The sequence below is a fragment of the Hesperophylax consimilis genome, chromosome 23 (assembly GCF_061612785.1).
Source record: "Hesperophylax consimilis isolate HC1 chromosome 23, BYU_Hcon_1.0, whole genome shotgun sequence".
Taxonomy (NCBI): Eukaryota; Metazoa; Arthropoda; class Insecta; order Trichoptera; family Limnephilidae; genus Hesperophylax; species Hesperophylax consimilis.
In genome coordinates this window covers 26,857,003-26,999,695 of record NC_142858.1, presented here as the reverse complement: position 1 = coordinate 26,999,695, position 142,693 = coordinate 26,857,003, and the positions used below count along the sequence as shown (strand labels likewise).

The 142,693-nt window shown below is 34.1% G+C and overlaps 2 protein-coding genes and 2 non-coding genes across 11 annotated transcripts; 2 read left to right on the top strand and 2 right to left on the bottom strand.

Moving 5' to 3' along the window:
* The first annotated feature begins 12,321 nt into the window (after positions 1–12,321).
* LOC149412510 (U6 snRNA-associated Sm-like protein LSm1) lies at positions 12,322–15,486 on the top strand. The gene is made up of 4 exons (XM_089645761.1): positions 12,322–12,415; positions 12,649–12,760; positions 12,848–13,032; positions 15,076–15,486. Exons 2-4 carry the CDS (start codon positions 12,703–12,705, stop codon positions 15,244–15,246), a joined length of 414 nt encoding a protein of 137 aa, XP_089501887.1. The 5' UTR covers positions 12,322–12,415; positions 12,649–12,702; the 3' UTR covers positions 15,247–15,486.
* A 9,495-nt stretch (positions 15,487–24,981) lies between these two features.
* On the top strand, positions 24,982–80,258 carry Mical (Molecule interacting with CasL). Of its 8 annotated transcripts, none has more exons than XM_089646065.1 (33): positions 24,982–25,092; positions 25,898–26,067; positions 29,510–29,683; positions 31,041–31,284; positions 33,181–33,368; positions 34,545–34,715; positions 45,778–46,174; positions 47,573–47,776; positions 49,090–49,302; positions 49,988–50,121; positions 52,254–52,302; positions 52,841–52,908; positions 53,231–53,263; positions 53,823–53,886; positions 59,041–59,253; positions 59,518–59,630; positions 59,733–59,805; positions 59,884–59,996; positions 61,268–61,498; positions 62,361–62,573; positions 62,799–63,008; positions 64,349–64,438; positions 64,515–64,672; positions 65,249–65,442; positions 66,235–66,364; positions 67,732–67,775; positions 67,866–68,083; positions 68,508–71,120; positions 71,507–71,539; positions 73,433–73,529; positions 75,973–76,045; positions 76,135–76,385; positions 76,720–80,258. In XM_089646065.1, the coding sequence occupies exons 2-33, from the start codon at positions 25,906–25,908 to the stop codon at positions 76,818–76,820; spliced, it is 7,269 nt and encodes a 2,422-aa protein (XP_089502191.1). In that variant the 5' UTR covers positions 24,982–25,092; positions 25,898–25,905; the 3' UTR covers positions 76,821–80,258. The 8 variants fall into 8 exon arrangements, 7 of the variants coding, with proteins under 7 accessions (XP_089502191.1, XP_089502189.1, XP_089502190.1 ...); XM_089646063.1 differs by having other exon boundaries at positions 67,863–68,083; XM_089646064.1 differs by having other exon boundaries at positions 67,729–67,775.
* On the bottom strand, positions 36,345–36,463 carry LOC149412509 (5S ribosomal RNA). The gene has a single exon (XR_016304635.1). It is a non-coding gene; the product is annotated as a 5S ribosomal RNA (ribosomal RNA).
* On the bottom strand, positions 36,786–36,904 carry LOC149412508 (5S ribosomal RNA). The gene has a single exon (XR_016304622.1). It is a non-coding gene; the product is annotated as a 5S ribosomal RNA (ribosomal RNA).
* Positions 80,259–142,693: the final 62,435 nt, after the last annotated feature.

Below are 142,693 nucleotides of genomic sequence, written 5' to 3'. Positions count from 1 at the left end.
TACAAAAAACAAAATATCTCACATTTAGCGCTACCCTTGCAGGTCAACCCAAAACACCTCATCACCTCACAATACATAATATTAAGTGTAGCCTTGGAAATAATAACCATACTTGTAAATGCGAAACCCTTGAATGTGTTAAATCTATTAAATATTTAGGTATAATAGTGGATAACCATCTTAAATGGAAACAACAAATTGAAAACACAGCTAATAAAGTGCACAAGCTTATTTATATATTTATAGCATTGCGGGAAATTATAAAAACTCAAGACAATAAAAAAATATACTACGGGCTCTGTAACTCCGTCATAACCTACGGTTGCATTGGATGGGGTGGAACAGGATTAACAATATTATACCCGCTACTGAAGGCACAGAAATCCATTCTACGCGTCATTATGAAGAAACCCTTCAGATACTCGAGCGACGCTCTCTTCAAGGAGTTTAATGTGCTTGATGTTCGACAGTGTTACATAAAAAAAATAACAATCTGCGTCCACAAAAATAAAAACAAAACGATAACAGTCGATCATAATCATCAAACCAGAAGTAAGAGCAGAAACGACCTTTCTATTCCAACTAGCAATACTGCGGCTTATCAAAAAGTTTACTCATACCTGGGACCAAAAATATACAACAAAATCCCCTCTCAATTTAAACTATGTGAATTATCAGCCTTCGGTACTAAAATTACTAAATGGTTATTAGACTTAGGTAGGACAGATTCCGAAAAATTATTAAAAAACGTAGTCTGAGTTGATTTCTTCGATTTTGTATTTTGTATTTACCTAAAAAATATTTTTTTATTTTTCTTTCTTACATTGATATATAATATTTTTATTTTATATTTTACATGTACCTATCTGGATTTTATTGTTTATTACTGCTAAATTGTATTTTCCTAAAAAAATATTTTCTTTCTATTTTTCTTCTTACATTTATATGTTATATTTTAATTTTATTTTATATTTTACATGTACCTACCTGGAATTATGTACACGCAACCTGCCAATTTGACTGTCCTAAAACGGGAAACTTCCTAGTTGGACAGTCAAAGCTTCCTTTTATATTTGTATATCTTGTATGTAATAAATGTAATAATAATAAATAATAAATAAATTATATAAAAATACCAAAAATATTAAAGAATAGGGGCCACAACGTTCTCAAATTAATGAATTATTTGAGAAGTTATTTTTGTAATTACATTAAAATATAAAATAATAACAAAATAAGATATCATGGAACCAGAGGTTCTCAAAGTTTTCTGCAAGAGAAAATCATTTTTTTAACAAAATAATTAACATTTTTTTTATAATTACATGAAAATATTAAATAACAACTAAAAAGATAGAATCATAGAACACCGACAAGAGGTTCTCATACTAAACAAGACCTAATCTAAAAATAATTTATTAATTGAGATTTTGTTTCTCTAATTACTGGAATGAAAATAATAAAAAAAAGATTTTATAAAATAAAGGCCAGAGATTCTCAAACTTTTCTAAAAGTGAAAATCTTAAATATTTAAAATGACTGCGTATGCAGATGTGTCAGCGAATGAGTTAATACACTAACTAGTTTCTCTAGGTACAACTATACACATGGATATAAATAGATTATTTTATTTATATCACCCTAACGAATGTACGCTTATACTGAAACTAGTTTATTTATTTTTTGGACAATTTGTATAGCGCTGCTTTTGTGAGATATCACCTCAGGGGCGGCATATAACATATAAAAAGTAATACATACATAACATTATAGTTTAAAAGAAGCTATTTATAAAGGCACTTCGAGCATCGGTCCCTGATGTATTTGTAGGTTGTATTTCTGGCTGCGGCATTTGTATCTGGGGGTCTTCGCTAATGTCTTCGTCGGCAATCTCTTCGTTCATATTGATTGCGATATTGTGCAGGACAGCCAAAGCCACAATACACACCTTAGTATTTTCTAAGGAGGTTGTAAACCCCTTCAAAAGACAGGGAAACCGTTGTTTCCACACACCAAAGCACCTTCCAATAATATTTCGAGTGCGTATATGTGCATAATTATACCGTTCTTCCTTTTCATTGGATGGATTGACCAGCGGTGTAAATAAATAGTCAGTGCATGTATACCCTAAATCGCCCAATAATCTACCTCTAAACTCCATGGCTCCCATGCGTTCTTTTATTCTGCTCTCCTGAAATATCCTGGTATCATATGTGCTACCACCCCAGCGAGCAACTATATCTCGGATACGCAGTTCAGCATCACATACAACCTGAAAAATTAAACACAATGGTTACTACTTTAAAATAAAACAAAAATTCTCATTAATAAAATTAAATATTAACTAACTAATAATCACGCCGTTTCCCGCAGGGGTAGGCAGCAAGGACGGACCGCCAAACAACTCTGTCTCGCTTCATTCACATTCATATTTTTGTTATTCTGACTCTTGACATGGCCTGACTCAAGTATTTGGTTCACTTGATTGTGCCATGTCTTCCTCGGCATCCCTGTCTTCTTCTACCATTTACATTCGCATCATATATTCTCCTTACACGCCTTTCTTCATTCATTCCCTCTACATGCCCAAACCATTTAAGAATCCCTTTCTTAATATTACTCTTTCTAGATCAGCTCATGTGGTTTTACCACATGTACACCTTATTTCTACATCATTCAGTCTACTATCTGCCAGTTCCATGCCTCACTGCCATACATCATTGTGGACTGCTAGCTTCGCATCTTTGGACAATTTAAATATTAATGTTTGTTTAAAACTTACTTGGACATTTAGGGAATACCATCCTTTGTAATTTACATAATTCTGTGATGATTCTCCAGGAACTTTTTTTATTTTTATGTGCGTGCAATCAATTGCACCCACAACAGAGCGAAATTCGCACACGGCCTCGAAACCTTTTATAACTTTATCGTTTTCATCCGATGACGAAGGCATATTAATGAATTGGCGAGATTTTTTGGCCAATGCAAGAGCTACTCGTTTACAAATGTTGGACACTGTCTGCTGACTGACTCCATGAAGGTCGCCACAGTTATCTTGCATCTGATAAAAAAGGTTTTATTAACATATATACTATCAAGTTATGTGGTAATACAATCACTGTTGTGTATTTATTGAAAACATTATTACCTCAGAATGTGTCCAAGCGCGCAGGGCTGTGAGGACTTGAAGTTCTGGATTTACAGCAGATCCACGTCTATCCACTCCTCTAATATCCGGCCGTATAACCCTGACAATCTCCATTACGTACTTCTTCGAGAATCTGTATTTTGTTTTAAAATCCTCTTCTCGGAGATCGAATGGATTAAGGCGTTTTTTATATTTTTTTTGCCTACGTTGGCGTAATGGTTGTGCCATTATTTCATTAACGTCCATAATGTCAAAAAAATCGTCCATTTTCTGAAATATAAATGTTATTATGTATGGCAAAAATCTGTTTTTAATCAAAAGGCATTCATTATGTGAATTGAAATAATTATTTATTCCATAAATATGGGTGAACTTGAATTCCGCTACTTGGAAAGGCTCTTTGACCCATCGGCATACCTGCCGCCAAGATTGGGGGGCTACACTTTTTTCGCATCGGTATATTGCCCACCCCATTGGGGCGACTAAAACTTTTCCTACATACTTAGTATAGTTCACAATAAAATTATAATCTATATAAAATCATGAAAAGTGTTTAATTTGGGGAAATATGGGGTGCAATACTGCACAGTAATAATTTTTCTCAAGTATGCACAGATGTCACAAATAAAAATTAGTATGCCGATGGGTAAAAAAAAAACAACACTTGATTTCGACTTAAATATCTAACGGAGACAACTATTTAAATCGAGGTTTTAAATAAATACACAAAATAGATATTTAGGTTGTTAATTCGTATGCGTATTTCCTAACATTCAAACTTAACTTTGAATGAGAAAAAATGTAACTTTGATGTAGTAATTAAGTAATTTCTTGTAGTAATTAAGTTGAAACCAAGCGCTAGTTATATTTTATTTCCGTATTAAGCGTGCAGCGGAACTCGATAAGTTTATCGAAATATGTATTAACATTGTTATATTTTTTTAGAGTTTGCACAACTTAATAACAAACACGAAAATAAATCGATCCCAAAAATAATTCGAGACTCAACTGTCAACTGTCAACGCTGAAATCGCCAATAAACAGATAAACCATAAATAAACCACTAAAGATAAACAATAGCGTGGAGCAGCGAGCAGTGATGCCATGCCGCGAAAATTAAAATCGGTAACTCTGGTAACTTTCGAAAATAGAATCCAAGTGAAAAAATAAACAATTACATTCGAAACTGAAAAATCATAACATTTATTTTGTTCAGACTGAAACACATATTTATTAGTTTTGTCATTTTTCCAAATTAAAGGAGTTTTTTAAAAGAAAAAGTAATTCTAGTGTATTTATAAAAATTGTTTGTCGTTGAAATTTGATTTGGTAAATATTTACCTACGACTACCGTTTTTACTACTACAAAAAATTGCCCCTTTAATAACGCCTGCTCGCGTCCCCTTTAGAGTTATATCCCAGTTTTCAAGTAGTTTGTGGGCTACGCTAGGTTTGTATAGACTGGTTTGTGATTTAATTCTACCTAATCCAACCGAACCTAACATGTACGGAATATTTTCTCAAACGGTAGTCGTAGGTAAATAATTACCTTTGATTTTTTTCCGTGATGGACAGATACAGTTCTGAAGAACACGAACAAAAACCAGATCAAGCGATAATGAGTGAAGAGGTACCCTCGTCAGTCCCATCCACGTCCAACCCGGAACCTGAAGATAGCTGCTGTAGGAGACGCAGGAAGAAATCCTGCAGAAGGCGCCGGAAGAAGAGGTCTTGCAGAAGACGCAAAAGGAAGAGTTCCTGCAAAAGGAGACGCAGGAACCCCAACAGAAGGTGTGTCTGCAGGAATCCCGAAACTGGAAACTTCAAGCGGAAGCGCTGCTGCCCATCCAACCAGAGGCAGTGCTTTATTATCAAAAAGAGACGAAGGTGTTAAACTCAAACACTTCACTAAAAATATAACACTTCTTCATGATGTTTTTGCGTGTAACCTTTTGTAAACGTTTTGGTGTTTGGTTTTGACGAGGTTTGTCATAAACATTGCAAATGTTAATGTACTTGTTTAAATACATATTAACAAGTTATCTTTTGTAACCGTTTTGGTGTTTATTTTTGAAGAGGTTTGTTATAAACATTGCAAATGTTAATGTACTCGTTTAAATACATATTCACAAATAATCTCGTTTGTTTTAATAACCGCAAAGAGCTCCAACCGTTATCCTTCTGGAGCAAGTAGGACTACTGCATCCCTAATTGGATAGGATAAAAGTAGTAGGGAGAGAAGGATGGTGGGGAAGAGAAAGGTGTCTGAAAAAATACCTAGCTATTCAGATCTAGCCACCAATCAGCTAAAGCCATTTCGAGCAACTTTTCGATTCCGGATTGTGGTAATCTTTCACAAGAGCGATATCTATCGTCTTTGTGATTCAGTGTTTTGCTTCATTGGAGACGTATCAATATTGTAACGACATTGATTTTATAAATTAGGCACGATGCCTGATGATAAGGTAGCAATGACATTACAATTACATTCAGATACATCTAAATATTTAAAAATCACATGTCGCTGTGTTCGTACACGCTAATCTCTGAAACCGCCCAACCGATTTTAATGAAATTTTGTGAATGTGTATGGTTGGTTCCAGCTTGAAATGTAGGTTTTGGACCCAATAGGTAGAGCTGTCATCGTTTTTTTTTCATCTTTATCATCCAAAAAGACAAACAACCACAATATTTTTCATTGTGATTTTAAGGATTTTTCATACGAAAAAGGGTCGTCATTAATTTTTTAATTTGTGTAAGCTTTATCTATGAAAGACGAATTGACAAAAAATGTTGTTCACCAAATCGCACTACATTTAAAAAATGCATTACTATGATTTAAAACAACAATATTGCTTAGACTTCAGACTTAGAATCAATTTTTATTTACATCATTTGTAACATTTAATTTTTATCCATTATCAATTAAGAATTTTAATTTTATTTTTTAAACTTGAATAAATAAAATATGAAATTAAAAAAGTATGCATAAAATATTCAACAACAGATAAAAGGCGGTCTACATGAAATGAGGTCTACATAGAAGGCGGTCTGTGGCAGGACACCATCTGCCCCGCCCCACTAGTTTATTAATAAAAACTATGTTTTTGATGAATTTCTCTACGTATTTTTTTAAATCAATAAAATAAGAAATTATCTAGTGATTACTGTGGACTTTAACCTTGTCTTCGTCACGAATTTTGTATACGCATTTCATAATACGCAATACATCGATATTTTGTATTATACACGGTGTCCGGAAACTCGTTGTACAAGCGGGAAACTGGAGAATCTACACCACATGGGGAACCCAAATAAACATAAAGTTTTTTGATTTGAGCATTTTCACAAAAAAAATATATTTTTAGGCTATTTTAGGGTTAAAGTTTTTTCTGGTGTTTAGGGTTGAACAACAGATGTTTTAACCCTGCAGAGCAGAAATATTTTATGATTACACCGGATTAAATGAAGGGTGATTTCAAAATAATGCTTCAAATCCGAGTTTCTTCATTTGTTTTACTTTAAAATAGTTTTGATTAGTTGGGTACTTTGATCTTCAGTAATAATTTATAAGAATTTAATTAAAAAAAAAAAAAAATCAACTTCTAACTCGATTTACTCGATAACGAAAGCTCAAATAAAAAAAATATATACTACAAAATCGACTCCAAATGTGATGTAGATTCACCAGTTTCCCGCTTGTACTACGAGTTTCCGGACACCCTGTATATAACATATTATCCATTAGCGGTGCTTGGGTTAATTTTCATATTTTTTATGCGCAGTGCGTGATGCACAGAGAGTGAAATTTTATGAAATAATACCTAATTCTCACAAAGACACGGTAAAGTGCCGTTGGCGAAACTTTTTTTACATGGCATCCCCAATCAGGGCACCTATAATTAATGGAGTGGCGTGGAATCGGAATTATTACATGCACAGAAGCACGGAAAAATCATAGCAGGCGAAACATTTTTCAGGTCGAGGGGCAAACCGATGCTTAGGATTTTTATTTTTCGGAAAGTCAGTATCCCAATAATATATAAGGGCATGAGTGAGGCACGACCCCCGCCTTCAGGGGCGGGTAAGTAGGGGCTGTCAGCATTTGCTGGAATGCTGACCGCTAGTCCACCCAGGGCCGACCCTGAGCTGCCCTGAGCCAAACAGCTATTGGCGTGGGTAAATTTTTTACTCTTTGTCAAAACCAGTAGACGCCTAGGTAGGTGATCAGTGTGATCACTATAATCAACGATATTCGGATGATTATTGCGCTACACTACAAACCGCCGCGCATAACCGCGCAGTCCATAGCCAATGGAATGATTTCGGTCGAAAAATCGACCACTTTTATTTTTCTGCGATTGATATCGGTCCAAAAATGGACCGATTTTTCTACCATTCGTAAAATATTTATTGTAATTATTTAAAACGTTTCCATGGCCAGCTACTTGTTTTATCGAATAGCTGATAATATATTCTCTGTCTATGAACCTATCCGTTGTCTTTGAAGTGTTATTTAACGAGTTTTCGCGGTTTTTTATGGCGTCCTGTCAGAAAACAAAATAATAACTTTTCAACAGAAATATTATAACTATCCCCCTAAAATATTGGCAATGTTTATATCTATGATATATATCTCATTTTAAGCCTTATTTCCTCGTTTTGCACGTTATATAAAAACATGGTTACAAATCTCCAGTTCTAATTTAAAATTATTTAAAAAGTAGCACCATGATTTTGACATCGTGAAATAGGCTCTCTGTATAATTCATCAAATGAATAAAATAAAGCCAACACGGCGACTATGCTTATTAATAATTGTATACAGTTAATGTATCTTCCTAACGTTATACCAGTTTTTTTGGTAAATTTATTATATAGTATAATACAGTGATTTCAATTTTGACACGTCACGCACTCAAATTTTACAAAATCATTTTCTGACCAAACTTTTGAAGAGATCATAACATACAAAAAAAATATTTTTCTGTTATATTCTTGCATCTGTGGTTATCAAACAGGCCATAGAGAACATAAAAACGTAGAAAATATTCTATAAAGATATTTAAAACTGCCACTGGCGGCAATTTCAAATCACAAAAACGCAAATTTCGCGCATTTATAAAGTTTAAGATTTTTTAATAATCTATCTAAAAATATAGAATAATTATTAAAATATAGGTGAATTCATTGGCTGTATAGCACTACAATCAGTTTTATGTTTCCGTTTTAAAATTCGGAGGTTTGATTTTTTTAATAATGGCGGAAAATATTCAAAATCGTCGCTAAAAAACCGCGAGCAATCGGAGAAAAAAGTTTTTTGACGCGCGATCGTTCGAGTGGATAGTGAAACGTTTCTGCGCGGAGGCCTGGAGCGGCGTATTGTGTACTTGTAATTGCCGCTAACATTTATTTCTGTTGTTTTTCAATGTTGTATGTAAAACAAAATTTTTCTAAGGTGACAATTTTTTATTATTTTATTATTCTTAATAGTCTATACTATAAAACTATTTTATCCCGTTAAACTACAATTAAGCAGTTTGTCAACAGGTGTACATGTTAAATTACAATTTAAATATTGTAGTGTTTGGTGTTTGGGTTCGGGCAGCTTCGGGTTCTACCGAACATAACCGAACGCTACCAACAGCCTCGGATTACATTGTCGAGTCGAGAGGAGCTCATTCGTGTAGGTTCATTTATGAGCTCATTCTTTCGCTAGACGGCCTTTAGGCAACTTGTTACTTGTATTGTCAGTTTATTATATTCCGAATTAAACAACCTCCGTATATAAGTATCTACGACTATTAATAGATATATTACCAGATCCCTATCCTCGTTAGAATACTGGAGATTAAGGGCCCAGTATTCTATCCTGTAAAACATCGATACGTTACAAATATGTACACATAATATTATTGCTAATTAAAAAGATGCAAAAGTCGGTCATTTTGAATACATGTAGGATAACGAAAGATATTTTAAATATTTATGTTGAGGGATCAGTAGGATTTATAGGCCCTGTTAGGAGTTCTACCGAACCGAACCCTCTGATATGAAAATATCTGGAGTTGGTGAATTATTTTCCCATTTGATCTCTTGTGAGTTGACGGTATTGTTTTGTATTTATTTTGCTTATATAATGCACTTGCATAATGTTGATTGACTAGATGATCATTTGTGGAAAAGTGTGTGGAAGGGTTTAGTTTTTCCTATGGGGAAGATTTAACAAGGACATAAAATCGGAGATATTCATTTTATTACTATTGACACACACTCTAAAATAACAGTAAATCAACAAGGTAATAATAAAAAATAGTGTTGATTGATAGTGATGGATAGTATAAAGTATTTCTACTTATGAGCCACGTTTTCAGCATATATCTAAATCCACTTGAGAATTTACTGTTACATGGGATATGTGAGGGTGTGCTACAACAACGCATATAGGCAACTAATGCAACTACCAAGGTTCTACAGTGCCTCCACTATGTTCGCAGAAGGGAGGGTGCACTCATTCCCCGCCTTACTTCGTCAGCGACTTACCAACTTCTGGGGCAGGACACGAAAATCACCAAACGTCATTGTCATGGGTGCTTCCGAGTGGCTCAGCTGAGCGATGGATGCAGACGATGCGGCAACATCCCTGATGAACGATAATTTTATTTATCTTATTCATTTAATGTTTTTTATGTTATGATTATACATCATTATTAGTATCTACCTGTCACGTTTTTGAACAAACGAACATTTACGTTTTTTATTTATATACGAGGCGTATCCAGAAAATAAGTGTACTGAGGCTCTCACGACCGAATGAATTTTATTTTCGACATGTTGGCTACACTTACATGTAGCCTGACTCTTCCCCTCCGCAACGAGGCCGGTTCAAGGTCAGTACGTTGAGAAGTGTCGACGCGACAACACGTTTCGTGAAAAATGTCAATACGATCTCCCGCCAAGTGCGAAATACGCGGTGTCATCCGTTATCACGTTTGGAAGGGAAAACCTCCGTTTGAGGTTTATAATTTGGTGAAAACTGCATATGGTGATAAAGCTATGAGTCGTACGAGTATGTGCAAGTGGTATCGCGAGTTTAAAAATGGTTCTCACCTCTTAACCCTCCGCCAAAAAGTTCAAAACCACAATTTCAGCCAAGAAAATTATGGCATCCGTGTTTTGGGACTGTCAAGGCATAATTTTGATTGAATATCTGCCTCAAGGGGAGACCATCAACTCTGCAAGATACTGTGAGACCCTAATAAAATTGCGGAAGGCGATTCAAAACAAGAGGAGAGGCATGCTGACAAAGGGAGTCAGCATGCTGCACGACAATGCCAGACCACACACGACCAACGCAACGAAGGAACTGCTTGCTTCGTTTAAATGGGATGTCCTAAACCACCCCTGACCTAGCACCTTCAGATTTTTATCTCTTTACCTCCCTGAAGCTGTACATGGGTGGAAAAAGGTTTTCAACAGACGAGGAGGTAAAGGGGGAGGTGGAGAAGTGGACGAAGGGGTTGGCGGGAAACTACTTCGAGGAAGGCATCAAAAAGTTGATACCCCGCTTCACCACCTGCATTGAGAGGAATGGCGAATGTGTCGAAAAATAGCTTACATATGTACTTCGGTAACCATGTATTTTTTATGTTTCAATAAAGAAAATTGTAACCTACAAAAATTCAGTACACTTACTTTCTGGATATGCCTCTATATGCCTATATATAAAATAACAATAGATAAGTCGAAATAGAAATTGTACAATGTGTAACAAAACACCGTTTCGGTTGGGAAGTGAGTAAGTCTGTAATATGTTTCGGCGGACACTTTAGCCTGGGACTGCAGGCGGAAGTTTGCGTATAATGGGCGCTGTATTTGTAGTAGAGGTGAGTAATAAAAACATGAGACAGTTTTTTCTTAAGCGTTTAAGTTCAGAAACGGTTGTAACAGTTTTGTTGATAGTAATTTTAAAAAATGTAACTAAGCCTGCAAAAAGCCCGCGATAAATGATTCCAATAGAGCACAATAGGATTGCAAAGAAAAGTCTACTAATTAAAAGCTTTCACCTAAAACGCTTTTCCGCCCGTACGCAATACTGTGCCCATAAACCAATGTAGCGAAACGCTTTCTTATTAAACGCTTTGTCACCAAACGGTTATACGCACGTCCTCTATTGGCCACCCGTAAGTCGTTCAAAGAAACGCTTTCTCGTGAAACGTTTTTTTGTTAACGCTTTCGCCGCAACCGTTCACCGATAAATTTAATAATTATAATTCAATAGAAGGGTTCCCAAATTTATTGATTTGGGAGTTACATTTATTTAAAAGAATTTTTACTGTTATTTTTTCAGTACTACTGATTTCGAACACTTAACCAATTCATTCAGATAAGTACGAATCTAGAAAAAATATTTTGTCCTACAACCAGGATTTTTTGAGCATCACCCCTGTACTTTCAGTACATTTAAAATAAGATAATTTTTTTAACGCGAACATTAACCAGTGTCCTCGTTCCATATTATAATGTCGTTGTCATTCTTATTAATAAAAACATCAAGGGCGCTGTGTCACGTGTTAAGTTATCAGCGCCTTGCGCTCACTGCAGTGCAAGGCAATGGGTTTAAGTTGGTTATTCACCAAACACGGCTGAAGCCATTTATGGCTGGGTTTTTTCGTTGTTTTTTTAATGTATTACATTATTTTTAAATGGTTTCTAAAAACCGTTTAAAACGCCACGCCCACCTCTAATCTGCAGTGTGAGGGGGTCAGTGATACCTATCGAAATTTCGGTAGATCTACCGATTTTGACAAAAATCCACAGATATTCATAGAAAATTTACGGAAATTTGTGAAAATCAACCGAAACTTTTGAAACGCTACCTAAATTTTTTAAAACCAGCCTACCGAATTCAGTTAAATTCGGTTTTTGAAATCTCGTATATCTTGAGGAATTTTTCGTTGGAAAATCTATAGGTACCCCCTCCCTCATTATTATTTTGACGACCTACCAATTTTCGTCACCAATCTACTGATTTTTCCAACTCCCATCTACTCCCATTAAGTGGAATATTTGTTTATGGGACAACAATCCAGAATTTTTTGTCCATATAATAATTATTTCTATGGCTGTCTATGTTTTTCCCAGTGAGTGGCTTATTTATGGTTTTTCCGATCTTTGAATTGAAATATTCGGTAGTGTCGGTAGCTGGTTTAATATATTTTTTTGTTTAGTTTTCAATTCAATCTGTCCATTACCAAGTTTTGGGTAAATATGATCACCATTATTATAATATTTGTATAGTGTAAAATCTGATAAGATTCTACTTCGACTTTACTCAAAAATTCTGTCGTGCTTTTGATTTCCCCCGAAAATCTAATATTAAATTTATTATTAACATATTTGTGCAATATATTTACAAGCCGGCTTATGCCACAATATGTGTAATTTTAATAAAAAATAAATTCGATCATTTTATATGTATATATTTCTTTGTCTAGCTCGTCGAGTTACGGCCGTTAAACACGCAAGAATAACGACCAACTAAAGCAACAATGGCGAAGCAATACCAACCCTTGGCTACGTATGCAAACCTAATGGACGATATAAATAGTAATAATTTAAAAAATCATCATTTTTACTTAAAAGATCGGCGTTTTGGTTGATTTTTGATTGATTTGATTCAACCTTTTTTTTTAGAGAAGATGCTTGTCGTGCTGACGGATGGCACTAACATCGTGGGCTACCTGCAAGGAGTGGATCATTTGGAGAACCTGGTCATGCACAAGACTGTGGAGCGCATCTACGTGGGTAACAAGTACGGGGACATTCCGAAGGGGGTCTACCTTGTCAGGGGAGAGAATGTTTTGCTGCTGGGAGAGATTGTTCGTACACTTTACAAGTTTTTATGCACCTACCTTTTACAATGTATTTTGCCAGTAAGTCGACAGGCAAGATCCAACACTTTGGATTTGGTAAAATACCAGCATGGTTAGCAGTGGCGGACTAAGGTAGGGGCGGAGGGGGCAGCCCGCCCTGGGCCCCCGGTCCTGGGGGGCCCCCAAACGCCTCCATGTTCCCTTGATCAAATCCTAAACAAAGCTTTAAGGCACCAGGACACTGTAAATTTTTTTTAAAACTTTTTTAAATTAATTTTTTTGAAAGATGCACTTCTTAAGAATGCACTCACAAAATGTTTTAAAGAAATTCGAAATATTGACGGAGATAGATCATTTTATGTGAAACCGTTTGAAACAGTTTGTATGTTGAATTATCCTTCAGCAAAACTTTGAATGCGTTTTTCTCGAAACTTTTTTTTACACGTTTTTCAACATGGTTGATAACATGTTAAACAAACTTACTATACATCCGATTTGCATGCACCATTTACCTTTAGCTACCATCGGTTAGGGCCTCTTTACCCTAGAGGCTCCTAGCCGATGCGTGGCCCCAAGGCAGTGGCTTACACTGCTTAATGGACAATACGGCCCTGCCAGGGTCGGATTAAACATGCCAGGGCCCACCCGATGGGGGCCCCTAGGCTGTTGCCTACACTGCCTTACGCATAATACAGCCCTGGCCACAGTGACTGAATTTTCAAACAGTTCTTAAACGATTGGAAAATCTAGTGTCTATGACACCATGTTGGTGGAATTTTGATATCTAAAAAAAAAGAAAAAATGGCGGACCAGCGAATTTTATTTTCGTTTTTTTTGGAAAATTTTCACTGTTCAAAAAAATAGAATGGGGGCCCTTTATAAAACAATCCTTATGTGGTGTCATAGTCGGGGCCCCTAGGCAATACACGTATCGGGGCTCCTTTACCCTAGGGGCCCCTAGCCGATGTGTGGCCCATAGGCAGTGGCTTACACTGCCTAATCATTAGGCCCTAATGGACAATACGGCCCTGCCAGGGCCGGATTAAACATTTCGGGGTCCCTAGGCAATGCTCGTCTCGGGGCCCCTTTTCCCTAGGGGGCCTTACTCGATGCGGGGCCCCTAGGCTGTTGCCTACACTGCCTTACGCAATAATACTGTCCTGGCCATAGTGACTGGATTTTCAAACAGTTTAAGACTTGGTGCAAATCAATGTTTTTTTTTTACGGATCGATTCGAATTTTAGTTTCCTCGTACATATCCGTATTTAAATTTCGTTTGCAACATTTTGACTAAATAAAAAAAAACACATTAAAATTACATCAATTTTTTAAACTAGGGGGGGGGGGGCTCATTCATCTTTGCCGCCCCGGGCCTTTGACGGGCTTAGTCTGCCATTGATGGTTAGTCATGCTGGGAGTCCACTGTTTTCGTAAATAACAGAATATGATATTTACAAATTCTCAAGACTTTAAATGAAGACAGAATATCTCATGACGTGTTACTAACAGACTATTACTGAATTTCTAAGATACCTTTAACTTTTTAGTATTACTTTCTTACATTAGAACCTTTTACAAAAGAAGTATTCCACCAAGTTTGAGGATGGTATTTTTTGGAGAGATGTTTTTTTCTGGTAGAAACGTTTGATGTACCCAGTTAGGAATATGATTTAATTTTCGGCTTTAAGAAGCACAAATATAATCATAATATATATCGTCTATTTAAGTTCAATACAGTGTATATTATGAAGCAATAATTTCAAAATACATTTTGTTGGCTCTTTCAGTTGAACAGCACAAGCCGCATTGATTGGTGTTTTCAAACATTTATATTAACCAATAGTTTGCTTGAACTCAGTTAAAGTCAATACCACGAATGAACCATCCCCAGTACACAAGAAAACAAAGTGCACATTTCCCTAGGTAGTTTTTTGTCCCTCCTGAACATTTTTACAAATGGTTGAATTGAACTTACATCGATGATATAATCAGGATTGTTTGTGTAAATTGTTCTGAAAGCCCTCTCTAATGTTGTTGTGTTTTCTGCAGGACGAAGAACGGGAGTCGAAGCAGAACCTGTTCCAGGTGTCCTGGAAAGAGATACTCATTTTACAGAATCAAGAGATGGAAGAAAAAGCCAAGAAGCAGAAACTCGTCAACTTGGCCAAGAAGCAGTTGGGAATCGTGCCTCTGCCGCCGTCGGACGATTCGTTTTATTAATTGATTTGAGAAAATTTTAAATGAGTCATTTCGGATCATTTCAATTGACTAAAGCATAATTTTTTAATATATTTAAACACATGCCTCAATATCATTAATGTGTTCAGAAAACAGTCCTTTCGAAGCGTAGCTCGATTGACCAATGCATATATTTTTATTATTTCAAATGCATCCCTCAATATTACTAATGTTTTCAGTCAACAGCCATTTGGGAGTGAAGCTGGTATAAATTGATTATTGATAAATCAATGCTTATTTTTTATTTATAGTTTACTATTGAGATTTTATAAATAGATTTGTTTATGTACTTGATGATTCCAGTATTAATTTTATGAAGTAGTTAGCTACAATTTTTTAACATATTTTATATTTACAAGATTGGACATAAACTTTTAAAAATATATTAAGTTGAAAACTAGTCATATATTCGCGATATTTAAAAGACTAAAATAAGGTTAAGAACAAATATTGTGATTTCGAAAAATAGTGATGTGATTGTATGTGTAATGGTACGATCTTTATTTCAATATTTTGTCCTAAATTTATCTTTCGATAAACTTAAAATTATTCATAAACTGCTCGTTTATAGATGCCGCTAATTTAATTATTTTAGGTTAAACACACTTTTTGCAAGTTATGTTTTAAAATATTTTTTTTTTATTGTTGATACATTTTTTTTACAATATTTCATATTTCAATTTAGTAATGTTGGCCTCACTGGGTTGTTTACCCGTGCTGAGGCCCCCATTTTATAATTTAAGAATTTATACATTTAAAAAAAAATAAAAGAAAAACAACATTAAAATAAAGATAAATTTAAAATAAAAAATAAAGATTAAAAATTAAAATATAATTATAACACTAAAAGAAAAATATCAAAAGAGATAAAAATATTAAGATGAATAATCGTTGTTTACGTCAGTACTTACAAAATATGGATAAATAGTTTTGTCTTTAGTATTGGATTGAATCACCCATTCAATATTGTATTTGAATGCCTGTCTTCAAAGAATTTAGTTTTTATGCGGTCAAAACTATTTTTTCATATTCTGTATGTACTGATGCAAACAAACAGTTATTCATCTTAATATTTTAAAGCATACCTTGCAAAAAGTGTGTTTAACATAAAATAATTAAATTAGCCCAATCTATGAACGAGCACTTTATGAATAATTTTAAGTTTACCCAAGCCCCAGGGCTAAAAACCAATATGTACAACAAAATCACAAAATTTATATCCGTATGTGTAAACTGCTCTTCTACCATATACACTGGGAATATTTTGTGGTGTGGAATGTTATTGCATTTAATTAAGTCGTAAAATATAGAAAAAAAATTGCCTAAAGATAAATTGCTTATTGTGTTAAAATTTCTTCAAAATTGGTGCTTGGTCCAGCTAAATTGTAGTAAAGTGGTCCATTTAACGTAATATTTGATACATTAATGGAATTTATAAATTTCTTCAAGATTGGTGCTTGGTCCAGCTAAATTATAGTAAAGTGGTGCATTTAACGTAATATTTGATACATTAATGGAATTTATAAATTTCTTCAAGATTGGTGCTTGGTCCAGTGAAATTGTAGTAAAGTGGTCCATTTAACGTAATATTTGATACATTAATGGAATTTATAAATTTCTTCAAGATTGGTGCTTGGTCCAGCTAAATTATAGTAAAGTGGTGCATTTAACGTAATATTTGATACATTAATGGAATTTATAATTGTTTTCAAGATTGGTGCTTGGTCCAGCTAAATTATAGTAAAGTGGTCCATTTAACGTAATATTTGATACATTAATGGAATTTATAAATTTCTTCAAGATTGGTGCTTGGTCCAGCGAAATTGTAGGTCCATTTAACGTAATATTTGATACATTAATGGAATTTATAAATTTCTTCAAGATTGGTGCTTGGTCCAGTGAAATTGTAGTAAAGTGGTCCATTTAACGTAATATTTGATACATTAATGGAATTTATAAATTTCTTCAAGATTGGTGCTTGGTCCAGCTAAATTATAGTAAAGTGGTGCATTTAACGTAATATTTGATACATTAATGGAATTTATAAATTTCTTCAAGATTGGTGCTTGGTCCAGCAAAATTGTAGTAAAGTGGTCCATTTAACGTAATATTTGATACATTAATGGAATTTATAATTGTTTTCAAGATTGGTGCTTGGTCCAGCTAAATTATAGTAAAGTGGTCCATTTAACGTAATATTTGATACATTAATGGAATTTATAAATTTCTTCAAGATTGGTGCTTGGTCCAGCGAAATTGTAGTAAATTGTAGGTCCATTTAACGTAATATTTGATACCTTAATGGAATTTATGAATTTCTTCAAGATTGGTGCTTGGTCCAGTGAAATTGTAGTAAAGCGGTCAATTTAACGTAATATTTGATTTATTAATGTAATTTATAAATTTCTTCAAGATTGGTGCTTGGTCCAGCGAAACTGTAATAAAGTCGTCCATTGATAAATTAATGAAATTTATTAACTTTTGGAGAGAATCGAAAAGACTGAGTTTTTTTTTTACATTTGTAACTTTGTCGCTTCAATTATTATTGTTCTTGATTTGCCAGATTATCTTTGAGCTTAAAATATCTATTCCTTTATTGTGATTCCATACTTAAAATTAATTTTAATATTTTGTTAAACGTAGTACAAAACATATTTTATTTTGTTATTATACAATACCTTCTTTCGATTTTACAAATGTGTTGAAATGAGGGAATTATTCTAAAATGGTGATATAGGCCGGGCCCTCATATATTATAAAGTAATATATCTCTCGTCTGTGACTAGCTTAAATCGTGAGTCCTGTGTTTCAGGAAGGATATACTGAAAAAACAAACTCAGTTTTAATTTAAAATGTGTATTTTTATACTATTTACCAAATGTATTGTATGTGTAGCGTAAGTGAAAATAACCAAAAGAATACTCAGTTTAGTAAATCAATAAATAATTGATAATTTAAAGTCATTAGATTTAATTTCTCAATTTAATTAAATTCATTTTTTTATTAACAGTATTTCTCATCCTATTCTGCAAAACATTATTAACAGTTGTCTTTCTAACAACTATCAATGAAAAAGTTTCACGTACACCGAATGGGCAGTTTACTATATTAAAGCCGTTACTTAAATTGATCCCCGATCCTTAATGATTGTGGTGTTGAACTGCCGGGTAATTATACAGGGTGTGCACGTGCCCAAAGGATTTTATCAAGCAATTCTTGAGGGTTCATGGAGTAAAATTGTAGATGTCATTTTGCTGTTCGATGATTTATTTTTTCAATTAAAAATAAAACAATATATTTTTTGTCACCACTTGACGCATTGCGACGGATCACGTTATATGCACTCGGTCTCGTATATTACCGTGCTTTTGAAACGAGACGGAGTGCGTATCATGTGACCCGCTAGGCTGTACCCAACAACCCAGTGGCGAGGTGTGGTGGAAATATATTTTGTTAGTTTTTAATTGAAAAAAAAATATAATCAGATGGCAATATGACAGCTTGTTAAAGTCCTTCGGGGTATATGCTGATACACCTGTATATTTTTAAAATTCATAGTCTCTATCAAAATTTTCTTAAAGCATAATAAAATTGTGTAAGTTACCAAATTTAAGTTTTTTAAGTTTAAATTTTTGATACAACCTCAAACTAATGGGTTAAAATGATGTGCATTTATTTTATAGTTCCTACTACCATAAGTTATAAGTATTTTACTATTATATAGGCGTTTTATTATGACATATAAATTGTGTTAATATGTCATAATTATTATTCCTTTTGTGTAAGTTTTAATTGCCATGAGTAAAAAGTTTTACCAAACCAAAAGCCTCTCGCTTCCCCTAGTTACAAATCTTTAATAATTGTTATTGAGTATTGTTCTGCATTGTTTCACTATCCAACAATGATTTAAAAATCTGATAAGAAAATTGTCAGAATTATAATATCATTGCAGTTATCTTTTAAAATCTATAATTTTATCTCAAGAATTTTTCTGAAAATAATTACGTCACTTTAATCTATACTTATAGAAATGTATGACACTTTAGAATGTTTGGAGGTGTCGATTTTAAATACTAAAAAGTATACCTGTTTGACTTTTGTGTTGGTTAGAATGTTTAGGGGTGTCGATTATAAATACTAAAAAGTATACCTGTTCTACTTTTGTGTTGATTAGAATGTTTAGGGGTGTCGATTATTAATACTAAAAAAGCATGCCTGTTCGAATTTTGTGTTGGTTAGACTGCAGAATATCCCAAGAAAATTTCTTTGTATTATTTTTCAACAGTATTCATTCAAATAAGTACAAACCACCATTTAAAAAAAATATATATTTTAGATTTGCTTTAATTAAAGTTTTTTAAATTAGATCACTTGGAAACTCGGAGGAAGCAACAATATAAATTGTTTTGTCAGTACTGTATTTACGGAAGAAATCTGATTATACACGGTGTCCGGAAACTCGTAGTACAAGCGGGAAACTGGAGAATCTACACCACATGGGGAACCCAAAAAAACATAAAGTTTTTTGATTTGAGCATTTTCAAAAAAAAAAAAAAACCAAAAAAAAATATTTTTCGGCTATTTTAGGGTTAAAGTTTTTTCTGGTGTTTAGGGTTGAATAACATATGTTTTAACCCTGCAGAGCAGAAATATTTTATGATTACACCGGGTTTAAATGAAGGGTGATTTCAAAATAATGCTTCAAATCCGAGTTTCTTCATTTGTTTTACTTTCAAATAGTTTTAATTAGTTGGGTACTTTGATCTTCAGTAATAATTTATAAGAATTTGATTAAAAAAAAAAAAAATTAAAAAAAAAAATCAACTTCAAACTCGATTTACTCGATAACGAAAGCTCAAATAAAAAAAAAATATACTACAAAATCGACTCCAAATGTGATGTAGATTCACCAGTTTCCCGCTTGTACTACGAGTTTCCGGACACCCTGTATAACATTATTAGGTATGTCTATTTTAGTCTTATTACACTTATGGAGTAACTATTATCTAAATTATGTATTTACTGCATTTACTTATATAAAATGAGATAGTGACTACTGTTTTAATTTTTAGTGCTCAATTACCCGGTAAATCATTTAAAAGAGAACCTTGTTTTTGTTTGGAAGCTGAAGAATGAAACAAAAACATAAAAAGAACATTTCGATTTGAATCCCAAGTCAATTTAAATGGAATTGATAAACGTCCATCGTGTTCCAAATACAAACTTGTTGGAAAATATTTTTTTTAACTTTTCATCCTGTTCATCGGTGTGCACAAATACAGTCAAACTTTTCCTCTTTAAAATGATTTGCCTGTGGTTTTGTGTAAGGAATGTTTATATTTCTTTTTTTAAATTTTTTCTTCCGTGTAAGGAATGTTTTTAATTTTTTTTTACTCCCATGTAAGGAATGTTTTTTGATTTGTTTACTATGATGCCCAAAAATATTTTTTCTTGAATAAAATTTTTATATTTTATATAAAAATAATCTTTCCTTTTGTTCCTCCGAGCGGTTTAGGCTGCATTATTATAACTACATAATTTTACTAGATTCCATAAGAGACACAGCCCGTCGACCCACGGGTTTATAAGCAATCGACATAAACTGAATACTGCAAGACCCTTCACAGAAACGTTCCACACTGAACTGCGCTGCAGACCACTACCTTACTGTAGCGAACTTAATTTTCTGCGAAGGGTCTTACAGCATTCGGTTTACGGAGAGTGCTTACCGACTTATGGGACTACATACTTTGAATCGATTGCTGGAACTAAATAATCTGAAAATACAATTCTATATTTTTTTGTTCTTGTTTCAAGATGAACGTTTTAGTATCCGAATATTATAGGTCTCATATTGACCAAAACAACACATAATTAGTATTGTATGTATTACATATGAAGGTTTGAGCATCTTACACCAAGGATGACCGTGTCAACTTCACTGAGAAACAGCCTTTCGCCTTCCATTTAGAATATTCTAAAAGTTTTTACAGCGTGTTCTTTTTATTCATTAGGTCAAAATAAACTGAAATAACCGAAGGTATTTTTTAAGTTCAGTGAAACTTTCTGAAGTCGAATAATAAGTTTAAAACACGCTGTATGCTAGCTAGAGATGTGTAAAATGGGTACCTAAAACCATTTGAAATGCAAAATGGAAATGTGTCAAAACTTTTCCATTTGAAAATGCAAAATGCAAAATGGTTTTTAGAAAAGCATTTCAAATGCAAAATGCAAAATACCCATTTTCAAAATGCATTGAAAATGCAAAATGGTTTCTCAGGTCAAACAATTAAAATAATTATAAAATTTTTAAACTATTTTGTCATTTAATAATGGACATCAATGTAGAACAAACATATTACATGATGGTAAATCCAAAAACACCACGACTACAGATTATGAAACCACAAAAAATTTGCGCGGGACTAACGTTGCCAACGTAAAAACATAGAAACTGCTATCTAACATTTAATATTACAGCGTCATGGCCCCACATTCAGTATTTGAATCAGTATTTTTTGTAATGGTATCACTCAATTGCCAGGGCTCCTACCAGGGAGCAACTCTGTCAAATGTAAATTATCTCTCATAGCGAGGTTGAGGACCGACTGATATTTGGGGCGTATGAAAAAAAGATGAGTGGAGATAGTAGGAAGAATGTTGCAAAAAAGCATTTAAAATGGAAAATGCATTGAGAAAAGCATTTAAAATGCAAAATGCAAAATGATTTTTAGAAAAGCATTTAAAATGCAAAATGGAAAATACCCATTTTGCATTTTGCATTTCCATTTGAAATGGATTTATTTGAAATAAATCACATCTCTGATGCTAGCAAAGCTTCTGTGTGAATACTGTGTTTGTCAAGACTCACTGTGATACCTATAATTAGATATATTTTTACTAAAACAGATTTATTTCTTTAGAGTACACATTACGTATTTATTGCTAGTGAAAAGGAATGTGAATAGGTAGGTATATTAAATTTTAGATATACAGGGTTTTCCAATAAGAGGTGTTATTTTGAATAGCCCGCTATTTCAGTAGATGTTACTTTTGAAGCTGTCATTTTTTGATATTTGACAAGCAGAAACTACGCCCTTAATAAAAATGGAACGATACACGCTTCAACAACGCATTGAAATTATTAAAATTCACTTGAGTGAATTAAATGCAAATCATCTTGAGTGATGAGGCCCATTTCCACCTCGGTGGCTTCGTCAACAAGCAAAATTGTCGCATCTGGGGCTCGGAAAACCCAAGAGTTATTGTTGAAAAGCCTTTCTATCCTCAGCGTGTGACTGTTTGGTGCTGTTTATGGTCCGGCGGAGTCATTGGACTGAATAGCCTCTCTATCCTCAGCGTGTGACTGTTTGGTGCGGTTTATGGTCCGGCGTAGTCATTGGACCTTACTTTTTCAAAAATGAGGCTGGAGCAACAGTTACGGTGAATGGATTGCGCTATCGAGAGATGATTAATGATTTTTTATGGCCAGAATTAGATGGTATTGATCTGGACAACGTTTACTTTCAACAAGACGGCGCTACGTGCCACACAAGCAACGAAACCATTGATATTTTACGATTGAATATCAAAATAACACCTCTTATTAGAAAACCCTGTATATATATTTTTTTTAAAGAATGACAAACATTTCTGGGTTACGAATAAATTAACAATATTTGAAAATCTCGGTAAGCGGAAAATGTTACTTGTGTCGTGATGGAGGACTTAGCCAGCCGAGGAATTGAACGCACGACGCTTTGATAAGACCCAAACGCGATGCCAACTTTGCCAACTCAGTCATTGATTGGTCAATATTTATACAATATCTTAGTAATTTCATTTGGGATGAGAATTGTTCTTAATCTTAACTAATTAAAGTTGGTACGAGTAATAATCTATGAAAACGTGTTATCGAAAACAAACATTGAAGAAATTGGCAAGCAAAAAATAATATTTCGTCGAACAAATTACTGTGAGTCATTTTAAAAATGGACACACCATCATGTGTATCTTCTGTCTGCTGCTTCATGAGACAAAACTTTACAAGACGATTGTTTTAATGTTTTCAAAACATATAAACCATTCCATTTTTATGAGTGTGCACCATAAATAAACTATCTATGTGCACCAGAAGAGGAATAAACAATTTTTTCTGGATAAAAAATTCAACGTATTATTTTTACGGCATTCGCGCCATCTACGGTTGAAATGGCAGGAATTTTGAAATGTTTGAACTACACAATCACGACTTACGAATACATTAGAGAAACGGCCCGCGCAGTCATATGGGCTGGAAACCCAGTGCGGTTGTTGAGTTTCGATTGCAATTAGCGCATGCGTCGATTTCTTTGGAGAGTAGCAGAATCGTTACATTGTAAAATAGGCTTAAAGCGCTTGTAAAATAGAGGTTGTTTTAATGAATCTATGAATACGACTCGCACGCTAAGAGCACGAATGCCACAGTGCTGTCACTTTAGGACGAATTTCCCTTATTGTTGGGAAAAAATCTTACATTTAATTTTTTTTTTTAAGTTTCTCATTCAAAAGGCAACCTTACTGTAAGAAACTAAATGCGTTCATAAATATTATTTGTTTTATATTTTACCGTCAAGCATAATCCTCGACATTTCCAAAAAAATAAATCTACTTAAGTAGATACAACAAAAAAAATTGTGAAATTATTACTTCAACAAATATTGCCCTAAGGCATCTTTCATCTTCCCCAAACCTTAAAGATCTTTGGGAATGTGGTAAGGAGATAAACGAAAGATGTTGCAGCGTTTATTTGAGTCAGTGCAGTTGTGAGATGAATCCTGACCGATGCTCATACAGTTGGTGGATGTAGATCGACAACCAATTCCCCGGGCCGAAGATCGACACTGCGTCGGTGGATATTGTCAGCGGCGAATCCTCCATGTCGAAGATCAACAACTGGAGAAAGCGGCGATGACATTGGGTCGGTGGAGACCAGACTTGTGGATGTGTTCAGCAATGGGGAAGAAGTTGAGTCTTCCTGGTTCTCCAGTGGAAGTAAGATAGACGAAGGTATAATAGACCTGGTCGGCAGATGTGCGGGAGATGCGACCGGGGTCTAGGCGCAGCTGGCTGATGAGTCGGCGGCAGGCCCTCGCAGCGGGCACTCGCTTGTAACTGCTAATTTTTGACTAACTGACTGTCCAAGTATCTTCAAGCTCTCGAGAATAATCGAGTAGGTAGATGCGCTGTACCTTTCGATGTTTAGCTAGCATGTTCTAATGCGATGCAGGATGCATGGGCGAACTTTCCCGAATATTCTAGTAACCTATCGCAACAGATTTATGCACCGCCGATATTTCTCGGCAATGAAAATCAATTACGTTCTTCCCTCTTTGACCATGCACTAATCATTTCGTGACAAATTTTACGCTAGGAGAAGGTACTTGTTTCTCCGTAGCATGTGCTAAAGGAATCTCCGTGGCCGAGAGGTGAAAATCTCCTGCTTCAGATCCAGATGTCCAGATCCCGGCATACGTAGAGAATAAATAAAGACCACCATTTGGAATCGAAATGTTGCTTGAAAAAAAATAATAGAGTCATAACTTTAGCCCAAATTTCTATATAATCAGTAAAAACTGCTCTTCACGTAGAACAAATAAAATCGCGTCCAATTTTGGAAAAGTTGGGAAAATGGATAGGCCGAGTTGGTATCACCGAGCTGATGTCATTTCCAAATTGGCACCGGCCAGGGGTGGTCGATCTAATTAATTTTAGTTAAGAACCGCCGTTTTATTTATTTAGTTTTAGTTTAGTCATCGGTCTATTTGCTCATTGGGTACGACATTTCCAGTGAGTATTGTGTGTGAACTTGGAGTGTGATACATATTTTATTATGAATGCGTTGTATGCCGTTGTTTGCCTTTTTCGGAGTGCGGACTGCGGTACTGTCATCTCGCCCTAGTGCTAGTGTCTACCTACGGACGGGTGATTGATAGGCATCAACTGATCGCAGATCTTCTATCTCCAGGCCAAAGTGATTGTGCAGTACCTGCTATCTGGTGCGGATTGAAAGTAAATACGCAGAACACACTCGAGTATTCTGAAAGTATAGTGATAGTGCGGACCCGTCAGTCGTTAGACGAGCGCGCCGTGGCCTGGCCTAAACATATTTGTACAGAAGAATCCGTTAGTAGGTCGTATCCCAGAATATAAATACATGAATTACAAATAATGCCAAAAGTTTTCGGCGAAGCTCGAGTTACATAATGTGCAATTACTTATTGATCCGTGTCGGTTTCATTTTTGACAATTCACGATCTGAATAATTATGTCTTAATTTATCTTTCTGCTAATATCTCGTGATAGTGCAGTGTTTAAATAAATTAAAAAGATAAAGAATGTCTAGAATAATTACATGCATCGTGATTGTGTAGTCACATCTACGACTTTCGTCAAATAGGTGGGATATGCAAATTGGAGTAATGTGAAAGGGGTAGTCACTGTCACAACATATTCTTATGAATCAACTCTCAAATAGCTGTCAGAGTTAATGGTGCATGGTAGCGAGGCGGTCGAGTGTTCAGTGTTATGCTTCTGACGGGCTTTATTTAAATCAGTGAAAGTGACAGTAGTTCATGGAGTGGTCTTGTTGCAGGAGTCAAGATGAGTGGGCTGACGCAGTATGAGGTGGCCCTGGCGACGGACACCTTCGACAAGTTCAGTTCAGCGGCCACCATGAAGCAGGTCATGAGCCTGTTCCGAGAGCTGTGCAGCATCGTTAAACTGAAACCGAGCAATATACAAGAATTCTATCCCAGTTTGAAGGTAATAACTACCGTTTTATTGCTATCTACTATTGCAATAATTCCACCTTTAAAGTAAGAGTCTTTATATTACTTTGAATGTGTTGTGGTGCAAATCAGATTAATTCATTTATTTTCTCTTCTGTCAACAGGCAAATATTATTATTTTTAATGATAAACTAATGTTAACACATTATTTTTAAGCAATAATTATTAGCCTGAATCACCTATATAAAATACTACTACATATTGAATAATTTGGCAGGTTTTGAAAAAGCCGAGGTATCGCAATTGGTAGAACACCTGACTGGCAATCAGAAGGTTGCGGGTCGATTCCCGTCGGCGGCTTGTATTTTTTCAATTTATATAGGTGTTTCAGGTTAATAATTATTGCTTAAAAATAATATGTTACCCAAATATTAGTTTTTAAAGTAATTATTATCGTTTCACTATCTTATCTTATTGAGTTTCTGAATATCGTTGATGGAGTTTGTTCGCCAGATGACTAATGAGTTTTTAAAGTTATCGATGAAGAAGAATGATTTATTTATATCGGCAGCCAATAATCTTACACTCACCATGTGCCAAATCTGTGAGATTTAGAATTTCCAAGAAAAGAAAGATATACTGAGTAATGTAATCTTTTCTTTCCGACTAAAAGTGTATTGCACAATATATTGTAAGCTTGGATTTTTTATATGTCAATGTTAATAATACTATTCAAATCTATGAATATCATTATTTGGTCTGTTAAGTCCACTTGCTCAGCAGGCAGCCACTGCCTGTGTACATTTGTCAGTAATAATAAATAAGAAATGGTTAGTTTAATGGCCTATTGTCTAACAGTTTTGTACAGGTCGTAATGCTCCTGTGATTTTGTTCTTGATGTTATGATTTTTGTAACCTGGAACAAATTGCTGTGCAAGGTGCCTGACACTTTTACCAGGTTCCCTCATACTTCCGGGAGCGATTGAGATTCTTAATATTTAAACTTTTTTTTTACTCTTTTACCCTTTCCAGTAACACTCACCTACCGTTTTAACCAGAAATCTTCCATCTTCGCGTGGCAGTTAAAATCAATAAGTAATGTAAAACCGTAAAAGAGATCAAGTAACTCAAATTCTTTTTACTTTAGTCCTTTCCAGTAAAATGCACCTTTTATGACCGCACTCTGGGCTTGTTTGGGTGTGGATTTTTTTGTTTTGTTTTGTTATTTTTTTGTTTTATTTATTTTTATTTTTTTTTTTTTTTATATTAACTCCACACAGGAGGCCCTGAAGAAAATAATTTTCCTCAGGGCCTATGTCATCTTTGGGGATGCTGTGTGGAGGGTCTTTTTGTGGAGAGGAAGGAGTGAACATGGGTCTTGAAGAGTCCCATGTTGTAGGAGGGAGGAAACACTGAGGCTGGCAGTTCGTTCCACAGCCGAGCTGTTGACCGGTCAGTGGTTGAGTGGGCATAGCGCTTGGGTCTCACCCGAGCGTCGCGTGTTCGATTCCTCGGCTGGCTAAGTCCTCCATACAACACAAGCAACATTTTCGCCTTTCTGTGGTGGTAGTAGGAGATTTTCAAACATTGTTGGGTTATTCGTAACCCGGGAATGTTTGTCTTTCTTTTTAAAAAATTTTTTTTTTTTTTTTAACTTAAAAACGAATCGTAGAAGCGACCCGTTCTCATGTGACAAATGTCAACCGTGTACAAATGTTGGGCGCGCGTTTGGCGTGTATCCCGACTACGCACCGGTGCCGAAGGGATCAATGACGCTAGTTCCTCAGAGCATCTTCCATTGCAATACCGATAGAACAAGGACAGCATACCTACCTGACGCCTGTGCTCTAAAGATTGCAGTCCGTTTGTTAAGATTGGGGAATCTATCAAACGGACCGCCCGTTTTTGCACAGAGTCAAGGGTTTTTTTCAGGTATTTAGGGGCTCCGGACCAGAGATGGCTGCCAAATCCGACAGTAGGGCGCACTTGCGATTTGTACAGGGTCAGCAGTTGTGTACTATTAAAGTATCTGCGGGCCCTGTACAGTACGCCCAGCTTCTGAGAGGCCAACTTGTTGTTGTTATTATTTTATATCTATTTTTGTTTTTAATGCAGTTCGATTTCTCAATACTTTTTCTAGGATTGCCTAAATTATAGAGTACATGGTGTAAAAAACAACTTAGATATCGCACAAAACTCTCGTTTGGGGTAGGTATATTAGCCCCCTCCGGATCAACACAGCAAGTAAAAAACCAACATCCCCCTAAGAAAGTCGTAAATTCTCTCTGAATCACTCCGGAGAAAGACCTCTATTCAGAATTGAAATGTTTCTTGAAACCAGATCTGAATAGATCAACCTTCGTCTCCCCTATCTCCTTCCCTTCCCCACTCACTTCAAACTCACACCATACCCCAATTGGGGATATAATAGTTCGATTGGCTACAGATAGTTTTCTCTTTTCTCTTGTGCGGTTTTCACATTTAAAAATAACTCTTTGGGTTATTTATGAATCACTCTGTACATATACACATATAGACTATCCGCTAGAAAGCAATAAAACCGAATTGGACTTCATTACAATAATGATGATTCGCTAATTTCTATAGCACTATTTTTATGAGATATCATCTTAAGAGTGGCTTCACGATGAAATGAATACAATTAATGATATGTTTTAAATGCATTATAAACAGTCTGGTGTATGAAATGTAATATGCTAGTCTTGATGATTGTTATTGAAGTAATTTTTTGTTTGAGTAAAAGCAGTACAAACTTCAGAGTATCGTGCAAACATCTAAATCATCCCCCACCCTCCCCGCCCTTTTACAAAGAATCTGAAAACAATAATTAACTCTTATTTAATACCAACACTTAGAGTTAACTTTCACATGCTTTCTTCTAACTTTTACTTTTAATTCTATTTTATTTTTGTTTATTAGGAAACAGACAGTTGTACATGTGAATTAATTTTACATTTAAGTTGAATATAAGATAAACCAGTTAAGTTCCATTTACAATCTTTTTTATGGTTACAGGTTAGGAAGAAAGTATATATTTAAAGACATTGGTAAAGAATGAATCAAAAGAATAGACGAACAATAAAAAAATAATCGTTGTGATTGGTACATTGTAAGGTTAATTTGGTTTTAAAAGTTTTTAGGGTGCGGTGGAAAATATCTTAAAGAAGCCATATTGTAAAACATGAATAAGATATCACAAAAATTCTATTTTCATAACAATAATAAAAATAATAATATAGTAAAGTAGTAATGCGAGTTCGATTTATGTAGACAAAAAGTGTGCGATATAAATTTAACATTTTTCGAGACGTATGATGTGCGATATTTTGATTAAAAGTAATTTGTTTACCGGAAGTTATAAGAGCAAAGAATAGTTTTAAATTGTGATTTGTAATTTTTCTAAACTTTTATCTGTTTATTTTTTACTCAAACAATGTTTTGTTGTTTTCCAACAGGCTGCAGTGCGATCATGGAAAGCCCACGCCATATTTAAAAAGCTAGATGTTAAGTATAATTCTAAGGTTTATAACCAAGGAAAAGTATGTCCCTACACAAAGCTGTTAATAATCGGAGCAGGTCCCTGCGGCTTGAGGTCTGCCATCGATGCCCAGCTTCTTGGTGCTAAAGTCGTAAGTCTCATCATACTATGTAGGAATCTCACCCTTATTATACTTACTAAAAGGTATGCTTTTTGAAAACAGTTCCGAGTCTATTTCATCTCGATCTAATGATTAGCTGATAATCTGGTAAAAACGAAAGAGCATATTTGTGCTATTTTCAAATGCAAATGTTGAACCTATTTGTATGGGTTCGATGTTCCACGGACAGAGGCAGAGGAAGAAATGTATTATCCGTGTAGCCGGCTGGGAATATTTCCTATTCAATAATATTAGTTTCTGAAATGGTTGCTACAATGCTCGTGTCGGTTTTTAAATACAATACAATACTGGAGAATGCTACAGTTGAAAAATTGATAAATTTTATAACACTACTTCTAATCTTCTGTCCTCTCCTCAAGTTCTAGGGCGTTGAATAAGAATAAAACTCTCGTGTAATTTTTTTATTCTGTGACCACACGAACTCCGTTTATTGTTCAGGGGTATAAAAGCAGTTTTTTAATTGCGGGCACATTTATTTGAGATTAAGCAGAAAGTAACAAAAATTATAATTTTTTCAATGGAATTGATACTTTTTTATCACAAATTATTTATTTAAACATGATACTGTTTGCAGTTATTACTTTGTGTCATTAGTTCTCTTTGAAAAATTAACAAACATATTTGCACATAATAACAGACGAATTGATAATATTGCTTTAAGGAATTAATAAAAATTATGCACCCATATATATACATGGTGTCCGGATACTAGTGGGAAACTGGTGAATCTGCATCACATTTGGAGTTGATTTTGTATTGTAACTTTTGTAATTTGAGCTTTTGTGAATACCACACAAGAGTTTGAAATGCTCCCAACCATCTGGAGCCAGTAACACTATGGCGTCCCCAATTGGAGTTTGTTGATCATTCATGCTTGCAAAAGATCTTATCTTCAATTGAGGTTTTGAGATATCGTAATTTGAAAGTTTGTAAATGATAGAGATTATTTGGAGATTGTAGGTTTATGTAAGTTTATCTAATAGAGATTTAAAGTTTTTATCTACTCTTTATATGACATGCATGAATAGGGGCTATATTATAAACAAGTTATCAATTATTATTATAATTGTTTTAAAAAGATTACGAAAGTGGCGTATAGTTTTGACACGTGGAATGGATGATTGAAAATAGGTGCCAGGAGAATGTATGACCCATAAGTGAATGGTAGAAAAAGTCGGGGATAACCAAGATAGGGAAGACAAATGTTGGAGTAGGAAGAGTAGTGAGAGAGACAGAGGCGGTTTGTCCTTTCTGTCCACCCCTCCAGAGAAAAGGCATGATTTTTGATTAATTAGTTAGTCAACCTAAATATGTGTTCATTTTGCAGGTTGTTATTGAAAAAAGAGATCGGATGTCACGTAATAATATTCTTCACCTATGGCCCTTTGTGATAGAAGATCTTAAGAACATAGGAGCAAAGAAATTTCACGGGAAGTTCTGTGCCGGGGCAATCGATCACATCAGCATTCGGCAGCTGCAGCTTATCCTCCTGAAGGTGGCGCTCATCCTGGGAGTGGAGATCCATGAAAACATCACATTCGAGCGCTTGATTGAACCTGATCCAACTCAAGGTACATGTATGCATATATAGAGGTCTCTCACTAATCCTTCACCACAAAAACCGTCTCCAAGTGTCCAATTAGCTTAATTTTCTTAGATATATAAATTTTAAGCTCAAAATTCCAATTGAATAGATTAATTATCTCAGTTTGATGAGTCAATTGCATCTAATAACGCTGTCTAACAGGAGAATTATATCAGACCTGGTTGTATTACACTGAGTCATTAACAACTTAATTGACAGCCCTGCCATCCTCGCCACTGTTAAATTCCTTGTGCCGACTAGGAACACAAGACAAAATGAAACATTCTTCTGCAATATATACACAATCAACTATCAAACACACTTACTAACCAATAGGATTATGATCTAGGCAACAAGTTTGGGTGTACTATTGATTACTGACACCATTTATAGAATTAAGCGTAATTATACCTACACCAGCACTTTGTTGAATCCTAAAAATTATAGTACCGTTGGTAATGTTGTTTTAGTGATTTGTCTTATATGTAGTTTTGTTCTAGTTTCTATTTTATTTATATTATTTTCATATTTAGTTTATCAGTTTAATGTTATTACATCATTTGAAAATTTGCATATAATTTTCAATAGCTCACTAGGTATATATTTTATTCTTATAATTCATGTTGCTCTGCGTAAAACCAAATAAAACACAAATCTGTGAAAGCGGTGGATTATACTGCATACATTCAAAATATAGGTAGTAAAAATTCAAACAGGTAATTAGTTAAAAAGAAACACACTGCTATTGATCTTTTGTAAAATCTCAATTTTTTAGTTTAAAATTAAGGTGTCTTGTTTACTCCAGTGAGAAGACTTCATTTTGTAAACTTTGTGCGACAGTTGCTACAATACTCAAATTAACCTAAATGTCCTAAAACAACAAAAATTATTATCCCTAGTGACTGATAAAATCCTCTAGTAAGCTAGACGGCAATATAGTAACTGAGAATGTAAGAGCAAAATAACCCGACACGTCGCATCGGTGTAAAAAACTTGGAGCTTAGGACACACGGCGGATTATTGAATTTGCATATATTTGCTTGATTTTTTGCTTTAAACTTATAAAAATAACAGTGGATTATAGTAGTCTTTCGATAAACGAGCGGCGGTTTACTTAGAAATTATTGTATGTACAAACCATTATGTATTGTATTGTTAAAGTATGCTATGTACTAGACGCATATTCACATTGCTATAAAGGCGCAAATTATCTAAAAAAATAATTGCATATCAGATGGAAGAATTTGATAAATTAAAAATGATAAAGTATTCTCTATTTGTATGTAATAAGTACATCACACTTATGTATACATAATTCCTCGCCTCATTATACACATTTGCTTCCATGAGATAGTAAAGATGATTAAGAATGAATAATTTTTATTAAAATATAGCTATATTATACAGGAAGAAAAGCTGCTCTATGCAAAAATATATAATTGATCCTGCTATCAACTTTTCTGATTTGCATGGTCTCTTTTACACGCATCGTTGTGAGGGTCAGAGGTGGACATCTAGGTCCGCGAGCCACCCTGGAGCATCATCAGACGTAACCTTGTAGACCCCATCGATCCCCGTGGGGAATGAATGGAGCGGGCATCCATTGAGCATATGTTCGGTGGTTGTCAGGGTCAGAGGTGGACATCTAGGTCTGCGAGCCACCCTGGAGCATCATCAGACGTAACCCTGTAGACCCCATCGATCCCCGTGGGGAATGAATGGAGCGGGCATTCATTGAGCATATGTTCGGTGGTTTGCACAGCATCACATTGACGCCGAGCCGACTCTTTAAATCCTCACCTTTGGATCATGTGGGCACAGCAGCTGTTGGAGCACCTTATGCATGCATTAATAACTTGTTAATGAAATACATTTATTTTAGATCGTGGATGGAAAGCTCTTTTATTGCCTGCCGACCACCCGGTGTCAAAATTCGAGTTTGACGTGTTGATTGGTGCAGACGGCAAGCGTAACACTCTCCCCGGCTTCAAGCGAAATGAATTCCGAGGCAAATTGGCAATTGCAATAACTGCCAACTTCATCAACCGGCATTCTAAACAGGAAGCTAGTGTGAGTATTGCCAATATCCAGTTAGAGTTATGAATTACAAATGTGTGTTTATGCTACAAGGTGTGTGGGTGTTGGTGGGCGATTTGGTTTTAAGATAGATTGCTCTATGATTCAGATGCTCTGTAAGATCCAAACTATTTGATGAGTCGAATTGATAAATATAATGACTTACCAGGTACACTATTTCTAGAAAGGAAAAAAAAACACTGAAAGTATAGGACAGTTTAATAATTGTTACATCTGTGGACTAATAGACTTATTGTCGACCGCAATTCATCACCGCGTAAGTCATCCTGCAATGCCATTTGACGGCTGTAATCAACCTACATCAGTAGGATTTATAAAGGATTTTTTCTATATAAGGGAATAGACAACAAAACAGTATCACTACATCTCAATTGCCTCCCATTTGGGTAAAATTATTGCCGGTTTTTTGTCTCTCCTGAAAAATGGCCAAATATGTTTTAGGCGGTGATGGATTGCCGTCGACTATATATACTTTTAACGTCTATGCATATCTTTCTGCTACATAGTTTTAATTTATGTTTTCAGTAGCTGAATCGAATGTGTTTGTTTGTATGTTTGTACATAATCTCAAATCATTTCTGATATTTGAAATAAACGATGAATTCAATACCGTCAAAAGGTTTAAAAGCATTAGCGAACGAGTAAGATATACATAGTAATCATAGAGAGAGACATACATAATAATCATAGAGAAAGACATACATTATAATGTAAAGTGCCCCTGGGGCGTTGAATCACTAAATGGCACTATATAAAGTTGACCATTTATTGTAATATGTACTTAAATAAAGGATAAAAATATCAATATGGATGTCAAGTGTTACAGCTTCTTTAATTTTTTTTTTACATTTAAACCTATTAAACAATAAAATTAAAATGGTGTTCTACAAGTTTAACTTGACAACAACAAATAAAAACGTTACAGCTTCTATTATTATTATCTCTTAACACTGCTTGTGAATGCTAAGCGCAGATTATCTTGATTAGGTTCTGTGCCAAGTGCGTTTTTGTAGAATTTGTTGACAAGCATAACTGGCATGCTGAACTGACATATTATGTATAAATAAAAATGTTTTACTTCTTCAATAATTCCTAAATTACTTTATGGTATTATCTTTAATTAAAAATATTTTAAATGCACATTTTCAGGTTCCAGAGATTAGTGGGACATCGTTTATATTCAACCAAGCTTTCTTTATTGGATTGAGAGAGAAATGTGGCATAGATCTGGAGAATATTGTCTACTATAAAGATGACACGCATTACTTTGTTATGACGGCCAAGAAACAGAGCTTGCTGGAGCGAAAAGTGCTCATAGAGGTAATTACTCAATAAAACTCTTGTCTACTGGCGAAAGCGATCTTATTAAGCGATTCTTGCGAATCTTGTTATTTATTGTAACCTTCTCTCTGTGCATTCCTAAACTCCTCCACAAATGTCAATTTGAGTACGGAGTAAGATAGAACAAGATATCTGTAATTATCCTCGAAAATGAACAGGGTTTTTTTAAAGTGTTCTTTCTAGTATCCGAAATGGGTTGGTTAATTTTTAACCACATTTTAAATTATTGCACAACATGTTGCAGCTCATTTCTGGTTTTTCATAACTTCAATTCCTTTTAGTAGGTACCAGCGCTAAAATCTTCATTAGTTTTTCTTTTTTAAGTTTCAATTAAGAATCAAACTATTTTCAAAAGGTTTCGCATTTCAATAAAATTAATATAAAATACACCAGTACATATATGGAATATGTGGCAAAGTAATCTGGTTAAAAGTTAATAGATTTATAACAAATTAAGACATAAATGTTAATTTCACATTCCACTAATACTCCTGCGATATCACTTATAAATTAACTTTGTCACTTAGTCAGTTTGTCACTTTGTCAATTAATTAAGAATTTCCTTTAATTTGAATGTTATCAAAAATTGTTTTTTCAATATATTTTATTTATCTGAAATAAAATATTATGTTACCTGAGGTATTGAATATTATCTGTCAATATTATTCAGCTTATTTAAAATTTATTTATTCGAATAATGTATGTGTTTGCATATGCGTGCACTCAAAAAGATAACATTATTATGAATGTATTTTCAATCACTTACTGTCATAAGATAATATTTTCTCAGCGTTCTTATAAACATAGGTATGCGTCATGTTTTCCTGGCAAAATACAGTTGAGCCCTTGTATGGAAAAACAGCGTCATCTTGATAGGCTAATAATGCGATAATTTTCCGTTCAATGGTAAAGTCAAGGCAAGATGACCATTACATTGAAACTGGCGGTTTGTGGGATCAGAGTTTGCAATATTTGGCATTATTATGGTGATAAAATTTTATATCTGCGTTGTGTTACATATTTGTTAATATGTTGTAATATGCTGAAATTTTTTAATTATATGGAAATTTATGATAGTATAACTTATTGATTTTTGGAGAAAGGCGTTATTTTTTTTAGCGTTTTAGATTTGTATTAATTAGGTCCTGCCATTTTGATCTACAAAGCTGGTTCTATGCTCACCCATATGCTTGTGGTGCACACCTATGTTGAAGTGAAACTTCTTTACGCGCGTCATGCAATTTCGAGGAGTAAAACCAACTCATGACCGAAACGAAAATGCGGGACCGATTAAAGTTCATTTGATGTAGTAAAAGTTTTGAAGTAAAATATAAATGCTTCTTAGCTCATCTCGACAACTGGCGTTGGTGGTGTAATGGTCAGCATAGTTGCTTTCGAAGCAGTTGATCCGAGTTCGATTCTCGGCCATGGAATATTATTTTTTTGTTTTTAAGGAATTTTTTTTTTTTAATGGTTGACCATAATATCAATCCACTAAGTAATATTTTAGGCCTGTAGCATAATTGAAAAGTTAAAGAATGATATAAAATTTTTTATGATGTTAACGATAAAAAAATGAAAAAAAACATAAAATTAAAATAAAAAATGGGCCAACGGCACGCGGTGTTCCCAAGCGGTCACCCATCCAAGTACTGACCGCGCCCAATGTTGCTTAACTTCGGTGATCGGACGAGAACCGGTGTGTTCAAAATGGTATGGTCGTTGGCAAAAGTTAAACAATATTAATTTCTATTCTACCTGCCAATAAATATATGAAAATTAGTATAAAAAAGCCCTAATAATATTGAAAAAATTAGCAAGGTGTGTGCGAGGTTGATAAAAATAATCATTACATACGCGCTTGAAAAAGATCGTAATTACATTAATAAGTTTGTAGGAATTTTTTTTTTCAATGGTTGACCATAATATCAATCCACTAAGTAATATTTTAGGCCTGTAGCATACTTGAAAAGTTAAAGAATTTTATGATATTATTAATTATAGTAATGATAAAAAAATAAAAAAAACATGAAATTAAAATAAAAAATAGGCCAACGGCACGCGGTGTTCCCAAGCGGTCACCCATCCAAGTACTGACCGCGCCCAATGTTGCTTAACTTCGGTGATCGGACGAGAACCGGTGTGTTCAACATGGTATGGTCGTTGGCAAACGCTAAACAATATTAATTTCTACTCTACCTGCCAATAAATATATGAAAATTAGTATAAAAAAGCCCTAATAATACTGAAAACATTAGCAAGGTGTAAATATTATATACCTAGTTTAACTCACTCTCCTAACTCATCTTCGCTGTCTACAGGCAGAGCGCACGACTGTGGTCGTGAAGAACCGAGGTTCGATCCCCGCTTTAACTAATTTTTTTTTTCTTTTTTTATAACTTTTAATTTTTTTTATCACATGCTACTTATAAATATGTCAATAGACAGAAAAAAAGAGAGAATGAAATGAAAAGAGAGAGAGAGAAGAATACTAGAAGTTTCACTTCTGTCTTGCGTAGGCTTGACACACCCATTTTTTTATAATGCTTACAGACTCAACGTGAATGGAAAGGATTCATATATTATCATAAAATTCCAGATAGTGTATTGAATAAATTCATTGCTTCCTTAAAAACTATTGCAGTCGGAAAGAAAGAGAATTTAATGCCTCGGAGTGGTGATTTCATTTAATCAAATTTATATAATTGGCGTCCTAAAATTGGCAAGGTTCCTAAAACACAAATATTTGCTTCCAAAATGATATTGATTTATCAAATTAGTGAATTAATTCCCATTGAATGTATTCCTTTGACATGTTAAGCAAGACTGATATATTGCGATATGAATATGAACATCATTCTGTCTGCCACATATTGTGATATGAATATGAATATCATTCTGTCTGCCACATATTTCAATTTGAATATAAATATGTATCACTCTGTCTGTTACATATATAAGTATGAATATCATTCTGTCCGCCACATATTGCGATATGAATATCAATATCATTCTTTCTGCCACATATTGCAGTATGAACATCGATATCATTCTTTCTGCCACATATTGTGATATGAATATGAATATCATTCTGTCTGCCACATATTGCGATATGAATATAAATATGACTCTGTCTGTTACATATAGGGTCAATCCACACCAAATCATCCAGAAAATTTTGGATTTGTCACCCACCATCTCAGATTTTGATGAAACTTTAAATTTTTAATCCTTCCATATAGATAAGAAAATATACCAAATTTTACCTTCCTACCTCAACTCGTTTTTTTTTTATGGGCAGTTGAAGTTTGGGCAAAATAAGCGTTTTTACATATTCCGAGCACTCCGGAAGAGCTTGTACCTTCAATGAAAAAAAATTGTATCTTTGTCATTTATAGTGCAAATGCAATGAAAATTTTCAATATTATCAAGAAAACTATGCTGATTGCAGAAAAAAATAAATAAACCCTTTACATTTAACTACTTGACTTTAAAAAATTACCAAAAGTAATTTTTTAAGTAATTTTTGGGACGGAAAAGGTACTTTACAAAAAAGCAATATCTCGGGAAGGTACAGTGTTAATGAAGTAATTTTTTTTTTATTCATATCTACAAATAGCATAGAATCACATACAAAAATAAAATTCATGGCATTTTACTTGCTTCAATAAATAAAATCCATTTTAAACTTTTTTCAAACTTTTTGTAATTTTTTTTTTATTCTTATCTACAATAAACATAGTACAACCTAAAATAATAAAACTCCTGGTATTTTGTGTGCTTCACAGTGTAGAAACGTTTTTAAAATGAGAAATCTTAATCATACAGAATTGTTCCAAGTTTTTTAAAATCTAGATACTGTATTTGCAAATAAAAAAGTCAAACTTATTCGGTCCTTTACAACATGCTGGTAAGCTTGCAATGTAAGCTTAAGGCACCAACAAAATAATGTACCTTGTTCCTTACCCTGAATGCACACCATAGCAATATTTTATAACAAGATCAACTTTTTAACTCTTTTCAATACAAAGTTAACTCTTTAAAAAACAAATACAACAAAAATAAAACAGGCAATGTAGGATTAGGTTAAATGAAAGTACATTACAATAATATTGTTTACAAATAAATGTTCAAGTTCATTTTTTACTTTTATTCTTGATCTGACCCATAAGATGGTTGAACTTTTGATCAGCATGATGAACGTCTTTTTCAAGAAAGTAGTAAGCTCTTCCTGAACCTTTTGTTGTGGGAGGGTCAACGATATTAAAAATATTTTGTAGTGGAACAAAACAAATATCTTATTTTTGATGTGGCCAGTAAAAGGATGGAGCTGGGCCAAAAGGATGCATAAACTTGATTGATACATCACACTCGTCTTCATCTTTGGAAACCACAAGTCCAAAAAACCAATGGTTGTCATATACGCAAGCTACATAAGAGTTTGTACAAATTTGTACCATACTTAGTTGCTCAGAGCGATTTCGTTCCCCACTGAAGTTAAAAATCAAAGCATAATCTGAATCTGAACTTATCCTTTTTGTGCCAACTTCATTTTCAGACAGAGGAACAAAGCAGTGGAAACCTCGAGTGCCTGGTATTGTTTTAGCTTGTGAAAAACGCTGCTGTAATTGTTGCCTGCAAGTGAATAAGCTTTCTTTTCTCAGCACGTAAAAATATATATTTTCTACTCTCGACTGACTAAACTTAAAAGTTTTGTCTACAGTTGTGATAGTGTTGCCAGGGCCAAGTTGCAAACTTTCTCTAGTTAGAAGACGTTTTACTGTTCCACCTATTCCATCACAGGGAGATTTCCCATGACTCGTAGCAAAAAACGACCAACATGCTTTCAAGTTGAAGTCTTTTTGATGGTGACACAGATTTAAAAAGTTTTTGCAGTTTTTATATTGCGCTGCGCAACCATCAGTAAAATAATGAACACTTTGAATTTGGGGAAATTTTTGATTTAAAAATTGAGCAACAATTTTTTGAGTTTCGTAAACGAAACTTACATCATGTTCCAAGTCATCTGAAATTACACACAAGCTTGACACTGTGAGATCTTTGCCAGGCTCTTCACAAGTGTAAATTACCACTGGGTGGAGTGAACAACTGTCTTGCGTCCAGTGGTAACCCTGGACTTCATTCTGGATAACATAGGAGAAGTTTTCACTGAAGTCTAATAACACAACAGCTTCATTTATCTGAAGCTGTGCTTTTAGGGACTCTTTGAGATATTTTGATTGAGACTTTGTTATAAAAGAATGAGGAAGAAGTTTTACAAGACTCTTCACAAGATGTTCTACATATTCATGAAAGGGAACTGTAACTGAAACCTGCTGTGTTCTATCAGTAGTTACCCATGCACTGTATGTAATTTCATCTTCTTGGTCCCATTCTTCAAATTTTTCTAACAAATGTTTCTTAAGATTTTCACTAGATGTTGAACACTTATCGCAATGTCGAAGCATACAGTCTCTATTGTTCTTTGAGCACACTAAGTAGTCCATTAAATCATTGTACGTTTCTTCACTGTCACAAGCATTAAGAAGCAACACTACATTTTGATGAATTGCACAAACGCAGACAGAATGAGAGCCTGGAGAACCTACTGGCACACACCATTTGGGACGCAACCAACAAAATTTCGAAATCCCAATTTTTGAAGCAGGGTATTCAAACTTGAAGGTAGCATAAAGTTCATTCAGGTTACAAAGCAATAGTCTTTTTTGTTCATAAACATTTTTGGTTATGCTAACTTTATCTTTTTTCCCTGGCATAACACGAGAAAATTCATCGTTTTGGTAGAAATTTTTAACCAAAGTAACTGTTCCTTGGTCTAATGGTTTTCCTTTTTTTGGATCAGGTAAAGCAATGATACCATTTTCATTTAGTAGCTCTCGTGCTTTACGAACTGAGTATTCACCAACACTGAATTCTTCAGCAACCTTTTTTCTACTCCACGAAGTTGGAGCGAGAGTTAGAAGCTGAATTCTCTCACGGCGTGTAACTTGTGTTTCCAATTTTTTTTTAACCAACTCAACAAGCCTGTCCATGTCATTAGCTTTTTCTTGAATACATCTTGGTATTTTTGCATCACATTTTACTGGGGAAAATTCTTTTTCTAAAACTTTACTTACTTTTTTCTTTAAGGTTGAACAAGCAGAATCTAACTTCCGCTTAGCGTAACTAGACTTACTGTGGGATGGTATTGCATGTAGTTTAAATGGAGATTCTCCAATGTCAGTTAAAGAAGTGTTGATTTCTTGTAAAAAAATTTCTTTGTTTAAAACATTTTCAACTTCACTTATGTCTTCTTGAAAAGTGTTAAGCTCTTCAATTTCATTGTTAAGGTTTTGGCTCTTACTAATTTTTGCTCTGCATGCATTACAAATTTTTTGTCCAGGGATTGCTTTATTAGTTACTTTTAGAATGGTATTAATGTTCTCTGAAAATTCCAAGGATACTGTTCTTAAAGTTTTTGTAATTTTCCTTTTGTGGCTTTGGAACGGGTCAAAACAAGCTTTTTGAAATGTTTCATATTTATTTAAGTTAAATATTCTGTGGTGCTCACAAATGTTGAAAACCAAGTCTGTAGATACAAAACTTCTTTGTTGAATAAGCTTTTTTTCAAATTCACTTAACAAATCCACACTCGTTAATTTCTCTGACTTAGTATAACTTTTTTTGTGACATTCAGTACCATTATGTTGTCCCACACTACATTTAACTAAACTTGTTTCGATTAGAGACATTTTAACAACGTACACCATAACATGAAACAACTACTGTATTTATATAGATGATCACTGCTTTGAAGCTGACTCAGAACTAAGCATGTCAGAGGAAACAAAGCATGTAGTATCCTGCAAACTTAGTGATGAGGCAGATAGTAATTTTCATGTTCTGTCTTGTTCTTGTTGCAGATACATCATTTCCATGTAGTGACTTGTCTCTAGGACTGTTTCTTTGATATTAGTCCATTCATTCAACCTATATTACTAGCTATATACCTAAACTATAACTTGCCCAATTACAAACTAAAAATAGATATAAAAAAAATCACAAAAAGTTTGAAAAAAGTTTAAAATGGATTTTATTTATTTTTGTATCTAGATTTAAAAAAACCTAGAACAATTCTGTATGATAAAGATTTCTTATTTTAAAAACGTTTCTACACTGTGAAGCACACAAAATACCAGGAGTTTTATTTTTTTAGGTTGTACTATGTTTATTGTAGATAAGAATAAAAAAAATTACAAAAAGTTTGAAAAAAGTTTAAAATGGATTTTATTTATTGAAGCAAGTAAAATGCCATGAATTTTATTTTTGTATGTGATTCTATGCTATTTGTAGATATGAATAAAAAAAAAAATTACTTCATTAACACTGTACCTTCCCGAGATATTGCTTTTTTGTAAAGTACCATTTCCGTCCCAAAAATTACTTAAAAAATTACTTTTGGTAATTTTTTAAAGTCAAGTAGATAAATGTAAAGGGTTTATTTATTTTTTTCTGCAATCAGCATAGTTTTCTTGATAATATTGAAAATTTTCATTGCATTTGCACTATAAATGACAAAGATACAATTTTTTTTCATTGAAGGTACAAGCTCTTCCGGAGTGCTCGGAATATGTAAAAATGCTTATTTTGCCCAAACTTCAACTGCCCATAAAAAAAAAACGAGTTGAGGTAGGAAGGTAAAATTTGGTATATTTTCTTATCTATATGGAAGGATTAAAAATTTAAAGTTTCATCAAAATCTGAGATGGTGGGTGACATGGCCTGGATGATTTGGTGCGGATTGACCCTATAACTAACTAACTAACTAACTTACCATCACGCCGTTTCACCGCAGGGGTAGGCAGAGAGGACGGACCGCCAAACAACTCGGTCTTGGCACACACTCCTTGCCTCATTCACATTCATGCATCGTCTCATACATACTCTTCTATTGTTCTGACTCTTGACATGGCCCGACTCAAGTATCTGATTCACTTGGTCGTGCCATGTCTTCCTCGGGCGCCCCCGACTTCTGCTACCATTCACAATTGCATCGTATATTCTCCTTACACTCCTTTCTTCGCTCATTCGCTCTACATGCCCAAACCATCTAAGCGTCCCTTTCTTGATCTTACTCATTACGCTTACATCAGCCTTGCACTCTTTGCGGATATCCACATTCCTCACACGATCATACATGGTTTTACCACACATACGCCTCAGGGATCTCATTTCAACAGCATTCAATCTACTTTCATCCTTTCTTTGCCAGTTCCATGCCTCACTTCCATACATCAGGGTAGGTACCAGCACTCCATTGTGGACTGCTAACTTCGCTTCTTTGGACAATTTTTTGTTAGCGCCAACTGCGTTCAGTCCTCCATTAATGGAGTTACCTGCATTTACTCTTCTTTCAATATCTCTGTCAGCCTTCCCATCACTCGTAAACATGCTTCCTAAATACACAAATTCATCCACCTGCTCCAAGTATTCCTCATTCACAGCTATATTACACACTGTTTTCGTACTTTCTCTTTCAAACACCATTACTTTAGACTTACTTACATTCATCATTAACTCATTCTTCACGCATATTTCGTTCATCCTAGACACGAGAGACTGCAGATCATTCATACTATTAGCAATCAGCACCGCATCATCAGCATACAACAGGCAACATACTTTCAGATTACTCAAATTCGCGCCCAATCCCACATCTTTCAATTCTTGCATACAATTATCCATGTATAGATTGAATAACCACGGTGACATTACGCAGCCTTGTTTAACACCTTTTGTGATATCAAACCACCCCGTAAAACCACCGTTCACCCTAACACATGCAACGCTTCCCTCATATAGAGACGCAATTGCCTGAGTCAGATTCGCATTCACTCCATACTTGGACAACACCTTCCATAGCTTTTTCCTGTCGACTCGGTCGTATGCTTTTTGTAGATCTACAAAGGCACAGAAAAGTTTCTGGTTTTTTGCCAGAAACTTCTCGGTGAGCATACGCAATGAGAAGATCTGGTCCATGCACCCCCTTCCACTCATAAAAGCACCTTGCACATCCCATATTTTATCCTTTGTTTCCTTTCTTACCCTTTCAATCAAAATTCTACCATACAGCTTGCCAACTGAACTTAGCAGGCTAATAGCCCTATGATTCCCACATTCCATACGTGACCCTTTACCTTTGTATAATGGCATGATCACTGCTCTTCTCCAATCTAAAGGCGTGTAACCTTCCTTTAAACATTGGTTAAAAAGATTGCACAACCATGTGAGAATTATACGGCTACCTCCTTTAAAATATTCAGCAGCAATATTGTCGAAACCGACAGCCTTACCATTCTTCATACACTTAATTGATCTTTCTATCTCATCCATGCTAATTTCGGTAACATTCAGTCCATCATCGTTCATATCTGATTCGCCGCTAGAATCACTGTCACTCACTTCGCTTTCAAAGACTTCCTCGAAATACTTCATCCATCTCTCTTTTATTTTTTCCTCATTCGTCAACATTTTTCCATCTTTCGATTTTATTACTTTCATGCTTCCGGTTTCAGGGCCACACCGGGACCTTTTGACTTCCTTCCAAAACAACTTAATGTTTTCTTGGAAATGGTTTGTCATTTTCATTCCTTCTTCCTCTTCCAGGCGTTTCTTTCGTTCTTTCACTCCAACTCTTACTTTTTTCTTACATTCCTTATATACTTCTTTCGCTCGATCCTTCTCTTCGCTGGAAGCACTGCCAGCCGCAATCAGACATAACCATGCTTTCTTCTTCTCTGAGACCAGTGCTTTAATATCATCATCCCACCATGCATCACCTTTCTTTCTACCTTGCGTACTTATTCCACACACCTCTCTAGCAGATTCACAAAGACTCACTTTTATGTGGTTCCATGTTTCGTCTATGCTTAGACCATCCATTTTTTTCTCATTCAATCTCATCTCTGCACAATTCACATACTTACTCCTCTCATTATCGTTTTGTAGTTTTTCTATTTTGATTCTTGTTGGAGTTTGTACCGTTTTCACTTTAGAGCGCCAACCGCGAAAGAGGTTTACTCTCGACACCACCAGAAAGTGGTCAGTTTCAACCTCTGCCCCTCTGAAAACTCTCGTGTCCTCGGTAACGGCTCTCAACCTAGAGTCAATTACTACAAAATCGATAATTGACCTCTCATTTCCTCTTTCCCACGTATATTGGTGGATACCTTTATGATCGAAAAAAGTATTGGACACAAAAAGGTTCCACTCTAAACATACTTCAAGTATTCTGTTCCCGTTGTCATTCGTTCTTTTATCCCCAAACATACCTAAGGCCGATTCAAATCCGTCACGTCTAATTCCTACCCACCCATTCAAATCGCCTGCCATTATAATCCTTTCATTAATATTTTTCAGTCTCATCACATCATTCACACCAGTCCAAAAATCATCTTTCTCTTCGTCACTCTCAGAATTGACAGGGGCATAACAAACAACAAGAAACACCCTTGTCAAACCGATTTTGAACCTAATCCACATTATTCTCGGACTTACACATTCATACTGCAACATACATTCAATCATTCTGGGAGACAGTAGTGCTGCAACACCCTGACACGCCCTCTCTGTATCTGGTCTCCCAGACCAAATGACGAGCCTATCATTATGTTGCATTGTACCGCTCCCTTTTTTCATACTCTCTGTTACACAAAGTATGTCCAAACATTTGCTAACCATCGTGTCACACAATTCATTCATCTTTCTTTCCATACCTCCTCTAATATTCCACGTACCAATTCGACATTGTTCGAGTTCCTTCCTCCTCGTTACATATAGCGGTATGAATATCATTCTGTCCGCCACATATTGCGATATGATCATTCTGTCCACTACATATAGCTGTATGAATATGAATATCATTCTGTCTGCCACAATTGCGGTATGAATATGAATATCATTCTGTTTGCCACATATTGCGCTCCATTGAAAAATAAACTGTTTGATAATTGCTGCTCATCACTATTTGTTTGTTTGGCAGGATTTCCCGGAGACATTAAAGCTCCTCTCCCAGAACAATGTTAATAATGCAGCCCTAAAGACTTACGCTTTGGACGCGGCTGAGTATGCCACAGATTATTGCCTGAAGGACTTGGAGTTTGCGGTGAATCACTATGGGCATCCGGACGTTTCGGTGTTTGATTTCACTTCAATGTTTGCGGCGGAGAATGCCAGTAAGGTTTTGGAGCGAGGCGGGTTCCCGCTGCTCACGTGTCTGGTGGGGGACAGTCTGTTGGAACCCTTCTGGCCCACGGGGTCAGGGTGCGCTCGGGGCTTTCTGTCCTCGCTGGATGCGTGCTGGGCGCTGCGCCTCTGGGCCGCTGGCACGCATCCGCTGCACGTGTTAGCCGAGCGAGAGTCTATCTACCGTCTGTTGGGTAAGTCGTTATTTTTGAAATTTGTGCAATGATTCATTGTCAAACACGCAAAATGGAGTGAATGGTTAACTGCCACATCAGGAGACATGCGCAGCTGTTACAAGTGACCAGCAAAAAGGGATGCAGAAATACCCATTCGTTATGGTGGAAATGGGATGGGAAGAAGGCTCATACTAAGGCCCAGTTGTAATCAAATAGCTATTTAGCGTTATTTTTTTTATTTTTTTTTTTGACATTTGAAAGGTCCCCTTTAACCTTTTGAACGCGTTAATTTGCTCCGTCTTATCTATACCCGTACGCGGTACATATTTTCAAATACCTATGCACACAATTAAATGTCAAATTATAGCATTCTGGCATAATTTATTGGACTATATAGACAGAACAGATTATTCTCCACAATATGAAAACAAATCCTCGTGTATCAACACTCTTAGATGTTTATAAAAACAAAAACATAAAATTTCATACAAAGACGTACCGTATCTTTTGAATGTGGTCCCGCCATTCACTCGGCGTGTGTGTACTTAGACCACTGCGTTGATAGACACAAGTGGGACACCATGATCACTTATCATTTTTAGTTATGAAAAAGTTGTGAATGACATACTCGTAGTAACGCCATCCGTTGACAAAAATGTAAACTAAAGGACTAAAAGGCGCAAAGAGGCGCACTTGATTATCGATCTTTTTTTATGAAATACAATTTTATTTTTGAGAAATTCTTGTAGATGTCAGCATCGGGATAGTTCTACGAATGTCCAAGTGAGCAAGAAATACATTTATGTCGAAAGAGCGCTGGAATATCGGCCGTCAAAGTTTCCGTATCAACTGTTGATACAGCCGCGTGTGAGTATAGACTTTTTGCCGTAACAACAGTTGATACGGCCGCGTGCAAAGAGTTAAACATCGATTCTTGGTGCTTTTCAGCTGTCTGTGAAATTGTAATAAGCTGACAAGCATATTACAATTTCATAGAAAACAACATGATAGTTGTCGGACTTAGAATCGGCATTTAAGGGGAACCTTTCAACTGTCAATAAAACAAATTGGTGTTGAATGGCCATTTGATGACTTTGTCACACGTGAATTTCTGCAAAACAACTGGGCCTTGGAGTCACATTATAGATCCAGGAGACATCTGCAAATACCCAAAGACAACCATGGTAAATTTTATGAAAAGACTGGGTTACTGTTAGAGGAGAAAGGAGCATGGGAGATAACACAATAGGCCTGGAGTGTTTACTGCAGCTGTGTATGTGGCGTTTATACCAATAATAATAATATTTTTCAACATCATTGTTTCGATCCAATCAATGCAGATTAATAGAGAAAGCTTTTAGCACATCCACATTTGAATCCACAAGCTAATTAACATCTAAAACCTTAATTTTCTAGCCCAAACAACTCCATCAAATCTCAACTCAGACATCATCCACTACACGGTGGACCCAGTGACCAGATACGTGGCCTTGAACAAGAGCATGGTGGGGCTGCACCAGGTAATACACCTATTTGACACGGACCGGCCAGTCAACTTCCTCGACATCCCAGCCTCGGAGTCCATATCTCACGTCAATGCAAGGAAGAACCAAAAACCATGCAAGTTATTTATCAAATTTTTTATATTGTTATTGTATTGTAAGTGTGTTAGAATAACTATAAAAAACCCTACCGCCATTCAATAAATAATTAAACAAATTAATAAAAAAAATAATAATTCCACCGCTGAACGTCTAAAGCGCAAACAATTTTTCTGTAATACAGAACAAGCTAAGATTTATAGTACAGACCTGTAACATTATAAAATAATAATGAAAGTGGTGAACAGCCCTTTATGGGGAGGGGCAGAATTTTTGAAAAATACTATCAGATTATAGTGATTTGTTTTTGGGGTATTATGCCGTGTTGCGCTACCTCCTTCTTTAGCCAACGTTTCGGACAGCAGTAGTGTCCATCATCAGGGCAGATGTGTAATCTAAGGTTGTGGTGAAGTGTGTGCTTATGTATGAAGATGGTATTGCCAGCTCCAACCCTCTAAGAGCTGATATTAACATATAATTTTAAAGTGGTTTTCTGCGTTTAATTAACAAGAATTACTGAGCTTAGATCCATTGAACAATACGAGCATAGTTTACAAACTAGCTTCAGTGAGTTATAGTTGACTATGTTTTCACTCAAGATGAATCGAGTGAGACCACTCCCAAGTCGATAGTATAAATATTTGGTGAGATGAGACAGGTTTATCAAGTGTTAACCCTCTAGAGTGGTTTTCCATCACTTTGTTTTGGGTGGTGCTGCAGATCTTAATTTAAACTGCCAAGATGAATGTATGACCAAAGTTTCATTAATACATGTCATTAGTGCATATTTGAGGCTTTTTCTGTCAACAATGCCCATTTTACTCATAAAATTCTTCAATTAAATAGTCAATATTTTTTCTGTCTCAGGAACTGAAATTTTTTATCATAAAAGAGAGGAATGATGTGTTCTTTTCCATTAGAAGCTGCTCAGCCCCACCTAATTAAATAATTAACTAACTAATAATATTTTGGCATTGACATTGGTTATTGTTTGTTATCGGTCGTTGTTGTTGTTATCATTGGTCATTGTTAGTGTATATTTTGCCATTTTGATAGAGCATATTAACCGATGTCTAATCATCGTCACATATTATTTACACGTCAAATTTTTTGTATAATGTGAGGTAATGTGCGTGTCTTGTGTCTGCAAAAGAGGATATTTTTTAAAAATTTGACTTATTCCTTGACACACTTCTAAAAATAATTTTGCTGTCCCTGACCTAGATGTTAAACTTTCCAAGTGGCTCACGAACTAAGCACCTTATGTAATTTTAAATTATTTTTGTTGTTTTTGTTATGTACATATTTTAAAGTAGTATGGTGTATTTTCAGGCACTCTCGTTCCAGTAAATACCATCCTCGAGTGGGTAAGAAGTGAGGTTGTACCAGATCCGGTACAAGATCTCATTTACGCATTCAGAGACGGAACATACCTCATCCGGATAATTCATAATTACCGGCCGGAACTCATAGACATGGAGGAATTAGATCCATTCTTGGCTGTTGAAAACAATCAAGCTGCTTTGGATGTTTTACAAAAACTAGGTAAGAATAAAATAAATAGATAAACTTACCTTAATTTAATCATACATTTACTCAATAATACTGTAAAAAAACCACACCCCACCACTCTTTCGTGGACCCGGGCCCTGCTATCTGTTGTTCACTTTTTGAAAATTTGGAAATAAATTTGGACAATTCTTTGTCCAATTAGACAATTTCAATGAGCAAAAAATCGACAGAAATTTCAATGTAGAAATCTTTGTTCAATGGGACAATTTAAATCTTCAAAATATTGACAGAAATTCTTTTAGTAAACAGAGTTTATTCAGGGGAAGCTAATCATCACGCCGTTTCTCCGAAGGGGTAGGCAGAGAGAACGGACCGCCAAACGACTGTCTTGACATACACTCCTTGCCTTCTTAAAATTCATAATACTCTTCTTTTATTGTGAACAGAAACAGTAAAAATGAAGAAACAAAACTATAAACAGCTCTACTGCAATACTGCAAAACTACAAGCTTGCACATCCGACATTGTTCTTCGGGATCGTGTATAATAATAAAATATATTGTGGAGTATTTTGTATTTGATCTGCCATGTCTTTTTTTCCTTGAGAGATGAAAATAACCCCATCTTGCAAACAGCCATTGCATTTTGCCGTAAGGAATTGTCATCTGTACAACAATACGGAGCCGCGCGTATTAAAGATGAAATAATGTTTTTGCAGGAGTACAGCCATTTGTGACCGCTGCAGAAATGGCAGAGTTAGATGACTTCCACCTCTCCAGCATGATAGAATACATGTCCAAAGTTTACTACTTGTTCAAAGGAGAAATTCCTTACACTTTCTATAAAAAACAGGTAAGACTCAGATACATATGAAAACCTCTTGAGAAATATGATCTAAACGGTGTTAGAAAGAGAAAACACCACGCTTTATATTCAAATCTGGATGTTAACCATACAAGAATTAAAATGTGCTCCTCTATGAAATCAATGTTTCTGACCGCAATTTGAGAAAAATTTATGAAACTTCGCAAATTTTTTATCAATTATATTTTTATGAAATGAAAAAAAAGTGGGCTTAAAATTACGTTTATAATACAACTATCTAACAAAACGTGAGTGTGTATTTTTCTTTTTTTGTTATTAATAATTTTAGTTGCCATAAAAAACACAAAGTGAGCCATTTTTAAAACTTTTTGTTTGTATTCAAAATTTTCACATTTAAAAAATTATTTGTTAATTTCTAATAATAAAATTTGAAAGTGTATTTCATCACCTTTCAAAAATAGTTCGTAGTTTTTGGATACATTCAGAAATATTCTATTTATTTGAATTTGAGTTGACATTGAGTTTGACCTTTTACAAATGTTGCATCAAGTCCCCCGTCATGACATAAACAACATTTTCTGCTTAGTGTGATGGTAGTAGATTACAAATATTGTCAGGTTATTCTTGTTGACTCGTATAGCTTCCCTGCAGTCATCACAAAATTTTGTCATTTTTTAAATTATACACTTTTTTAATAATAAATTTCATTAATTGAGTGTACAAGACTTAAAACTTTAATACTATACTTAAAACAAAAGGATTAATAGCCATAGGTAACAATGTTAACAACTACCACTTATTTTTAAATGAATATGCCGTGTCTAGTCTAATTTAGTCTATGTCTTAAATAGTTAATTCTAGAACTACTGACTTAAAACTAGTGACTTACCTCTGAGACTTATATCTAGTGACTTATGCCTAAGGCCTATAACTACTATCTTAATAAAATATATATTTACATATGTAGAAACTTACAACTAAAATTAACATTAACAATCTAATTTTACTAGTCCCAGAAGAAGAAGGAAGTTCAATTATATTAGATTATATAAAATCAAATTACTTCTTTTAATAATAATATATTATTGTAACTTTTACTGTAGTATTATCTAGTAAGTGATAAACTCTAATAAGCTTTTATAATTTAAAAAATATGTATTGAAGAAATTTAAGTTTCTTAAAAATATTTTTTTTCATTAGGTTTTACATATCCACTTGGTTTTATATATATATACATTTACCATATTATTTAATTACTATCACTCCTCAAAATGTTAATAGGGAAACATATGACCTGCTTACTGTGGTTTAAGTCAAATGAATCCACCTAGATTTTGCCATTTATCCCATATTTTTTCTATAAATTTGGCACGTTATGACAAGCAATTGCTCAAAAAGATTTTGCAAACTTGACATAATCCATCGCTCAAGTGTGTATAAGATTTTAATACTACTCTTCCGTGAGATTATTTGCTTTTGATAATTATATTTATTAATGTAGTAATTTGTCGGTAATTAATAATATGTACATGTTTATAAAAAAGGTATATTCCACATGTGTTACAAGTGTACTACTAGTCGTACGTACATGAGTGCTGTACTCTGATAATATATGTGTGCCTGTGTATTATGAGAATATAGCGCTGGTGTGAGCCTAGCATAAGTAGTATATTGTATCTAAAATATTTAAATGTATTGTAATAGTTATTAAGTCATTTTTTGTTTTCATTATTATTAGGTACCTACCATTTATTATTATGTAAATAATCTTCCCATAACCAAAAACTTATGGAATGTATAATAAAACCATTATCATTATTTATTTCTATAAAGCCTATATTAAGTATACATTTTATATATAACGTACATATATATATATTAAATATAAATAAAAATATTTATAATAAAATGATTTTGAGAATTAGTCGATTAGAAAATACACACAATTTTAACTACATTTTCAAAAACCTTCTATCCTATGTCCAACTTTGGACTTTTGCTTCCCGAAAATATCTCCATTTTTTTTTGTGGCTGACCTCAATTTTTCCCAACCATATTGGAATTCCAATGGTAATATGTTAAATGTGTACTAAAAATGTTACTGTTTTCAATTAAAAGTATTTGATGATAATTTTGGTTTTGATCTGTTCATCTTTTAGGATTCGCCAGAACTTGTAGATGGAAACCGTGGTGCAGCGGCCGAATCTCGTAAGTATTTTTTTTAGTTCTAGTCCTTGTTTTTTGGTGCTTATTTTTATACAGTAGAATACTGTTAATCCAAACCCCGATAATTCGCAAATTTCTTACAAAATTGATTTATAATTCTGGGCTGTGCTTGAAAATTTGTACACGTAATTAAAAATCATATAATTTTTCAAATCTAAATTTGACAGGCCGGCTTTGGGGGTATAATTAAAATTTTGGTTCAAGCAGTTACACATAATACTAATTCGTCAATTTAAATTTGACAAGCCGGCCACGAGGGTAATCGTCCGCAAAAGTTCAGTTTACGTGGGAATAAGTCTTATTATTACGAATTTAATTCGAAAATCTGAATTTAACAGGCCGGCTGCGCTGGTAATCAGCGGTAATATAAATTTCGAATTACGGTGGAATTCGCTAACTCAAAATTTTATTTTGTAAAATTAACGAGGTTTATAATAATAAGATACTTTTAGTTGGGCACCTTTGCGATCCATATTCTCCGCAAATAATGTCAAGTTAAATCATCTTTTTCCTTTTGTAGGTGAGAGTGACAGTCGGAAGAAAGTATCATCTGCTAGGAAAAAAAGAAGATCTAAACGAGACAGTGTGGTAAGTTAAAACAATGAATTATGATGCACACTTCTATTCAAAGGGGAATAAGTAAAACTTTATGAAAAAAATCACATATTTTTGATTTTTACATTTTATGCGTCAAAACAAACATCATTGTAAAAAGTGCGCTAAATTGTTTCACGTAAATTATTGTGCAAAGGAGTTTTAATCATCGGAGTATCTGAACCAATAGTTATGATTTTTGACAAACATGTTTTGTTTCTGTTAGTTTACTGTCGGTGCCAAAGGTAATAAGTTACAATTCTCCAGTAGCTGGGTTTATCCCTTGATTTTAAGTATTTTTTCTTTTCAATTACAGAAAGTGTCAAAAAGTCTCATATTTAACACAATCGTAAGTAAATATCTCCAAAATAAATGTGAGCACGACATACTTAATCCAAACATGTTTAGATTCCCAATAATGTTAGGAGAATATTTTATCCCTTGTAAAAATATTGTGAATGCGGGTTTCTAATTCCTTTGTTCTGTTGCATCCCTATTATTTATCTCGTCAGTCAATATCTAACAATAATATTTGAATCATTATTTATTAAGTGCTGTTTTTGTGAGTACCTAATATTACATACTATGAAATACCTTCCCCTCTTCCCAATTATTTTTATCCAAGTTGGGCTACATCAATTATTAAAGCAATGTCTCAAATATGCACGCGCATGTCGTATGTTAAACAGATAACCAACCAATTCTGTATCAGATATATTTTGCAGATTTTGGTAACTTAATATTTAATGGTTTTGTATTTTTTATTCTAATTTCTGTCACTTTCTTTAACCAATTTGCTGCCACCGTTCTCAATTGGGAGACATTTGTTTACGACCTCAAAATTTTGTGGCAACGGACCTGTTAAACTTTATTAATCAATGTATAAAATTGTACTGTAACTTTTTCAGGAGTCTCCAGATCCACACAAGAATGTGCTAGAACCTTCACTGGAACGGGAAGATAAAAAAAAACGTAAGCTAATCTTAATACATATATAAAAATCACATGTCACTGTGTTCGTACATGCTAAACCCTGAAACCGTCCAATTTCTATGAAATTTTGTGACTGTGTATGGTTGTTTCCAGCTTGAAATATAGGATAGTTTTGGACCCGATGGGTGGCGCTGTTTTCTGATTTCTCATCCAAAACTACATACAAGCACAAATTTTAACTTCCCTACATAGAAGGCGGTCGGTGGCAGGAAAACGTCTTATATTATAAAATGCATTCCAAATGGTTGTGTTAAATTCTAACAGGTTTCTAATATCCTTTAAAGTCGCTTTTCGTGTCTGTCTGTTTGTGCTCTTAGTTCTTGTAAACTACGCAATAGATTTTAATGCGGATTTCACCATCGTTTAGAGAATTCCTCCTGAAAGTTTATATATATATATATATAATACATGCATATTATATTTATAGAAAGTATAGAAAAGTCAACGTTTTGTAATCAAGTCAAAAAAATATATTTTCCGGCGCTTACTTTGCAAACGCTGGGCAAACCTTAGAAGATACAACAAAATAATCTTCTTCTTTATGTGCCGTATCTGGTCCCCCCGACGTTGGCGATCACTCTAGAAAATGTCTCTTTGTCTTGCACTGCCCAGAATACCTCCTCCACACTTCTAATGCCGGTCCACTCTCGTATATTTCGCAGCCAAGACATTTGTCTCCTACCAAGCCCTCTGCGACCCTCTATCTTGCCTTTCAATATTAACTGGAGCAAGTGATACTTCTCCCCTCGAAGTACATGACCCAGATATGAAATTTTCCTGATTTTTATTAATCTAAGCAGTTCTCTCTCTGCTCTAGCCCGCCTGAGAATTTCTGTGTTGGTGATCATGTCGGTCCATGGGACTTTGAGTATTCTCCGGCGAAGCCACATTTCAAAAGCCTCTAACCTGTTCATGGTATTTACTTTCAAGGTCCATGTTTCACATCCATACAACAAGACTGTTGTAATCTTCTGTGTTTATTAAATTAAAATATAACACTTTTAATAACTGGTTTTATTGACGATGTACGTATTAGAAGAAAAATGACAGCAGTGTCCAGAGCATAGATAAAAGAAAACCAAATGCGTTGCCACACACAACATGTTGCCCAAATACCGACCACACATAACATTTTAGCATTTTCTGCCTTAGTTTTAAGCTGATACAGTAGAACCCCGTTAATTCGAACCCCGATAATTCGAAAAAACGCGTAATTCGAAAAAACGCGTAATTCGAAATTTTCGCAAAAAAAATTTCCGCTGAAAAATTTTTTCATACAAAATTTTTTTTAATTCGAAATTCGTTAATTCGTAATTCGAAATTTATTTTTGTCCGCGCACGAAAATTTGTTCGTGTAATTCGAAAAAATTTGATTTTTGCGAAAGTAAATCATAATATTTCGTAAATCTGAATCTAAAAGTCAGCCGTGGCGGTAAAACGCCGAAAAATGTATTTTTACGTGGTTATACATCGTCCTAATTAGTATTATTATTTTGTAAATCTGAATCGATTTACACTGGAATGTCGTATTTTTTCAAATTTATTTCGAATATCCGAGTTTAAAGGGCCGAGAAAATACATTTTACGCGGATATATGTCGTAGTTTTACGAGTTTACGCCAAATATCTGCACTTAAAGGGTCGGCCGCGACGAAACTCGGCCGCGTAATTTCGATTTACGCGTAAATATATCGTATTTTTATTAACTTTACTTCGAATATCCGCGTTGAAAAAATACGGCGCGACGGAAATCGGCCGAAAATTTTCGATCCATGCCGAAATATGATATATTTTTACGAATTTACTTCAAATATCTGAACTTAAAAGGCCGGCCGCGACGAAAAACTGCCGACAAAATTCGATTTACGCGGAAATATATCTTATTTTTACGAATTTATTTCGAATATCTGAATTTGAAGAGCCGGCCGCGACGGAATACGGCCGCGAATCCTCGTTTTACGCGGAAATATATCGTATTTTTACGAATTAAAATTCAGATATTTGAAATAAAGGGCCGGCCGCGACAGAAAATTACCGCGAAATCTCGATTTACGCGGAAATATATCGTATTTTTACGAATATCTCAATTTAAAGGGTAGGCCGCGACCGAAATCGGCAGGGAAATCTCGATTTACGCGTAAATATATAGCATTTTTATGAATTTATTTCGAATATCTGTATTTGAAGAGTCGGCCGCGACGGAATACGGCCGCGAATCCTCGTTTTACGCGGAAATAAATCGTATTTTTACGAATTCAAATTCAGATTTTTGAAATAAAGGGCCGGCCGCGACGGAAAATTACCGCGAAAACTCGATTTACGCGGAAATATATCGTATTTTTACGAATATCTTAATTTAAAGGGTAGGCCGCGACCGAAATCGGCAGCGAAATCTCGATTTACGCGTAAATATATAGCATTTTTACGAATTTATTGCGAATATCTGAATTTACAGGGCCGGCTGCTACGGTAATCGACCGCGAAAATAAAGAAATAATTGGTATTAATACGAATTTACAGCTAAAATACCACCCGGATTTGAAGAGGCGGCTGAGAAAATCGATTTTCGGCGTATTTTTTTTTTTTTTTTTTTCATAAAATTTCGAGTTACGTGGGAATTCGTTAATTCGAAATTTGATTTTTGATGTTCGCTGGATTTCGAATTAACGAGGTTCTACTGTATTATCATTGCAGAAGAGGTATTTCATTTTAATGAACGCAGTTCTTGCTGCTTCAATTCTGCACCTAACCTCTACATCTGGGTCAAGAGTCTCCGTGAGAATACTGCCGAGGTATCTAAATCTTTCGACCTTTTCGACATTGCAACCATTTAACTGTATCACTGATTCAGAGTGATCTAGTCGTCCAAATGTCATCCATTTTGTTTTATTGATGTTGATTGTTAGGCCCAGTTGCTCACCAGCATTATTAACAAGATTTAATAGGTCTTGGAGGTCATCGATACAGTCAGCTAGTAATACAGTATCATCTGCGTATCTTATGTTATTAATGACAAATATACATGATATATTAATGACAAAATAATGAAGTACGGAATTGTATATCTGAAAAGGCCTACAGAAAAGTCCGTGGTGGTATATGTCTATCTCCTAAGGATAACCCACAGTAATCATTTTTATCTTTTACATATATATATTATGTGGTGACCGGAAAATTCATCAAAATTACAATTCAACACACCTTTAAAAAGTGTTATAAGGTTATGAAACAAAAACTAGGTTAAATAGGTTACATTATGATACTACATAATTAACCTAGTTATTTTTCCACTTACTTTCAATGACTTTATATCACCTTTTAAAGGTGTGTTAAATTGTCATTTTGAGGAGTTATCATAGAACCATATTATGTATTTGACCAATAAAATATTATTCTAATCCAATATAATATTTTTGTTACGTTGAGCATTTAATTTACATTAAAATGCCTTTTACAACATATAATTTAAATCAAAATCTTAGAAGATATTGTAATTTGAAAAATCACTCGCAACAAAATTATTTGCCGCATGCACAAAAGCCGCCGCGACGAGTACCTATCTTTGTTGCGATAACAAGTATATCAAAGCTCTCCATGTTGGGTTGTTTATTGACAATATTATTTGGTTTTCAAGGATGAAACACAGGTTATTCTTTTTTGTGAATATTGCGAATTAGTTCCTTTGTTATTTGTCGTTTATTTTCCTGATCACAATTTTGTGTTTAAATTATGTCTGGAAAATGTAGTAGTTTGTACAAGGAGTGCAAAAGAATGCTTTTGGTACATTTTAATGATGAAAACGAAGAAGAAAGGAAAGTTCGGCTATCAAATAGCAGAGAAATTACTTCTTCGCGTTACTCACCGATCGAAATAGACGAAATACCCGTCGGTCCATGAGGGTTACTAATTTGTGTTCAAATAAAGTTAATGCTGCTATGAATTACGATTATTCAATTGAATACAAGAATGATCCTGTAGTTTCAATAGGTACAATGTCTGTTGTCTGTGAACATTGCTCTGCTCTAAAATAAAAGAATGCATCTGAAGGTATGTGTTGCTTACAGGGAAAAGTAAAATTAGAGGAAATTCTTCCTCCACCCAAACTACTACACTCTCTTCTGACGGGTGATCATCCTAAATCTAAACGCCGATATAACAACGCGTTTCAAATGTCCTCTTTTAAGAGTACCAAAGATAAAAGAATGTATATATTATAATATATTTGAAGAGTACGCAGGTTGTTGAGCGGGGTTTTATGCCGATGATCATAAATTTCTGCAAATCTATTTTATCTCAGATCCAGAAACACAAACATCAACGCGGAGTAACAGTGTTGCACAACCAATTGATAGTGGTTTGGTAAGATCTCTACAAAATATGTTACATTCCCATAACAGCAGTCTTTCAAAACTGCTATTGATAGCGTTCTACCAGGTACACCCGACAAATAAAGTACCTTTCAAAGAACACAGCGGCCGTTATAATGCCCCATCCATAAGTTAAGTAGTATGTAGTATTGATAGGTGGACAACAATTTGATAAAAAGAGATATTGTATTGCGCTGCCGTGATGACAATTTGCAAAAAATCTCCAGTGTTCCACAGATCTTATGAAGCTTACATCCTTTGATGCTGTGTCGGGGAGAAGACAGATTAGTGGAGCACCTCTACGTAAAATGGTTTCATGCATGAACTACTATTGCATAATGACAAGACATAGTCGAATTAAATTCAATGTAATGTAGTTTTTTAACAGTAACATTGGGGTATTCAGTAATGAATGGTGCAAGAAGTCGGAGGTACCTGAGAAATACATTAGCAATACCGAAGCATTGCGGGGGATCCACTAGTATTTCTATAAAATACTAAAATTATTTCTGAAATAATTTTTTAAAATACTAATGGGAAAGCCAACCACCTCGTGGTACAATGGCGCTCAGGCCTGTCCAGTCAGAAGTTTTACAAGAGTCAGAATCCTTTCTCCGAGAGATCTGTTGTAACCTTTCTCTTAGTTACATACTTCATTTATGAGAAAGAGGGAGAAGTTCCAATAATTTTATAATAATGAAATAATATGAACTGTGCCCTTATTGCAACGGCGGTCCCCTAATGAAATACTTTATTTTTGCTTTTAGCTGGTGTTCTTTCACAAGATTTTCTCCTCAAATGGGTTAGGAGCGAGGTGGCACCGCAGCCAGTAGATGATCTTCTCTATTCCTTCAGAGATGGCACCATTCTATGCAAGATCCTCTGCAACTATGCTCCAGACCTGGTCAACACCACCGAGTTCAGTCCAAGTTTAGCCGTTGAGAACTATGAACTGGTCATCGATGCTTTTGAAAAACTCGGTTTGTCATTTTACTTTTGACCGTAATAAATTATCTAATTATCGATTGGCCAAAAAAAAGCAAGAAATGATTGATAATATTATTGCTTCAAATTTATTTTGTAATAAAATAAACTTGTCGTTTTTGTAATTCATGTTAATCCTTTAATAAGTCACCTTTACAATTATTAATATTTTTTGATGCTTTGGTTTTTAGAATAACAATATTTAACCATTAAAATATCACCAAAAGGATACTGACAAAATGTATCTTCTATCGTTGCAGGTGTGCCTCCATTTTTAAACGCATCAGAGATGACATTTCTGTCAGATTCCCATCTCCATAGCATGATAGAATATTTGTCCAAAATTTACCAGCTGTTCAAAGACAGTATAGAGGTAAAACTGTTATTTTATTAATTTATATGTTAAATTGGCTGAAATTTTTTTTGTTTCTTTTGAATTAGAATGTGGGTTTAACTTTGGTTTTAATAATTTCAGATAAAATCAGCACCAGTTATTTCTCGTCAAGATTCTAAGCCCGAACTGGAAACTGTAAAAATGCACCATAAAAGTAAGTTTTATTAACGTGCCGCATATTTTGCGTAATTTAATGCATATGTATGAATATTAACACTTTTGAATATTCCAGTTGAAGATCATCCTAAATTCGTTCAAGAGAGAGAGAGAAATAGATCCTCCTCTGATAACAGACATGGACACACCCAAAAACGAAGAAATATGACCACCAAATGTGCCAGTATTGTAAGTTTCATGTTTTTAAAAACTACTTTTTATTATTTTTATCAAGTGCTTATAGGAACACACTGCTTATAAGCATTGAAACCAAATTGTTAAATAAATTATTATGTATAGTACCTCTTCCTTTAAAAAGATGATATTTGCGGATTGTTTATAATATTTTGTAATATAATTATTATCAACTAGCTGTACCCCGCCACGCGTTGCTGTGGCTCCAGTCTGTCTGTGCAGATAGAGAAACAATAGCGCGTGTTGCTTTTTTATTGCGCTGTTTTTCACAAAAACATGTTTTTATCTGTCACAGGTGACATCTATATAATACAGGTATATAAAACACACGCGTATTCAAATGCAACGCTGTGTCAAAATTTCAAAGCAATAGGTGAAGAACTTTCGCAGATTTAAGATTTTGAACGAATGAACATTTACATTTTTATTTATATAGATATATTTATAAGTGTTTTACTTGACAGTGAAAGTTAAAACTCACAAATAATTTTTTAAAGTCACTTATGTGTAAATGGCTTATATTGCATTCTGCATACATATTAGTGGATAAATAACTTATTGCCACCTTTGTGAAAAGTCACCCGATGGGTGGATTATATGATACAGGGGTATAAATATATTTTAGTCTCATCACTCACATTGTATTTATTTATTAACATGGTTTCTTTATCACTTTGATTCCGTAATGTACTATCCATTACAAATAATAAGATGGGCCATGAACAGTTTAACTTTGGTGACGGCTTCTTCTATCTTTTTACTAACCAATTGGTTAAGGTACTCGCAATACTCTCTTTCTAACTTGTGATGGGAACTTTACAATGGGCAACGCTGACATCAAATACAGTTGTTTCTTAGAATTCACAATAACTTATTCCACAAAATCAATTTATTTTATCTATTTATATTATTTAGTTTCATAAAATTAAGAAATTTGAAATGTGATTGATCTTGATCAACAATATATAATCTAATACAACACGACAAAAGATCGGTCATTGAAAATTTAATGTTTTTTGTGAACAATTAATTGAATGGGAATTAAGGGAATGACTGTATGATAATAGAAAATAGTTTTTAAACTAATGTTTTGGTGGTCAGGATCTACAGGAAGAATAGCATTTTTATCATCAGTGTGTCATTTAACATTACATATTTGTGTTAGCCCAATTGTTGCAGTGTTCACCACCACTCGTGGCTTTGAGCATCGCAACAAGCATCATTAAGAAATATACTTTTATTAACAATATAAATATCCAATCTAGGCTGATTTAAAACGGTTATTTGAGAAAAAGACTATGACTAAAGCCCTTTCTCTCGATATGGGTGAGAATACAGTAAAAAAGATTAAGCCAAAAAAAAAGTTCCTCGAACTTCAAAGTTTGGTATTTGCAAGAGAAAAAGGCCTCGGCCTGATGGCTTTAGAGAAAGCTCCGAAGCCTACCAACAATCTTCTGAGGGGACGTATTGACACGTTAGAATTACTTATGAAACCTGTAAGTCTCCCTACTGATTATACGTGTGCCTTCTGCTGATCCTCAAACACTAATGACTCGACGTTGTTAAGTTTGATACTAAAAGTAAAATGGTGTGATTTTGTGGTTTCCTCTGTTAAAATAATCCCGGTTTTGAGATGTGTGTTTTTTACGTATTTAATTTCCCAACTGCTTGTTATATTGTATGTGCCTGTCGTTTCTGAAATTGATTGTTGTGTCTGACAGATAAAACAACCATATTACCATGTCATTTTCTGTCTTCATGCTTTCGAGTCACCTGCAAAATTAATATAAGCTCGGTGGTGAAAATTATTTAAATGTTTTGTGTTAGACTGAGCCTGTCGTCCCACGGGTCAGTTAGTAATCGACATAAACCAAATGATGTGTAAAACCCAGCGCAGAAAAGTACCACATTGAACCTTACTATAATGAATGTAATTTTCTGCGCTTGGTCTTACAGCACTCAGATTATGTCGATTGCTTTCCGACCTGTGGGACAACGGGCTTATTTAATTTCAGGTTGCTTGAATTTTCTTTATCAATTGTTTATTTCAAATTTTAGTACAACTGTTGATAAAGCATATAACCTAACCGTTAATATTTATTTTTCATGGCAGTTCAAGTAGATCCAAATTATTTAATGTAATGTTTTCTAACTTTTGAAGAACTAATGTTTATTAATGAAACAAACTAATATTGCCATTACTTTAACATTTATTAAAACACTATCCATCAACTGAAAGGTTGAGCGCTTTGGATTGGATAATGCTTTTTTTGTATTTTGGAATATGGAGATTTGTGTGAAATAATTGTAATGCCTCTACTTAGAATGTGTATACAATAATCATTTGTTTGTCAATAGGACCATAAAAATGTACAAAACCTTCAAGAGTCTGAGGATAAAATAAATGCTAAGGTTGCCAACAAAAAACCTAAGGATCTAATGCGGGCGATTGGAACAATCAATGAGACAGATTGGCAACTGAAGCAACTCGAGAAAAAGATCAGAGACACCAAATTTGGTGCTCCAATGCTATCTGACAAAGTTGGAGTTCCAAAGTGGGATAAATTGCAGGTTTGTGTGATCCTATTTCATACAGGGATCAACTTTTCCCGAGACTTGTATTTAAAAGACTTCTCTACTCCTGTGCAATTTATCAGTTTCCTTAGGGATTTTCCTGTAAAAAGTAATTTTACATTAAAACCCAATTTTAAATCTGTGTATTGTATAAACTTGCACAAGCGCATTACTGTCATGTGTATATTTACTTCCTATTTCTAACTTATTTCATTATTCCAGTTTGTGGATCGACGTTCTAAAATTACTGACAATGTCGATAAGCCCGATGAGAAATACCACATGATCGACTCTTCCCTAAAACAACTGGATATGAAACTCAAGGAGGGGTCTGCTCTTGAGACTGGAGAAAGGGGAAGGAACAAAGTGTCGGCATTGGCTGGTCAGTTCAACAAGAGGAAGATATTTGACGACGAAATGACCCACAGTCAGGTAAGAATATTTTGCTAAGAATGGTTAAAACCCCATCTTGAATTGGAAGTGTTAGGGCAGGGTAAGAGGCCCCTTCTTGGAATTGAACCAAGGTGTAATAAAATATGCTAGCTCAAGGTAGAACAGGTAAGTCTCTTTCTTCAGGTGCGGGGAACTCCCGTGTTCACTTTCACGTTCCTCGGTCAGAATATGGGAAAGGTCATTTCAATTAACACACGAAAATACATGATGACAAAGGTTTATTCGAGTAGGGTACACTAGGGCACAAATTAACTCTAAAGAAACACAATATCGATTCTCTCATTCTCTCTCGACTGGGTGAAACAGTAATTAAAATGAATTCACGGTCTTGAACACAGTTTAGGGTAATAATTCTGGAGAGGCTTACGGTTCGCCAAGTCATGATGATGATGATTCGAGGTCTGGTCGGCCGCACGGCGAGGAAACAGGCGAATTTAATGGTAAAAACGACTCCAACGGCCGAGTATAAGGGAACCGAAACATGGTTAAGAACGATATGGCTAAATATCGAATACAATAATTGAGTTTGTTTAATCACGCGTGAAACTACTCGAGATTTCGTGTATATTGCGTCATGCTTGAAAGCATTAACGATGCAAAGCGCGGAAGCGACGTGCACATTGTTCTCCAGGCTACGGGTGGATTCTGACTGAGGCCGCTTGGGCGACCGCGCACGTGTTGACCATCTGGCGGCTTGGTCTGCCGGAGTGGGGGTATATAGTTTAAGCGTAATAAGATGATCGTATTTTTTTATTATAAATTGGGTGATTGTACCTTAATGTAAGTAGGGTAATTGTATTTCGTAACAATTTATACAGTCCATCCCGCAATGACTGAGACATTGAACTGCTTGAAGATCTGGTTGCTAATTTAGCTCGACCTGTCTCCCACCCAGTTTTGGCAAATGGTTTAGAGTACAAAATATAAAATTTCCTCTCCTTGTTTTTTTTTTGAGCCAATATAGTTATAAATTGCTGGAACCAGAGTCTGAACTTTTCCTTCTAGAACTCTATTTTGGTGTTGAGGACATTTGACATAATTTTGGTTTTTGAGGCAGCCCAGGAAACCTGTGAAGCACTATACTTCATAATTGAAATGTTTGAATCTCACAAATATCATTGTATTGTTTGATAAACCAGAGAGGTTAATTATAGAGTTTGTTGTGATATGTCAAAGTAAACAAAATCAAAAGGATTTCATAATGAATCCTTGTTGGCCATTCACACATTTTTTACTCGCTTTAGAGATCATGTCACATCTATCTATCAATAAGGATAATTATTTTATTTTTCATTAAAATTATTACCTTTGCTTTTCAGTTTTTGGAACATCAATCTGATATGGATAAGTTCAGTAGCACTGACGGAAAGTCTTCTATTTTGGGTGATGAGGAAATTTCTCATCTCAAGGTAAGCAATGCGTTCTATGAGAAATTAAAATAAAAATAAAAGAAAAAAATACATCTGTTTTATTGATACGTTTCAGCACGCACCCAAAGCTTTCCACCATCACAACAAGGTGGAGGTCTGCCACAGCTGTGGGGAAACTGTTTATCTCATGGAGAAGATCAGCCCTGAAGACGGGTTAATCCTGCATAAGAAGTGCTTCAAGTGTTTGCACTGTTCCAGTCCGCTTAAGATAAGGTATGTTTCAAGAGATACCTAGCATAACATATTTAATCAATTGTCCGGACAAGATTCTGAGGAACGGAAGTGCCACGAAGTTAGTCATTCTGCCACCGGAGGTATTTTAATCTTAAACCTGTTTTTAGTGATTTGATACCTTCATCGCAGTGCAAAAAATACAGAATCAAAATTTCAGCTGTGTGTAGTAGGTAAATACAATATTTGAAGCCTTGAAGGATTGCACCAAAAATACTACAATTTAAAAAAAAAAACTTATCAAACCAAAACATTGTTTACAGAGAAGTGGAATTTATATATCTTCCCCTGTGTTCCACTTCTTTGTTAGCTTGGGAACAACTCACACGATTTCACAGAAATCGTTTATCTCCCTTACTGTTGTGTTGAGAAATATGAACTAAACGGTGTTAGAAAGAGAAAACACCGCGCTTTATTTATCAAATCTAGAAATTAACCACAGTCCAATTAAAAGGTGAACCTTTATAAAACCAAAAGTTCTGACATGCATAAAAACTTGCATATTTTAAGATGATTGCATTTTGCTGCATTTTTGTACAGTGGTGCCCCTTGTTTCAGTTCATACATGTTTGACCGTGATGGAAAGTATGGATACAGTGTGTTCTGTCCAAGCCACTTTGGTATCATGGATAAACTGTACGCTGCCATGAAGTCGGCTCAAGTACACGCCGCCAAGACTCCCAAGCCCGCGCCTGGGCCCAGTCATAACCTACCAGAAATCAGAGAACCAGATCGTCAAATGGTTCCCAAAGGTAATAATATGTACAATGGTACTGTTAGATAGACTTAGTTGTTTTATTTAACCCTTCCGCACCGGAGGAGGGTACACTTCACCCAAACAAAGGTTTTGTGCAACATCTATGTTGTTTTTTACATTACTTCAGTTGTTTCACATGATTACCAAATTTTAAAGTTAATTTTTAAGTTCTGTAAAGGTTCTATTCAAGTTCTGTTATTATTACGGGTCAGTTGCTTCACAAAACTGAAATAGAATTGAAATAGAACTGAACTTTCACAGAACTTGAAAATTTACTTGGAAATTTGATGAATTTTTCAAATTCTGTGAAACAACTGGCCCTTACTAAATAATTTAGGCAATCCTTGTAAAACTATTTGGTAATTGATCAGCATTTAAAAAAAATTGGTGTGCCGCCGTCTGATTCTATTTTTGTCACAACTTACAACTTATTTGTTTTTTACAAAATGATGTTTTTGTAACTTGTACCGTCTTACCAGATAATGTTTTTATGTATTTATATAAATAGTATATAATTTACCATTATGTAGTTTCTCCAGAACAGCTAGTTATACTCAGAGAAATGATTTTTTAAACATATCCTTAAGGATACGCTGAGGTTTAAGAGGTTAAATAATATCTATCAAACTCGGACTAAATTACTCTCTTCTCTTCCTCATACATTTCTTAGTATTTGGAGGGGGTTAGTCCCATTTACTTCAAATATAAAACTCACTTAATTGATTTATAGTTTCCGTAACATTGTTTGTGAATTTTTAAGCAAATCTGATATCAATTCTGTTTCCAGGAGACACTCCTGAGAGGATAGAAATAATCAGTCGTAGCGAGGCTGAAGATCAGCAATATGAGATGGATGAAGATGATTGGACCGAACGGAATTTCCCCAGCAGTGTCCCCATTATTGATAAAGAAAAGAGGTTAGTATGATAGTATTGTAGCGCCCTTCGTGGCAGCAGGACGCGTCATGCCGTCCTCCAACCACTTTGTGTTTTTTTTTAGTATTTTCAAGGGAAATGAGGCAAAATCCCTTTGAAATTATTTTTAAAATCAGTCAATCAACATTTGAAATTAACTTACCAATTAGTAATCAGAACTTTATAGTAATGTGATTAGAGTGCAGTGTGTTAAAAATGAATAATCGAAAATTGTGCTAAAAAATATTCGAAATTCGCTGAAGTTGAACTTGGGACGAGAATCGGTAACTGTAGGTACGCCAGATGTTTTCAACGGAATTCTTGGAAACTCTGAAAGCCCTAGCAAGTGCCCAGGGTAATTTATTATCCCGACCGTCGCCTTTTATTGCGGGCATTGCACCACTAACACAATCACCAGGAACAATATTACATGGAGTTGAATGATGGACTTGCCGAACGTCACAGCGGTGCTGCCAAGGTCTGTTATCTATGTGAGGATATTGTGTCAGCGCTTAATTAGCAGCAGACACATACCTGGACGGATGACGAACCTCGTGCTGGCACTGTTGGTGGACGCGGTGCATTCTCTCGCTGCAGCAGCTGGTCCAGTTTCCTCACCACCTAGGATTCTTGCTGCAGAGTCTCCATCTTCGTGTCACCTGTTTCTGTACTTCATCACCTGTTCCTGTACTTCATTTTATTTAACTTAATTTCAATTTATTTTTGTAATATTTATATTTTTTATAATACCTGCATTAATTGTAAAGCGCCCCTGAGGTGATATCTCACAAAAGCGGCGCTATACGAATTGTCCAATAAATAAAATAACAGGACTAATACTGGTGGTGATGATGTAGGTAATTAACAGACATTGGAATGCATTCATGCATTTGCACATTTTGATTTCCAACCACTTAAGCAGAATAAAAGTGACTGTCAGCTTGCCACAATAAGTTTGATGCTATGTGTCGGGTGGAGTGTAGTAGGGCATTACTAACCCCAGTAATCTCCTGGGACTCATCAATTGTATAGTTGACTTGTGTACTTACTTGGACACCGGTGCTTGTAATACTACATATTTTACTTTTTCTGAAGCCGGGTATTTTACAGTAATTTTGTTTATGCATAACTTTAATGCTTTTAAAAGTAAATTTTTTTGTTTTTTTTTTCACTTATTATTTTTTCTTATTTTTACTGCTTATTACAGGAGTTTTTTTGGTTTTAATTGGTTTTTAAATGACATTTATTAATTTTTAGTATAATTGTATATAATAATACATATATATGTACTAAGAATCACCGTGAATATAGCTACAATAAATGTTTTTTACTCGAGCTCCTTATTCTAATATTGTTAATATTTTCAGCAGCAGTGACGATGATGAGAACACATCTTCGGACGATTTTGGCTCAGGTAATACAGCTGTGTATTCAATAATATATGACGCATGTAACCTTTAGTTAGAGAGACCAGGGTGATTTGTGTGCTCCTTTGTTTCAGTAGACAGCGAGAACGGCGAGAACAGCGAGTCGGACTCATACACCGACAGCGACAGCGATAGCAGCAGTAGCAGTAGCTCGGAGCACAGCAGCTACGAGTACTCCACGGCAGGCGAGGAAGCGGCCGAGGGCACCTGGGGCTCGGAGGGCGGAGCGCTGGAGCTGCGGCGCCGCGAAGTGGCACTCGGCGCCCCCCACTCGCCCTCACCCAGCGACACCGAGGTGCCTCTCTAGTGCCATCTCAAACTCTTAGTTTAAGTCACAATTCAACTCTCTTTCCCAACAGACATGTCAGGTAAACCCATTTGCAATAACAGATTGCAGAGTGCGCTACTCACGTGTCCGTTGTTAACAAGACTCCACTTCGTTGCCTTTGCATGTTGTTATTGTGAACTGTTTACTCCCACCCACCTCCCGAGACTCGAGTACGTGATAATAATGCGTCACTGTTACTAACATTTGAAGTTAGATAGTCGCATGTTTGCGTTTTATAGATGTTTGCTAGAAATGATAGCTAGATGTTAGGTGTGTGTGCAATATCTTCAAGAATAGAGCTTCTTTATTTAATGCCAAGGGCTATTAATCACCAGCCCAACAAAAATGTAATGGTCTGTTCAATCTAACATTTTAAATATGATGATTTCAGGTTGCAACCGATTCACATTCAAAAAACTCAGGAGCCGCCAACTCCGCCACCGAGGTGTCCACTGATAGCGAGTTCGGTCCCATGGATGTCACACCGACGATCGAAGTGCCAACTATGTCCTTCGCCGATCATAAGAAAAGGAATAGTAAACATCAAGCGGCTTATAGCCCTGATACCAAAATTAAGCAAAAGGAAAACCTTAAACTACAAATGGAAGGTGCTAAAAGGTTTCAAGTTACTAGAATGTTAGAGCCTGAAAAAAGGACTGTAGAAATTAAACCAATTTTACCTACTTTTAAAAATCCAATCACAGTCCCTCGGCCTGGAGATTATCTGCTAAGCAGAACTCAAAGCACAACTGGGATAGCCACAAAACGGGCATTAGAATTAAAGAAAAAATACTTATTAGGCCCACAAGTTAATACAGCTCTGCAGAAGTCTGATTCTGCTTCTGAATTAAATTCTAAATTTAGAGAGTTTCATAGCAATATCTCAGAGTGTCAAAAATTACTTAATCCAGCTACAGAAATAAGCCCATCCATGCAAGCCTTCCTTGATAACTCGTTGCGCCGCAATGCCAGTGGCCTTCTGTCCCCCAGTAACCCCGTTGTACCGGCAATCAGCAATGTCGCCCAGAATAGTGATTTTAAACACAACAACAATTTGGAAACTGTGCCCAACCCAAGTCATTCCATGCCAGACATTGTCCAAACATCACTCAATTCTAACAATATTGTCAGCACGGATCAGAGTGTTCGGAATAATTCAGCCACTGAAAAGAGACCGACCAGTCCGGTGTTTAAAATTCTTGTCCCCAAAATTCCATGGAAGAATATTAAAAAGAACGAAGAACCATCTGGTACGGATGTGGATTCGGATTCTTTAAGTTTGGGATCCTCGAGTGAAGATGAGTCAGAAAACCATAATACCCGAAACAGTATTTCAGTGCCGCGTGTTGAAATAATGAAACCCTGTGGAGAAGTCATGCAATTGGACAGTCTCATGATTGTAGATGGTCAGTACATTGGCCCACAAGATTCTGATGAAGACTATCCCCTGACTGCTGTTCCAAAAGAACTTCCCGATCCAATTCCAACAACTCCGAAGCAACAAACTGAAACCAAGCCTGTCCAGGAAATATCGAGTTCCGATTCAGGGAACGATATCACAGCGTTCTTTACTGACAACGAACCTCTTGATTGGGCGGTGGAGGGCACCACAGATACCCTCAGATCAAAAAAATCCAAAAGAAATCCACATTACACTTTAGATGATCACTTTAATGAACACATTTGTGGAAAGACCGTTCAAGTGAAGCATAAAGCGTCAAGTGTATTAGACCGTGATCACTCTGATATTGATTTTATGGATACTGGATCAGAAGAAAGTGTTATTGAAAACGAAGATTCTCTTACGACCAATGTAGCCGGAGTCGTAAATACAGGATTTGTAGAATTCGTTGATGTGGATGTAGATCAATATAACACAACTACGACTAGAGTTAAATATCCTGAAGCTGTTAATAAACACTGTGCTCCGCTTTTGAACTACGATAGATCTTTAGATTACATAGAACAAGGGGCTGGCATATTGGTAAGCAATAGCGAAAACACCTTGCCACAGCCCGTCAATAAACTAAATGAAACTGTAGTTTTGGAAGTTGCACCTGTTAAGAATGAAGTTAAAGAGGATGAACCTGCTGAACAAATACCCATGATTCTTACTTTACCCTCAGAACCGGAAAGTGTTATTGATGAAGAGTTTGTTCAATTGAAAAGCATATCTGATATTTCAGAGTGCAAAGACAGTGCTAGAAAATTAAGTAATTCTCCTGCTACCTCCAGAAAGTTGGAGGAAATAACCAAAGAAAAGGACTGGCAGAAGGATCTCGTCCACCAACTGGTTATGGATAACATATCAAAACGCACCGACCGGCGAGACAGAAGGTCCCGAAGCACCAACTTTAAGACACCTTTGCAGGAAGCAGCCAAACCTGAAGATGTTGTTACATTAGTAGGAGATCCAATATCTACCCCTGTTGTCATTGAAGAGAAACGCAGCACAAATCTTAAAAATTCAATGTCCCTGAAATTGAAACCACTTGCACTTGACGGAACCCAATGCTTTAATGGGAAGTATTTAAATAATGAAACATTCTCCCTGCCAGATATACATCAGTCCGTACTAGAAGAACATGGTAAAAGGCCATCGAGGAATGTATTTACTGTGAGGCAGCGAATGCTCTCGGAACCGGATGCTCTGGAGTTATCCAATTGCAATCCTCCCACCGGCATAGTCCCCGGGTTCCGTCAGCTTTCCCTGAGTGACTACTCCGGAAAGCTGGTGCAGCATGTTGAGTCCTTACGAAACTCCAAGGAGTCCTGCCAGCAGGCCAGTTCCTTCAACAACTTTTGTACCTCGGATCCAAATTTCTTCACCATTGACAATTGCAAGAAGCACAAAGGTAGAGATGACAGGAGAAAAAGCATCATAAAAACTGTTTCAGATTTCTTCAGTAGAAGAAGGGATCCTGCGGGAACCAATAATATTTCGCCAACCCATGACAAAAAGCCAAAATTCCAACCTGTACACAAATTGAGGATCAAATCAACTGTGAGTGTAATCTATATATTACTTTTTTTAATGTTCTCAAAGTAACCATGAAAGGAAATTTTAATAGTTTCATTTTATTTTCTTTGCGTATCGTTGAAACTCTGCACTTATCATCCATAATGTATGTGCTTCTCAAACTGTTGTGCATCTGGAAAGACCATTGAGAACAGGCATGAACAATGGCATCTGCATGTGGCCTCCTGGCGCTTTCTTTAGGTTTTGGATGAATTTGAGTTTCCATACCGAACCTTTCATATTTTTTTTGCTTAATGTATGTACATTGTGCAATTTGTATATAAGCAGTTCCATAGTATTGGTTACATTGAGAATTTATTTTAACGATAGTTAAATGCAAATAATACAATTAAATAATAATTTATTTTCAGTCCTGCTTTAATTTGGATCGTTCTGAATCACCCGTAAGACATATATTTTTAAATTTGAATGTTGCCTTGAGTTTGTTTGTGTATTTTGAAACGAAGCTCTTGTACATGTAAAACATACGGAATGTAACATAATTGAAACATTTTTCCATGTGTACAATTATGCTGATTAACACAAAACAATTTAAATTGCATGCTTCTTATAATGACAACATTAAGTAAAATCACATATTTTTTCACATTATTCTAATAAACCAAGTACTCACAAGTATTCACAAAATCGGTGCTATATTAATTTTTAAATTTTGTAAATATTTTTTTCTGTTATGTTCTTCAACTTAAGTTTTGGTTCAAATATAATAAATATGATGTTTTCTACAAAATTTAATATAGTTTTGCTTAATTATTTTGGGTCACAATATACTGTACATATATAAAATTAGATTAATAAAACGGAACAGCCGAATGCTTGACAAAATTTATTTTGTTATTATGCTGACCGCATTTCTGTCTTTTACTTCTGACCGTTGCACCACGTTTCTAAAAAAACCCCTAATGCCTCTTTCAAGAATAACTTCAAATTAGGATCAACTTCAACAGAAACATTAATTTTTCCAAAAATACGCACATAATTTTTAAATATAGTAAATTCTCAAATAATAGTTTCCCGGCATGTATCATTTATTTATTCCAGTCCTCTATTAATTTCATACAAATACAGGACTGGAATAAATAAATGACACATGCCGGGAAACAATTATTTGAGAATTAAATATAGTGAAACCTCAAATAATTGTTTCCCGGCATGTGTCATTTATTTATTCCAGTCCTGTATTAATTTCACACAAAACTCAAAAATAGATTGTATCGATCGTTCTCTATGCATCGTTTAAAGCACGCATTATTTTTTCATCCACTTCTGACGTCAGTTGTTGTTACATATTCTAACACTTATCATTTCGAGTGTTTAAAATCTTAAAAATAAATCATGATAAAAAGTCCCGCTGAAAAAGGGGAATGTAGCCAAGCATTTAGGAATTATATTTGAACACATTAATTTATATTTGAACACATTAATTTATGTGTGAAATATTTTTGTATCTTATTTTAATATTATATATTAATGTTAGTCTCACACTTTCGCTATTCTTTCATAAATAGGCAAACCCTTCATTTGTATTATCCACTCGAACTATTTTTGGCATATTATGGCAAGTTTGCAAAACATCTTGAGCGAAGTCTTGCCATAATGTGCCAAATTTATAGAGAACTTAAAAATATGTGATAAACGGTGAAATCTAGGTGCATTCTTCGGTTTTGAACTGCAGTAAGCAGCTCATATGTTTCCTTATTAATGAGTAACTTATTTGAGGAATGATATTAATTAAATCGAAAACCGAACACTCATCGCTCTATTGGTTATAATAGCATAGTGTACGTATGAGACTAGCATTAAGTACGAATCTAGCTTTTTTCTATATTCCTGCATCCATTGTTTGCCTGCATTCATAGTTTATTTCAATATGAACCTTAAAAAACGATAGCTAAAGGTTTCACTGAATGAGACTAAATAATGTAAATTCGGTACTTATTCAGTTAACAATAAATTCAGTTTATGAGAATCTAAGCGCCCCTGAGGTGATAACTCACAAAAGCGGCGCTATAAAAAATTGTCCAATATTATTATTATTATTATTATTGCATTTGACACAAATTAATTGGGTGAAATTTTTTCTTTTGCTTGCTTCATTATCTGGTAGTTATACCCATATTCTTACCGTTTTCCTGTTCATATTATCCTGTAAGTCCTTAACAATGCCACACTTCCTTCTTAAATACTTTCCAGCCTTTGCTGTGTGCCTCTGCCTTTCTACATAGTCAATCCTTAATATTAATTATGTTTATTACAACGAGTGGCAATTTTTACAGGATGAAACTTTTATTGATGAATCGGATGGTAATGTTGAAATACCGCCACCGATACCTCCGCTACCGGACGATTATTGCATTGCTCAAAGTTCGTATGGTAAGAATCTTTGATATTATAAATGTGCCACTCAGAGATGTGCAAAATGGGTACCCAAAACCATTTGAAATGCAAAATGGAAATGGGTCAAAACTTTTCCATTTGAAAATGCAAAATGCAAAATGGTTTTTAGAAAAGCATTTCAAATGCAAAATGCAAAATACCTATTTTCAAAATGCATTGAAAATGCAAAATGGTTTCTCAGGTCAAACAATCAAAATAATTATAGAATTTTTAAACAATTTTGTCATTTAATAATGGACATCAATGTAGAACAAACATATTACATGATGGTAAATCCAAAAACACCACGACTACAGATTATGAAACCACAAAAAATTTGCGCGGGACTAATGTTGCCAACGTAAAAACATAGAAACTGCTATCTAACATTTAATATTACAGCGTCATGGCCCCATGTTCAGTATTTGAAGTATTTTTTTATAACAATTATTTTATAAGCAATAATTATTAGCCTGAAACACTCATCCACATTGAAAAATCTCCTGATAAAAGATACACGACGCCAACGGGACTTGAACCCGTGTCCTTTCGATTTCCGGTCGACAGCTCTGACCACTGAGCTATGGCGGCTTATCTCTTGTCCGCGAAATAATTCAATATATACTAGTGTTTCATTCAACAATTACTGCTTGTTACATTTTTTCACCTGAAACAACCAACTTTATTTTGGTTTGGCTTTATTATAGTTGGCGTCATGTTTTTTTTTTTTTTTTATAGTGAATACCTCACAAGAGTCCCAACTGCTCCCGTCTGGAGCCAGTGAGACTATGGCATCCCCAATTGGGGGATGTTGTGAGGCTGAAGGTAAGTGGGGAAGGGAAAGAGGAAGGTGGGGAAGTACCTGGCTATTCAGATCTAGTCACTAAACACGGCTAAAGCCATTTGGAGCAACGTTTCAATTCTGAATGGTGGTCTTACACCAGGGCGATACTGGTAGTATCTTCCACTCTGGAACGTGCCGCAAATTAGTATTTTAATTAATTAATTGTGAAATAACACAAATTAATCATTAATCAAATAAAATTTATTTGCGCACGCCGGGTTCGAACCCGCGACCTTCGGAATGGCAGTCCAGTGCGTTACCACTGGACTATGCCGGCCTGTATCTTTTATCAGGAGATTTTTCAATGTGGATGAGTGTTTCAGGCTAATAATTATTGCTTATAAAATAATTGTTACCCTTTGTGCTAAGCATAAAAAATCTTGTCTTAAACATTAGTTTACTAAAATAATAATAATTAGTATTTTTTGTAATGGTATTACTCAATTGCCAGGGCTCCTACCAGGGAGCAACTTGACAAATGTAAATTATCTCTCATAGCGAGGCTGAGGAACGACTGATATTTGAGGCTTATGAAAAAAAGATGAGTGGAGATAGTAGGAAGAATGTTGCAAAAAAGCATTTAAAATGGAAAATGCATTGAGAAAAGCATTTAAAATGCAAAATGCAAAATGGTTTTTAGAAAAGCATTTAAAATGCAAAATGGAAAATACCTATTTTGCATTTTGCATTTCCATTTGAAATGGATTTATTTGAAATAAAGCACATCTCTGGTGCCACTATTGCAAAAATTATTTAGAATCGAATCTACAGCATGGCACATGTCTGTCCGTGTACAACGTCAGTCATTCTTTACCAACCCCATCTCACTGTGGGACAGCTTACAGTCATTTAACTTTCTTGTCCCACCCATTTATCAACTTAAAAATTTAAGAACATATTTCATCATCATTTCACAAATAATGATTTTTGCTCTTTCTTTATTATATGGTTTTTCCTGTGTCATTGTCTTTTATATGATACATTAATCTTTGCTGTAACTGTGCGGTGCTCATTCTTGATTCGCCAATAGGTCGGTGATCTGAGAGTAAGACCATTAACCTGTTAACCGGAGAATTCCGTTTTGAATTACGCAGCATATAATGGGCGCGAACTCTTTCACTAGGACGTGTCAGTACGTCACGCCCGGAAGACGTAATTTCTTATTCTTATTTTTTTATTTATGCATTATAAAAATGGAAACATTGAATTAAAATATTATAAATTTTACAAACAATTATAAAGATTCCAAAAAATATTAAAAAAACGTAATAATTACAGAACAATAAACAAAAGCACACAAATAAAATAGAAACATTGAGTTAAAATAATAAAATATGTAAAAATTAAAAACTCAATTTCCGTGTGATATGCTCGGAAATATATGTCTCGCTCGTTCCAGGGCGCAACATATATTTCAAGGACCCGTACCCGATACTGTTTACGTTTGACGTATGAATTCTTTAATAATTAGGTAAATTTTAATTGATTTTAAATATGCCAGAAAATTATAATCCATCGCTCACACTCCTGCCCCCTCCCGCTCGTACGAAAGCGCTTTTAATTTTATTATGTGTTTCAAATTAATTTCGTTTTTAGGGCACCCTGAGGTCTCTGGATTACCTTCATCAAGCACACCAAAAAGAAATGAACTGCTCTTAACCAAGAAAAGGTGGAACATAATTCACTTAATATTATTTGCATTACTAGAATGTCATCAAAGAACATAAATTAATTTGTTATGTAAACCCTTTTCTTCAGATGCAAGTCTTTAAATTCGATTCATTCGAAACCCTGTGATAATGCGCTCCACCTGACCGAGGGAATGCAGGCCATGCAAAGTACGCACAAGGAGAAGAGGTCGCCTCACACTTGCTTGTGCCAAAACAAGAATGAGGAACCATTAACGTCCCAGAGTAGCACCCTCATGATAAGTGCCCGAGAAAAGGCCCTGGAGAAGCGACACGAAGAACTGAGACTGCAACTGCGGGACCTACTTAACGAAGTCACAGGTAAATTATTATAATTATATCAATGATCACCAAATTAAATGCAGTATAAAATATCATTTGAAAAAGTTTACATATTACCGAAATCGGCATTTGATGCCGGGATCTTTCAGTAACCGGGCTACTGCTCTAAGCTTGTTAAAATAGGATTGTATTTTGGGGTTATAAACCATGTTGTGTTTCCTCCCGCTTTGCTAATGTGTAGGATTCATGTAAGATTGCAATAATCAGTTCTTGTTATTGCTGTCATGGTCAATATTCACTTTCAAACATTGTGTGACGTGGTGGAACTCAAAACCATATTCGATGTGTAATTGAATATTCCATATTATTTCAGACACCAACCATGCAAGAGAAAACGCAATCATCAACGAGATGATGGCCATAGTAATGGAACGCCAGGCACTCACCTCCTCCAAGAAGGCTCCCAATGAATGAGGCGGAAGGATGACTCCAAGTATTCAATTGGGTTTAGTGTTTAAAGTACCTACTCAAACGTACACTTACACACCATGTGTGTTGTGGACAAGATATGATATGAAACTGTTTTTATTTATCTACTTCGGTAACTCTGTACTGTCTATCGCAGCTTGATTTCGTATATAGGCCCTCCCTTGTTAACGGCTGCTTTCCATTTAAGGTTTTCCCTATGCTATGGGCTCAATTATTGCTGCACCGCTAAGCTGTCATATAATACTATATTAGAATTATTTTTTTAGATTATTGTATATGCAACGAAGTTATCGTCCAAATATAAAGATGTTATGTAGCTTGTGGAGGAGTTTGTGGCACTCGGTGCGCCATATCGGCACAGAGTTTTATTGTTACTACTTGGCTGTTGGCGGGGGAAGCCTTTGTGTATATTTTCGACTGAAGAATCTTCGGCGTGCTGTTCTATCGGAGATATAGTTCTTAATATTTATGTTTCTTTTAGAGATTTTTAAGATAATTTTTTACCTCTGCTTTAAAATATTTTTTGTTCTGTGATTTTGAAGTATTTTATATGATAGTTAATTTTTTTTTTCGAGTTTACATATTACATGAGAATATTGTCAAGAAGTTCAAATGTCTCGTTTTCTCAAAAATAATATCCTAATATTAATTATAGTTTGCTTAATAATATTACTCTGTTTTGTCCAAATCATATTGCTTTACAATTTTTGTACATTAATTTAATTTAAAAATGTTTTTAACAACATTTTGCTATAACTTTTATTATAAAACTGTCTTTGTACTAAAGTATGTGACATTAAAAAGTTAAAATTAATTTTGGTAGTAATTCTGTATAACAAAATATACAGGGTGTCTGGGGATAATGTGCACTAACTTCGGGAGGTAATTCTGCATGATGGTAGAAGTAAAAAGGAAAAATAACTTATTTAGAAATTACAATTTTTTTTTCCCATACCAAAATATTTTTTCCATACATGAATATTTATTTTCCCATTCAAATCATTCAACTTTTGTACCTAAAAATTATCTTAAAACGTTGGAATTTCGAAAAAAGTAATTTATCTTTTCTACTTCTAAAATCATGTAGAATCACCCCCCCGAAGTTGGTGCACTTTACCTCCGGCCACCCTGTATATATAAAAATTATTATTTATTTTTATAGCATCTTTCCAGTTGCTCATTGACTATATTCCATAGTTTTCTTGATTAGGAGAAGGGATTCTGTTGAAGAGAACCCGAGTCTTGAGTTCCTGAACTTTCAATGAAATTTATATTGAGACTCGAGACTTTCTAATTTTATATTTTAAGTATTCTATTACATTAATATATAAGGCATACATTTTATTTGTTTTAAACAAAGAATGGTTGAGAACCGTTAATTTCATCACTCCGTAACCCATTCCCACAGCAGGGCGGGATGTATGTTAATAAAAGAGGATTGCGACATTTCACAATGTTTGACTCACAAAGCTACTTAATGTGACAATGTCAAATTAATTATATATGACCGACTGTAGAGTATTTTCAATAAACAGAATGGATTTTTATTTATTTTTTAAATCTGATTGGAGAACTAAAATGGTTTAGTCAGTTAATTGATCAAAGTGTTGGTTTCTTGTAAATGTACAATTTGGAACAAATCTTCTTACAGATATAAATAATGTATGTATAAATAATTATCTGGGCGATAGGAACAACTGGACGATTTAATAGTATATGGTGTATCGGAATACACTAGATAAATCTGAATTCGGTCCTTAGATTCTGTATAAATCTGCATACACTAATTAATATTGACTCAATCTTTTGTTTCTTTCGCCCACAGAATTGTTGCTGACAATATGACCTACACAACAAATATTTTCCACAGCAGGAATATTGGACACCAACTATATATCCATCACAAAGGTGTTTTGCCTTGCTATTTCTTAAAACTTATTTTTTGCAAAAGTAAAATACTGTTATTTTTATATCATAAATTTACAATATATATTTAAAAAAAAAAAAAAACTTAAAAAATTGTATTTTATGGTTTGATCTTTTATAGCAAAAAATAATAAAAAAAAATTTAGTTCATCGGACGTATTTGTTTTATGCGTCAAATTTTTTTTTATATTCATCACGGAAAATAATCTTTTAAACCCGTTCTTCATGTTTTAATAAAATCAATATTATAATATATTTATTTTTATAGAAATAGAATACGATATAGAAAATTTTATTTATTGGCGGGAATTAAAGCGGAGACTTCAGAAACCCTAATCGGGAGCTCCTAATGAACAAATTACACTTTTGTAGGCTTATATCCCAGTAATAAATCTACCATATGGTATAAGAATGTTTGTTTTTTAAAATTTTTTACTTTGGGGTACTTTTTTACCCATTTTTCATCACTGATGTCATAAAGATCCTAATGAATTATTTTGACTTTAATATGTAATATTACGGTATTATAAAAATACATAATTGTAAAAAGTAATTAATAATACAAGAGAGATTAATCATTGTTTCACATCAATAAATCAAATAGTCTAATGCATAAAGTGAATGATATTTGGTAATTTGACATAGGATAATAAAGAAATCCATTGCATGCTTACAAAAATAAAAATAACACATAATTATAGAAATGTATTGATTTTCAATCACAAATATTTTCGTTATCTATACAAATATTAGTTTTTCTCATAATTTACGTTAGAGGAATTGTGATATAAAGAATGGTACATTTAGGTAATATTGTCTACTATTTTAGTGCCTGGGATATTGTGCTTGCCACTTCTTAAAAAGTCGAGCTTGATCAAACCAAATTATTTGGTCGCCAAAATAACTAATTTGAATTTTTTGTTTTTCTTTGTAATTAGACGAATGAGAATTATTTTTTGTATTCTGTCTTAAAACATGGAAAGTTTTATATCCACTATGTGAATTGTGGAAGGTTTTATGATACCTAATAACTATGTGAAATGAAATGTTTTATAATGTCCTGCTATGAGGAAGAGTGCAGCTTATCTACTATGTGAAATGATGAAATGTTTTTTATAATATCTGCTAAAATGGTACGTTTACATTTGCGAACCAACACGCGAACCGAGCCATGAATTACGGGAAAGGAACGAAGCAACTGCAAGCGGTGTTTCGCGCAATTTGCGGTTGATTCATTTCTTTCCCAAGAGTTGAGGTTCACCTCGGCAGTTCGGCTTACATATGTATACGTAGCATAAGAAATCAAGGACAGTTTTATATTATAGGGTGCGTATTAGAAACGGCGAAATTATGAATGCTTATAACTTTTACATACTTAAAAACAGCAAAAGATTTAAATTTAATTTAAATATGTCTGTTCCTAACTGTTTCTATCTGTTTCTACACCGCACCCTGTAGTTATGCATATCCGCGTGATCTATTCTGCAGTCATATGAACAAAAATAATATTACAAAAGTTTTTATTTCAATAAAAAAATTTAATAATTCAATTCTTTTAATTAAAAACATATCCCTCACTTAGGCTGGGAAACCAAATCAATGCATGCAACCTGTGCAGCAGCCAGTGTCACCAGTTTATTTTCTCCTTGAACCAAAGTGAAAAATGAAAAGTCATTGGAATCACCACTATCAATCAGTGCAATCGTTACTAGCTACAAGTGCGTAGGACCACCACACAACCACATACATTATTGCTTATCATACTGGTAGCCCGCAGCCACAGCTGATTGTGAAATCGCCATGTTTCCGATACCGATATTTTTAGATACCGAAGATGAAAAAAATATTTTTTTTTTCATATCGTCTTTTGCCAATAGAAAATTGGAAAAATAGGAATTGGACAGCTAAGTTCGATGCGAGGGGTTGGGCAGTTACTCGGCTGAGTGACCAGTGACCACATGTGGAATTTTTTTCAAAAAAATGTTTTTGAAAAACATTTAAAATGTCTAGGGGACCAAAATTTCATTTTCTTTTTTACTCCAAATAATGTCAGGAATCACTGGTTAAAGTATGTCAAGTACGTCCCTTAACACTCTGTATACAGGGTTTCCGGAGGTAAAGTGCACTAACTTCGGGAGGTGATTCTAAATGAATAGTACAAGTAAAAAAGACAGAAAATAATATTCTTCTATGGAAAAATATTTTTGGATGGGTAAAAAACAATTAAATTTCGAAATAGTTAATATTTATCTTTTTTACTTCTACCATCATGTAGAGTCACCTCCCGAAGTTAGTGCACATTACCCCCGGACACCCTGTATACCTCGATATATCTTGTTTGGTTTATAGATGAGCGACAGTGACCATTCTTCTAAAATTGACGGAAACTTTACCATAGGATAATATACATTAAATACGTAATATTAAGATATTAGGGGGGTATTTCACTATCCATCTCGGGGGGTTAATGAATCCTCGATAGATTATTATAAAATCATATTGCTAAGTACCTATTATTTTCTTTATTTTATTTTTACGTTGCACCTGACAAGAATTCTTCGAATAAAAAATGAGTAACCAAGCGTCACGTTCACAAATGAGTCTGCAATCAGATATTTATTATAGCACTCGAAACGCGAAAATGGTTTCCCTTGAATTGCACCAGATATGTCCGCAACTTGAATTTTAAGTTCGTTTAGAACAAAAGACTGGTTATAACTTATGAGTGATTCTGCATATGAATCCAAACGCTCAAATAATGGTTACACGCGGAACACGGAAAAGGTTTTCCTAAGAATTTTGCAGCATATGGTATGCAAATCGAATTTTCAACTACACTGGGAGGACGAAAACGGTTTCCAGCGAAATGCGTCAGCAGATTAATGCACGACCGGAATTTTACCATCACATTCGGAACACAAAACTGGTTTGAACTTAAGAGCGAATCTGTATCCGAATCCCAAGTTTAAATTATTGTTGCAGACGGCACATGCAAATGGTTTCCTCCGAATTTTGCAGCAATGCGAATTGTCCGATTTAAATTTTACTGACCACTCCGAGCATTTCTCCACCTCCACCTTAATTGTTTTAAACAAATAACATCGAAATGTGTACAAGAACATAAAAAACAAAACTATTTACAATGCAAGATGGAGAAATATTGAACCTACGAATCCACAGGTCGCAGGTTCAAATTCCGCCTTTTTGTATTGTTTCACTATTAAATCATTAAATATAATATAACAATAGGTATATGCGGCAAGATCCAAAGTGATTATGATACTTTCAGTCTCGTCCATGACCATTCAAAATCGAAACGTTGCTTGAAATGACGTGGCAATTCAACTCACTTTTTAAAAGTGGTATAAAGTCATCAAAAGTGATATAACCTAACGTAATCTGTTTAACCTAGTTTTTTCACCACTCTTGACGTGGCCTAATCTAAAATAACCTAACCTAACCTTACGTAACCTGATTAATTTAGTTTTTCATAACTATTGACGTGGCTTGACTCAAGTATTTGATTCGCATGCCATATCTTGCTCTGGTTCCATAGCAACTCAGGACAGAAGCAATTCAACATACTTTTGAAAAGTGATATAAAGTGATGAAAAAAGTCATATAAACCTATCCTTAATTTCTCTAATAAACAATAAACAGTGTTAATCTCAAGTGAACTACCAGGGAAGTATGGTATATTAGCTGCCTGTATAAAATGTAAATAAATAATAATAATAATAAGAAAATTAGTACAAGCAATAATTGCAACTTGGGCAATACTTCTATTAACATATTCATTTGGCATAATTAAATGGTCCAATACAGATTTAGATAACTTAGAAAGATTAATTAAAACTATGCTAACAAAGTTTAATTGCCATCATCTAAATTCAGCTATAGAACGAATTAATTTACCTAGAAATTTAGGAGGTAGAGGTATAGTCAAAATAACGTCTTCGAAACATAATCAGGTAGAAATGCTAAGAAATTTTTTCCATAGGAAAGCTCGTAGCTCAGAAATGCACAAAATAATTTGCAAGGCAGATAGAAATATTACACCTTTAAATTTATACTATGAGAATGCCAACATTTTTATAAATCCCAACCAGGAATCATTAGATTCCTGGTCAAATAAAACTTTACACGCAAAACACTTCAATTATCTCAACCAAACGTATGTTGACAAATTTTCGTTAAACAAATGGTTGAGTATTGGAGAGTTGAGCGCAGAAATAGAAGGATTTATGCTTGCCATTCAGGATAGAGTCATTAATACTAAAAATTATAGGAAGCATTAATCAAAGATAAAAATCACATTGATGATTTATGTAGAAAATGTTTGGCTTTTCCGGAAACTATAGAACATATTATATCGGGATGTTCTATATTAGCACCGTCCGAGTATACATTTAGGCACAATCAAGTTTTAAAAATAATTCACCAAAGTTTGGTAATTAAACATAACTTGATTGACTGCCGTAATATAATACCATATTATGAATACGAACCAAATTCATTTTTAGAAAACGAATTTTATAAAATATATTATGATAAAACTATACTAACAGACCGAACGATTAGTCATAATAGACCCGATATAGTTTTACATGAAAAAATTCAAAAAAATAGCTTATATCATTGATGTCGCTATTCCAAATTCCTGTATTATTCAAAAATCTGTTAATGGAAAAATAAGAAAATACACAGATCTAGGAAATGAGATGAAAAGAATTTGGCATTCTCAAACTAAAAAAATATTACCATTTGTTATTTCGACTACTGGCATTATACCTAGCTCTCTCATTAAAAATTTAGGCGTATTAAATCTATCAAAAAAATTATATATAAAGATGCAAAAGTCGGTCATTTTGAATACATGTAGGATAACGAAAGATTTTTTAAATATTTATGTTGAGGGATCAGTAGGATTTATAGGCCCTGTTAAGAGTTCTACCGAGCCGAACCCTCTGATATGAAAATATCTGGAGTCGGTGATTATTTTCCCATTTGATCTCTAGTGAGTTGACGTGTTGTTCTAGTATTGTTTAGTATTTATTTTGCTTATATAATGCTCTTGCATAATGTTGATTGACTAGATGATCATTTGTGGAAAAGTGTGTGGAAGGGTTTAGTTTTTCCTATGTGGAAGATTTAACCCGGACATAAAATCGGAAATAAACATATGTACATTCTAGCATCAATCAAATGCATTGTACACATAGTTTTGTATTGGTGATCGATGAACAGGTGGATGCAGTTTGACTAGTCTATAGTTAGTAATAAGACAGATAATTGTAGAAATGTATCATATGTATGTACAGCGCTCTTAGGTTATTTGGCACAAAAACGGCGCTATACAAATCATCCAAATATTATTATTATTAACCTAACGTAACCCGTTTAACCTAGTTTTTTCATCACTTTTAATGACTTTGTAGTACTTTTCAAGCGTGCGTTGAAGTATGTTGAATTGCCACTGTCCTGAGTTGTCCGGTTACCATTTGTCGGCCGTCCCGACTTATTCTACAACTATGCAAGTATTTAATTTACAAATAATCAAATCTTCAGCCTATGAGGCCCTTACTAGGTAGGTACTACAAACTTCGCGAGTGATGTTCCTTCATTTCTATACATCTCACCTTTTGTAGGTAGTACTTACGTATAATATGGTTCTCCTCTTCTGTCCGTAAAAGTACAATAATAACAGTAGATAGTTGATAATATATTAATATGTGTGGTATATTCTATATTGTGGTGTATGGTGTGTGGCCTAATCCTAAGTCAACATGTCATTGTTACAGCACAGCGCCAAATTTCGTCAATACCACGGCCAAACAATATGGTCTTTCTTCGGAAATTGACTGGAAGATTTGTCCATTCTTCTGCCATTTGACAAGTCATTTTGCAATGGGATTATGTCCAGCTCGAATTTATCACATTGATTTGGGTAAATGGGGGATACCTTATAATAATAATGAACAGGGAATGTAAATGGATAAAATAGATTAGGAATAATTATTCGCCAGAAAAAAATGTACCTACGTATTAAGACGATGCAATGCGGAGCTTTGTATCAGACCAATGATTTTAAGTGCAAAATCTCCTACATATGAACCCCTTTTTGGATGTGGTTTTAGGTATAACTAGTAAAAGCTAACTAGTATAACTAGTGAAAGCCTTAAGAAATCACGGGATATATATACTTATAGATTATACTTATCAAGGCCTACAACAACTAGCCTACCTACCTACAAGTCGACTGTCAAACGCTCTACATAAAAATCTAAAAAACATCACCAAAATCACTGTAATAAAACCAAAAAAGTGTCAAACTCTACTCACAGTGTCATCACTGCGTTTCGCGCTGCTTATATAAATGTGATAAACAAATTAAGTATAAAAAAATCGAAATAGTCAAGTGATAAAATAGTGAAACTAATACTGCAATCGTGTGTAAAACGGTGAAACCTAACGGTCTAAAAATTACTCTGTGGCTACCCATATTGATAAGTGAAAAGTTAACACCTATTTAAGTTTCAAGATTGTATCTAAGTGAAATTTAGGATCATATTATCAGTGTCCATAATTACTTTGACATTAAACAAAATTCAAAACAATATACCTATCTCGCTATTGGTCAAAAGTGAGATCGCTTCGTGCTAAAATTTTGCGGAAAACTATTTTTTAGGCGTTGAGGATTATTAACCACAATGTTTAACTGTGAAGGTTGCCTCAACCCAATAAATAAAGATGAGTATATGTTCACGTGTACCAAGTGCAAAATAACATTTCACAATAATTGCCTCAATATCTCTGATTCCAAATACAAAAAAATGGCAGAAAAAAATAAAACTTCTTGGAAATGCCCAAAATGCCTAATCAGACCAGGATCACCGTCTACATCCTCGGCTGCAAATACCGACGATGATGATATGCTCTTTATTCGTCTGACCAAACATTTTGACCAAAAGGTCACTGAACTTAAAAAAATGTTCGAAGACGAAATTAAGGAACTGAAGAGAAGCAACGAATTTATAAGTAATCAATATGAAGATCTGTTATCAAATTTTAAAGTACTACAAGACCTACAAAAAGATACACAATCCTTACGTGAAATAAATATAAAGAATGACTTAAGAATTTCAAGCCTGGAAACCAGACTAGCCACTATGGAACAAAATAATCTCTGCGACTGTGTGGAAATGGCGGGTGTTGAATTGCGGCCGGGAGAACAACCAGCTGAAACCGTTCTTCGGGTAGCCAATTCCCTTGGTATGCCATTGTTGCAGCAGGATCTACGCCTTGTGACCAGGACCCAGGACCGCAGAACTAACGCCCCCGATAAACTGCAAGTAAATTTCTACAACCAGAAAACGAGAGATATGGTCTTATCTTTCAAAAATACAGCCAAAATACTTAACCCAAAATCACCTATTTATATTAGTGAAGTGCTCACGCCTTACTATAAGGAATTGCTGTGGAAAGCAAAACAAAAGGCTAAAGAAACAAAATTCGAATTTGTGTGGTTTAAAGCCAATAAATTACTCGTTCGTAAGGGTCCGGGGGAAAAAATCATTCAAGTCAAACATGAAAGTGACATTAAAAAAATGGTATTGTAGATTTTTAATTCTAGAGAAAACCCTTACTGTAATGGATATTATTAAAAATGGAATGTATTACCAATTATAGGACGTCAAATCCTAAATTCTGTAAAAATGTACTACAAACACACTCATCCTCTCTTCAAATCTTACAGCAAAATATTAGATCAATTTCCAAGAATTTTGACGAATTCTTGCTACAACTTGATAATATTGGAACCTCTTTTCATATAATTATTCTTACTGAATGCTGGATACCAAAAAATTATGCTCCTAAAATTTTGAAAGGGTATGATCACTACAGCACTTCAATACATACTAAACAAAATGATGGAGTTGTTGTCTATACCAGAACTGACCTGATTGGTTTATCTGTCAAGGAAATCCAAGTCAGCGGTGCAAACTGTTTGCAAATAACTCTAAAAAATGACACATGTATCTTAGCAATATACCGTTCTCCATCCTCTTATAATATTTCACCATTCCTAAAATCAATTAATAACTGTTTAACTGAATTATGTAATATTAAAAATTGTATTATTGCTGGTGACCTCAACATAAATATTCTGCCCACAAACGAACATCCTCAGTGCCAAGAATACTTAAATACGCTCACTTACCATGGATTCCAAAGCACCATAAACACTCCCACACGTGCTACATTAGACTCCATTTCATGCATCGACCACATCATGGTCAAATCCAACTGCCCAGTAATATCTATTGTATATGAATCTACAATTACCGACCACTACACCACTATTCTTTCCATACAAACATGCAACAGAAAAGACAAACATAAAAACACAACAAATAAGAAAAAAATCATTCAAATCAATTATGATTGTGTTCGTCAATCTCTGATGAGTAAATCATGGTCAGAATTACTTAACATTATAAATCCAGAAGACGCCTGGACGTACTTTATCAATTACTTACAGACTACCATTAACGAACATACAAACATAATTATAAAACATATACCAAATAATATTTTACCAATTAAGCCATGGATTAACCACACTATTATTAAATCTATCCGTAAACGTAACAAACTCCACAAAAACGTTATTAACAATCCTTATGATATACAACTTCGAAACTTTTATAAAAGATATAGAAACATTTGTACCCAAATAATAAAAAAGGCTAAAGAGATATATTACAAACAGAAAATAGAAAACTGTAATAATGATCCTAAAAAACTTTGGAAAACACTTAAAGAAGCCACCCACTCTCAACCTAATCCTACGAATGACTTAAAACAACTAAAAGTAAATGATAAAATATTTAGTTTTTCTAGTAATCCCGATATTATTGTTAATCATGCAAATAAATACTTCTCAAAAATAGGTGAACAACTCGCAAAAAATATCGATGTAAACCATACCAACTCCAGTTCACTAAGCTGTAATACAAATTTGCCCAACAACTTGCATTTTAGTCTAAAAAAAATTTCAAATGAAGATACTAGATTGATCATAAACTCATTAAAAAACTCGTCTTCAACTGGCTTGGACGATATATCAAATATTGCCTTAAAAAAACTTGTATCAGAAATAACCACTCCCTTAACAAATCTTATTAACCTAAGCATCCTAAAAGGCCGATTCCCCGACAATCTAAAACACGGAATCATAATCCCAATACATAAAGGAGGCTCTAGAGCGGACATAACGAACTATCGTCCAATTACATTACTAAATTCACTATCTAAAGTCTTTGAAAAAACTATTAATAATCAACTAATTGAATACCTTGAACAAAATAACATACTATCACTCAACCAGTTTGGATTCAGGAAAAATAAAGGCACCTCCGAAGCCCTGGCAACAGTTACCGATTTTCTAAATGAAAACTTAGACAAGGGATCAAAATGCATATCAATATTCTTAGACCTGTGCAAAGCATTCGATACTATCTCTCACTCTAAACTTTTACAAAAACTATCTAATATTGGTATAAATGGTGATGAACTTACTATTATTAGCGATTACCTGTCAAACCGAAAGCAAAGTGTGAAAATCAACAACTGCAATAGCAATCAATTACCAATTAGCTACGGCGTGCCTCAAGGAAGTGTTTTAGGTCCTACCCTGTTCTTAATATACATAAATGAATTATGTAATCTTCAAATAGATGCCAAAATTGTAAGTTTCGCTGATGATACGATTCTCCTCTTCAAATCAAGCAATTGGAATGATGTATACATAAAAGCTAACAGGGGCATAACTGTGGTTAAAAGATGGTTAAACAATAATACACTAACAATGAATGTGACCAAAACTAAATACATTGAATTTAGTATTAATCCTTCCTTAAGAAACCCAGAAAATCAAATTAAAATTTGTGCTTGCAACCTGACAAATCCGATAATATGTGATTGCCCTTATTTAGAACAGGTAACTAAAATTAAATACTTAGGTATTATTTTTGATAGCAATTTAAAGTGGAAAGAACATATAACCTCTACAGCAAACAAACTTAGAAAATTCATTTATTTTTTTAGACAAACTCGCAACTTTCTCAACCTAAGCCAGCTCAAAACAATCTACTATGCACTTTGTCAATCTTTAATAGAGTATGGTATCATAGCATGGGGAGGAGCAAACGCTGCCGCCATTGATCCAATATCTAAAGCTCAGAAACTTATAATAAAGATTATCCTCAAACTACCAATCACAAGCAGTTCGGATGAAATCTTTAGGAAAATCTGTGTTATGGACATTAGGCAACTTTATGCCAAAAACATACTAACATACCTCTTCAAACACAAAACTACTTTTGACAATATCCAAACTGCTCGTGATACTAGAACAAAAGGACATAATTTCTTACAAATCCCTTTCGCTAAAACAACTTTTGGCCAGAGAAACTTTAGATATTTTGCAACAAGGCTATATAATGCTCTCCCACTAGCCATTAGACTGAACGATTTCTTTCTGAAATATAAAACAGACATCAAATCTTGGATCATCAGCCAAGACAGATCCATGATAAATTTTTTTATAAAAATCCCTACATAAGTATGTACTCCAACTAGATGCTGATTAACAAATGTATCATTTATTATTATTATTTATTATTTTCTATCTTTTTCACAATGTCATTTAATGTAGTGAAATATTTAATGTATCAAAAAATATGTAAACATTTTTAATGTATCAAATACGTCTGTCTCGACACAGGTTTATCCTAGTGAGACAGACACCGAAAAAAAAACCTGTAAAAGAAACTTTATATTGATAATAAAAAAAAAAAAAAAAAAAAAAAAAATACGATTAGAGAAGCTGAAAGTATTTACAAAATATTTGCCTCGAGATCATTGCCAATCATAAAAAAAATAATTACAGAGACTATCAGAAATTTACTTTTCGAATGAACACCGTCAGTGATACTTTGAAGATCATTAGTCATTTATATTTAGATCTGTCAAGTTTGGGCAGATTTAGATTTTTCAAAAATTTAAACACATTTCAAAATAAAATAAAATAATTTTGGTACCTCGCTTGGTTCCCTAATCAGTTCCAATTTTGAATATATCACGTACACCTACGCGGATATATACGAATTTCTCTGAATTCGATGATATTACGGTAGTTTATATACGGAATAAATGTCGGTAGTACCCGAGCGGCATTTGGTAGAGTTGTCGACTCTAGTTCCTGGGTAGGAAGGTAAAATCCTCAAAGGTCAAACCCAAATATATGTTTTAAACGAGATTTTAAAATACATGTAATATACTTTGTTTTTTACGGGTTGAATTTTGAACGATTTTCACAAATTTCTTCAAGCATGAATGTTTGTACGAAAAAGAGTTTGCGCCACGCGCCATTTTTTAATATATGCATAATATATTGCACATCACTTATAAATTAATGTGGCATACATTTATGGCACTCACATATCATATTTTAAGCCTTATAAATGATCGCCTTGTTAAAGCAAGGAGGAAATGATACATAAAGTAAACTTATAACCTGACGTCTGGTTGATAATATGATATACCTAGGTATGTGCAGTATAATATGGACACTTGGTTTTAACTCTTCAAGAAATATCCCATTCATATTTAGAAACTTTATGCTAATTTTTACTTAACCAGGTCCGGAACATAAACCTTTACTTCGGTTTATTGTTTTGACAACTTGATATACTTGTCGAATTCCGCTGCAGGCTAATACCCTCAAAATTTATAAATAGCACTTTGTTTCAACAATATTACTACAAGAAACAACTCTTTATGTCGGGAGAAATGGTAAAATATGCTTTAAAGTTCAATTTTCTCTCAATCAAAGTTAAGTGTGAAGGTTAGGAAATACGTATAACTTATTAAAAATAACCTAAACTAACAACCTAAATACCCAATTTGTGCGTGTTTACTTAAACCCCCTAATTTAAATTGATATATATATATTATTTTTTTAATACCGACCGGTTTCGCTTAACACAAGCATCTTCAGGGTATAAAATTAAACTGATGAAAAATTTACAATGTGCAAGCTTATATAGATACAGAAAGAGACAAAACATATTATAAAGGAACAGTGAGAGAGTGAAATTAACATCTTACTGACGTGTTGTCCCTGTAGACATAACTTGGTAACTAATTAGATATCACCTCTCTCTTTCTCTCTATCACTATGTAAGATGTTAATTTCACTCTCTCACTGTTCCTTTATAATATGTTTTGTCTCTTTCTGTATCTATATAAGCTCACACATTGTAAATTTTTCATCACTTTGATTTTATACCCTGAAGATGCTTGTGTTAAGCGAAACCGGTCGGTATTAAAATATATATATATATAAATCGTGGTTACAAACAAAGTTATTGTTTTATTTTTGTGCTGTTAATGCAGTTATAAAGGTTTATTTTTTGGGTATTTGTTGAGACAAGGAATGGGATATGTAATTAAAAAAAATTAAGTAGATTTCGTCATTTTAATTTATTTCCCCCCTCACCCCGCGACTTCAACTTGTTCTCCAACAGATCCGTCCTGGGCTTTTTAGGTTAATGATTTAACATCCGCATAAAACGTTTACTTTTAATTGTAATAATGTAAATCAAAAACTACCCGTCTTTAAAATGAATCAATAAAGTAATTCGGAAGATACAATATTATGACAAAAATAATCAGATTGTACGAATTTGTGCATTTCTTTTTTTTGCAACATCGTCTTGTCACACTATTCTAATTCTATACAGTCGAATTTTTAAACATTATTCCACTATTTGAATGAGTTAATTTGCTTCGTGTCTTCCCGCGACGCCTTCGAATTCTTTTATCAGTTTGCAAGTCATCGCTTCCTTGAGAGCTTCTTCATAGTGCAATATTTATTTATTTATTTCACATAAACGGCACAACATGTGCCATTCACATACTAATTTACAGAGAATAGTACAGCAACATAAGGAATGCAACAATATAAATGTAAGTATAATGGTATAATAGAGTAAATTATATCCATATTTGTTTGTTTTTTATTTGCTCTACTATACACTTATAATTGTATGCATATACCTACTAACTACTTTTTATACATAACACTATGTTCCATCTCAGATCTTATTATTTCTTATTCATGTCGATATTGCTAAATTCTATTAGTTTTTGCTTTTTACAGGTGCAACTCTTATTTTGTTATTTTTTTTTTTTTTTTTTTTTTAAATCTCTGTTATAATGTTCTTTACCTCACGAGTAAGTTACACTCTAATTTATATTGGTTTATCGATTTGTTAAACTCACAATTAATACTGGGTTTAAACACACCCACTTACTTACTTTTTATGTTGAACTTTCTTTTACTTACTATTTCATGCTTGGGTATATTTTATATTGAATCCATCTTATTAGTGTTTTGCTAATTTGCACAAAATTTTATTATATGTGTTGCTTTCTTACAATTAACTCCATTTATCTTCTTATGTTCAACTATTGTAATCAATGTAAATGTATATTTTCATGTAAAAGCCCATTAGGGCGTAAATAAAAAAAAAATAAAAAAAATAATAATAAATAATAATCAGTAAATAGTAAGTAAGGTTAAAAGTATGAAAAAACAAAGAGATATAAATTTAATATAAGTAGCAATCTGTAGTATAGTAATAAGTCAAAGTAAGAAATTATATGTAATAATTTACAAAAAGGTAGTATAAGGAAGAATGAAGTGCTTATAAAATGTCTAAAAAAATAAAATAAAAGATATTAGAAATGTACCTATATAGGTACTATTAGAAAATGAAAGGAATAAAATATATACTATTATAATACGAAAAGGAAAAAAAAGTAATAAATTACGTAAATCTACCGAGAGAATTGCGTGTATAATAATAATGTGCGATACTGCTTGACAGTCCGATAAAGTTGCATTTCATCTGCATTTATGTATATTGTATGACCGAATTAAGGTTGATTGAACTTACGTGGAATATGTGTTTGACGTCCTCCGTGGTCGAGGGGTAACGCTCTTGACTAGCAAGCTGTTTCTAGCAAGTCCCGGCGTGCGCAAGTAAATTTGTGTTATTTCACTAATTATTCATTTAAAAATAAACCTATAGCATATTTAATTTATTCAGAATTGAAACGTTGCTTGGCTTTGGGCTTGTTTGGTGACCAGATCTGAATTTTTGGGTACTTCCCCACCTTCCTCTTCCTCAACTTCTTCCACTTTCCAATACCTTCAGCCTCACAACATACCCCAATTGGGGATGTCATAGTCTCGTTGGCTCTGGACGGTTGGGAGCACGTTGGGACTGTTGTGCGGTTTCACACACAAATAAATATACACATAGAAAATTAATATCTTAATTGGGTTTGTCATCTTGAGAAAAAGTTTCTTAATTCACAGTTATTTAACAGTGCAACAAATAATTATTGTTTGTAAATATTTAAATACCAATACCTACTAACTTCGGTTGTTGGTGCATGGGTAAGTAATGTGAAATATTCGTGCGTAGTACGTAACATTATCCAAGTTCAATGCACCTATCATATCAGTCTACCGATAGAGTAGGTACCAACATTATTTTGTGCATAAAAAATCTTTCATTTGAAATTCGTATTTCTTTTTGTTCAAATGCTTGGCAGATGCTTCTTATATTTTTCATGATTACTAATATTCAGTAATGTTAAGGTAAAGTTTGTTAATAAATACTTCAGCTACACAAATTCTTCAATTATTATTATAACCCGTGATATTTGGTGCAGTTATTTATTTAAAAAAAATACTTTATGATCAGGGATTTTAAAAGACGACCAAGAATCTATCTTTTGAATGAACGCCGTTAGTAAATTTGAAATATTACGACATCAGTCGAAAATTTTAACAAAAGATGAACACATTTAAAATGTGCAATAATTAATATGTTACCTACTTACTTTATCGCTTGTCGGAATGGTTCACACGCAAAATCAAAGCATATCCCAGTTAAAGAGTTCATTCAATTCGAGTTACACATAGACACCACCGAAATTATTATTTTAAGGCGATGTCATACGTAGTAATTCAAAATCATATGTTTTTGGTTTGAAAATTTGGTCGCCTAGAAATGATTCAGATGCTTTAATTAAATACTGCGAGTAGAATACATCTTGGCCTTTGAAATAATAGAGTATTTTTTAGATAAGTCTTTTTATAAGCCCAGAAAAAAATAGTGTAAATGCCAATGAAAACTGCTTTAAAGTTCAAAATCTCCTACTTACGAACCCATTTTCAGTTATGATTTTATTGTATAATGTGGCAAATTAAGTTATTTATAAAATGATCGAAAAAAAATTAAATATTTATGCCTGAACATCCACAAAATAAAATAAAAGGCACTTTTTGGTTATGTTTTTTCATGCATAAATCAAAACAGGCGGCACCATCCGCCGGGAATTAAGCGGGAATTTAAACCTTATCGCCATCTACGTAAGGAGTGTTATTGATAGCGGCTCAATTTAAAATATTACACGACGTAGTGCATCGCCTTAAAATAAAAAAAAAATAATTTCAAAATTATTATTATTTTGAAAAATAAAATCGTGTAGCACTGTGCAAGTATTGAGTCTGTGCATAAATAAGTGTTATTTCGGGGGCCGCCGCGTCGCGGAGCGCCGAAATCTCTGTTGACTTTGGAGCAGTGCCGCGGCCACCGGCCACAGATCACCGCGGGTCATCACCTAATCCACGCAGGAATATACTTTTTTATAGCGCCATAAATCTCAACACGGTGCACTCGGCTAGACGCGTCATGAGACCAGCTGTCAAAACAAAAAGCAGCTGATAATTTTGAAAATTAAATATCTACTTATCGAACTAAATGATAATCAAAGAAATTGATGGAAGACTTCGATGATGATAGCCAACCTCAAATTGGAGAAGAATAAAGTAACTAACTAACAGTGGCATGCAGTCCACGAAGGCAGAAAATCTGTGACTACCCTAAGAAAATGTTAGGTAATATCTTGGAAAAAACAAGAAAACTAGAAGCGCGTTTCGTAAAAATTTGAGTATTGCTGATTTATTAAAATTCTGTTGAAAACGTGATTGCAATCCATTTTCAAATAAATTATCAGTCAATTCAAAATATATCGGAACACGTGTTCTCATGCAGCTCCGCTTTTCCTTATGAATATAATGACGAAATTCGACAATATTAGAATTTTTATGAACACATGATCCGACATCCTAATAACATATTTGTGTTTTACCGATAGTTTATTAGGAGTCCTGTCAATTCATTCGATAAAGGCCCGCAGTCCCTTTTTTAACAGGAATAGTAATAATTTGAAAAGATTTTTAATAAATTAGTAATATTTTATATTAGTAATTTTACTCCATCCAATTTCGCCCAAATTTAGCGCTTTTATTTCAAATTCAAAAAAATACAGAGTACAAAGGGTACGGCTTAAAGGTTACATCCTATTTCTTCCAGCTAACTCAACAAATACACATTATATTACATAACCCAACAATTACATGTGTAAATAAAAAAAAAAAAAACAGAAGTATTTAATTTATGTAAGGTATTTAAGGTTGACATTTGTTTAAAATAAATGTTTTTAGCGATGATTTAAATTTAAGTATGTCGGTTATTTGTTTGATGCTACGTGGAAGGTTGTTATATACTTTAATGGCCATGTAGTGTGGTCCTTTTTGAAATATAGTTTGTTTGCTTTTGGGATTAATAATTTTATATTTACATTATTATTCATTATTTTTTTCTTCGTTTCATTTACACTCGCCTAGATCACAGATCTCCACCCATTTGAATTTCATTAACACAATTTTATATTGGAAATTTAAGCCTCGATTACGCAAAAATTTGGACCACGTAACATGCCCACATAGCACATTAAACTTATTTCGGTTGGTTTAAGTAACCTATTATTTTACGTTAAAAAATACGTGACATTCTAAAACGTGTTCTCAACTTACTTATTTTTATTTACTTACTATTATTATTATTTATTATTACTTATCTGTTCATATTTAACAATTTTTATTCTCAAATACTCGTTGTTATTTTTTGTTAATAATTATTCATACTATCCCTCATGTCATCGTCAGTGTGATCACCCTATGGTAATATGGTTGTGGCTGATAAGCCCCACAGGTAACATTTCTTTTATTTATTTTTTGATACTTTGTAAGACTTATTTAATGTAATGTGTATCATTTCTGAGCACAAACTGTCTTCTGTTTTAAATTACGTTTTAGTTTTAATGTTCTTGTTTTGTCCTGTGCACTGTTATTGTTATTCGTTGTTTTGTCATCGCTTTGTATAAACTGTACATTTAGTGTTGTAGTATTATTAGATCTGTATTGGGTAAGGCGCACTGTAGGAATAATTTTAAGAAAATGACCATTAATACTAAATTACCGTTTTTAATTTGTTATAGTAAAGCGCACTTGAAGTGAAATGAAATTAAACTGCGCTATATAAATGCTATTTTATTATTAAAAAAATACATAAAAACTTACACCCCGTGATTTTTTATGTGACTGTGCTAGTATAATATATAAAAAAAATTAATTTAGCTGTTATTATTATTATGAAATAGCAAACAGATATGGCAATAAATTCTTACCCAAACTTGAACTGTGCACACAGTCATAATACACGCCACTGCTTCATGGAGAAAAATGATCTTGGTAAAAAAAGTGATAGCATGCCCATTTCATGATAAAATATTAGTCATTCAGAATATATCGAGAACACGTGTTCTTTTCCTAATACATAACATGACGGAATGCGACAATACCAATATGTTAATATCAATATCAATATTTGTATGAACGCGACAATATTAGTATGTCATTTTCAATATCAGGATTTGTAGGAACACGTGTTCCGTCGTCCTCATAAAACAATCGCTTTTGACTGATTATTTGTTAGAGAACTCTGTCGATGCATTCGTTAAAGGCCTACAGTTCCGTTTTTTAACAGGAAAAATAATAATTTGACCAGATTTTAATAAATCAACAGTATTTTTCTCCGTGTAACTTACTAGCCATCATGCCATTTCCTTTCGGGATAGGGAGAGAGGTCAGATCTCCCATGATCATGTCTCGGCAATCTTGGCATATACCTCCTCTTCGCTTCGTTCACATTGAAACATACCCACTCTACTGATGTAGGTACGGAATCAAATAATTAAAATCTCTTGCTTTAGCCATGTCGTCCAAGAGACCTCGACTACCTCAAGTACAATTCACATATTCCCACTCCTTTCTGTGGTAAAGTATTCCAATACACCGTATTCCACGCCCACACCGCGAAACTTTGGGGGTGATTATTAATGAAAAATTTATTAATGCCCAAATAAAAAAGTCATGGTAAGTTTCTAATTTTTGTTTAGTTTCTTAAAAATTTCTATGAACGCACCTTTACAATTATTCTATTATTTCTTCCCACTCGGTCAGCATTTCCACGACTTGAAATGTGAGGGTGACTATAAAGTGTTATTTTTGTTATCCGAAAAATTGCATTACTCCCAAAAGTAAAGCTACGATTACACTGGAAAATTATTATTTTGTGTATGTTTTTATTTGTTAAATAGAATTGGTTTGTTTAAAACACTATCCTACAATTATTTCTTAGATTACCATGAATAACCGCCCCAAAAGTTTAAACCATGTAAATAGTTATTATAAACAATAAAATATTACAACAATATAACTGTAAGAAATAAAATGTATCTCTAAACCATACGAAATAAATGTCAGTCCTACCCGTTAGGCATTTTTGAGGTTAGTACAGTTGTCAACTCCAGTTCCTGGGTAGAAACACATTTTTGAAAGACACTTTAAAATAGATGTAATAAAGTTAAAAAGTATTCGTTATTTAAGTGTTGATTTTATCCATCCGGTACATCACTATACAAGCAAATCTATTTACCAATACATATGATGACTGTATTAAGTAAAATTAGGAACTAATAACTCCATTAAGTACCTACCTACCTATCATTATTATTATCTCAAAAAATATATACAAGTATATGAAAAGGTATTTCGTCATAAAAAAACAATTACAGACAGCCTTTCCGTAGGTATCTACGCATAAAGAGGATTTAAAAAATAATAATTTGTAAGAAAATAACAATATTCGTTTTCGGGCATGAAAACACAAACCAAACCTCATTCGCCCTGGAAAGTTACAAGAATAGGAAGCAAAAAAAAATCTGCATTAACAAACATTTTATTTGTATGTGTATTTCCATTTGTGTTAGGTACTAGTCCAAGCTCGTGACGTAGATCGAAGTCCAGTTGGAGTCCCAATTGAACTTTCCACTAGATACAATATTATTATTTGGTAAATCTTGAAGTTAATTTCTGCTGTCTGGAACCCACATGATAATATTAATGTACAAGCAATTGAAAAAATATAACCTAAATTATTACGTTTTCTAAGTTTTAAAATGGATTTTTCAGCAATTTTGTTGAACTAAAACACTCTTTTAAATAAAATAAATATACATAAATTGTCTGACAGAAGGATTTTCATCAACTTGTTATTTCTATGTATATAAAATTCTAAATGATGCATTGCATACTCCGAAATTGCTTGAATTGAAAAGCTTTCGAATTTCACTACGTAATGTTTAGTACAGAAATTGTGGTGCTAACTACCATATGTATTCCTCATTGCCCAGAAAACTTATGGAGGGAAATATGTCAGTGGATATCTTTAATTTATAACTTAACAAATAGAAATGATTGATAATCAGACAGTTCAGTTATGTATAATAAATACGTACTGTATTAATATATCATTTTTACTATTCGTATGTAAAAGCCCCTAAAAAGGGCGTTAGTAAATAAGTAATAAATAAATAATAAAATAAATAATTTCCTCGCACTTTCGTACATACGAGGCGAATTTAAGTCAATGAAATGTTTTTTTTAACAGTAAACATGTGGTAATAGGTAGTGAATTGTAAAAAAAGTCGGGGACCCCGAGGAAGATTTGACACAATATTATATAATAACTGTTGACTTTAGCAGCCACCTCTGTTCTAGAGCCCCAAAATACTTAAAAAAAAATTGACTCATTGGAACGTGCGGTCCGTTTGATATTTTTCCCTGAACTGAAACAAATCTCAGAGGCTTGAAAAACTTAGTTTATGTTATGATAAAACTTAGTCAAGTTGTCCGTGTATATACGTAATGATCTGGTATCTCCCCACATAAAATTAATCATATTTAGTTCAGTAAGCTTTGTAAAGAACATTCATCAAAACGAGGGAATGATTCCTAGTTAGTAAATAAGTCAGTAAGACAGTGAGTAGGACCGGTGGCGTGCATTACTCTATGACCAAGGAATCTTTCGGTGATGGTTGTGACCAACTGAATAAATGAGCATACAATATTTGGATATGTAGATAATGATTATTTTTTTCATTAAATTATTTTAATAAACTTATATGGTAGAAGTCGGGACGTCCTTGGAATAAATGCACGAAGGAAAATAAAAAAAAAATGAGTAATATAGCTGATTTATTAATAATCTCTTCAAATTATTCACAAACCACTTAAAATGGGATTGCAGACCCTTATCAAATGAATTAAAGTCTTAGTAAAATATAAATGTATTATCACGATGTCGGAACACATGTTCAAAAATTCCTAAAGCCTGCGACAGATCACGCTATATTTTCGTGGTTTAATATAGCGTGATCTGTCACAGTGGCCAAATGATTCGCACGTTTGGGGAGTTAGGGGGGCCCGGGTTCATGGGGGGTGAGGTTTATAACCAGCGGGCCGGATCGGGATCGACACACTGTCTCCAGATTCCCATCCACTACCCACCTATCGTACCTTTTTGTTCCCTGATCTTCCCCTCCTTCATTTTCTTATGGCATACCTAAAGATAACAGGGAAATTATTTTTCTCAGAACCTCCTTTGTGGAGATAACGTAAGTGAACCAAATATTCGAGTCAAACCACATCAGGAGTCAGAATAACAGAAGGGTATGTATGAGGCGATGTATGAATTTGAATGAAGCAAGGTTTGTGAGCCAAGACTGATTTGTTTGGCGACCCATCTTCTCTGCCCACTCTTTTACATATTTGTGTCTATACCTACAGAGATTTACTATTTTTATGATAATTATGTTCCGCCAGAGCCCATGAGCGTTGCGACTGTTGCGACTGTTGCGAGCTGTAAATTCAAGTCTACTTTTCACAGAACTACTAGTTTTCATGGGTTTTCAGCCTTTATGGACTGCACGCCACTGGGTAGGACTTAGAAGAGCGTGATAGTGGGAAAATCTCTGTCGTGTTTTGATAAGGCAGTCGGGCGGGGAATATGACGCCTGCCAAATTCCACGGGCGCAGCGCGGCACGGGGACTCGCATCGGGACCCGTTTATTAATAGCCAGCGTTGGCCACATATTTTATACCGGCACATACCATATCTACCGGAAATTCCTAGTACGCAGGAAGTGTACGTGCTATGTACAAATATAATAAATTAGTTATATAGTATTTGATATTATCTATACTGACTATAAAGAAAAATATCTGTATGCAAACTGTGAAGCCGTTTATTGCATATTTTTTCTGTCTAGAATTACAACTCGCAATGCGGTCGAGTGGTATGTAGGCAAATCAGTTAGACAATTTAAGGCGATGCACTACGTCGTGTAATATTTTAAATTGAGCCGCTATCAATAACAACCCTTACGTAGAAGGCGATAAGGTTTAAATTCCCGCTTAACACCATCCGCCTGTTTTGATTTATGCAAGAAAAAAACATGGCCAAAAAGTGCCTTTTATTTTATTTTGTGGATGTTCAGGCATAAATATTTAATTTTTTTTTGATCATTTTATAAATATCCTAATTTTCCACATTATACAATAAAATCATAACCGAAAATGGGTTCGTAAGTAGGAGATTTTGAACTTTAAAGCAGTTTTGATAGGCCTTTACATTATTTTTTTCTGGGCTTATAAAAAGACTTATCTTAAAAATACTCGATCATTTTAAAGGCCAAGATGTATTCTATTCGCAGTATTTAATTAAAGCGTCTGAAACATTTCTAGGCGACCAAATTTTCAAACCAAAAACACATGATTTTGCATTACTACGCATGGCATCGCCTTAAGGGGCGGGTATAACAGTGGCATAGCTATAGCATTCACGCGGGGGGGGGGGGAGAGTTCGACTCTAAGGGTGGGTTAGGGACTATTTTTTGAGACCTTTAATTAACTAACTAATTATTTACGTCACATTGATAAAAGAGATGGTGCAAATAATATTGTAGTATTTTCCTGTAATGTAATCTACCAATACCATACTATTTTTTTCCTACGAAATACTGAGGAAAATGTGGAGGGGGGTTGCATCTCCTACACCCTCCCACCCTTGGAGTATGTGTACCTACCGCCGCCTCCGGAACCATTTATTGGATAACCTACTCCTCTGCTATAGATCATCCCTAGTGACTCGCTGCATTTGAGGCCGATAGAGGGGAACTTTTAAACTCTCCAGTCGGACTATCTCGACCCATCTCACACCTCAGTGAGAGCGATAGATTCATAAAGATCCCTAGATTCCTACTCACATCTCATACCTTTTTCCTTCCCATAATTTCCTCTCCTTCATTTCCTTAAACACATTATCGACCGTCCACACATTATCCCAAAGATGACATAGGCCCTGAGGGAAATAATTTACCTCATGGTCTCCTGCGTGGGGCTAAATTAAAAAAAAAATACAACCGTAACTCCTGGACACACTAGCCACAACTTCCTACCCGACCCTCATACCTTTTTCCTGACCCTGAGGAAAAAAATCAGGGCCTCCTATGTGGAGTTAATGTAAAAAAATTAAAAGCGTTTTAAGATGTTAAAAGTAAGGGCAGTGGTTGGGTTGGTACTTGGTACTTAGGTAGGGGCTTCTATATTCTGCCTCAGAAATTCTCTAATTTTACGGCCTTTTGTTCGCCGTTCCCGGAATAAAAAGCGAAAGGAAAACAGTTTCAGTTTTAAAGCCGTGGGGTGGCAGCGACCGTATTGAATACAACAACAAATTGAGCGACTGTTTTGGGCCGATTGGCGCGCTACGAGCATTTGGGCGGAGACAAAAGCGGGGGTGAGGCGGCGGCCAACGCTGGTTGGCGAGCCGTTTACGTAACCAAGCCATGGGCGTATAAAAGATAAAAAAAACCTAAAAAAGAATGTAAAATAAAGTTAAATAAAACAATATCAATTAAATTAAATTAAATGGACTTAAATAAAATAAAATAACAATTATTATCTTAATAAAATCTAAAATAATTAAAATTTTAAACCTCCTAATGTTCTTCACCAATTAATTTGAAATTTTGACACTAAATAAACTTATGTATGCACAGACAGACTGAGCCATAGTAACGCGTGGCGATGTACAGCTAGTTTTCTTTATAAATGCTTATGTTACATTTAGTTTGTACCTAAGTAATCATTTTTTATAGCATTGTAATCCAAAAAGGAGAAAAAATACATTTTTAATATTAATTTTATTTAGTATATGATATTTTATCCCTGTAATTTCGAAGAAATGCGTTTGTATGATGAAATTAACTCGTTAATTCAAAACTTCATCTATTCATAATGTTTATATTTTTACATCTAAAACATGCCCCTTACTAATGGGCATGTTTTAGATTTTGTGCAGCTGAAAAACTACCATTACTCTGAATTAAGGGTTGGTTATCGGTTGTGTAGGGTTCTAAAGATGTTTAGTAAGGCCCAAAATCTTACATTATATTGTTTACACTTTATGCAAAATAACTATAATATATTTGTCTTCACGAAACAGGCAGTTGCCTAGTGTGGTTATTAAATGTATCAATTTCTTGAAATGTCAATACAATATTCATTAAGGCGATGCCACACGCAGTAATGCAAAATCATGTGTTTTTGGTTTGAAAATTTGGTCGCCTAGAAATGTTTCAGATGCTTTAATTAAATACTGCGAGTAGAATACATTTTGAAATGGCCTTTTTTTGGCCTTTGAAATTATCGATTATTTTTTAGATAAGTCTTTTTATAAGCCCCGAAAAAAATTATGTATAAGGCCTATGAAAACTGCTTTAAAGTTCAAAATCTCCTACTTACGAACCCATTTTCTGTTATGATTTTATTGTATAATGTGGCAAATTAAGTTATTTATAAAATGATCGAAAAAAAAAATATTTATGCGTGAACATCCACAAAATAAAATAAAAGGCACTTTTTGGCCATGTTTTTTTCTTGCATAAATCAAAACAGGCGGATAGTGTTAAGCGGGAATTTAAACCTTATCGCCATCTATGTAAGGGTTGTTATTGATAGCGGCTCGATTTAAAATATTACACGACGTAGTGCATTGCCTTAATTAATTTATTGCACAATTTGTATAGCGTCGTTTTTGTGAAATATCACCTCAGGGGCGCTTTACAGTTGATGATGGTATTAAAACAATATGAATATTACAAAAATAGAGTGAAGTTAAGTTAGGTAAAATGAAGAACAGGAACAGGTGACACGAAGATAGAAGATGGAGACTCTGCAGCAAGAATCCTAGGTGGTGAAGAAACTGGACCAGCTGCTGCAGCGAGAGAGTCCACCAACAGTGCCAGCACGAGGTTCCTCATCCGTCCAGGTATGCGTCTGCTGCTAATAAAGCGCTGACACAATATCCTCAGATAGATATAAGACCTTGGCAGCACCGCTGTGATGTGATATTCTTATTTGGTGAAATAATATAAAACAAATTTTAATTTAGATTTTTTCACCAAGTCCATGTATTTCAATGATAAATCAAATAAAATTAAAAAATAATAAATAAAAATCAAACAATATAAAAGTCGAAATAAAAAGCACGAGTTTTAAAGGGTTTACAATTTAACGTTGAAAGATTGACGACCTCTCGAAACGATGAACCTGCAACGGCAGTCCCTTAAAACGCAGTTTATAATCCCGCCTTTGTTGGCCTTTATCTGTTACATTTAAAGCCCGTGGCGTGTGATGATGGGCTCACTGTGACATGCCACGGCGGCCAACAATGGACCCACCGCGGGAACCATTCAGACTGGGACAATAGGACGATTGTGGCTTCACGAGAGGTGCCCACCACTGTTTGCTTTACCCTCATTCAATTACAGGGTGCAATGCTGCAGGCGAAGAACTGCGCAACTCATTTCTAGTTACTAGTTGCTCAGTGTAGTATCTTTTCAATTCAGCCCACTGTAAACGCTGTATCACTTTGCATTGTTCAATTATAGGGTGCGATATTGAATAGGTACTGCAAGTTCAAAACGTTCACGGTGGGCCATAGAACCATGAGCTTTATACATTTAACACTTTTATCAGTGTAGTATACGTATCTAACTAACTAACTAACCATCACGCCGTTTCCCGCAGGGGTAGGCAGAGAGGACAGACCGCCAAACAACTCGGTCTTGGCACACACTCCTTGCCTCATTCACATTCATACATACTCTTCTATTATTCTGACTCTTGACATGGCCCGACTCAAGTATCTGATTCAATTGGTCGTGCCATGTCTTCCTCCGGCGTCCCCGACTTCTGCTACCATTCACATAGGCATCGTATATTCTCATTACACTTCTTTCTTCGCTCATTCGCTCTACATGCCCAAACCATCTAAGCGTCCCTTTCTTGATCTTACTCATTACGCTTACATCCGCCTTGCACTCTTTGCGGATCTCCACATTTCTCACACGATCATACATGGTTTTACCATACATACGCCTCAGGGATCTATACGGGATCTACGATCTATATACTACATAATGCAGTAATACAAATTTAACTGATAGCATGGAAATAATAAAGTATTTATTTCCAAGTAATTTTGATGGCCTCCTTGGTCGAGGGGTTGTCGATTGCTAGTCGAGAGCCTTCGACTAGCAAACCGAAGGTCGCGGGTTCAAATCCCGACGTGCGCAAGTAATTGATGAATTTGTGTTATATTACAATTTATTCATCAAAAATAATACGTAGTTTACTTGCGGCACGCTTCAGAGTGGAATATACTCTCAGTACGCCCTGGTGTAAGACCATTATTCAGAATTGATACGTTTCTTGAAATGGCTTCATCTCCTTCCCCTCCCTACTACCATCAGTCTCACAACATACACCTATTGTTGGGGATGCCATAGCCTCACTGGCTCCAGACGGTAAGGACCAGTTGGGATTCTTGTGCGACCACCCTAGCCAGGAGTACTCATGTCCCGGTGCGACCGGTACGCCAGGGGGCACTTATTTGTTAGGACTTGGAACACGTGCTCTGAGGATTGGAAGGAGGTTGAAGTTTAATTCCTTGGTTCTACTTTATAAAAATACGCAATATACTGAGTAAAAATGATCTGTATTGAGTATATACTAAAGTCTTATCCCATATTCCCATATTCTGCACGTAATCACGTACAGAAAACGGGATTATTGGATGGGGATTTGCCTCAAACACTTACATGAAGCAGCTCGTTAAAACACAAAAAGTAATAATAAAAATATTCATGAATGTAGGTACCCATTAGAACACCATCAAAATAACATTTAAAAAACTCTAATCATTTCAGTATTATAAAACTCTACTCAAATTTAAAATAACAAAATGAATACCCTACTGACCAATACACCCACACTACAAGGAAAAAAATCTTAAATATACTGAAAATACCAACACTATATGGGTAACTAAACACGAAGATGAGGAAATCATTAAAATTATGAAGTAACATCTTCACAACTTACAGTCAACAAACGTGAAGATTTTTTATTTTGTGAAAACCAACAAGCACGATGATAAAATTCGAATCAGTAATAAACTAAATGCAGAAGTTTGATCCTGCGTAAGTAAGTACTTACGAGATTGCATTTATATTGCGTAGGTACATACGTAGATACTTTTGTGTGTGGATAGATAATAGATTTCAGTGTGAATATTTGTGAAGGGTAAATAAATTAGTTAGGCAATTTTCATCCCGCGGATGAACGGCCCGGGGCGCAGAAGAGCGAGGGATGGATGGAAAGGAAACAGTATCAGCCGCTGCGGTGAGCCGCGTGCCCTGCAGCGCGGCGCGATTGCGGTGCGCTGCGGATTATCCGGGATCACATTATTGGGGGATTTACCCAATTTTAATATGGTATCCCTTCTGATTCTCATCAATAAATTTGAGATCCTTCTGACGTTTTCAGGCTTCTTCACAAGTATCACAGTAAGTAACGAACTGGTGTGATGCTAGGACATGAACTAATATGCCTTTCTTCGTAGGAACACGGAGGATAATGAGAATTGCTAGTTTAATGAGAATATAAACGATTGTAGGCCATTTCCTGATAAACTTGTAGTAACATACGAATATATTATCACAATTTTAGTTTGTTTGAACGCAGCGTGAATTTCTTCGTCGTTTTCCTTCTCGTCTTGCACCATGTGCACGAACAATTAGCGGTTGGCTGAGCGTCTCTTGCATACCTGCAAATAAACTTTCCGTTAAAAAAGAGCACAATTTTTATAATTTCTAGCAAAAATGGCACCCAAATGCCAAGTTATGCGGTAAAACAACAGACCGGAAATTGGTCAAATAAGCAGTAACAATAATTCCGCAATCTTTAGGTGTGTATTGCTCCATTACTTGTTGTGAACTAATTCTTTATCTGTCTTCAACATAAATGTCAAAGCCCAATGACGATTGACGCCATTTGAAAAATATTTAAATTATGTAATAAATTTTGCCCCACCTTGTATATATTATTTTAAAGACATAAATTGTGACATAACACAAATTAATAAAATAAAATTTACTTGCGCACACCGGGATTTGAATCGGTAACCTCCAGCTTGCTGGTCGAGAGCCATACCCCTAATATTATACGAATTAAATAATGATTAATTACACATATTTCCTCGAATGACCTCCACTTCTGGACCCCTAGACCCGCCTCTAAGTATTACGTATCAATAATTTTCGAATTTCCAACAAAAAAATTGCATTCAGTCTCATTATGTAAACCAGTCCCGGGTCTTTTGAAAGGAAATATAATAAATTAGTTATATTCTAATCGAGTAGCTACACAGACAGAAGATAAATCCTCGAGCGCGATGCGGATTGTACGAAACCACCGCGGCCCGGGGGAGTTTATTTATTCCGTTGAGTTTAATTGCAAAAACATTTCTAACAATGGGAACATATTCTACGAACGCAACCCTCCGCTAGTCCATTGGGGAGAACTAATTCGTGTAAATTAGGCACATGCTTTAATTTATCACGTGGAGTTGAACTCTTAGCAGGTACTAAGCACGTTTATAAGTAGGTGTCTGGAAGTACTATGCGGATGTATTTGTATACGTTTTTTCACAGTTTGACAGTTTTTTAACAGTTTTTGACACGATCACGATATTCTACACGGAGAAAAATGAGTATTGCTAATTTATTAATAATATTTTCAAATTATTGGCAATCCAGTTACAAACGGGATTGCAGGCCGTTTCCTAATAAACTTTCAGAAAATTCCTAATATTATATCGGAACACGTCTTCATTGATATATAGTTCATTCGGCTTGATAATATGTAATGACGAAATGCGAAAATATTAGGATTTTAATGAACACTAGCAATATTCATTTTTCTTCGTGTTTTCTAACAGTAATATATTGTAGGTTTCCATAAAATATTGCAACATTTGTTTGAAAGTTGTCGAAAAGATGCGGAATACTTTTGACTTAACAATACATGATTTAAGAATTTATAGTTAAATAACATTTAAAATATTTTAAATTTATCCTTAATACACTCAAAGTAAAAATAAAACTAATAACGATGGTATAACAATGCACACCCGCTGTATAAATAAATACTATATTTCTGCAATGATCTATCTTATTACTAACTATAGACTAGTCAAACTATTATCAATTTATGTATTACAGATTGCATCCACAGGTTCGTCGATCAATAATACAAACTATATGTATAATGCATTTGATCAACGAAGGTGATGCTGCTAATGGACATATATTACAATTTATTTACTTTCTGTACACGAAGATAGTACGAGTATGATACTGGACCATATTTACCTGGGACGTCACTTGAGATTTTTACTGTTTATCTCTTAGAGATATTTGGATACAGTTCGCAGTCAAATGACTTAATTGGAACACGTTTAATTGGAAATGATTTAATTTATTATTATTATTTTTTTTATTTCTATAAAAATTACATACAATGTTATTTATACTTTACATTATACTTTACGTTATACTTTAAAGTTGAAAATACAGAAACAGTGTTATGGGGAAAAACAGTGTATCACAGTCTTAATACATGAAGTTACTCCTTAGTAGCCATGATTTTAATATTAAAGAGAATTAATGGAGCGATTTTCTTTTAATTCATATGGCAATTTATTAAAAATTAAAGGTATTATGTATTCAAGAGTTCTTTGACCATATTTGTTTTGGAACACAGGTACTTTCATTCCTTTATTTTGTATGAAACGTGTATTGTGTACATGATCCACCATTGTTTTATACGGACTGTCAGATATATGCTGTAATACAATTTTTTGCCGCATAAGGGCACGAATCGGTAATACATTTATTGATTTATACATGATACTAATGTCTCGCCTCTGGTTAAAAACGGTTTTGCTTACTAACAACTTTACCATGGCGTTTTGAATCATTTGTACATGTTTTATGTTGGTTTTGCACGATTGACCCCATGAATTTATCCCATATCTTACGGTAATAATTCTGGTATTTATTTTAAATGTAATATTTATGTTCTTTTAATGAGCGTATTTAGGAGAGGAAAACCATCTCTTATGTTGTGCGGTACAAAAGTATAAGGATTTGATTAGAATTTTTTCTTCCCAAATGTAATAAGTATATAATATATAATCTTCGAATAATGTAAATCCAATAAGAAAAGTGTGATTATGAAATATTGTAGGCAATACGAGAATGCTACTCTAAGGCAGAATATATATAATTAAATTAAGTGTATGGTCCAAACTAAAAACTGACCTTTTTGAGCTTACACTTAAATTAAATATACCTACCTGACTGAGATTAGCATTCTTCTATTGCCTATAATATATCCCACTTTTCTTATATCTTGGAATCGGAACTGAAACCTGAGCTGGGGTAGAGTTTTTTATCGTAATTGCTGTTCATAGACGTGGCTTATCAGTTAGATATTTAGTTCTAAGACCTTAGAACTTAACCGCAAAAGGTGGTAACTAACGTGAGAAGTCATCTCAGATTGGGATTTTAAATGTTTACCATCATTATCTTCGTTGATCCTTTGAGCAGAAGGAACCAATGGAGAAATCAAGGCGGTCAAATGCAGGTGATGTATCAAGATATTTACGCCAAAAGCTATGTCCGGAAACTATATACATATAAGAAAAGTATGATTAGAAGTATATATATATATATATATATATATATATATATATATATATATATATATATATATATATATATATATATATATATATAGAGCTTAATTTAAAACTCACATTTTCAAACTGTTATTTCCATAAAGTCAGAAATTTTTCATATTCACAATCCGCAACATGGTAAATAACTAAATTTGTACATATTTTGAATAACTTTTCATAATTTCATATTTAAACCTAAATAGAATTTTTAAGGTCATTTTATAAAAATTCACCAGTCCTAAAATTAAACAATAAAAATATTAATATTGACAATAAATATCAACTCTATTTTTTGCCACCAATCATCTAAAAATTGTAATATCAATAGTAATGGAGTATGAAATAGTACATGTATTATGTGCAGTGTTTTTAATATAATGTCCCCTGACTTAATCTGAAAATTGTGTTTATCTGAAGTGACCTGCCAGTATGTTTTTTTAAATGTATCTCTTTGCACATAATTCGATAGAGCCTAGGAACATTATTATTTTTAAATTTTTTTATTTAATAATTAAACAGTTTACAATGTATAATAATATTTGCTAACAATAATGATATACAAAAATTAGTTTTCACATTTTTTAAAAAAATTTTTGATGTAATTATTATTATTGAATATTATTATTTGTACAGCGCCATTGGGATGATTTTTCACTAAAGCGACGCTGAACAAATGATTCAATCATTATTATTATATATTTTTTTTTCCGTAAAAAGGATATTATTAACGGTTATTTGAGGCGAATGTAAGTATAAAAGTTAATGACAGTTTTTCTATTTTGTGACACGGGTCAAAACTTAGTTGCTGAATTGTCCGTAAGTGACGTTGAAAATGTCGGTGGTCAATGCAGAATCGTTAAACAAGTGAGTAGTTATATTATATTATTAGTAATTAGGTAATTAATTAATTCGGTAATTACATGTAACCCTCTCCACGAACCGTTTGCATGGATAGGTATATTTATTTAGCATTAGGTAACAAGGTATGGATAGATACATAAAGGAAATATATATATATATATTTTTTTTTAAAAGAAAGACAAACATTCCCGGGTTACGAATAACCCAACAATGTTTGAAAATCTCCTACTACCATGTAATACTAAATATCTTTCTAATACATTCTAGGAGTGCAACCAATGTCTTTGATTTCAAAGATCTTGTGTTACGTGTGATTTATTTCGTGAAAATCACATCATCAGGCCCCCAAGTAAAAATTAAAAAAAAGAATATTTATTAATATGTAAAATTTGAAATGTATGTATCAAATTCTCAAACTGAATACCCTACCTGTTTTTGCTTATACCTACAGAGTGTTATTTTTCTATTTATTTATTATTATTCGTGACGTATCACTAACAAAACGGGCAAAACCCAAAACTTGTATTTTTAAATGTAAGTATTTTAGTTATTCTCTCGCTTTAAGCCGCAGTTGTAAATATATTATATGTCATTAAGTCAGTAGTTATGAGTCTTAGTGGAAGTTACTAGATATATGTCTATATTTATTGTTCAATATATACATATATTTGTACAGCACCCTTTAGGTGATTTTCCACGAATACAGGGCTATATAAATCAGCCAAATATTATTATAAGTATTCTAAGGTTACTACTGCCTTACTACTCCAATAGGTCGATTGTAAAACATTATTTAAGTGTTTTTTCCACGCTTTTAGACACAAAAAATCCCTACCCTCGCCCATTAAATTACATCAAAACATATTATTATATTTATAATTAAACGCAAAATTTACACATAGTTATTATTAGAATTGCTTCCCACTGAGTGAGAGGGTTAAATCTCCGACGCGTGCGTTCAGCGATAGCGCTAACCCCAAACCAGCCGCGCCCCGGGGGAAGGTGGGGGTGGGGGTGCCTACCCATTCCACCCACCCACCGTTCTCTCCGAGCTGGCGGACGTACAATTTATGCTTTATTATTGAGATTTGAAAAAAAATCATCAAAATTTATACAATAAAGAGAAAAATGGTTTTTCTCATGGACATTGAAATTGATAAACCAGCCAATTAGGGAAAGGGGAATAAACCAAGTTGCGCGGAGCGCGAGAGGCAACATTACCGTCTCCCTTTCTGTGAGTTGTCAATAAATGAATTTGACAGTATATAGGCAACTCAAAATGTAAAATAAAAAAATAAGAACTTAACTACAAATCCTCCAAAGTCGGGTTTGTTTACAAAATCGATTATTTTGTAACATTATTTAGACTCTTTTGAAAAACCTACTGCGCTGCAATCCTTTGCCTTACTTTAGCGAACTTTACTTTTCTGCACAGGTCATGGTTATTTCAATGTGCGCTCTTCGGCGGTCAGTGTACGACTGATGTCGTACTTTATTCAAAGCATTCTCGAGCCCTCCTGGTGCCAAATATATGGTCAGGTGGTTTTCCTCCAGCTCGTCGAAACGAAATCCAGATTTCTTATTAGGGCAATTATATTAATTTGGAAGTCTACGGTATAACTGCGAATTTAAAAAAATCTGATAACGATGTTATATTTTTATGAAACCACGTATATGTTATATAGGTTGGTACCTTATTATTTGTAGTAAGGAGTAACTCTAACGAAATGTTAAAGTAAATTCAAAGATGGGAAATAGAGATAATATATTAGAAAAAATAAACCTAACCTAACGAGGACTTCTGCCTGCCTATCAGATTTACATATCTTTTCAACGTCACTTATAGACAGTTCACCAACTATTTTTTGACCTAGTAAAACTGCCCCCATGACCTTTTATACTTACGTGTACCTCAAATTTGTGATCTTATTATTGGAGAATAACAGTTTTATGGAGTTCGTGCCATTTCCCCGTAGTGGTAGACATAGATGATGGACCGCCAAACAACTCGATCTTGGCACATACCCATTGCTTATTTATTATTTATTTATTTCATTTAAACGCCCATAGGGCTTTTACATACAATGCATTTTTTTTAAATACAATTAAAAAAGAGTGTACATAATATATAAGAATATACAGATTACATAAAAAATAAGATTAAACAATGCATAGGTTAACAGAATATAAATTATTATTATTATTTTATTTTTTTTCACCAAAAATGTAGACAATTTGTCTCGACGCCATCTAGTGAGAGAGTTAGCACTTACAATGCCTTTCTCATATAAAATAAAGTTGGTTGTTTTCAGGTGAAAAAATGTAACAAGCAGTAATTGTTTAATGAAACACTAGTATATATTGAATTATTTCGCGGATAAGAGATAAGCCGACATAGCTCAGTGGTCAGAGCTGTCGACCGGAAATCGAAAGGACACGGGTTCATGTCCCGTTGGCGTCATGTATCTTTTATCAGGAGATTTTTCAATGTGGATGAGTGTTTAGAGCTAATAATTATTGCTTGTAAAATAATTGTAACAGAATAGGTAACATGAAACAAGAGAGTTAACGAAACGTGGTTAAAATGGAATTTAAGTAAGTGAAATAAAAATAGAAGATCTACCAATATCTTCCAGATCAATTGAATAAAAAAATGTGAAATTATACAAAAGGTCTAATAGAAAAACATTTATATCAATGTAAATTTATAAAAATATATATGTACATTATTGTCAAAACACTGATACCTAATAGAAAAACATTTATATCAATGTAAATTTATAAAAATATACATGTACTGTACATTATGGTCAAAACACTGATACTTAATTTTTTAAAGTCCATACAATACAAAACACATATTTATCACCTCTGAACACAATTGTCAATTCTGTATTAATCTGTACTTTATTTATCAATGCTATCGATTATTTTCTAATCATCCAACTATATTATAAACTTATAAACTACCCTTCCCATTTTTTCTACCTTACAACTCCTGTGGTGATCTGTCTTTTTATTACTACTATCTGGCTGTTATTTACTTTACCGGTTTTGTTTTATATTAAGTGCTAAATTATAATATGAACTATACTTGTCAATTTGACTGGCCTAAAACAGGATCCATTCCTAGTTGGCTAGTCAAAGTTTCCGCATGTTTTATTTTATGATTTTTATGTGAAATAAATTTATTATTATTATTAAACATGCCATCAAACTGAGTTTAAATTTTGATACTGATTGGCAGCGGTAAACATCAATTGAATTATACTTATTACCAATTCTGTATAATCTTTGAATAGGCGAGTTTACGTTTTAGTTTTAATTGTTCACAGATTTTGGAACATTATACAAGGCGTTCAGTCGAGAATCCTGTGTAGTACTCACAACGAAATAACGCTTGTTAAATCAATGTCGTCCAGTCTGCTGTTCGATATTTTGAATAAACATACCATATCTGTCACTGTGCGCCTTGACGATAAGTCGGTTAAGTTTAGCAAGTTCATTAAAAAAGTATAAATAAGATCATCAGTTGAAATTCCTAATTTAAAATTAATGAATCTCACGAACTTATGCTGCACTCTCTCAATTTTTAGTTGGTGAATCTTATATAATGGAGCCCAGATTGTTGAATTATACTCTAGATTACTTCTCACCAAACCAGTGAATAGCAATTAGTTAATTAATTTAAAATCTTTCACCGTTCTCAAAATAAACCCTAAGCATTTCATGACCTTGTTAGTTATTTCATTTATATGAGGAATAAAAGATAATGTACTGTCAAAAATAATACCAAGGTCCTTAATTTGCTCTACTCTTTTTAGGGAAATGTTTTTAATGCTATATTGATGCAATATGTGATTTTTGATTCGGACAAAATTTATTGATTGACATTTTTCGATGCTAAGAAACGAAACAAGTTCATTACGGGTATTATACTTTTATGTTATTTTCACTATTTATGTGGCTTGTCTCAAGAGTATTTAGAAATTTGACAATTCATTCGTTAAAGCCCCATTTATAACAGTAGGTAATACGAATAATTTGACAATCTTTTTAATAAATTATGAATACTATTATATCAGTAAATTTTCTCCGTTTACGTAGTATTAGAAAATTGAAAAATGCATAATAATTCTTGTAGGTATTTTCAGTAAGTATACAAATTGCATTTATGCTGCCGCCGGTGTAATAGTTGCCTTCCAAGCAGTTGATCGGGGTTCGATCCTAAATTTTACATCCCGTGATTGTTCACAGGTGCAGAAACAGACAACGCAGGCTAGTAGGTACCTAAATAAACAAAACAAAAAATTCTGCAACTATTTCATCACCAATAGGGCCTGAGATCATTCAGGGCGATAGCGCAAGATACCCAGCGCTCCTAGACTGGTTGGAGCCTCACTCTGGCTGGGATAAAAGATAAATAACCCGTGTTTGTTCTGTGTTCTCTAATATCCTTTATTAGTCAAACAAATTACCCGACACGTGAAAACTCCCCTAAACCCATCCACCATTCGCCACTCGTAAAATAAAATAACAAGAAAAAGGTCCCGATCCATCCATAAAAGGACAACAAATAAAAAAGGTAATACCGATCGCATGCTTCTTATATAACAAAGATTCTGAGAGTTGTATATTTTGGTGTAGTAGCGACAACTTAATCTCGTTTTTGGTTAGATCAGGACGACACGAAAGAAATTCTTATGTCACAAATTCATTCAGACGTGACCCATTTTATTCACACATAATTTCGGGGCTGCAAAAACATTCAGAGTGGAACATTGATAAATCCCCGTCCAATTTATTATTGTTTTCGTTATTTTTTGCCGGCGGAAGATTCTAAGAAAACCTAGGACGTTTCCAGGAACATGAGACGACGCTGGTTGAAAAGGAAAAATATCGCAGCATTATTGCCATTTCTGCCAAGATGCATCAATTAATAGTTTCCGCTTTCATGGGAGGTACGAAAAGTTTTCTTTGGAGACACAATTACTTGTTGTTTTGAAGTCTCAGTTTTGGGGGAGTGTTATGGATAACGTCGTTAATTGTTTTCCGGTTAATTCGTTGTTATTTTTAGAATAAGTTATCAAATTTAAAATACGATTACCATAGATACACAATTCTTAACCGTCAAACGTTAACGTCCCCACCTTCGACTCTTATTTTTTTAAATTTATTAATAAACGTCCTTTTTCGGGGCTTTTACATATGAATATCAAGAAATATACATTATTTATTGTACATAACTGAATTGCTTCACTAACAACATTTTATATTTGTTTAAAGATAAATTGAAGATGTCCACTAACTTGGTATAATTGTTTCCCTTCATTAGAATTCTGGGCAAAGAGGAATACATATGGTAGTTAGTCCCAGGATTTCTGCACTGAAATAAATCCTGACTTCTAGTACCTATTACGTTGTGGAATCCGGAAGCTTATCAATTCTAGCAATTCCGGACTATCAACTAAATCATTTATTATTTTATATAGAAATACCAAGTCAGTGAAAATAATAATATTTGGATGATTTATATAGCGCCGTTTTGTGCAAAATAACCTCAAGGGCGCTAACTTCCCGAACTAATTTGTTGGAACCAACAACTATTACCGAGAGAGTCAATTGGTTTGCTTTTCGGAACAGCTCCTATAGTCTCATAGAAAATGTCTTCCTTACCGGCATTAGAACAGAACAGAAATATTATCTAAACGGAAGAAACAAGAAGCTTTATATTCCAATATGGAAATTAACCATAGAATAATTTAAAAGTACACCTCTATACTTTATGAAACCAATGGGTTCCAACAGCAATTCAAAAAAATGATGCTTGTGATTTTTTTATTAATTTTTTTTTTTAGTTTAGACGAAAAAACTTTATGTGATCCGTTTTAAAAACTTGTTTGTTTTTTCTAAAAAAGCGTAGTTGATCATCTTTCAAAAACAGTTTTCGGATGCGTTCAGAAATAATCCATTTTTTTATTTTAATTAGCTGACTTACTGACAACATCTTTAAGAAATATAATGGTGAATATGAGAAAGAGGCCTGAAGGTTTAACACTCTTTTCTCTCTCCATCTTAATATTTCCTTTCGGAAAAAATCTTAATTTTTACCTTTATTCTTTCCACATGATAATTTTTAAAAGCCCCAATATTTGACGTACATATTAGCCTCCACAACATGCGCACAATGTTATGTATAAGTTGCGACTCTCCCCTTGTTGTACATTTTGTAATCCAGAAGTTAAACATTAGGAGCTAACTGCGGCGAAGTCCTCGAACAGAGGCTCCCGAAGCGTAAGCCCAACTGCAAACAGGGGGACGTACTGGCGTTGGTTGGTAATTTGTTGTTGATTTGCAAACAGTACACTAATCGCACACGACCTGTGGTCATATATGTATAGCTTGACACCTGGATAATGTAAATAGTGCCACTTTAACGTCAGTCGACCGACGACTTTGCACTGACGAGCCAGACCGATGGTCCTTCATTCATTCACTTACATATTATTACAAGGACCAACGTACGCGACGCACTATTTCCAACCAGAAACGACATTATTAGCAAATACATATTACAAAAAGAAATTCCGATTAATTATCAAAACTTATAATAATAATAATAATAAAGTGTTTATTCCGGTATGTGGGGAGGTTAGTGCAGTCCCACACATTCCATATAGAGATACAATAAAATATATAATCAAAAACAAAAAGATAGAACAGAAAAACAAAGAAAAGAAAACAGAATAAATTGAAAATAAAATAGAATAAAATGATAAAATAATAGAAAGTTGAAGCCTTTAGGGAGCCGTGACTATATTAGGCGCTAGTATTTTTCTCCAGTGTGCGTCAATGCTGGAGGATGGAGTGAGGCGGGCTTCCATAGTGAGGATATTTCCAGAGCTTCTTATCCTATCCATCATTCCTGCCACCCTGGATCTAATAAGGGCTGCATATCCGGGATCTCGCCCCTCCGTGAACATACGGGAAGCGCTGCAGTATCTGGGGAGACAAAACATTGTGTGGAAGGCGTTGTTGTATTGGACCCGTAGTCTTTCTATACTACTCTTTTTGTAGTTTGCCCGTGTCCAGCGTTGCGCAGAAGGAAAGGAAGAGCGTCCTTTTTTACTGCGGTACTGCAAAGGCGAAATCTTCTACTGACTAACTATTGACGTTAAAAATATTAATTATAACTAAAAAGTAAATGAACCTCCTTCAATATTATGTAAGTTACCTATTGAAAAAAGACTAATGGATGTGTGATGTGGACATGTCTATAGCTCCAGAAGTATTTTTTTATGTGATTACCGCACAAGAGTCCCAATTGCTTCAAACCGTATGGAGTCTATATGAGAATATGGTGAGACTATATATCCCCAATTGGGGAATGTTGCAAGGCTGAAGTGGTCCGTGACGTCTACTGTCAAGTCTTCGTTCAGTAGCTAAGTATAGGTAGGAACCAAATTAAGTAGCTAAGTATAGGTAGGAACCTAATTAAGTGATTGCGAGCTTAGTGAAGAGCCCCCAGTGTGGCATTTCACAAAAAGGACGCAATAGAATTAAGTTGAGCAATAGATTTCATGTTTTCACGTCATTCAATAAACAGGCTAGAAGGTAGATATCAACATTTCAATATTTAACCATTTTGTGAGAACGTTCGTCCTACGTTAAAATGTTTTGATTGCATCACAGATAACGTTAATAGAATCGTCAATATTCAAATTGCATTCACAGGGTTGGGGAGATGGGCATAATAGCACAATGGGGCAACGTGGTCCACCGCCCAAAGCTGCCCTGCGGCCTAACTGACTCCCTCCTCTCGTGATCCAACGCCTGTTCAATTATCAAAGAGACAGACAGACGACGGTAGATCTGAAAAAACGAAGCCATTTTTTTTGGGTGCAGAGTCAGACTCGGGGTGACCAAAATAAATTATTGTTTTACTTAACGTAAACACACAGGGATAAAGTGTCCGGAAGATCAACTGTAGGATGATCAAATGTCGGAGGATAACATATAGAAATAACAGCAAATAAAAATAAATCAATATAGTTACTGTTAAAAAACTACATCAAATATCGACTTAAATTCGACTCGGTATCTCACTACATTGCAGAGAAAACGTGACCAACTTTTTCCACTGTTCGCTAATATATACCATAATGTTACTGTTAACAAAACTACATTACATGGATTTTTATTTCACGCTGTATATAAAAGTCTTAAGTCGAAAAGATGGCGCTATTTTAAAAAAAGCATGTTTGTTCAACAGCTGACGCGGTTTTTCAAAAAAAAATTCTATATAATTTATTTAATTTAAACGCCCATAGGGCTTTTACATACAATGCATTTTTTAAATATAATAAAAATAAAGAGTTTACATAATATATAAGAATATACAGATTACATAAATTATAAGATTTAACAATGCATAGGTTAACAAAATATAGGTAACATGAAACATGAGAATTTACGAAATGTAGGTAAATGATATTTAAGTAAGTGAAATAAAAATAGATGATCTGCCAATATTCTCCAAATCAATTGAATATAAGAAAAGTTTGAAATTGTAGTTCACATTAGCCTATAAACTATGTAACTTAATTAACAATCTCTATTACGTGAAGAAAGTAAAAGTAAAGGAAACACAAATTTAAAAAATAAAAATAAACATAAAGTGTCTTATTGAACGTCATATCTTTCGTGGGCGGGAAAAGAGTCTTAAATTATATAAAAAAAAATATATATATAGTATATAAAAATATACGTGTATTCAAATGTATCGTTGTGTCGAAATTTCAAAGCAATCGGTGATGAATTAGATTTAAAATTTAGAACAAACCTACATTTATATTTTTTATTAGATAGATAGATAGATGATTGTTTATGTACACAATGAATTCAAATAAATGAATGTCTCCCTCCATTTTCCTGCTTAAAAATGCATTTTTTCACATTCTCGTAATTTTATTTTCACTTTGGAGATATTACACCTATATTCCCCAAGGTTAAATGTTATCAGATTCACCCCTGCATCTTAAGATAAAAAGGCCAACTTTTTATCTCATTTTATTGGAAATCATATTACTTTAAAGAGAATCACGGCAGTGTGGATGGGATAATCTGGCTTTTTTAAACGCTTTAAATCCGCAACTGAAGAAACACGCAGCGGTGGTTATTATTGGCGCGTATTATTTCCTCAAACTGTCCATTGTGTTGGCTGTTGATGGGAGGACAGGCGGATCAACTGCGATCACGTGGAAACATTGCTACAAACCATTAGTCTCGTCTTACTCGCTAGTTTCTAACAAGTAGAAAGTATACCTTTTTACTTTCTAAAAAAAATTTTTCTTCGTCACGGCACGAAGTCAGTGGTTATATGTTCTATGTAACCGTAGTGGTTTGATACAAAAGCGTGGCGGAAGAAAATGGGATTGTAAAATTATTATGACAGTTAGGAAGTATGTAGGGCACAAAATAAATAAGAAAACTAGAAGTGTCTTCCATTCAAATGGAATTCGATGAATGGAAAAAAATGTTCCATTTAGCCCAGCCCAGCACTCTTACACTTACACTTGCCTGAAGTTGTACATTTTATTCCCATTTGAGTGTTGTATTGGAAATTTAAGCCCCTATTAGACAAATAATATTTTGAAAATCACAAAAATATTTGGCATAAATCTTCACTGGCTCAAATGTTCTGAAAGAATCCAGTTCAAGCTCTGCAGATTGGCATTTAAGTAACTTCACGGAAAGCTTTTGGATTACTTCTTGTCGGAAGTGTGTATTCAGGAAAATAGCAATTCACGACAATAAACAGCGTCATCAGCTATTGGAATGTTGAATGAACCAAAGCGCACACCTGGGCCATGATTCTCGACGAAGTCATTCTGTGGTTCGACACACTTGTCGTTCGAGTCGAATGACTTTTGACGTTTGGCGTATGTATCTTCGACGACACTTAAAAATAAGAATGTCTACTAATGTATGTACTTTCGACGGCGATTGTGAGCGGCCTCGATCGGAGAATGGATACCCAAATACTATGTTCGGTGAGCGTTAGAGTGTCGCGAATTAAGAATGATCACTCGACAGAATTTAGAGCTAAACTTAAAACTAACCTTTTCAGACTGTCATATGTATAAAGTCAGAAATCTTTTGCCTTCACAGTCCATGACATTGTAAATAACTTTCAAGGTAATTTCATTAAAATTCTTTAGTTCTAAAAAGTCATATTTTCCAGTCATTTAAAATACATATTTACTCTATTTTCGCCCACTAATCTTCTAATAAATTTAATGTCAATAGTAATGGAGAGTAAAATGGCAAATGTAAAACATGCACATGTCTCTGTCAAGGCACTTCCGTACTTATTCGTTTTAAAGTAATTTTTTTCTCTTTATACAATAGGGTGATATTCAACAAAAGAAAGTATAATTCTACGTTTTTGTCTCATTTTTAAAATATTTATTCAGACAATATTGAAAAGATTCAACATAAGTTCCTAAGGTATATAAACTATAAATCGCATATAACTGTACAAAATATTGATGATAATTTGTACACAGGAGAAAGATGACTGTTCCGATTTTATTAAGAATCTCTTCAAATTATTGGTAATCCGGTTAAAAAAGGGATTACAAGCCCTTAAAGACTGAATTAATAGGATTACCGTTCAATTTTTGTAAATTACAAATATATTATAACGAATCCTTATATTTTCGTATTTCGTCAAATATTATTAAGGCAGGTGTTCCGATATATTATGAATTTAATAAAAGTTTATCAGGAAACCTATTAATTCCGCCGTTAAGTCTGATTCGTCTGCTATCCCATTTTTAACCGGATTACCAAATAATTTTAAGAGATTTTTAATAAATTAGCAATACTCATTTTTCTCCGTGCGTAATTATTTTTTCAAATCGAGAAAGCTTTGTCGCTACCACGCAGATTTTTTTACAAACAAACATCCCTATTACACGCCTGTTGTTGGGGTAATCTCTTGGTTCCCGCACATACATATTCCTAGCCTAACTTAAATGACTTTGATGATTTATAAATCTACTCCTTCGCGTTCTGAGGCCCTGGTGGTCCGCGTCTCCTTTGAAACCTGTATCAGACGATCTGGATCTAAAAAGGTGTAACGGAATGCTGTATCTTGCCGTTTATCAACTTAGCCCATTGTTGCAACATTTCGTTACTATGTGCGTTTATCAATTTATTCCATTGTTAACATTATTTCGCAAATTAATCCGACGTTTCAATAAGAAACGAATAAGGGTGTAATTGAATTGCAATCATCCTATTATTTACGAGGCCGCCATGGAGCCATTTTAAAAAAATGAGCCATTTAAAAAAAAAAAATTCATAGAAAATATACCTTTCCTCTAACAAAGTTTCTGCTTATGAATTATCTTGTTTTTTGAATCGCACTGTTTAAGCCCGCACCTACTTTATTATCACTGGGGAGAGAAAAATGTGACCATGTTAAAAAAGTGGTAGCATGACAATTTCCTGATAAAGTATTAGTCATTCAGAATATATAGAGTATATTAGTTTTCCAATAAATATCATGACGTAATGCGACAATACCAATATGTCAATATCAATATCAATATTTGTATGAACACGTGTTCCGCTGTCCTCATAAAACATTCGTTTTTGACTAACACTTTGTTGGAAACTCTGTCAATTCATTCAGTCAGTCCGGTTTTTAACAGGAAAATAAATAATTTAACCAGTTTTTTTAATAAATTAACATTTATTCATATCAATAAGTTTTCTCTCTGCGATACACAAATTGATGTATCCAAAACCTCATATTTTTTAATCTTATTTTTATGATTGATGAATTTTTAGGTTTTTATTTCGTTTGACGCAAATGGCTTGGGGTAAAAGTTTGGAGGTTCTGAATGCTAGAATACCTGACAACTGGGTGCATTTTTAATGTGGAAATAATGTTATTCGTATTGTAATAAGCACTTGTTTCTCTTGATCGTGCCATATAAGGTTAATCAAATGAGAGAGGAGCTGAATTGAATTCCGATAAAAAATAGACTGCTTTATAATGTGTTGATTTTTATGCATAAAATTATTGATAACCAAATGCCTAAATACTTTAAGGATGAAATAGTATTTAATAAAAATAGTCATAAATATGATACAAGAAAAAACAGAATCACAGAATTGCTTTGAGTATAAAAGATTATATATATATTATGAAATTCCTGAAAGTCTGAGAATTAATGTATTTAAAAAATATATGTTTACTGCAAAAATATAATTTTATAAATAGCGAAATTTATTTATTTTTTTTATAATATAATATTGATTACATTTTATGATTTTGACTGTCCAACTAGGAAGGATTCCCGTTTCAGGACAGTCAAATTTACAAGTTTCAAGTTATCCTAGACGAATACAGAATACTTAAAAAAGATACATAAAGATACATAGAGGCGTCCGTGATTTCAAATTACATTTTTAGTATCATTTCGGAATCAGTCCTGCCTAGATCCAACAACGTAACAATAAAAAAATGTAACAATGTAACGATGTTCATATTAGTTTATATGTGTAAAATGTTATATGAACTAACTCTATATACAATAAAATGTAATATGAACTAACTCATGGGGCCGTTCAAGTATTATGTAAGCACTATAGGGGGGCAGGGGGGTCTTTGCTTTGCTTATTTTTGATGACATGGGGGGGTGGGGGGGGGGGGGGGGGGGGGTCGAAATAGTGTTTACGTCAGCACTGCTCAGCAGTAGTTATTTTTTTTACACATTGGCAACCCACACATTGTCTATGTTTGAAAACCGAATATATATTCGGGGATTCACACAAATAATTAATACGTTTAGGTACTCACTTAAAAAACAGAATACATTAACAGAAAAATGCATATAGGTACTATATACATTTGACAAGGGGGAAGAGGGGGTAAATAATTGTAATAAATCTGCTTACGTAATACTGGAACGGCCCCCATTATACAATAAAATGTAACATGAATTAACTCAATAAAAGTAATAAATTCTCCTCGCACCTCTTTCTTCGTTCAACACTTACGTCTCATTTTACCACAAATAATTATTTGATTCATGTCTTCTACGAGCATCGCCGTCTTTTTCCACCATTCTCTTCGTTTCGGAAGATGAAATAAACATTGTTACTGTTAAATAACTATATTATGTCGACTTTAATTCAACTGCTTATCTCATTCCTTAAGTCCTTCTCAAGCGTCTCAGAATTCTTCTACCATTCAAAGTAAACTCTAAACACTCCTAACACTAATAGGAACGAACTTTGAAATTTTCAATGACATCGGATGAAAGGTGTAGAGACAAACAAAGAAACATTAATTTATATATAATGTTATATATGTAGAGATCCCCTTGGGGAACGCAGTTTATACGCTATAACAACGTACATTTTATTATAAAATACCAAATTCTCAGTATTAACGTGTAACACTCATCTATTTTTTTATTTTTTTTATTTATTTAATACATGTTACATTATTATGAAATTTACATAAAGTAGATATAATGAATCACCATACTAGGCGGCTGCCTGTTTCATGGTGACCAATTGAGTGTAATTAATTTGTATGAAATATGAAATCTAGTGTAAACATATGAAATTAGTAACTATAGATGAAGCTAAAATTTTGGAAAAATTGTAATAAAAAGTAGAAGATAGAAATTAGAAAGGAGAAAGAAGTAAATTAGCATTAGATTGTAAAAATGTACATAATTATATATATAATTTTTAATATGTGTGCATGCAAGCACACATGTGTATATAGCAGCAGACATACCTATATACATATAACAGCACATGTATACATACACCCATATGACGCATCCTCACGCATATAAACAATATATACACCTCTATCTGAGTACTTGGAATAGGCTACTAACACTATAACAATCACACATCAAAAAATCCCCGAGCGCTTTCCTGAAACTGTCGTATTTGGCTATTGATTTTATTTCTAACGTTAAATTATTGAATATTTTTGGAGCAAGAAAGTTAAATTGTCTTTGTGCCATTGAGGTTTTTATTGGGGGAATAGTATAATTCGATTTGTTGGAATATCTTGTATTATGGGTCGATTCAAAAATATTTTTTTTCGTATGTTTGAATTTATAGTAGGAGGATATGTTTTTGACGTATAAGGATTTTATGTTGAGTACTTTGAAGTCGTTAAATAAGTCCTTCGTGGGGTGAATATAGTGTACTTTGTAAATAGTCCGCATTATCAATTTTTGAGCTTTAATTAATGGATCTAATATCGTGTTAGAGCATCCTCCCCAGACTATTATACCGTAAGATATAATTGATTGGCATAAAGAAAAGTATACCGTTTTTAGTGTATTTTTATTAAGAATATTTCGTAATGACCTGAAGATATATGCCAGTTTCCGTATACGGTTTGTAACATTTATTACGTGATCTTCCCATCGTAGTTTATTGTCAATTATTACACCCAAATATTTAATGGAATCTACTCGTTCTAGTGGATTGCACAGACAACTAGAGTTATCTCTACAAGAATGTATTTTTAGTGTATGATTGATTGAAGGCTGACTCGGAATATTAAGACTAAACGTTATATATTTCGTTTTAGTTATGTTTAAGGTGAGTAGATTATCATCCAACCACTGTTTAATAATTTGCAATGTTAGATCCGCTCTGTGAAATGTTTCTTCCCATGTCTTACTTTTTAGTACTAGGGCAGTGTCATCGGCGAAAGTGATTATATTGCCATCAATAATAGATAGTTTACATAAGTCATTGATATAAATGAGAAAAAGTGTGGGACCGAGTACACTGCCCTGTGGCACACCAAAGTTAATGCTAGTTGAATGGGATGGTTTATGCGATGGTAGCTTAACACATTGCTTTCTGTCTGTGAGGTACGATTTGAACCAATCAAATGCCTTATTCTTTATTCCGATTTTTTTGAGCTTGGCTAGAAGGATTGGATGAGATACTGTATCAAATGCCTTAGCTAAATCCAGAAATATTGCCAGACATTTATCACCTTTGTCTAAGGCTTGTGTTATATGTGATGTTAGTTCTAAAATAGCTGAATCTGTATTGAGTCCTTCTCTAAAGCCATACTGGTTTGACGAGAGTATGTTATATTTTGTAAGATGGTCGATAAGTCTTTTTTTTACTATTTTTTCAATAATTTTTGATAGTGATGATAATAAAGAAATTGGTCTGTAGTTTGTTATGTCAGTAGGATTTCCGGACTTAAAAATTGGTTGAACTAGGGCAAGTTTGAGTTTGTTTGGGAATTCACCTTTAGTGAGACTGAGGTTTATGATATGTACTAATGGATGGATTATAAAGGGTTCAACTGTTTTTAGTATAATTGAGGAAATTTTGTCATGATTGCACGAATGAGAGGGCTTTAACTGTCTAATGGTTTGAGAAATTTCATCGTAGTTGGTCGGGTTTAAGGTGAGTATATTATCTGTTTCACTGGCACATTGATTGATAATGTCGGCAAGGACATTTTCATCGGTTGATGTCTTATTTAAAATCTTTGATGCTAGATTTTTACCGATATTGCAAAAGTATTCATTTATGTGATTGGTCACAGTGTCTGGATGGTCATTTAGGGAGGTGTCTTGGCCGTTGATGTTTAATTTATTGATTGGTTGTACTGGGTGATCAGTGTTAGATATTTCTTTGACGATATTCCAAATTTGTTTGTTATTATTACCGACTCTGGACAGTTTTTCTTTGTAGTAGTTTTCTTTTGTGGTTTTAATGATATTATTACATATATTTCTGTACTTTTTATAAAATATTTGGGCTTGAATGTCTGGATTATTGAGTAAGTTTTTGTGAAGCTTGTCCCGTTTTTTAATACAAAAAATTAGGCCATCTGTTATCCATGGTTTCAGTTTTTTATTTTTTGAATTATTCACATGGGATTCTTCAGTGACATCCTCAATATGTTGCAAGAGAGTTTCAGAGAAGGTATTAAAAGCAATGTCTACGTCTGTGGAGTTTAGAGTGGAGAGCCAATTTTCTAAAATAATTTTAGAAGTTAGTTTCTCGAGATTAATGTGTTTCTTTTTTATATTACTACGTGACGTTCCGGTAGTGGGTTTATTATGCATAAGACCAATTGCTATTGAGAAATGGTCCGTTATGGTTGATTGATATATAATTCCCTTTGCATTTTTTTTTGTTCGTAGAAATATGTGATCAATACATGAGTTACTAGTATCAGTTACTCTAGTAGGAGCATTAATATAAGAAATAAGCCCGTGTTGAGTCATGAGATTTTTATAGTCGAGAGTTTGTGATGCTTTTGGTTTAAGTAAATCTATGTTAATGTCACCGATCACCATTAGCTCTTCATTTGGTGTACAGTTAAATAAGGCCAAGTCTAAGGATTTAAGGAAGGATGAAATATTTTGGTGTTTAGGTGACCTGTATAGTGCAAGAATTGTGGTTTGGATGGTTTTTATTTTAAGGCAGTTGGCATTATCAATGATTAATTCAGAGATAATCGGGTCCAGCTCAGATTTTACATAGACAATTACTCCATCTGACTGAGTCTTATTATTTTGTGTATTGAAAACTGTAAATCCTGTAATGTTTTTGTGAGTGTAATTTGATTTGATCCAACATTCAGTTAAAATTATTATGTCAAAAATATTATTCAAATCGGCAAGTGTTACAAGAAGGTCATTATAGTTCTTATCAATGCTTCGAATGTTTGTTGAGAATATTTTTAATCGTTTATAGGGTTTTAGAATATTTATGCACTTTGAGGCAACATTGGTTTCAGGAGAAATCACGTTACCGTGGTTTTCTATTTGTAGATTAATATCAATCATTTCGTTTGACTAGTACCAGCTAATTGTATCACGAGCAATGAACGAACAATGTAGGAATATTACACACACAAAATACGATGGCATTTAATTACACGCTAGATCGTTCGCCATACGTTTGGGAATCGGTAACTAATGCGGCTCCTTTATAAACAGTGTCAAATGTTTACGGGAGAAATAGTGTGTTCGTTTAGGTACCTACTTTGTATTATAAATAAACAAACTTTGTTTAAAACCTCTGGCTTAAAGCAAATATTCGAGAAATCTCTCTGTAAATATTATTATTTCAATCTTTAATCGATGTTCGGTCGAGATGCTAAGGATTGGTCTTTAAAACAATAATTATTTGATTTTTATACGTACTTTTATTCAAACTTCTCTTCGTGCGGGAAAATTTCAGAGGATTGCAAATAGATCGCCATAGATCTTATTTGTGTTAGTTTGTCACGTATACTCGATCAAGACGCGTTGACATAAACCCCTTTATTAACCCTTAGAAGACGGTTAATATTTTGTAAATATCTCAAAGCCAAATAAATATAATATTGAAAATATATTTGAAATAATTGACAGGAATCTACAATGTCATGTTTAAATTAAGAATTTTCATGGACAATACTGAAATGCGTTCAAAACTTCTAAAACCTGGCTATATACACTGCACATTGCAGTGCACCTGAAAGTAGTCATGATTTCACTGAACTGCTCTTGTAGTTGGTCACATCCTAAGGGTTAAAAAACGTGTTTAAATTGACTGATAAACAACATAATCAGCAGCGGAATGTGCCGCAAACGTTCTGAATATTATTTTTAATAAATACAATTTGGAATAACACAAACTAATTAATCATTCCAAAAATTACTAATAAATACAGCCAACGAACATTCGCCTATCTTGTACCTTATATATTTAATAAGATTTCAAAAATTACTAATAAATACGACCAACGAACATTCGCCTATCCTTATACCTTATATGTTTAATAAGATTTCAAAAATTACTGATACATACGACCAACGAACATTCGCCTATCTTGTAACTTATAAATTTAGTAAAAATTCAAAAATTACTAATAAATACGACTAACGGACATTCGACTATCGTGTACCTTATATATTTAATAAGATTTCAACGGATGTAAATAGCAAATCAACTTAACTTAAAAAAGAACACAAAAATGGTTAATATACGAAGATTTTTTATATTGATATTGTTTATAAATACATTAGTGTCCATTGGTTATACACGTAATTGTATAAATCTGCATATGCGTGTGTTTAAGTATGTTGTGTACCTTTGAGCGTGTGTATGCATATGAGTAAGTTAACTGTGTTATATTTATCAGTCTATGTATTTTTTGCTTTTGTATTGTGGTCACTTGAAATTTTATTCTTCTTTATCTATTTTCTATACTGTGGCTTCTTTTCTATATGTGTGCTTTAGAGCAGACGCCGTTGGATCTGTTTGTAAATAATTAGATATAATCTAGGAAGTCATATTTGCCCAGCGTCTTATCTTTATACTATTTTTTATTATCTTATAATACTTATTGAATTTCGGTTATGTGCCTGTAACTCCGGTTCAATGAACTCTATAACTTTAGCTTTGAATTTAAGTTTGTGTGTACCTACCTACCTGTAATTTATTTTAAGTGCCTATTTTAAAATTGGAACAAATTTTTCGAAAATTCAGATTATTCCATTTAGATGGAACACAATTGGTTCCACTTTTTATCCCCAATTTGTCCAATTTGACCTCTAACGCTCTAACGCCGAACGACCGTAAGCTACTGAATCCGGTCCCCGCGCACTGCTACAATGCAATAACAATAATATTTGTAAATAAACAGTTATACCTACTATAATGTATTTTCATAAAGTGTTAAGAAAAAAGTTTAGTTGGATATTCATATAATTTATATACACATATTAAATATGGTGCATACAAACTGTTTACGGTTTCAACAGTTCGTTTTTTATGGAAATGGGTTTTTTGATGATTTTATAGACCACATATTGTAGTCGAGGGTTTTGTCTAAACATCTCTGCAGTTTGTCTAAATAACGACAGACGAGAACAGTAGTAGGTACCTAAACGAGATGCAGACGCATAGCTGATGTGAGCCGTAGGGATTGTAAATCCGGACATGTTTTGAAAATCATTCTTATAACTTAAAATCCGGATATCCGGATTAATACCGAATTTATAAAACATTTAAGCAATGAGCTATTTCGGAATGATGTAAAAGAAACAAAAACAATATATAGGTACCTACTTTTTGTAATAAGCTTGGACTGTCTTCATTTTTAAATATATTATAGGGGTAACACTCTCAACTGGCAAGCCGAAGGCCGCGGGTTCAAATCAAATGAATTTTACTTGTAATAATATAATAATATTTAAACATTTATTAATTTAAAATGTTATACTTCCTAGAGTGGAATATACTCTCAGTATCTCCCTGGTGTAAGACCACTATTCAGAATTGAAACATTGCTTGAAATAGCTTTACCCATGTTTGGTGACCAGATTTGAATAGCCATATAACCCCCCACCTTCCTCTTCCCCATCTACTTCCCCTCCCCACTATCTTTAGCAAAATAACACACCCCAATTGGAGATCCCAAAGTTTCACTGGCCGCAGACGGTTGGGAGCAGTTGGGACTCTTTTCCAGTTTTCACCCATAAAAAAGGTTAAAATAAATAATTTAAAAAAAAAACAGATAAAAAGTGCACAATTAACCATAGCAAATGTCACGGGTTCAAGTCTGGTGTGCGCAAGTAAATCTTATTTGATTAATTTGGGTTATTCTATACTTAAACCTTATTTGGCGCGTTCCAGAGTGATGGATTATTTCATTATCACCTTTCAGAATCGAAACGCGGCTTGAAATGGCTTTAGCCATATTACTGACAAGCATAATTTGTAGGTGCGTATTATTTATTTATTATAATATAAGACTTTATTTTTCTTACATCATATTTTTTCTTATTCATGAGCGATTTTTTTCTGATTAATAAATAATGAGCCCAATTTTTGGAAAAACGTGTAGAATTCCGCGGCACGTTAAATACGCTAAACCAAATAAATCGCACTTTGTTTCAACTTAATAACTACAAGAAATAACTTTTTATGTCATGGGAGATGGTTAGAGAGATATATTAATGTTCTGTTTTTTCTCAATCAATGTTCAGTTTCAAGGTTAGGACATATGCATACATTATTTAAATAACAAAACTAAGAACCTAAAGACCTATTTTGTGCATGTTTAAACAGTTTATTTATTTATTTATTATTGGATAATTTGTATAGCGCCGCTTTTGTGATATATCACCTCAGGGGCGCTTTACAGTTGATGCAGGTATTACAGAAAATATAAATATTACAAAAATAGAGTGAAGTTAAGTTAAGTAAAATGAAGTAAAGGAACAGGTGACACGAATATAGAAGAGGGAGACTTTGCAGCCAGAATCCTAGGTGGTGAAGAAACTGGACCAGCTGCTGCAGCGAGAGAGTCCACCGCGTCCACCAACAGTGCCAGCACAAGGTTCGTCATCCGTTCAGGTATGTGTCTGCTGCTAATAAAGCGCTGACACACTATCCTCTCACAGATACCAGATCTTGGCAGTTGTCTCCATTAGATATTTAAGTTGAAATCAATTTTATTTTTAAAGAGCCTTTGATTGGAACTGAATTCGACAATTTTACCCCCTTATTATTAAATGTTGTATTTGCGCTATACGTGAAAATTCGTTGGGTTGGTAACCTAATTAAATATTAAGGATAGTTCTATATCTGACTGGTGCATTTAATAAAACATTGTGTCCTAAATAATTAAAAAAGTTATATTCTGATTCCACTGTGATTAGTCCTAGAATCCGCATTTTTAGAAATCCGGATTATCCGGATTGCAATCTCTATGCGGCCGTATTATGGCGAGCGATGCCAACACGCAAGGGCCTCGGAAAACACAACCCGTTCCCACACGTGATAAAGCTTGATAGCTTTGTTGATTTCTCGTTGAATTTTTGTTTACCACAATGTCCATAATGGGTATGAAGATATTTTCTCGGTGATCGAAAAGGTGCGTTCGAGGCATTATTAGATGGCAGAAAGAGACGTGTGAACATTGAACGTGTCAAGCAAATTCATGGAAGTCCGCTGGACTTTAATTTTAATTAATAAAATAAAATACATTTGTAAAGCTTCGGGGAGTGGAGCATTAAAGGAGTTAGGTAAGAGGATGGTTGGATTTGTGTTTGACTGAAAATTGAACCTTCCTTCCCAGCGTTACGACAACGATTATATCTGCCGAGTTTCATCTCGATCGGATGTCTGGAAGTGGATTAATTTCCACTACCTAGATGAGCATTCATTCATCCACGAAAAATTTCAAAACGCCTAATATCGGGCTATACTGTTTTTCAGCTCATCATAAATAAGAGCACAAGTCGGAAATTCGGTTTCGGCTGAAAATGTTGTTTAGGTCGGTCATTAATAACCAGTTATCTGTAGGCGTAGACTACAACTTAAATTAGTAATTAATCCTTCTACATTTTTCTTCAGTGTAATTCTCGTAGGTCTTGTAGTATTGTCATTTGATTCATTAATCCATCATTGGCTATGCAAAAAGTGCTGCTGCAAATTAAGTGTGGTACAATGAATTCGTTGTATACATTTATATTGGAACATATGTTTAGGAATCTTATTATTCTTCCCAAAAGTGAGAACTTTTAAAATTAATATTTTATTGTGTTTTGAAAATAACTCAGTTTGGAAGTTCAGTATTACTCACAAAGATTTAATTTCAAACACTTCTTTCAAAGCTTCACCGTCTATAAATATTTTTCTTTTTGTATGTCAACTCGTTTTCCAATGTTCATTAATTTGTTTTTATTTTTATTCAATTTTTGTTTATTTTTTCTACAGACAAATAGATGTTTCATTTAGGTGATTCATTATGAGTTTATAATCTTCTGCTGTTATGTATATCAACGCATCATCTGATATATAGTGGTAGGTATCTACATTGGCGGCATACTCGAAAATTAAAAGCAGCACTTGACTAAATTTGAACACTTCACACCGATCTCGATACCTTACTTCGAAGTCTATATTGAAATATACGAAAGAATTAAAAATACATAAACACAAAAATTATAAACTAAACTTACACTTTTAAGATTAGTCCGAATCTATTGAATTTCACAACTTCAACTCCCTTCGTACACGACGTTTAATTACTGATCAAATCTTGGTACTTAAAATAATGAATAATGACCTTTGATTCATATTCCATCAATTTATTTAATTTGTCCACATGTAGAACCAATATTAGAAAATATTTCAAATTAATCGTATACGTGCGCGATATAACACAAAAAATCACAATACAGAAAAATTTAGCAATAACCCTTAGAAATATCGAATGGAAGTAACGCGTAAGATTAAAAAATAAAACGTGAATATAGAATGTATCGGGAGAATCTCCTATCCTTATCCTATATTCCACTTCATAAATAAAAAAAAACTAAAGTAAATGTCTTTCTCCCGTCAAGGGTTTTCTAGCACATCATTTAAAATTATAGAGAGAGGGTAGGTGAATATATAAATTAATTTTATTCAAATTAGCAAATTAAAAATTTTATTGAAGAAATTGAAATTCAGACTAAAGCATTAAAAACTTTTTTGGTTTGACTTCAATTAACTTAATATATTTGCATTCTACGTATAAGCTGTGTGTTACTTACAAATAAATAAATTCTGATCAAGATATTATGTCCCACGTATTGAAATGGTCTCAAAGCGACTGTGAAGGTGATTAATTTAATTTATCAGCCATAAATAAAGATACGTTACCTTTTTAAACGCGATGACATATTTAGCGTCGGAGAGCGCTGAGCGTTTAAACATAAAAGGGGCGCTTTATTTCAAAAGTGTTTTTTCGAGTCGACTAAATGCCCGATTAATTGCCCGTGACTTTGAACCAGTTGTTTTGGTTTATTTCCATTCCTTGGTCCTGTTGCGTGTCATTTCTTCCGCTAGGAAAAAAACAGCAAGATGCCAAACACCGCGGAAAAACTTAATCTTCTGTTCACATTTTACACAACAGAGAGTGAGTCAGGAACAGTCTTATTATATAGTACTAGTCTTTGAACAGTAGACCACTTTGCATTTTTTTGCAATTAAATGCGAAGTCCCGGCGATGTCCGGGCTTTTTGCAGAGTTTTTTGAAAACAGTTGAAGATGGAAATTTTCCTCTTATTTTGAGAACGTTAAGTGTGCAAAATTTCATCAAGATATATCAAAATTCTGCTTTAACGGATGGCAAAATTAGACGTTATGATGTTGGTGGTTTTTATAAATCTCACGTAAACAATGAACTTCATCTAGTTTTGAAGTGTGCGAAATTTCAGAATAAAGATGAAGATTTTTATAAAACAAAGCCGCCCACCTCCAGACACTATATAGACTACAGACACCACCTACAGTTTTTTATAGTATTGGGATGAGGGTCGTTCGAAAGCTCTTGTAGAAAGTGACCTTCTTTTTGTTTCGAAGGTCAAGTGTGCATAATTTCATCAATCTCGAATGAAACTTTAGATTCAGCGCCCTTGAGGTGATTTTTCACAAAAAAGACGCTCGACAAATTATCCAATTATTATTATTATTATTATTATTAAATCAAATCCACGTAGCCCGCCCACCCACCACAGACGCACATCCTTACATAAATATGTGAAGACCAGCGCCTACTAAACTATAAAAATCACGGGATAGTCTGAATTCTTGACAAATCAATTCCAAATCTGAATCGTAATAAAAATAATTTTCTCTTAAAAATACTATATTAAGGGTAGGTACCCACATAGTTCTTCGCACAAGCAGTTCCAATTTTTGAAATGACACTTGTTATCATATCAAATATGAGTCCATCCAACCAGATTTTACGCAGAACTGACGCACAGCACAGACAAACGAACTTGGTATGTTTTATGATGTAGTTTAATTGATTATACCCTGTGTCCATTTTACGTGTTTACAAATTTAAAATGTTGGTAGAGTAAGTAATGGAAAAATAGTAGTTTATATTCCTAAATATATATGGAGGAATGTATGGCAAAAAGAGTATGAATTAGATTATATTAGGTTAATATTGTCAGAACGTTTATATTTGCCTTGCATCGTTTCTCGTCATTATTTATTTCGTCGTAAGTATATACCTGGAATTTACTTACCTAATTGAACAATATATATTACCTGTTCGTCTATAATTACAAAAGACGAACTAATTAAGAATTAATTCTAGAAAAAAATAAAATAAAAATTCAAGACCATATTTTTTTAAACCAATTTTTCCTAATTTCACTGTTTTATATTATTCTCGAATCCAAATAGTTAGTTAGAAAGCTTTTGACTTAATTCGTAATTTTAATACTAAGCACTCGAAGGAAAGACGTAATTTTTGTAATATTTCACCTTTTTTCCGTATAATAGTTATGAACCGATTAAAAACTAATTTAGAAGTAATAGAAAAATAAAACTTGGACCATAATAAGATCTCGCATTAGAAAGACATGTCAAAATGCGCGTGATTTTAAAATAGAAATATTCAAATCGTGATGAATGCAACGAAAATCATGATGACCGAAAGAAGCACTGAAACGTGCAGCGATTCAGGAGCGGCGCAATCAACAAAAGAACAAATTTAAAGAAATTTCACTTCTTAAATTACGCCTGCACTAGATAACTTTTCTTCAAAGGGTTAATAGATCACATAGGTCACTGTAGAAATGTATTATAAGTTTGTACAGCGCCCTTGAGGTGATTTTGCACAAAAACGGCGCTGTACAAGTCATCCAATTATTATTATTATTATTAATAATATATCACAGAAAAGTTCCATCTGTTCGGAGCCAGAGAGATTTGTGAGACTGAACGAAGGTTGTAGAGCTTTGAAGCCAATGATTAAGATAAAGCCATTTCAAGCAAAGTTAGACCATTTTTAGAAAACGTGTTTTCAACCATAAAATTAGCAATAAGCAACAGATTTTATTTTTCTAAAAGGTAAATTAGTAACTTCCCTAGGGATTACTCTAGAAAAATCAGAGAATTTAGTAATACGTTCATCAGAAATAATTAAAATAAATCCCACGGAAAGATCAATTTTCTCGGCTTGTTACGGAAAATTCGACCGTGGGTCCATCCAATACACGACTTCAACACTTATGTCGTTAAGATTTCCACTTTATTTCAGGGATTGGCTAGGGCAGATTCAACGGCAGGTCTGTCGAATACACCAGGGCCGCGCCTCGCATATTTTCGTGCGTGGCTTCTTTACTTACGTCATCAAGATTCCGACTTTGTTTTGGGGTATTGTCTCGTCTTAACCGAATTACAAATAATTTTAAATAAATCAGCAATACTCATTTTTCTCCTTGAAATTACTTATTATTATTATTCTCAGAACTCCACGCCACTGCGCGTGCAGAGTGTGCAGTCCATTTGCGCACACATGTTGTTTTACCACGACCCTCCGCTGTTTGTTTTTTCACAGCCGAAGACTGACAAACGCTTCCAAGAAAAGCATTGTCTAATAATCTTCCTTCCCGAAATGTCTCGCTGGAGATGGATGGCAGAAACGGCAAATCCCCAAATCAGAACTTGGGACAGGCATTATTACCACTGCGCATGGACTCCTCAGACAGGGTTGGATTTTGAGAATTAGAATGAACTAAGTAACCATAACCCCGTTTTTCCGCAGGGGTAGACAGAGAGGATGGATCAAAAACTCGTCTTGGAACACATTCTTTGTTTAATTTTCATTTATACATCGTATCATCGTTTCACCATAAACACGTAGAAATCTTGTTGGTAAAAATATTGCAAAATTATTAATAACTCTTCGAATTGCAGGCGCAAGTGGTCTGCAATCCCGTTTTTAACCGGATTTTAATAAATCAGAAATACTCATTTTTTTAGTGTGGATGCTGAAAAAAAAAATTTCAAAACCAGATACGCTGATTTTTACAACATAACATAACATTCATTCCATCTTACTAAAGAAACTAGAACAAATAGGAATACATGGAGACTAATTGCGCTGGATGAAATCATATTTATATAATAGAACACAACTAGTGCTTATTAACGGATACAAATCATCCCCTATAGTTGTAACTTCTGGAGTACCACAGGGGTCAAATCTTGGCCCCCTGCTTTTTCTTATATTCATAAATGACCTTGGATCGAAATTAAACTGTGATTATGCTTTTTCCGCCGATGATCTTAAATTTTTTCGTAAAATTAAGTCTGTTACCGATCATCTAGTGCTTCAAAAGGATCTCGATACACTAAATAATGATATGCACTTAAATGTTGATAAAATGTTACATTCTAAACTTTACTAGAAATAAGGTTATAAAGAATTTTTCCTATTTCATTAATAATAATATTCTTAAGAAAGTGTCTTCTATAAGAGATCTAGGAATTAATCTTGATTCAAAATTCATATTTGATTTACACACTAATGACATTAAGTCCAGATCACTTAAAATGGTGAGATTTATTCACAGAATAACTTAACCTTTCAAAGATCCTCAATCAATTCTAACCCTTTACTATGCCTTAATTATAAGTAAACTTGAAAATGGAAGCACTATTTGGAATCCACATTATTGCAAGTATGAAAACATTATAGAATCGGTTAAAAAAATGCTCTTTCAAATGTGGACTATATGACCATCTTAGATCGTACGACGCACGTCGTGAATACTTTAAGATTAATACACTTAAAATAAGAAGGCAATTGACTGACTTAATATGTTTGCGTAAAATTATCCACGGCCATTTTGATACCTCATTATGTCTTAGCAATATTGAAATAAATGTCTCCAATACCCATTGTTTAAGACACCATAGCATTTTTCACCTGAAATTTTCAAAAATAATATCGCTATTTTAGCCCTCTGACCCAAATGTGTCGACTGTGTAATAAGATTGAGTGCTGAAGTAGATATTTTTGTTGATAAATTATATGGATTCAAAAAAAAAATTACTTTTGTTAAATAATATGTTGCACTGATTATATTATGTATTACTTGCGTTTCTTACTTTTCTGTAATATTTGTATTTCATATATATTTTTAATTTTGAATTTTTATTTGTTTTATATTTTAATCTTTATTTAGGTAGGTATATGAAAATTAATGTGTCTTTGTATGTGTATTTGTATATTAACTGAGTTTTTATAACTGGATTGTTCTCACGTAAGTGAGATCGTCTGTAAAAACCCAGTATAAATAAACATAAACTTAAACATAGACAAAACACAAACATAACATACACATAACCTTAACATAACATAACGTAAGGATAAAATAAACATAACATGAACTCGGAACCGATTTTTTTCAAATTCGACTTAATCAATCCAACTTTGGTCTCGATTTGCTCGAAAACCAACACTCGAATCAGAAACTTACGGGGTTTGTTTTTTATTCAAATCTACAAGAGGAAGGTCACTGTCCACGTGCGATTTCGAAAAACCACCCCGTCCTTTTTCCCACACCCCTTAAAGCAGAATAAAGTCCTGGAAACGCCGGGTACTTCTGCTAGTAATATATAAATACGCGAGCCCGACTCACACACCTGAGGTGAAGAGGGTTTACCAAGCAGAATGAGGTGTCCCAAATCTGCTCTAATCCCGGCCATCTCTCGAGGTGTGAGTATTTAGTATGGCTGAGAGTAAAGCCCTCGTTTCCGGGCTCACTGGCGCAGACGGGAAACCTGGAAAATGTCCGAAATATTTGCGTAAACTACACATAATACCAACATGAATACGAAGAAAGAGAAGATAAAACCGTATAAATATTTCTTAGTATGTATTTATATAATTGTTTCATGAAAACATACTATAGTCACTACTAATTAATCCATAGTCACTAGTTATTAATCTTACTTGTAAACTACCACTAATAATTAACAACTGTAATGATACGTATACATCCGCGAGCCGAACTGCCGAACTGAACCTCAACTTATGGGAAAGAAACGAAGCAACCGCAAATGGCGCGAAACGTCGCTTGCAGTTGATTCGTTCCTTTCCCGTAATTCGTGGTACGGTTCATACCACGAATACGTACCCTAAGAATGTTATTATTTACAGTACAACAAATACAAAAAAGAGAGAAAAAGTTAGATATATATATATATATATATTTATAGATTAGTTATAAGTATAAGTTATTTTAACTAACTAACTAAAAAACTATCACGCCGTTTCCCCGCAGGGGTAGGAATAGAGGTTGGACCGCCAAACAACTCCGTATTGGCACACATCGTCTAATACATATTCTATTCTTTTTTTATTTATTTATTACAGAATAGTACAAGATTTCAAAATTATAACTTTTTTTTCCTAATTATTTTACTACTCCATAAGGTGAGCTCCAGGAGCTCGTATATACAGGGTTTTCCAATAAGAGGTGTTATTTTGAATAGCCCGCTATTTCGGTAGATGTTACTTTTGAAGCTGTCATTTTTTAACATTTGACAAGTAGAAACTACGTAATTCATAAAAATGGAACGATACACCCTTCAACAACGCATTGAAATTATTAAAATTCACTTGAGTGAATCAAATCTAAATCATCTTGAGTGATGAGGCCCATTTCCACCTCGGTGGCTTCGTCAACAAGCAAAATTGTCGCATCTGGGGCTCGGAAAACCCAAGAGTTATTGTTGAAAAGCCTCTCTATTCTCAACGTGTTACTGTTTGGTGCGGTTTATGGTCCGGTGGAGTCATTGGACCTTACTTTGTCGAAAATGAGGCTGGAGCAACAGTTACGGTGAATGGATCGCTATCGAGAGATGATTAATGATTATTTATGGCCGAAATTGGATGGTATTGATCTGGACAACGTTCAATTTTAACAAGACGGCGTTACGTGACACACAAGCAACGAAACTATTGATCTTTTACGATTGAATATCAAAATAACACCTCTTATTGGAAAACCCTGTACAAAGAGAAAAATGTTTAAAAATTGATGTGTGAAGAGTATTCAAAGTCTTAAAAAACTACAAACGTAATTCAAACAAATAAAATAATATTATTGTAGAAAGCAATCACTTTGTGGTTTGACATATTTAATAAAATAAAATACTTTTTTGTTTTAAAAACCACGATATTTATTAATGATAAATTAAATAAAATAATGTTTAAAATAATAGTTCATATTTCAAGGTTTCTATTACGTTAATATAAATATGTGGTCGAAGAATGCCCGCTCCATTCATTCCCCGGCCGGATTCATGAGGTACACATGGCAACGCCTGAGGTCCTAGAATGGCTCACCGATCTAGATGTCCCCCTCTGACCCCCCCACGCCCCCACCATACGAAAGAAGAAGTTACCTTAATTTTGTTTTTGGACAATAAAATATTGTACCATTTCGCAAATAAATTATTATTATTGTGACATGTTTTATTATATTAAGTTGTCAATCGCCCTTGTGGTGTTTACTCGCGAAGGCGTTGTAGAAATGATTCAAACTTTGGGAATAGCGTTGGGAATCGTACCTGCATATCAACAGGAAAGAAACATCTAGACTTAATGTCTGTTCGCATCACCATTACATCACGGAGGTCGAACTCTAAATTGTCTCCAAGAAAGATGACCGGGACTACCCCGGGGGGTTAGGCCAGCAGGAGCGGAAGTGATTTATCCAACAGCCAATCGGCCAACGTCGACTATTCCTTTGGGTTTCCTTGTAATTCGATCATGATTCATGACCGATACAGAATACAGTCGTGAGAAAATACGATTTCAGCTTTATGCGATGTGTGGTGTATTTTAGCAAGTTCCTGTTTGTCTTATTAATTTACGTATATTGCAACATCTTGAAGAAATAACGTAAACCTTTTTGGATGAGATTGACCGACCCATATTTTTTTACATTTGTCCTTGTGTTCAGGGTCCATTCATAAAATTAAAGTTTTGTTGTCTTGGTGAGTTATGTGAAAAAGTATGATTTTTAAATGGTGAGAAGTCAAGAGTCAGGAGTGCATAGTTACCAAATAAAGAAATAAGTTTTTTGGGTTTGTTTGTTTTTTTTTATATAGTTAAAACATTTCTTAGATGGTTTGGGCATATAGAGCAATTGAACGAAAAAATAATGAAAGGAGAATATATAACGCAAGTCTGAATTGTAGAAGAAGGAACGGGGATTTCCGAGGAAGACATGCCACGATCAAGTGAACAAGATTAGAGATTAAGTAGGTATAAATTTTTAAATATTAAGGTGAGTTTGTAAAATAAGTTCCAATCCAAAAATTGAACAGTAAAAATATAATAAATCAATAAAGGGTGATAAAATAGCAACAGTAAAACTCATACAATATGTAGTGTTTTTTTAAATATTGTATCGTCTCAGTGCATAATGGTATTTTCTCCCAGTTTAAACTTTCTAACAAAAGTATGTTTATCTGAAGTGACCAGCCAGGGAAGTTTGTGCTACATATATGTTTGTGTACATAATTAGATAGAACCTAGAAAGCCATATTTGTGCAGCCCACTTGAGGTGATTTTTCACAGAAATGGAGCTATACAAGTTATACAATTATTATTAATACATTATAACTTAATGTTTACGAAAATATTTAAAAAAACAATTCGTACTAGTAAAGTTTTACATTTATTCCATAGAGAAAGAGATTTGTTGTTTTTGGTAAGTATAGTATGCCAAGGCTCTGTAAGGGTATGGGATAACTACAAAATTTTATGAATAAAAAATAAAAACATTCGATGCGTAGGCGTACGAGAGTTTTCTTGAACGCGAAATGCCTAATACAGATGTTCGTATCGTCGAGACGGCTAATGAATTTATCACTTTTGAAAAATATGATGAATTCTTCTTCAGCCAAGTGTAATAAAAATAGACGAACAGAGTAGTCTGTCTCCTTTCTTCGCACGCGGGACGCCGACAAAAGGAGGAGCGAGCGCATCAAAGCGACAGCGCCAAAGCGTGCCCTTTTCACAGATCGTTAGGATACGGAATACAAACGGATGCTCGCGGCAAACACGACGGAGTTCGGGCGACACACACAGGAGACCGAGGAGAAAGAATAATAACTAGGCCTTTCATTAATATATACTGTTTATTTTATTCTGGGAAAACTGAAGATTCTTCTTTGTGTATGAAGGTTACAAAAGTGATTAATACATACAGAAACAAAGACGGTCCAAATACGCTTCCTTGTGGGATTCCGAAAACAAAACAAAAAGAATACGACACCGATTAAGGGTCCCAACTACCCGGGATTAGTGAAAGTGTAGCGTTCCCAAACTTGGAGAATGTTTTGAGGCTGTCGAAAGTAAAGAGGTGAAGTAAATAAGGCTGAGGAAGGATTTGGTTACAAAACGTTTAAACTAGGTATAGCGATTTTAAGCAACGTTTTGTAATCGAAATTTCTGATTCTGGGTATTTTCTACTCTCGAACGAGGTATCCCTCAACACTGTATCCTAAAATATGACATAGGGTCTTTGGAAAAACAGTAGAAGAAAAATAACCCATTAATTGATTTGTTGACAAGTCAATTTCAATTTATATTTTAAACTCCAATCTCTAGGCCCAGAGCCGAGGTTGTTACTGATCTACCAACACTCAATCCTTAAATAACGATGAATCAATGATTATTTATGCAAATATATCGTTATGTTGTGATACGACTTCACCTCAAGAGCGCTTTACTCTAAATAGCTTGACCCATCACAATCCTCATTCTTATGAAATCAATAATTTTCAGGCCATCTTCTCGACAGTAACGTTTACAAGCACAGGCATACAGCTTATCTTAGAACTTACTACTAAGATTTTTCATAAATATACCTACGGCACAAAATGTGCCATTTAAATTTTTTTTCATTTTATATTTATTTTAGCGAATATATCAAACATTATATCTACATGCATTATATTATGGTAAGTTTAAGTAACAGTATTTCTTGGCCTTGGTGCCTGTGCTAATGTGGATTAAAATTATTGAATTCAATTTTATTTGTTTTCTATGTCATTTTTAGTGATTTTTGTTGAAGATGCTGTCGAGTATTGTTGCAAAATAAATGTAGTTTCTTTGTCCGAATGGAGTTTTATAACATGGAATATTTTTTATATAATTTTAATTCGATCTAGTGTGATGAGCACGCGATCTAGTAGAGGATTCTGTATTTTTGATTAGTGTCAATATTATATTTTATAAAAAAAAACCTATTGAAGGCGTTCTCATGGGTACTTTCAGTATGGTCTTTATGATTCCTCTTGGAATTGTTATTCAGGTTATGTATATACCTCAATGTATATGCATAAACAACATGTGAAAGTACACACGATGTCCGAAAGCTCTTAGTACAAGCGGGAAACTGGTGAATCTATATCAAAATACAAAGAATTAACCCCTTCAGTAATCATTTAAAAATTAAAAATGGAAAAAAACAACTTTTTTTATCAATGAATTTTATTTACTCAAAATATATATCCTCATATAAAAGCCATTATATAAACCCAAAATGGGACTGAATATTGATGTTGTGGTGCATAGTGTGAAAAAATAATTAAAATTTTTCTTTAGTACGAATTCCGAATTCTGGCACATAATAG

Bases quoted from the DNA above. Each gene is read 5' to 3' on its own strand.
- LOC149412510 (XM_089645761.1), top strand. From the start codon at position 12,703: ATGGCGAAGCAATACCAACCCTTGGCTACGTATGCAAACCTAATGGAC. The intron at 12,761-12,847 runs GTAATAATTTAA...CTTTTTTTTTAG, and splicing joins CCTAATGGACGATATAAATA to AGAAGATGCTTGTCGTGCTG. The intron at 13,033-15,075 runs GTTCGTACACTT...TGTTTTCTGCAG, and splicing joins TTTTGCTGCTGGGAGAGATT to GACGAAGAACGGGAGTCGAA.
- Mical (XM_089646062.1), top strand. From the start codon at position 25,906: ATGAGTGGGCTGACGCAGTATGAGGTGGCCCTGGCGACGGACACCTTC. The intron at 59,806-59,883 runs GTAAGTTTTATT...TGAATATTCCAG, and splicing joins TGTAAAAATGCACCATAAAA to TTGAAGATCATCCTAAATTC. The intron at 61,499-62,360 runs GTAAGTCTCCCT...GTTTGTCAATAG, and splicing joins TAGAATTACTTATGAAACCT to GACCATAAAAATGTACAAAA.